This window comes from Genypterus blacodes, unplaced genomic scaffold (genome assembly GCF_046128005.1).
Source record: "Genypterus blacodes isolate CSIRO-AG114 ecotype Tasmania unplaced genomic scaffold, CSIRO-AGI_Gbla_v1 ptg000076l_1, whole genome shotgun sequence".
Classification (NCBI taxonomy): Eukaryota; Metazoa; Chordata; class Actinopteri; order Ophidiiformes; family Ophidiidae; genus Genypterus; species Genypterus blacodes.
This window is the reverse complement of record NW_027466885.1, coordinates 2975889-3120067: the sequence shown is the minus strand read 5'-3', so window position 1 is coordinate 3120067 and position 144179 is coordinate 2975889. Positions and strand designations below refer to the sequence as shown.

The 144179-nt window shown below is 46.1% G+C and overlaps 4 protein-coding genes across 7 annotated transcripts; 1 reads left to right on the top strand and 3 right to left on the bottom strand.

Annotated features, from left to right (window-relative positions):
• Positions 1 to 39825: 39825 nt before the first annotated feature.
• Positions 39826 to 63460, bottom strand: fam49bb (family with sequence similarity 49 member Bb). 4 transcript variants are annotated; one of them, XM_076158325.1, is made up of 14 exons: positions 63337 to 63460; positions 61226 to 61291; positions 60900 to 60969; positions 58053 to 58192; positions 49213 to 49295; positions 47932 to 48053; positions 46171 to 46276; positions 43678 to 43817; positions 42756 to 42833; positions 41488 to 41604; positions 41325 to 41404; positions 41113 to 41239; positions 40960 to 41030; positions 39826 to 40572 (listed from the first exon to the last, which is right to left on the bottom strand). In XM_076158325.1, the coding sequence occupies exons 5-14, from the start codon at positions 49283 to 49285 to the stop codon at positions 40509 to 40511; spliced, it is 978 nt and encodes a 325-aa protein (XP_076014440.1). In that variant the 5' UTR covers positions 49286 to 49295; positions 58053 to 58192; positions 60900 to 60969; positions 61226 to 61291; positions 63337 to 63460; the 3' UTR covers positions 39826 to 40508. The 4 variants fall into 4 exon arrangements, with proteins under 4 accessions (XP_076014440.1, XP_076014439.1, XP_076014437.1 ...); XM_076158324.1 differs by lacking the exon at positions 60900 to 60969; XM_076158322.1 differs by lacking the exons at positions 60900 to 60969; positions 61226 to 61291.
• A 1367-nt stretch (positions 63461 to 64827) lies between these two features.
• Positions 64828 to 66994, top strand: eef1a1l3 (eukaryotic translation elongation factor 1 alpha 1, like 3). The gene is made up of 7 exons (XM_076157938.1): positions 64828 to 64971; positions 65058 to 65237; positions 65309 to 65605; positions 65676 to 65826; positions 65969 to 66225; positions 66308 to 66542; positions 66618 to 66994. The coding sequence occupies exons 1-7, from the start codon at positions 64828 to 64830 to the stop codon at positions 66722 to 66724; spliced, it is 1371 nt and encodes a 456-aa protein (XP_076014053.1). The 3' UTR covers positions 66725 to 66994.
• Positions 66995 to 67259: 265 nt separating this feature from the next.
• On the bottom strand, positions 67260 to 107321 carry asap1b (ArfGAP with SH3 domain, ankyrin repeat and PH domain 1b). The gene is made up of 28 exons (XM_076157937.1): positions 106595 to 107321; positions 94622 to 94694; positions 93400 to 93545; positions 91165 to 91239; positions 90541 to 90590; positions 90292 to 90421; positions 87367 to 87452; positions 85788 to 85863; positions 84740 to 84826; positions 82557 to 82657; positions 81960 to 82029; positions 81053 to 81140; positions 80837 to 80885; positions 79296 to 79462; positions 77406 to 77539; positions 77080 to 77171; positions 76773 to 76959; positions 75381 to 75466; positions 74731 to 74846; positions 74557 to 74624; positions 74126 to 74233; positions 73151 to 73379; positions 70608 to 70769; positions 69953 to 70031; positions 69734 to 69798; positions 69108 to 69649; positions 68891 to 69013; positions 67260 to 68625 (listed from the first exon to the last, which is right to left on the bottom strand). Exons 1-28 carry the CDS (start codon positions 106718 to 106720, stop codon positions 68551 to 68553), a joined length of 3390 nt encoding a protein of 1129 aa, XP_076014052.1. The 5' UTR covers positions 106721 to 107321; the 3' UTR covers positions 67260 to 68550.
• A 1619-nt stretch (positions 107322 to 108940) lies between these two features.
• On the bottom strand, positions 108941 to 125749 carry jcada (junctional cadherin 5 associated a). The gene is made up of 5 exons (XM_076158181.1): positions 125672 to 125749; positions 117152 to 117677; positions 114678 to 115619; positions 111080 to 114495; positions 108941 to 110950 (listed from the first exon to the last, which is right to left on the bottom strand). The coding sequence occupies exons 2-5, from the start codon at positions 117523 to 117525 to the stop codon at positions 110916 to 110918; spliced, it is 4767 nt and encodes a 1588-aa protein (XP_076014296.1). The 5' UTR covers positions 117526 to 117677; positions 125672 to 125749; the 3' UTR covers positions 108941 to 110915.
• Positions 125750 to 144179: the final 18430 nt, after the last annotated feature.

Sequence of the window (144179 nt, the reverse complement as noted above, 5' to 3'; positions counted from 1 at the left end):
TATACATGGACCAAATTGTTTGTTTTTTTCAAATACCCATATCTTGATGAATTTAAGATTTAAAGCTCTTAAATTAACATAAACAGCATGTACACCCCAAGAGGATCATATTCTGTTAGTTTGGGGCAAAATAATTTTTTGGTGCAACTTCCCAGAACGACAGTGTATACATGGACCAAATTGTTTTTTTTCCTCAAATGCCTATATCTTGGTGAAATAAAGAGTTACAGCTCTGAAATTTCAACCACAGCATCTACATGACAAGAGGGTTATATTCTGTAAGTTTGGGGCAAATTTAATTTTTGGTCCAATTTCCCAGAACGACAGTGTATACATAGACCAAATTGTTTGTTTTTTTCAAATGCCCATATCTTGGTGAATTGAAGATTTAGAGCTCTTAAATTTATATAAACAGCATCTACATGACAAGAGGGTTATATTCTGCAAGTTTGGGGCAATTTAAATTTTTGTGCCAACTTCCCAAAACGACAGTGTATACATGGACCAAATCGTTAGTTTTTTTCAAATGCCCATATCTTGGTGAATTGAAGATTCATAGCTCTTACATTTATAAAAACAGCATGTTCACCCCAAGAGGGTTATATTCTGTAAGTTTGGGGCAAAATAATTTTTTGGTCCAAGTTCCCAGAACGACAGTGTATACATGGACCAAATTGTTTGTTTTTTTCAAATGCCATTATCTTGGTGAATTGAAGATTTACAGCTCTTAAATCTATAAAAACAGCAGCTACACCACAAGAGGATCATATTCTGTAAGTTTGGGGCAATTTTAATTTTTGGGCCTACTTCCCAAAACGACAGTGTATACATGGACCAAATCGTTCGTTTTTTTCAAATGCCCATATCTTGGTAAATTGAAGATTCATAACTCTTACATTTATAAAAACAGCAGCTACACCACAAGAGGATCATATTCTGTAAGTTTGGGGCAATTTAAATTTTTGTGCCAATTTCCCAGAACGACAGTGTATACATGGACCAAATTGTTTGTTTTTTTCAAATACCCATATCTTGATGAATTTAAGATTTAAAGCTCTTAAATTAACATAAACAGCATGTACACCCCAAGAGGATCATATTCTGTTAGTTTGGGGCAAAATAATTTTTTGGTGCAACTTCCCAGAACGACAGTGTATACATGGACCAAATTGTTTTTTTTTCTCAAATGCCCATATCTTGGTGAATTGAAGATTTAGAGCTCTTAAATTTATATAAACAGCATCTACATGACAAGAGGGTTATATTCTGTAAGTTTGGGGCAATTTAAATTTTTGTGCCAACTTCCCAAAACGACAGTGTATACATGGACCAAATCGTTAGTTTTTTTCAAATGCCCATATCTTGGTGAAATAAAGAGTTAGAGCTCTGAAATTTCAACCACAGCATCTACAGGACAAGAGGCCTATATTCTGTAAGTTTGGGGCAAATTAAATTTTTGTGCCAATTTCCCAAAGCGACAGTGTATACATGGACCAAATCGTTAGTTTTTTTCAAATGCCCATATCTTGGTGAATTGAAGATTCATAGCTCTTAATTCTAAAAAAAACAGCATCTACATGACAAGAGGATCATATTCTGTAAGTTTGGGGCAATTTTAATTTTTGTGCCAACTTCCCAACACAACAGTGTATACATGGACCAAATTGTTACTTTTTTTCAAATGCACATATCTTGGTAAATTTAAGATTTAAAGCTCTTAAATTTACATAAACAGCATGTACACCCCAAGAGGATCATATTCTGTTAGTTTGGGGCAAAATAATTTTTTGGTCCAACTTCCCAAAACGACAGTGTATACGTGGACCAAATTGTTACTCTTTTTCAAATGCCATTATCTTGGTGAAATAAAGATTTAGAGCTCTGAAATTTCAACCACAGCATCTACATGACAAGAGGGTTATATTCTGTAAATTTGGGGCAAATTAAATTTTTGGTCCAACTTCCCAAAACGACAGTGTACACATGGACCAAATTGTTTGTTTTTTCAAATGCCATTATTTTGGTTAAATAAAAAAGTGTAAGAGCTCTGGTATTTCAACCACAGCATCTACATGACAAGAGGGTTATATTCTGTAAGTTTGGGGCAAAATAATTTTTGGTCCAACTTCCCAAAACGACAGTGTATACATGGATCAAATTGTTTGTTTTTTTCAAATGCCCATATCTTGGTGAATTTATTTTTTTTTTAAATTTATATAAAGAGCATCTACATGACAAGAGGATCATATTCTGTAAGTTTAGGGCAAATTAAATTTTTGGTTCTATTGTCCTAAAATGTCAGTGTACTAGCAGAGGAGGCAGTAGCTCAATCAGTAGATTTCATAGCTGGGAATTGGAGGATCGCTGGTTCGAGTCCCAGTGTCAACCAAGAAGTTGGACAGGTTCATATCTCGATGAAATTAAGGAAAAGAGCTCTTAAAATTAACTTCAACAGCATGTTCACCACAAGAGGATCATATTCTGTAAGTTTGGGGCAAATTACATTTTTTGGTCCAACTTCCCAAAACAACAGTGTACACATGGACCAAATTGTTTGTTTTTTCAAATGCCATTATTTTGGTGAAATAAAGAGTTAGAGCTCTGAAATTTCAACCACAGCATCTTCATGACAAGAGGGTTATATTCTGTAAGTTTGGGGCAATTTAAATTTTTGGGCCAACTTCCCAAAACGACAGTTTATACATTGACCAAATCATTACTTTTTTTCAAATGCACATATCTTGGTGGATTTAAGATTTAAAGCTCTTAAATTTATAAAAACAGCATGTACACCCCAAGAGGATCATATTCTGTTAGTTTGGGGCAAAATAAATTTTTGGTCCAACTTCCCAAAACGACAGTGTATACCTGGACCAAATTGTCTGTTTTTTTCAAATGCCCATATCTTGGTGAATTTAAGATTTAAAGCTCTTAAATTTACATAACCAGCATATACACCCCAAGAGGATCATATTCTGTAAGTTTGGGACAAATTTAATTTTTGGTCGTATTGTCCTAAAATGTCGGTGTACTAGCAGAGGAGGCAGTAGCTCAATCAGTAGATTTCATAGCTGGGAATTGGAGGATCGCTGGTTCGAGTCCCAGTGTCAACCAAGAAGTTGGACAGGTTCATATCTCGATGAAATTAAGGAAAAGAGCTCTTAAAATTAACTTCAACAGCATGTTCACCACAAGAGGATCATATTCTGTAAGTTTGGGGCAAATTAAATTTTTTGGTCCAACTTCCCAAAACAACAGTGTACACATGGACCAAATTGTTTGTTTTTTCAAATGCCATTATCTTGGTGAAATAAAGAGTTAGAGCTCTGAAATTTCAACCACAGCATCTTCATGTCAAGAGGGTTATATTCTGTAAGTTTGGGGCAATTTAAATTTTTGGGCCAACTTCCCAAAACGACAGTTTATACATTGACCAAATCATTACTTTTTTTCAAATGCACATATCTTGGTGAATTTAAGATTTAAAGCTCTTAAATTTATAAAAACAGCATGTACACCCCAAGAGGATCATATTCTGTTAGTTTGGGGCAAAATAATTTTTTGGTCCAACTTCCCAAAACGACAGTGTATACCTGGACCAAATTGTCTGTTTTTTTCAAATGCCCATATCTTGGTGAATTTAAGATTTACAGCTCTTAAATTTATAAAAACAGCAGCTACATGACAAGAGGGTTATATTCTGTAAATTTGGGGCAAATTAAACGACAGTGTATACATGGACCAAAACGTTTGTTTTTTTCAAATGCCCATATCTTGGTGAATTAAAAACTTAGAGCTCTTAAATTTATAAAAACAGCATCTGCATGACAAGAGGATCATATTCTGTAAGTTTGGGGCAATTTTAATTTTTGGTCCAACTTCCCAAAACGACAGTGTATACGTTACATTACGATCATTTAGCAGACGCTTTCATCCAAAGTGACTTACCACATTACATTACATTACCACCCTTCGCAGAGGGGGGAGCAATTGAGGGTTCGGTGCCCTGCTCAGGGACACCACGGCAGGGACTCGAGCCAGCAACCCTCCTGTTCCCAAGCGAAAGCTCTACCCACTGAGCTACTGCCTCCCTACATGAACCAAATCGTTTGTTTTTTTCAAATGCTCATATCTTGGTGAATTTTAGATTTAAAGCTCTTAAATTTACATAAACAGCATGTACACCCCAAGAGGATCATATTCTGTAAGTTTGGGGCAAAATAATTGTTTGGTCCAACTTCCCAAAACGACAGTGTATAGATGGACCAAATTGTTTTGTTTTTTTCAAATGCCATTATCTTGGTGAATTTAAGATTTAAAGCTCGTAAATTTACATAACCAGCATATACACCCCAAGAGGATCATATTCTGTAAGTTTCGGGGCAAATACATTTTTTTTTATCCTATTCTCCTGAAATGTCAGTGTACTAACAGATGAGGCAGTAGGTCAATCAGTAGATTTCATAGCTGGGAATTGGAGGATCGCCGGTTCGAGTCTCAGTGTCAACCAAGAAGCTGGACAGGTTGATATCTCGATGAAATTAAAGACAAGAGCTCTTAAAATTAACTTAAACATCATGTTCACCACAAGAGGATCATATTCTGTAAGTTTGGGGCAAATTAAGTTTTTGGTCCAACTTCCCAAAACGACAGTGTATACATGGACTACATTTTTTGTTTTTTTCAAATGCCCATATCTTGGTGAATTCAAGATTTAGAGCTCTTAAATCTATAAAAAACAGCATCTACACCACAAGAGGATCATATTCTGTAAGTTTGGGGCAAATTTAATTTTTGGTCCTATTCTCCTAAAATGTCAGTGTACTAACAGAGGAGGCAGTAGCTCAATCAGTAGATTTCATAGCAAGGAATTGGAGGATCGCCGGTTCGAATCTCAGTGTCAACGAAGAAGCTGGACAGGTTCATATCTTGATGAAGTAAAAGAAAAGAGCTCTTAAAATTAACTTAAACATCATGTTCACCACAAGAGGATCATGTTCTGTAAGTTTGGGGCAAAATAATTGTTTGGTCCAACTTCCCAAAACGACAGTGTATAGATGGACCACATTGTTTTGTTTTTTTCAAATGCCATTATCTTGGTGAATTGAAGATTTAGAGCTCTTAAATCTATGAAAACAGCATTTACATGACAAGAGGATCATATTCTGTAAGTTTGGGGCAAATTTAGTTTTTGGTACAATTTCCGAAAACGACAGTGTATACATGGACCAAATCGTTTGTTTTTTTCAAATGCCCATATCTTGGTGAATTGAAGATTTAAAGCTCTTAAATTTACATAAACAGCATGTACACCCCGAGAGATTAATATTCTGTAAATTTGGGGCAAAATAATTTTTTGGTCCAACTTCCCAAAACGACAGTGTATACATGGACCAAATCGTTTGTTTTTTTCGAATGCCATTATCTTGGTGAAATAAAGAGTTAGAGCTCTGAAATTTCAAACACAGCATCTACATCACAAGAGGGTTATATTGTGTAAGTTTGGGGCAAATTTAATTTTTGGTCCAACTTCCCAAAACGACAGTGTATACATGTACCACATCGTTTTCTTTTTCTACAAATGCCCATATCTTGGTGAATTGAAGATTTAAAGCTATTAAATTTACATAAACAGCATGTACACCCCAAGAGGATCATATTCTGTAAGTTTGGGGCAAATTTAGTTTTTGGTACAATTTCCAAAAATGACAGTGTATACATGGACCAAATTGTTTATTTTTTTTCAAATGCCCATATCTTGGTGAATTGAAGATTTAAAGCTCTTGAATTTAAATAAACAGCATGTACACCCCAAGAGGATCATATTCTGTAAGATTGGGGCAAAATATTTTTTTGGTCCAACTTCCCAAAACGACAGTGTATACATGGACCAAATCGTTTGTTTTTTTCAAATGCCCATATCTTGGTGAATTGAAGATTTAGAGCTCTTAAATTTATAGAAACAGCATCTACATGACAAGACGATCATATTCTGTAAGTTTGGGGCAATTTCAATTTTAAGGCCAACTTCCCAAAACGACAGTGTATACATGGACCAAATTGTTTGTTTTTTTCAAATGCCATTATCTTGGTGAATTTAAGATTTAAAGCTCTTGAATTTACATAAACAGCATGTACACCCCAAGAGGATCATATTCTGTAAGTCTGGGGCAATTTTAATTTTTGGGCCAACTTCCCAAAACGACAGTGTATACATGGACCAAATCGTTTGTTTTTTTCAAATGCCATTATCTTGGTAGAATAAAGAATAAGATCTCTGAAATTTCAACCACAGCATCTTCATGACAAAGGGGTTATATTCTGTAAGTTTGGGGCAATTTTCATTTTTGGGCCAACATCCCACAACGACAGTGTATACATGGACCAAATTGTTTGTTTTTTTCCAAATGCCATTATCTTGGTGAATTGAAGATTTAGAGCTCTTAAATTTATAGAAACAGCATCTACATGACAAGAGGATCATATTCTGTAAGTTTGGGGCAATTTTAATTTTTTGGTCCAACTTCCCAAAACAACAGTGTATACATTACATTACGATCATTTAGCAGACGCTTTCATCCAAAGCGACTTACCACATTACATTACATTACCACCCTTCGCAGAGGGGGGAGCGATTGAGGGTTCGGTGCCTTGCTCAGGGACACCACGGCAGGGACTCGAGCCAGCAACCCTCCTGTTCCCAAGCAAAAGCTCTACCCACTGAGCTACTGCCTCCCTACATGAACCAAATCGTTTGTTTTTTTCAAATGCTCATATCTTGGTGAATTTTAGATTTAAAGCTCTTAAATTTACATAAACAGCATGTACACCCCAAGAGGATCATATTCTGTAAGTTTGGGGCAAAATAATTGTTTGGTCCAACTTCCCAAAACGACAGTGTATAGATGGACCAAATTGTTTTGTTTTTTTCAAATGCCATTATCTTGGTGAATTTAAGATTTAAAGCTCGTAAATTTACATAACCAGCATATACACCCCAAGAGGATCATATTCTGTAAGTTTGGGGCAAATACATTTTTTTTTATCCTATTTTCCTGAAATGTCAGTGTACTAACAGATGAGGCAGTAGCTCAATCAGTAGATTTCATAGCTGGGAATTGGAGGATCGCCGGTTCGAGTCTCAGTGTCAACCAAGAAGCTGGACAGGTTGATATCTCGATGAAATTAAAGACAAGAGCTCTTAAAATTAACTTAAACATCATGTTCACCACAAGAGGATCATATTCTGTAAGTTTGGGGCAAATTAAGTTTTTGGTCCAACTTCCCAAAACGACAGTGTATACATGGACTAAATTTTTTGTTTTTTTCAAGTGCCCATATCTTTGTGAATTCAAGATTTAGAGCTCTTAAATCTATAAAAAACAGCATCTACACCACAAGAGGATCATATTCTGTAAGTTTGGGGCAAATTTAATTTTTGGTCCTATTCTCCTAAAATGTCAGTGTACTAACAGAGGAGGCAGTAGCTCAATCAGTAGATTTCATAGCAAGGAATTGGAGGATCGCCGGTTCGAATCTCAGTGTCAACGAAGAAGCTGGACAGGTTCATATCTTGATGAAGTAAAAGAAAAGAGCTCTTAAAATTAACTTAAACATCATGTTCACCACAAGAGGATCATGTTCTGTAAGTTTGGGGCAAAATAATTGTTTGGTCCAACTTCCCAAAACGACAGTGTATAGATGGACCACATTGTTTTGTTTTTTTCAAATGCCATTATCTTGGTGAATTGAAGATTTAGAGCTCTTAAATCTATGAAAACAGCATTTACATGACAAGAGGATCATATTCTGTAAGTTTGGGGCAAATTTAGTTTTTGGTAGAATTTCCGAAAACGACAGTGTATACATGGACCAAATCGTTTGTTTTTTTCGAATGCCATTATCTTGGTGAAATAAAGAGTTAGAGCTCTGAAATTTCAAACACAGCATCTACATCACAAGAGGGTTATATTGTGTAAGTTTGGGGCAAATTTAATTTTTGGTCCAACTTCCCAAAACGACAGTGTATACATGTACCACATCGTTTTCTTTTTCTACAAATGCCCATATCTTGGTGAATTGAAGATTTAAAGCTATTAAATTTACATAAACAGCATGTACACCCCAAGAGGATCATATTCTGTAAGTTTGGGGCAAATTTAGTTTTTGGTACAATTTCCAAAAATGACAGTGTATACATGGACCAAATTGTTTATTTTTTTTCAAATGCCCATATCTTGGTGAATTGAAGATTTAAAGCTCTTGAATTTAAATAAACAGCATGTACACCCCAAGAGGATCATATTCTGTAAGATTGGGGCAAAATATTTTTTTGGTCCAACTTCCCAAAACGACAGTGTATACATGGACCAAATCGTTTGTTTTTTTCAAATGCCCATATCTTGGTGAATTGAAGATTTAGAGCTCTTAAATTTATAGAAACAGCATCTACATGACAAGACGATCATATTCTGTAAGTTTGGGGCAATTTCAATTTTAAGGCCAACTTCCCAAAACGACAGTGTATACATGGACCAAATTGTTTGTTTTTTTCAAATGCCATTATCTTGGTGAATTTAAGATTTAAAGCTCTTGAATTTACATAAACAGCATGTACACCCCAAGAGGATCATATTCTGTAAGTCTGGGGCAATTTTAATTTTTGGGCCAACTTCCCAAAACGACAGTGTATACATGGACCAAATCGTTTGTTTTTTTCAAATGCCATTATCTTGGTAGAATAAAGAATAAGATCTCTGAAATTTCAACCACAGCATCTTCATGACAAAGGGGTTATATTCTGTAAGTTTGGGGCAATTTTCATTTTTGGGCCAACATCCCACAACGACAGTGTATACATGGACCAAATTGTTTGTTTTTTTTCAAATGCCATTATCTTGGTGAAATAAGCAGTTAGAGCTCTGAAATTTCAACCACAGCATCTTCATGACAAGAGGGTTATATTCTGTAAGTTTGGGGCAAATTTAATTTTTGGTCCAATTTCCCAAAACGACAGTGTATACATGGACCACATCGGGTTTTTTTTCTTCAAATGCCCATATCTTGGTGAATTGAAGATTTAAAGCTATTAAATTTACATAAACAGCATGTACACCCCAAGAGGGTCATATTCTGTAAGTTTGGGGCAAATTTAGTTTTTGGTACAATTTCCAAAAATGACAGTGTATACATGGACCAAATTGTTTATTTTTTTTCAAATGCCCATATCTTGGTGAATTGAAGATTTAAAGCTCTTGAATTTAAATAAACAGCATGTACACCCCAAGAGGATCATATTCTGTAAGATTGGGGCAAAATATTTTTTTGGTCCAACTTCCCAAACGACAGTGTATACATGGACCAAATCGTTTGGTTTTTTTCAAATGCCCATATCTTGGTGAATTGAAGACTTAAAGCTCTTGAATTTAAATAAACAGCATGTACACCCCAAGAGGATCATATTCTGTAAGATTGGGGCAAAATAATTTTAAGGCCAACTTCCCAAAACGACAGTGTATACATGGACCAAATCCTTTTTTTTTTTCAAATGCCCATATCTTGGTAAATTTAAGATTTAAAGCTCTTAAATTGACATAAACAGCATTTACACCACAAGAGGATCATATTCTGTAAGTCTGGGGCAAAATAATATTTTAGTCCAACTTCCCAAAACGACAGTGTATACATGGACCAAATTGTTTGTTTTTTTCAAATGCCATTATCTTGGTGAATTTAAGATTTAAAGCTCTTGAATTTACATAAACAGCATGTACACCCCAAGAGGATCATATTCTGTAAGTTTGGGGCAATTTTAATTTTTGGGCCAACTTCCCAAAACGACAGTGTATACATGGACCAAATTGTTTGTTTTTTTCCAAATGCCATTATCTTGGTGAAATAAAGAGTTAGAGCTCTGAAATTTCAAACACAGCATCTACATGACAAGAGGGTTATATTCTGTAAGTTTGGGGCAAATTAAATCTTTGGGCCAACATCCCAAGACGACAGTGTATACATGGACCAAATTGTCTGTTTTTTTCAAATGCCATTATCTTGGTGAATTTAAGTTTTAAAGCTCTTAAATTGACATAAACAGCATGTACACCCCAAGAGGATCATATTCTGTAAATTTGGGGCAAAATTATTTTTTGGTCCAACTTCCCAAAACGACAGTGTATACATGGACCAAATCGTTTGTTTTTTTCAAATGCCATTATCTTGGTGAATTTAAGATTTAAATCTCTTAAATTGACATAAACAGCATCTACATGACAAGAGGGCTATATTCTGTAAGTTTGGGGCAATTAAAATTTTTGGGCCAACATCCCACAACGACAGTGTATACATGGACCAAATCGTTTGTTTTTTTCAAATGCCCATATCGTGGTGAATTTAAGATTTAAAGCTCTTAAATTGACATAAACAGCAGCTACACCACAAGAGGATCATATTCTGTAAGTTTGGGGCAAAATAATTTTTGGTCCAACTTCCCAAAACGACAGTGTTTACATGGACAAAATTGTTTGTGTTTTTTCAAATGCCATTATCTTGGTTAATTTAAGATTCAAAGCTCTTAAATGTACATAAACAGCATGTACAGCCCCAAGTGGATCATATTCTGTTAGTTTGGGGCAAAATCATTTTTTGGTCCAACTTCCTAAAACGACAGTGTATACATGGACCAAATCGTTTGTTTCTTTCCAAATGCCATTATCTTGGTGAAACAAAGAGTAAGAGCTCTGAAATTTCAATACACAGCATGTGCACCCCAAGAGGATCACATTCTGTAAGTTTGGGGCAAATTTAGTTTTTGGTCCAATTTCCCAAAACTACACTGTATATATGGACCAAATTGTTTGTTTTTTTTAAATGCCCATATCTTGGTGAATTGAAGATTTAGAGCTCTTAAATTTATAAAAACAGCATGTACACCCCAAGAGGATCATATTCTGTAAGTTTGTTGCAATTTTAATTTTTGGGCCTACTTCCCAAAACGACAGTGTGGACCAAATGGGTCATTTTTGAGACAGGCCAATATCTTAGACAAGGTAAAAGTGAGAGCTCTAGAAATTCAAACACATCATCTTCTTGGCACTAGGATCATTTGCTGCATGCAACCTCACCACACATCACTGAATAGCTTAGAATTGAATGCACAATAACAAGGTAGCTATGTTTTTTCATGGTGCTAGGCCCAGTTTGATATAAAACACATTTTTATACAATATATATAGTATGCTCCATCAGTTTGGGGGTCCTTGGCCTGAAAAACGTTGAAGAACCCTGCTCTAAGATATGATATGAATGGAAAAGAATGAGTGAAATCAGATGTTGGCAATCAAGGACACCAAGTTGCGCCTGCAGGTGTCATGAATACCTGCGATGAATGTGCCAACTAAGCTTTCAAATGAAAATTCCAGCATTGAAATCAGTTCAAATGCTTTCTGTTGCTTCATCGTTTTCATTGAATCTCATAAAAATACACATTGTGAACACAAGATTTCTGTTTGAAATCTAGCAAAGCAAATCTATCCCCCGCTGATTGATCGTGTGTCACAGTAAGCAGAGTTCCTTCTTCTTCTTACTTTTTCCAAGTGACAAACTGACAAAGCGCTCCTAAAGCTAGAGTCTAGAGTCTAGTTTGTCCTGCACAAAGGCCCCGTGTGTGTTATCTGTTCAGACGTTGGGGCAGATTGATGGTATAAAGCAGAGGCACGTCTAGACTGTAATTATGTGGATTTAAATAGCCTGTTTTAAGGAAGGCAGCCACATGCTTCTCACTGCCTTAAAGCAATGCTCCACAGCTGGCTGTGACTGCTGCAGTCAGCGCTGTCAAGAGGGTTCTGAAAAACGTCTACATTTTTTTCCATGCAGAAAAATGCATGGGTCCAGCCAAAAATAGTCATTCCACGCTGTGAGGAACTGCTTGCAGGATGATATTCTATAGCAGTTCTCTAAAGCTGCACGTGGCTGAAATTGCTCCCAAACTTTGAGCCGAGTTGTAGAATGCAGCCCACTGGCTTTGACCGGGACAAATTTAGAGCAAACTGAGGCGTATGCACGAATCAAGGGCAGCAAACCATCCGGGCACAAGACTCTGAACATGTCAGATCCACTTATATACACACTGTGTGACACTTTAAAGAGAAAGCCACTACAGTTTTAAGTGCACTTAAGGTTAAGTGCATTACATGATGCTGCCTCTGCACAGAAACACAACTGATGTGGTCAATGAGGAGGTACTATAATAACAACAACATGAAAGTAAACATTTCAACATTTAATAGGTTGAGATTAAGTTTGAAATCCCTTGTTTTTCATACTTATGGCTCTTTAGTAATGTAATGTCTCTTCAAGGACGTTTTCCCTTCTGATTGGGCAGTTGCATCAGTCCTGAGCTGGCAACATCTACAGCACGCAGAACACAGATGCTGGCTACACGCTGTCCTGCCAGCTCGTACGCTCTTGTCTGTTCAACTGAAATATGTTACATGTTGACATCAACACATTGCAGGAAATAATGACTTCATCACAAACAAAGCCTCAACATACACAGAAAATGAGGGATCTCATCATCTTTAAATCTATGAAGTTTGAGTTCATCTGTTCATATTCTTGGTTTTTGTATTTAAAAACTTAATGTCCTTGCACCCGATTATGTTTCTGAAATCCTTTCCCTGCCTGCACCACTATCAGAGAATTGAGATCTTCTGATAAAGGGAACTTGCTGCAGATACTTGACTAAATGTGATTTGGCGCAGAAATTGTTTTAGTGTTTAGTTTTCAACCAGCTCGCACAAGAATTAAATTTATGTACAAATAAAGTGTTTAAAACTTCAAACTGAAATATGGTTTTAGCAACAAAATGATGAAATATTGTAAAAAGGTTTGCTGTCAACAATTTTATACGTCCCACAAGCATAATAAAATAAAAGTAAAACGATAAACAAAACAAATATGATTCAGACTGTGTTTTAGTTACATAAATGCCTGGATGAATCTTTGTTTTTGTATCTTGGTGACTGACATGCGTTCTGTATATGTTAGCCTTTGTTTCAGAAGGGGGAAGGCGCGGCACAGTGCGCGAGTTCCAACATGGCAGCGCCGCCCTCTGCAGATGGAGATCCTGCTGCTGAGCAACTCAAACAGGCCGCACGGGGAAGAATGGAGGAATCTGCTGGACTGCTAACTAGCAATAAGCACATCATATGCTAATGTTAATATGCTAATCTGTATTCCCATGAGTGCTGGCGGATTTAGCCGCGGCAATGAGCTGTTTAGCAGAGGTCAGGTTTCACCGCTGGGATGGAAATCAATGAGAAACATGTCTGAGGTGAAGACACACTCACTGACACAGACAGTGAGAATCTGTTCAGAATAAGAGGTTCGGAATCTGAGTGTCACAAGCAGTGTTGACGTGTGATACACCAAAACGCTGGTGAGAAAGGGAAGCGTGTGTTCTGAGATGTTCTTGCTTTTTATGCTCCGCAAATAAGACATGTTTTGTTTCATGGTGGCGTTTTCAGTCCTGTGTGGGTTTTAACTCCTGCAATTAGCTGAATTGTAAGACAAATAATGTAGTTTTGAGTTACTTAAAGTTGTATTTCTGGGGTTTCATCGATTATTTGAAGCTAATCAGACAGTTTAAGTCTTTAGTTCTAGTTTGGAGGACAGATTGCTTTGTTAATGCTGGATTTTAGTGTTGTTTTGGTGTACAGTGGCATAGCATGCAAGCTAACATGTTGACAAGCAGGCATTTGCAGCTAAATCCTCAAAATAGTTCAATGGAAACCAAACAATCTAGTTTCCACCACTTTTAACTTGAATTAATAAAGTTCCTTTGCTTACATGAAGCGAGAGAGAGAGAGAGAGAGAGAGAGAGAGAGAGAGAGAGAGAGAGAGAGAGAGAGAGAGAGAGAAGGAGGGGGGATAGATAGATAGATAGATAGATAGATAGATAGATAGATAGATAGATAGATAATCTTCTTTAAATGTCATTGTTTGTTAATTAAGTTTGCTTTTGTGTCGTGTTCACTCTGGCATTATTAATTTCATTTTCTGTCCATAACAACTCGCCCCCCCTCCCAGGGCTGCTTTTGATTCAGCTGTAATTAAAGGAGACTGAAGGACAATGACTTCGGTCTAATTTCCAGGATGGCACCGGTCTCATACTCACCTTTGAACCAGGGATCACGACATCAGCCTGACCCGCTCCACTGAAGCTATAGGTGGCAGGGGTCAGAGGTCGCCCACACTGTCATAGGCCTTTGATATCTAAAAGGCTTGTTTGTAGCGATTTAACAGACATGCTTTTAGCGCACTTGTCGTATCTGCGATGAGACCAAAAGGCACAAAACACAACCTGAAACCCACAAATAAAGTCTCCAATGTTTTTACACTGCAAGAACTCATCCTATGAAATCATTTATGTCAATAATTGGGTCATAAAAGTCTAATTTTCTTAAAACAGAGAGTTGTGTGAGGAATCTCTCGGAAATAAGTTACTGGATGGTTGCTGGATTAATAATCAGGTGAAATTGTTACATCATCTATTTTGGATTTAGACCTTGTTAACAGAGCTTTTTTAGAGACATCAGTTGGTTGAGTTTTGTTGGGTTGGCTGGGCTGAAAGAGTTCCCCAAGTGTGATGTGCAGCTTTTCTTTCTGTGGACATGCAACCCCTTTAAGTGATTGCAGGATACGCACAGCAATTATCAAAGTATATCGACCTGATCGCAGACGACAAAGGCTAAACCGGAGACTGATGCTCTGGAGTCAGAAGTCTTCCTCTGTCATTAAATGTTTAAATGCTTGTTCAGTAGTTAACACTTAAGATGCTGATTCAGTGAGACTCAGGCTGTTTGATTCCTGTTTCTAATTATCTGAATTGCTGGTGTTTGGATTCCGAGAGCTGAATGTGTCCAAGTTAAATCAAATGACCAGTGACATCCTTTTTGTCAGCAGTGGAGATGCCTTCACTAATAAAGGAAGCCCTTTATCTTCATTAAGGGGAGCTGACCTATTTGGGTTCCTATTGTTTTGTTGCCTCATTAAGGTCTTCACGTCAGCTCTTCGCCCCTCAGCGTCTCCTGAATTCAAGGAAAGACTCACTACCACAACACAAAAACATAGACCCACCCCCGCAAAACAAAAGCTAGTGACTTCCATAAGATCATTAAAAACTAAACCAATCAAGACCTTGATTTCTTAGAATGTTTCTCAGATGAAATGTGTTGCCACAGTTGCCATTAGATTTAGTTACATACAGTATTAAATCTGAGCTCTTTCCAGCGATCCTCCCAACTGTCTCAATCTCATGTTGTTATTGCTGAGATCGCAAATGGTTGTTGGGTCTATTGAACGTGTCTGTAAACATATACGTGCACATGTCATCAGACGTTCAATGTTTACGGTCAGAGCACACTTACAAAACGGGTCGTCCGGAAACAAACGAGTGGCACAAAGAGAAACATTCAATTACGAGGATAATGAGGAGACTTAAGGAGCCGAACTATGAAAATATCTTGTGTATGCAAATAATATAATATAATAATAAGTAAAGTCATAGTCATTTCTCAACTGCACATTTTCATCTGTGAAAGGGACTCTGAAATGAGCTCCAGCGAGAGGAACATTCCGGGAAGGTTTTTAAGGTTACAGGAGTGTTCCCAAAGGAATGCAAGGGAACTTTCCCAGAAGGTTTCCCTGGAAAGGTTTCCTCAAAGTATCTAGGACATTTCCTTTTCCGTAAAACACAATTTCCCAAGATGTTCAGTGTAGATTTGGTGAAGATTACCAAAGGAGAACCCTGAGGAAATGTTCCCCAGAGGTCCTGTTGCAGTTTTACAAAGTCAACCAAATGAGCACTGGCAGGAAATGTAACCCAGATTTTCTGTAAAGGTTTCATAAATGCACAAAAGGGATCCTTCTGGGAACGAGATAATTAGACAGCCGTGAGGGAGCGCACGTACAAACCTTTTGGGAATGTTCTTGGAAACCATCAAGCAAAACATTATGATTTGTAAAGGTTATTTAATAAATGGGAATTCTTCAGGGAATATTGCACATATTAGTCATTTGTAGCTGTATTCACACATGATGCAATAAAGTTTCTAATGGCATCGGTAACCATTTATAAGGAGTTGTCATGACAACCAGGTGAGCCTGTATGGGTCTGATACCAACACGATCCTGTTTCCATATGTCCGGTTGTTACAGATTAACAGCGATCGCCACGTGGCGAACAGAGGAACAAAACGTGGAAAACTGAAAATTCCCATTCCACATCATGTGCTGCATCATGGGACGCAGCTTCACACGAATAAGCCGCCTGATCCAAAGAAAGGGCAGGAAACGCGGCACAGGCTGTGAAATCCCGACATACATTCTGTTACACAGAAAACCAACTCGTGCGATTGTGGGATTCTTTCCGGTCACGTGCAGCGAAACATCTGGACCGCAGCAACAACAGCCGCTCATCTGTTTCTAAAGACGGACGCCGACAAATATATGACTTTGGATTTAAAGGTCTAGGAATCTCACTTCCATGGCCTTGATTTACGCTTAGTCTGCAGCTCTCAAGGGTGCAGTGATGTATCACCATGGATATGCACCCAAAGGTGCTGCAGGACAAGAGCGTGCGCATACACACACACGCGCGCGCACACACACACACAACAAGAGGTGGAATAACTAAGTGCTCAATTAATTGCACTTCAGGTAATGTGACTTCATTCCGTCCTCCCATCCTTCCTACTTTCCTTCCTCCCTTCCTACTTTCCTTCCTGTGTGTTTTCTGACCTTTTTGAGTACTTTTGAGGGTGCTCCCTTTCTTCCTACAAGCTAAAAATGCAAAAACTAAAATATGGATTGATCTAAAACTGAAAATGAAACAAAAAATTGAAAACCACATTGAATTAAAAGATATTTAAAGTAAATTTGACTTCTGCTGATTCTTGACTTGGCTGTGCTGTGACAGCAGCGCGGGTCAGTGCTCCTCCATCAGTTTTGCTATAGTTTGGCCCTTTGGCCCTGGTGTGTATAGGAACAGAGCGTTTGGACAGCGGGGCTTAGACCCTCTGTGAGTTCTGAGAAATAGCCAGTGTGTGTGACTGACAGCTGATTGCTCTGTGCTTTAATCTTGTTAGGGATTTTCAAAAGTGCTGCGTCCACTCAGATCTGGAGATAGAGCGCCGCGCGGCCTTTGTGTGCAAAATTTCAACGCTCCCAAAAGAGGGACAAAGAGCCCCCCTGGTGATGTCATCCTGCTGTCAGCAAGCAGGCCCTGGCTGCAGGAGAGGGGCCCGGATAGGACACGCTGGGACCCTCCGCTCTCACATCGCCTCAATGCTTGACCAAACAACCAACCTTTGATCGCAAGTTCAACACCCGACTCTAATCTACTGCTGACCAATCCACAAATGATTCTTCCTCCACCAAGGACGCCAAGTTTCTTTGTTTGTTTGTTAACAGGATATCGCAAAAATTCACTGCCCAGTCAATAAATTCCATCACTGATAATCGGAGTCACAACTAGAGAACTACACGGCCTTAGAGGAGGTATGACCTCTTCTGGTTTCTCGTGTTGTGTTTCACTCCAGCAGACTTCCATTGATATTGAGTTACCAGCAGGCCCATGAAGCAGCAGCTGCCTGGTGCTCCTATATTTATCAGGGCAGCGTGTACACACAACGGACCGTCATCCACATGTTACACACGATGCAGGGCAGCTCCAATTGTGTAACAGTACACACAGACACACACATACTATGTTTGACCAGCTTGAGTAAGACACAGATCACATGTTACACACCGAAACAAACTGATCTCCATATTTGGGTTCCACTGATAGATACACAGCAAATCAGTGAGCGATGATACAGATTCATTCTCCCTTCTTCTCTCTCATTTTTTGACCTTTTCCTTGATTTATTCATTAATTTATAATACATTATTAAAAATGCATTAAAGTTTGAATTTGTACACATGATTACTTGAGCCCCAATATAAATATAATCATTCAAGTTCATTATCATTCATTTAAATTTACAGTTTTGTTGCAAATATAAAAAACTAATTAAGTGTAAAATAAAGATAGAAAATCACTTGAACTTCAGAGGGTTAAGATATTTGAAAATACTTCATAAATACTGAAATATTACTTATAATTATTTTTATTATTAATACGGTGTGTATTCTCTGTGTGTTTTTGTCTCTGTCCCTTCGTTCACTCATGTTGATGATGATATACGACTCTCCTGTGCCTTAACTGTAAATGTGACATATTTGGTCCCCTGACATTTTGGTGTCTTCTTCAGGTCGCAATGTGAGGTGTGTAAGGAATTGTTGAGCCAGCTCCACGTTCCACAAAAACAGCTTCATAAATCTCTGTGCGTGTTTGTGTGCATGTGTGCGTGTGTGTGTGTGTGTGTGTGTGTGTGTGTGTGTGTGTGTGTGTGTGTGTGTGTGTGTGTGTGTGTGTGTGCGTGTGTGTGAACGCAGACAGATGTGTCCTAACTTAGCAAGCTACGCTGCACAGCAACTCGTGTTTCCAAGAAACCCAACGAGGAACTTCTCCCCATTTTTAGAGTGAATCTGGAGACCCTCTGTTGGCTTGAGTTACGGAACATACCACACATGCACACACACACACACTCACACACACACTCACAGAGCGAGAGAGATACAAATATACCGAGATGAGTTTGCCGCCTACATGAAGACATCTTAGCCCTGGTTTCAGATATACGGTAGCAAACACAACGTGTCGTATTTATGGACTTGGTCATGTATGTTCATAGAACAAGTGTCGTCCCTCACACACACAAACACACATACACACACACCCATTAGCCAAACATATTCCTCCTCACGTGTCCCTCCTCCCTGTGGTGTTCAGTTTAAGTTGTTCCTGAACACTGTAAATCATTAGCACGACCCCGTTTTCAGGGAACTCTCTTTCCCGGGGCCACAACACCGTCAGGTCCCCCGGGGGGACGGGAGAGGGGGGAGGGGAGGAGGGGAAGAGGGGGGGGGGGGGAGTGGGACTGACAAAGACAAGCAGCCGTGTCCTGCGCTGTGAAAATATGGCTTCTGACGGATGAAAGACAAACATCCTCTGGGGCCACAGGGTTGGAGCTTTGAATGAGTCCGGCGTGCTCAACAGGCGGCCTCTTCCTGCGCACATGAGGCAGAAATAAAACAAACCCAAATCATAGGAGCGCAGAGGGCAGCAATTACAAAGCCATAACTCAGACTGAAGCGCTCATTTAATGGTGCTTCTGTCCCGCTGTTACATTAATGTGATCTGCTCACTTTTCATTGCAGACATTTGGGGTTTGATGGCTCATAAAAAAACTTGATATTGACCTTTAACGTCTTATTAACGTTTAACGGGTCGATGAATAGATCGCAAACGGAAACAAGTTTTGCTTTACGTCGTTGCCTATCTGGTGCACGTAGCGCCATAAAAAGACTTTCGATACGGCCCACGTTACTATGGTAACTACGTGTAAAGTCATGAATAATTTGGCTCCAAATTCCAAACTCATCAGTGTGTCTATAGTGGAGCTAAATAGTAAACAAGCAAGGCAGCGACTTGTTCAGGGCAATAGGGGGCGCCAAAGTTTACACCGTCTACCTTTAAATCTACTGATGTGTTTCGATTACATCAAGCAAAAGTCATCTCAGTATCTCAGAGCCAAACAGTTTGATTGGTTTATAGTTCTCGCTCACACAAATCAACTCCAGCAAAGATCATCTTCCTGTATGACGCAACATTTATACACTCTGATTGAACATAACCAGAGAGGAAGTCATGCCAGATGATGATATGTTGAGCTGGAAGCCTCTCAGTGACCACAGGCGACATCACACTGCTGCTGCTGCTACATTGACCAGCTGCAGCCGCGTGTCGGTCGATGACCTCACGGCACCGAGATACAGGCCGTGAATGTCCCGCGAGCTTCCCGTTGTGATCATGACAGAAGCAGCTGAGAGGAAGCAACGTCTCAGGTTCTGCGTGGCGGGGTAACGAGGGATCTGCGGTGTAAGTTAGCACAGAGAGAGCTAATGGAGGTTAGACAGAGATGTGTAAACCCGAGGATTAAATTTAACTCTGGACCAGGATATACGACGTGTCTGAGCCGGTCAGAGGAAGTCAAACTCACACTACAGGAGAATCTGATAGAAAAAAAGGCCTGGGATCGTCTGGAAGGCCGGAGTCAGGCTCAGAATCGGATTAATTATGGTTTGGCGTGAACGCAGCTTGAGGTGGCCAGCAGCATCTGGACCGAATAATGACATCGCCGTGCTTTATTGACCTGCAGTGTGACAGAAGTGCAGAGACAACCAGCATGCAGAGGCTTCTGTTTGCAATAAGGCTCCTTCACTCGCTCATTTATTCTGGCTTTTGAAGTGAACTAACAGGGCCGCCACAATGCGCTCATAAAAAAAGTTATTATACTTCCCTCTTCCTCAAAGTTCATCATCCGGGCTACTGAGCCGCCACGGCCATCTGAACCAGAACCCCTGCATGCTGCCACACTCAGACTCTACAAAGAGCCTCCACCGGGACAAGAGCACTCGTTGTCCCATAAATGCCTGAATTTGGCCACTTAATGACGCCTGCACAAATGGCCCCCAACCAAACTAAATTGCCTCGATTGGAGACTAATTTATTGGAGACGAGCGGCACGCTGAGATCAAACGGGTCGCTCTCTCTGGTAGCACCTTCGCTGCAGTGAATTTGCCGACCTTGCAACCTTTTGCATTTTTCTATAAGGGGCACGAGAGGCCGGAAAAGAGAAGCCCCCCGGAGGAAAGAAGGGGGTTTAACTCACATGAGGTTTGGGTTTGTACGACGCTCGTACAAGCCCAATAAATCAGCTAGTTAGGAAGCTTTCTGTACACACACACACACACACACACACACACGCACAGACACACAGACGGATGAGAATGAGGCAGCTTGAAAGTCAGAGGAGGTTACACTCACACGCAGACTGACAGATGCGTGGATGACAGCTCTGTCCTTGCTACACTAATAATGTATTCCCCAAACATACCTACCTTCTGTAAGAATAGTAGAAAGCGTACTAGTGAGCTCACACTCTTTTACTGGTACCAGCAGCCGCCAGACTGCAGGTGAGGCTTGAGTTTCATTAGCAGGCTGCTTTCATGTCCAGGTTAAGGGCTCGGAATTCTCACAACCCCAAACACATGAGGAGGCTTTAGTTTGACTCTTTTGTTGGCCATATTGTTAATCTTGGCCTCGGGCGCCGCGGCAACAGCGTCACCAGCGTCACCAGCTACTGTTTGTTCTGCACGTGGAGCCTGGAGCACATTTTTGGGGTCAAACCAAGAGCAATTACAAAATGATATAGTTTGTTTATTCCTGTTCCTTTGTTGGTTGAGAATATTCAACAAATTCTGGGATTCATGATTATTTGGTTTATATGCATTTGAAACATTTGATTACTTTCTGATTAAGGCGACAAATGGAATTGCGAAAATGTGAAACGATCAGATTCCCTGCATCAAGTAGGAACCCTGATCGGTTTGGGACTGAAGCAAAACATTGTGTGACAATTCGCTCAACTGGATCTTAACTAGATATCGTCTGCAAGGGAGCGTCTAAAAACTACACTTATTCATGTCCAACGTTCATCAAAATACGAACCAGCAACCGCTCACATCTTCAAAATGTCTAATCGACGCCGTGACTGTACTTTTGTCTACAAACTTCACATATTCTTCACAGATCAAAGGGAGTAGTGGGAGTATTGATCACTTGTACGTTCTCAGAAAAACACTCCAGCCTTCCTCCCGCTTAGCTTTGACGGGTGTGTGTTTGCCTTCAGTATTGGATGCGGGTGCGTGTGTCGAGGTCACAGTCAGCAGGTCTCCACCCTGCCGGCTGTGGCTCCATTGTTCATGGAGGACCCCCCTCAGTGTCATTGAGACACGGCAGGCGTCCCCATTGTGTAGTGTAATTAGGTTGTTGTGCTTATTAACTCCTATTATCAGAGCGGCTGGGAGACTTTAGGCGCCTCAGCAGAGTCTCTTGGCATGTTATTACATTAACGCAGCAACGTTTCCTATCAACTCAGGAAAGGATCATAAAGAAACTGTGCTTTTAGTTGTTTTCACCCATTAACTAAGGATGACACAGAACCCTAATGCATCTGGATCGACAGCTTTCTCTTCAGAATCATGAGAACATGTGACACAAAACAACAGTAGAAGCTGTTTAGAAATGTCTCCTTTGTGGAGCATTCAGGGACGTTGAGGTTTGACAGTCAGCTGCTGAACAAGAAGAACCAGAGCCACTGGAATTAGAGAAAAAGCGAAAAACAAAGAAACAAACATACAAAAGCATCTGCATGAGGAAACAGGAAGACACCAGATCACAGCCAGAAGAAAATCCAGAGTTCAAATGTGGAAACTCTTAAGCTATTGAAGTTCTTCCACCTGTAATTGAGTCCAAATTCTTGCTTGGATTAATTTCTAGTAATCCTCTACGTAATGAAATGGTCTTCCCACTGGGTCAGAGGTCAGGCCCACATCCAGATCTAGATCCATGTGACAGGCATCAAAGGTCATGAGTTAGCCTTAGATCCAGGCTGTCTGAAGGTCACAGTGTGCCACACATTCCTCCTCACCCTGGTCGCTCCTGTCGACTTAGCGAAGTCAGACCTGCACTGGATCCTTGGACTGACCTCCATGGAAGCTGAGGAATGGAGATGTGCTTGGCAGGTGAGGAGGAGGAGAGGAGCGATATATATGAATCCTGGACGCGATCCTGGACTCGGTGCCCGACTGGCACAGAGCCTGAACCTCCGGCGGAAGAATGTGCAACTATAACATAACGCGGCCCAGGAGGGTAACCTGAGCCGGGACCCTTATAGACCGTCGTAATCACAAATGAATCTATCTGTGGACGTAAAGGTTAAGGTGACAGTGTTTCTCAGCTTTTAGCCTGCAGGGGTAAATTCTTCTTTTACGCTCTCAGCATGTTCCTTATTCTCAGAATCGCAAAGTGTGTTTTCAAGAATCGTAAATCTGTCGCATGCGCCGTGACGTTTGTACAGCGCCTGTTGATTTAGCTTACAAGGTAAACAATGAAAACAAACCTGTCTGCGTCGTAACTTCACACTCAACAACATCAATAACTTTAGGTGACTTCTGTTTTGGTGCAAATCAGCTGCAGAAGAAGAAGGAAGAAGGAACAGCCGTGGAGGAAGAGAGGAAAACCTACGAATATGGTCCTGGACAGCCGTGAACTGTAGCTGCAAGTATACGGCCCAAACCAAAACCACAGGTGAAGCTCAGTTCTTTCATTGGCTCATTCAGATACTGTATGTTACACAGCAAGCTGAGTGTTGATTGGATGAGACCTGAAACCATCTCACACTTTTAGATGCAGAACGGCAACATGGCGGAGGTGTTGGATCCAGATCAGAATCAAATCCCTCTTTCCCCAAAATTCCCTCATATGAGCATATAATCAATCAACTGAATGGCAGAAATGTGAAAATGTGCAAAAATAGGAGATTTCACACCTCCAGAGTCATATTTTACAGACATTTTCCTAACTTCCCGGCACTTGTCAGGTCGCTTCACATCACATCCGGTTCTTTGTGCCAGATCACATGAATGCAAACACCAAAGTTGGAGTTGGAGTGAATCCGGCGGGATTCCAGGTAGCTGCTCAGGCTTTGATTTCCTTGTAAACCTCCCTGTTGGCTGGCGGGAGGAGATTGATTGCGACATCAATGCAAACCACCGGGGTCCTCTGCTCTGCCTGCTGGAAGGAGTGTTTAGCGTGAAGGATGTGAAGGTTAAAAAGCCACAGAGGGAGTAGAAGATGTGGGTGTGGCACTTGACAACAAGCCTCCTCAGAGTCTCTCAGACAACAAAGAAACACTGGAAGCGTCTCCTGACATTGCTGATCTGTCATTTACCGAGCAACACCCCAGAGCTTTAATCCATGAATGGAAATGTCAAGTGGAATTTGTAGGACAGACTACAAACAGACAGACTGGATTTCAACCGCGGCGTCTTTTGCTGACACAATAACAGAACCAACTGGAAAATACTGGAAGAGAAACATTCTGGCGTTTGGAATTTGACTGATAAACAATCTGAAATCTGAAAGTTTGGCTCTGGAAATTTCTGCCGTTTCTTCCAAATCTGTAAACATCGAACATCGCTGACCTCCATTATCAGGGTGTCCTCTGCTGTTTGTGTGGCAGACTGATCAATAATTAATCACAAGATAATCAAAAGTGAATCGAGAGTCATTTCCATAATTTCTGGTGCGACGACGTGATTCTGTCTGGGCGACGAAACCGCCCGGACAGCAGACGTGCAGAGTTGATTGGGCACATTGACACGTGCAGCTAGAGAGAGAAAGAAGAAGAATCAATACCAAACTCTCTGTTCCAATCATATGGACTCACAAATTCACTTTATTTTGACAGAATGCAACTGAAAACTATTCTGCGTCAGGTTGGACGGTTTATCAGCATCAACACACACACATACACACACACAGAGCCCATTACAGAGCGAGAGCCTGAAGAGGTTTAGATGGTGGATGAATGCAGACAGACGCTTCAGGCCTCGCATTCCCATTGAACAAATGAACTTAAACAAAAAGACTGGAGACTCGAGAGCGAGGAGTTGTTATCCCACCTCGAAAAATTGGGTGAGGCAGGAACAAAATGGCCAGCGGGTACCACAACCCATCACACACGCACACCCTAAGTATCATCTACTCCAGCCCCAGACACACACATCAAACGAGCCGAGCGGATGAGTCCCGTCTTCCCTCAAGTCTTACTGTACCTCCCCCCCCCCGCCCCCCCACACACACACACACCCATCTGCCTGTCTGAGCCTCTTAACCGGAGCTGCCCGTTGACCTGAGTGGGGGGGTCATCAATCACCCTGATGGCTTCCAGAGGTGGATTCTCCGCAAGGTAAAAGGGTCACACAGTCAATGGGCTTTTCTTCCTCCTTTCTCTCTCTCTATCTCTCTATCTCTCCTCCTCTCTCTCTCTCTCCAGCCGTCCACCATTTTACAAAAGGGAACGTGACTCTGTCCTGAAGACACGAGAGCAGTCGGGACGGTCGGACCACAAATGACAGGGTTGGATAGGGATTAACAGTGTGTAGTATTACTAACAGTTTGATAACAGTGTTTGGTTACCTGGAGCGAGAGGAGGAAATTATACTCCATTTTCACTGAATGACAGCGGAGGCACATAAATATAACTTTGAAGATTACTGCAATAAAAACGCCGTGATTTATCGGCAATTCCTCATGCTGCTGTTATGGGCGTTTCAGCTGTTATTATGAGGAGAGAGAGAGGGGGAGAGAGAGGGAGACAGAGAGAGGGAGAGACAGTGAGAGAGAGAGAGAGGGGGAGAGAGGAGGGGGAGGGAGAGAGAGAGTGAGAGAAAGAGAGACAGAGAGAGAGAGGGGGAGAGAGAAATAGAGACAGAGGGACAGAGAGAGAGAGGGTGGGGGAGAGAGAGGGAGACAAAGGGAGAGAGAGAGATTTAAAGAGAGACAGAGAGAGAGACAGCGAGAGAGAGAGGGGGGGGAGAGAGAGTGAGAGAAAGAGAGAGAGAGGGGAGAGAGACAGAGGGAGGGAGGGAGAGAGAGAGAGAGAGAGAGAGAGAGAGAGAGAAATAGAAAGAGAAAGAGAGACAAAGGGACAGAGAGAGAGAGGGAGGAGGGGAGAGAGAGGGAGGCAGAGAGATAGAGAGAAAGAGGGAGACAAAGGGAGAGAGAGAGAGATAGAGAGAAAGAGGGAGACAAAGGGAGAGAGAGAGAGAGAGAGACAAAGAGGGAGACAAAGGGAGAGAGAGAGAGAGGAAGAGAGAGAGATTTGGAGAGGGAGACAGAGAGAGAGACAGAGAGAGAGACAGAGAGAGACAGAGTGTGTGTATTCTTTTGAATGCAGCGGTTAAAGGCTGGTATGTATTTGCGTCACAGTGATTCTGACTCACTTTAAGTCATCAGAGCTTAAAATTTATCCTCATTCCATCACCTGTGTTTACATGCAGCGTATAGCAGAGTTAACAGATAAATACGACTTTCAGGGTGACGCAGAAATCCAAGACAACACAAAAATCTAACAATAAACACCAACAAGTTTACATCAAGTTGACTGTTTATCTGGATTCCTTTTTTGGTTTCCTCCATTACATGCATATATCACACATGTTTCTCCCTTGTAGTGGTGATGTTTTACGCAGTAACACTTTATCTGGTCCTCCAGTGGTGATCTTGCCCCACGCTGCCCTCTGGTGGCTCCACTGAGTCTGTCACCAAAGACACACACAGGCTGGCTTTGACTGCAGCATTGTGATAAACAATAACTGTAATCATAATTAAGAATAATAATGACAAGCACAGATGGTTTCCATGGTAGAGGCATTTATACAGACTGTTGTAGAACCTTGAAGAATGAAAAATGTCTTCTAGGGTAACTAGGCTACTTGGTCATTCATCTTAGCCCCTCTCATTATTATTAATAAAGGAAACGTTAATTTTAGCTTGGCAGCTCCATCACACCAGTCAGTTTGATACCCCTGCCCACATCCAACATTACCCAGGGTGCCCAGCAGCAGGTCAAAGCCGGCAAAGAGGTCAGACCTGAAATAAGCCCAAGTTCAGCCTAATGACCCGCAGCACAATTAACACTGCGGCTCAGCGGGTCAGCGAGGGGATACGGAGGTGTTTATTGGCTGTTGGCTCTCGCTCCCTCACAGACCTGCGTCGCGCCCAGCTGATCATCCTCCAGACTGGAGCTGGAGGCTCTCCAGTCTGACACATGCAGAGTACAGAAGGAGCCTGACACACATAGCGGCACAGAGGGACCAATGAAACACCATCCACGGGACGCGGCGGCTCCAAGTGATGCTGAGGTGCTATTTTAGTCCTGGAGTGATAAACAGAAACGGTGCAAAAAAAAAAGGGATTACAAGTCCCAGAATCTTGATTTAAGATGATTCAGTCGTGTGTTAACTGGTCTTCATTCAGGAGAGGAAGAGGACAAAAGACATTTAATTCATCTACAGCTTCATGTTCATGTATTTCCCAGTTCAAAGTGACCCTGAGATACGTCCATAAATTCATTACATTAAATCTCCCAGACTGAAATTTCACGCTTCCGCAAAGTCTAAAGTCGCAGCTTTTTTTGTTGATCTGCCCGGAGCAAAAACGCTGCAGAAACACAAGCAAATCCCAGTAACCCTGCTGAGACCTAATGCACTGTTCAGCCACGGGCAAACTCAGCATTCCATTATCTCCTATTGACCATTTATGGATACAAAAGCTACAAAAGCTCAATTTCAACTGACAGACATACAAACATCACTCACCAGTACAGAGGCACACACACATTTGTGGACAAATAAAAGCCCAGGACATGTTTCAGTTTCAGTTTCAATTTTAGCTATTCACCAGATGGAGATCAGGTATGACCCTTGGTGTGTGTGTGTGTGTGTGTGTGTCACTCTGCTGCACTTCAAAGTCACAGAAGCAGTGTGATTCTAAATCCCTTTGTCCTTTATCGACTCTTTAGCCGACGCCGTGTTTACTCAGTAGCAGAAGACGGCCGAAGGACATTGAGCAGATTTGGGACAGCGTTGTGCGCAGAGATGCACGTGAGTGAAAACACCAAACACCTGCTCGCCTGCACATCTGTCTGCTCAACGTAGAGTCGTTATCCAATCGCCGACAGCAGGACGGAACACAGGGAAGCCCCCACAGACTGCAGTATCTCCGATCAGGTTTTTCACCATGTGTTGAATGTGCCAGACCTCCTGAAGCAGGTGCGGCGCGTCAAAGCCAAATTTTTAGAGCCTCTGTCTCCTAGCAACAACACCAGAAAAAGACAGAGCATCAACAGTTTACCAGATAGATTCGGCTGCTCAGGCTTTGTTTGGCTCTTTAGTGCAAACTAGGCCACCAGTTGTCTCACAACACAGAGAAGAAGTGGTAGAAAGATAGAGAGAGAAAGTGTGTGTGTGCGTGCATGTGTGTGTTTGTTTGTGTGTGTGTGTGTTGCAGCAGGTGTGAAGCGTGAATGAGTGGAGCGTGAGCGTTCCAGGCGGTTTTCTTCCTGGTGACGCTCGGGTCACTGAGCCACTGGGTTAAGTTTGCTCAGGCCAGACATCCTGCAGCCTAATCTGTTAATGCAGCTCATTACGCAACCAGCACGCATGCACGCACACACACACACACACACACACGCACGCACGCACACACACGCACACGCACTCACACACGGCACAGCGAGACCATCGCAATATCTACTCTGTCTACTGAACTCCACACAACATACAACATCTTATATAACTGTTATAATGTTCACTGGCTGCAGAGAGACCACACCTCCACCAGATTTCAGGAAAATCTGTCTATACCTTGTTTAGTTATGTTGCCACACACACATGCAAACACACACACATACACACACACACAACCCCATGTTATTCTAGTGCAAAACGTGGAAAGATTGTACCACACAGAGACGAGTCTGGGTTATATTGTGAAATGTGCTTGATGTGTGTTTATCATGGAGGCCCTGATAATGAGCGCTGCCTTCCTCCCCGGCTGTGGGCCGTCCCTGCAGAGATTAGGGGCCGGGGCCGTGAATAAAGGGGCGCGGCGGACGCTTTTTTCTCTGGATGCTTTCACTCAACATGAATGAGTGTCATTCTGGGAAATGTGGCCCCACGAACAGCGGAGGAAACCCCTAAATCCAGCAGAGCTCCTGAGGGGATCCGTCTTTGACAAACGACTTCCCCCATGAGGGGCACCGAGCCCACGGATCAGGGATCAGCGTCTCTCTCTCACACGGGGGCGAAGGCCTGAGCCCGTCCTGGCCTGTGGCAGCAGATGAGCTGAGCTGTGGCTCCCTCTGCCAGGCCGCACAGGATGGAGGTGCAGGTACGTCCGACTGTTCTGCATCAAATACATCAAACTACAGCAAGTTACACACACACACACACACACACACACACACACACACAATAGGGCCAGGTGTGTTATTTTCAGCTTGCATCGCTCCGTCTCACCTGAACAGTGAGTAATAATGATAGAAAAGCATGTTTACACTCCTGTGGCTTCACCTCCCCACCCCTGCTGCCCCCCTTCCCCTAAAGGTCACACATCAAAAGGCAGCAGAATGAGTGACGCTGACAGATGCCGTCCGTGGTCGTGGGCGGTTACACTGCCAGTGGTTACTAAAGGGTGTGGGGGCGCTCGGGACAGGAACAGACAGCTGACTGGACCCCGTGTCCTCCAGGGCCTGAACAGCTGAGGCCACACGGGCCCTCAGTGCAACAACAACACAAACCTGTCACACCGTCGAGTATCAGTTATTCCTCCAAAGAGAAACATCGGATTCAGCTGTGGTAGAACATAAGACTCTCCTCAGTGTGATCGGTGGTGATGTCTTGGTAAGTTATTCTGCCATTCTGTTTTCTTCAAACAAACAAAGACACATTCACATCCTGAACAGTTTTCAGCAATGATGTCGAGGAAGCGACTTTGAAACGTAGGTCACTCCCTCACTAAAGTAGTTAGCTGCACTACAAGCTCCTGAGGACAAGTAGCTCACTACATTGAAGCTACTTCAAGGGCCAACATTTAATATTTTACTGTGAATGAATTTACTGCAATCAATGTAGCAATGTAATGTGTGTGTGTGTGTGTGTGTGTGTGTGTGTGTGTGTTTTGTTCTGCCACAGTTAGAACAGTGCTTGTTGGTGACTCTCCCCTAAATGTGAAAAGTAGCTTTAGTCAAGCTACATAGCTACTGGTGGAGGAAAGTAATTGGTTGAGTTATTGGTAATGAAACGTTCTTTTGAAAATCACTGAGCTAATGTCAAGCTACTGGTTTAAATTAAGTTAGTAGCTTAACCAGTCTAGACACAAAGCTACTCTGGGTCTCAGGCCTGCATGTAGGCAGCTGTGACGAGTGTGTTGTGGAGAGTAGCTGAACTCTGCCTGCACGTGTTCAGCTTGAGTGAAAACCAGCAACCAAGTCGACCCAGAAACACACAGAAACACACAACACGAGGGCAAAATGCAAACTGCGTCTTGCGGGCAATCAGTTAATAATGTGTGACACAGCTGGAATCCCGTGGAAGTGTGTGGACTGTATCTGAGACCACAACGCACAACTGTTGCACTTTATCACAAACCAGCGGTTCCTCCATCTTTTTCGTCCATAACGCTCAGCTAACTGTTTACAGATATCCAGGCTCGCCGCTACTATCTGCAGCAGCAAGCCTGGTAAGATTAGACGGGGACTCGCTGTGCTACCTGAGTCGGTTACTTTCGGTTCAACAGTCTTAACAACACACAGATTCAATTCATGGGAAGCGTTCAGCATGAGGACCTCCCGCTCCTCCTGTTTGAAAAAAGGGAGAAAGAAAAAAAAAAGAGCGGCCCCAGAGTCAGGAATGCTGAAAGCTCTAAGACATACTTCATGGTCGGGCATCAAAGGGGTCCCGGGGTCCTCAAATGCTCAAGCTTTCATCTGCACTCCACTGGTTAAGTGAGTCTGGAGTGAGTGACGGGAACACTCCGTACAGGGATGAAGAGAGAGAGAGGGAGAGAGAGAGAGAGCGGGACGTACGGATGATCCATTTCTAATGAATTTGGCTTGAGAACGACACAAAACCGCTTTCTGTTTGAAGTTCTAGTCTTGATGACAGTTTGAACACCCGGAGATCTTTCGCGAACAAACAGGAACACTTTCTTAACCGTGTAAGCGATCTGGGGCCTCCCGCCCTGCAGACCCCACCGCCTCCACCGCAATAACTCACACAGGGTCAAGTTGCTCTATGAGGTGCTCGGGTGCTGAACATGACCTCTGTCGGCCTCCTTTGCTGCTCTGGGCCCTCCGTCCCCTCCGTTCCTCCTCCCCGCAGACGCCTGAGCAGTGGCGGCGGCCGTGTTGCTGCAGCAGCAGATGCTTCGGATCCCCGGAGGCTCCTTGTCGGGTCATGAGGGCATTTTGGCATCCATGAGCCATAAAATGAGGCATGTTGGACATAAAGGAGTGCTTTTAGAGTCTTTAAATGAGATGTTTGTCACATGGGGCAGTGAAGTTTGGAGTCACTTCATTATGTCAACATGTGTCACTGTAGAAAATATGAATCTAATGATGAAATACTGATGATCCAGATGTGATTATGGGCTGCAAGAGGTCAAAGTCAAGACAAGGTGACCTTCATAAGAGTGGAAGACACCAAACTAAGAATTGTAATAATTGCCATTTAACATTTTTCGAATTATGTGTGTATGTCATTTATTGCATAGTTGTTTCAAAGTTGCTTGTAGAAATTCTGTGACCTTAAAAGCGTCTCTCTCTCTATCACACACAAACACACACACACACACAGGTCTGCTCTCGCCGTCACCCATTCATGCGATCACCTCACGTTTGACTCACGTGTGTTTATCAGGAGTAAATCTCACTTCCCTACGCGCTGATGGAAGTCTTTGTTGTAAAACCAAACAAAGTGTGTGTGTGTGTGTGTGTGTGTGTGTGTGTGTGTGTGTGTCAGTGGGGCCCAGTTTGTAGATTCACAGGAGGTAAACAAAGGGGAAATATTACACAAACTTCCGTGTCGGTTATTCTAATTAGTCTAATTTCAGTCCTGATGGCAAAATAAGAAGCTTTTCCCTTAATAACAGTGTTTGCACTTGATGATGCGTCTCAGGATGGAGATGCTGCCCCGTCTGAGAGCATCTGCACGCCGTTTAGAGGTGAGGGGTCGTTTAGGAGGATGCAGGCTGAGCAGACGCGCCATGACGCAATGAACTGTTGTTGGTCCAAACAAAAACATAACAGACGCAGAGGAGAGGATCGTTTTCCTCGTACGACTGTAAACACACAGACGAACCTTCACTTTCATCACACGTTCATTCACGTACAGGGTGGCGGCAGGCTGGAGCCTCTCCCAGCATGCAGCGGGAAGACAGGTGGTCTGTCCATCACGGAGACAGGCAGCCATGTACACCGGTGAGAACCCAACATGAAGAACCTGGGAATTGAACCTGAGACCTTCTGAGTAATAAATCAAGAACCTCAGAATGACTCAAAGACCTGCAGCCTGCAGGGCAACAAAAGCTTCATCAGAACCTCCGTCATCCCCAATAAAACGGTCACAGAGGCTCAGCGGCGCGTGACCGGATGATGAAGAGCGAGCGGGCAGGGGGGGGCGGGGCTCGGGCCTGCAGGATGAGGGTGAAGAACTCTGATATGGCAACAGCGTCTGTTAGAGGAAGAGGAGCACGTTGTTTTCAAAACAGGAAGACAGGTGGTTACAGGTGGGCGCACGGGCTCACGGCCAGGTCGGCTCCATTACAGCTGCGTTTGGGTGCAACGGGAAACGCCACCAAATAAGGATCCAGGCTCAGTGTGGAGTGGGAAGTTTAAGAATCGAAGCAAAAATGACTAAATAGGATTGAAACTAGAGGGAAGACATTAATAAAGATGTGATTTTAAACCTTGAAATAAAGAATAAAGCTGCAGTTAGGCGGGAGAGGCAACCGCACAGAGAGGGACATGACGGTCTGAATCAGAGCGAGTGACGTCTCTGCCCCGCCCCTTTTCACCTGCTAGCTGACCTGGACGAGCGAAACAAAGGAGGACGCTCAGGCTCAGCGGCCAGTAGGTGTCACTGGTCAGTCAGGTCTCCTCCCACCTGTGGACAGCGGCAAGCGTGTAATCGCTTCTAATAAGGACAAAGAGACAACCATCAAATCTCTCTTGTTTCTATAGCAACAAACTGAAGACAAATCAAGACCGTTTATGTTGAAAAGAGACGATTAGTGGCACGACAGACAAATCAAGGTTAAAAACTTAAGAGAAGAAGCTGAATTGAACAGAAAATGGAAATCAGGATGAGGCGTCTTCATGGTTTCACTACGATGTGACGAAGGAGGAGGACGAAGAAGAGCAGAATGAAATGCAAATATTGACTTCCAATTCCCGGCTGCCATTAAAGGCTGCAGACGCTGGTGGGTCAAGGAGAGCGAGCGGGAGCGCCATGCAGACGCCGATGACTTTGAGGACAGCATGCGGCTCACAAGATACGAGCGGCGGCCAGGAGGGAGATCTGGGTGTGTGTGTGTGTGTGTGTGTGTTACTCCAGCCTGAATAAAACATGCCGCAGCATGTTGGTAGCGACGGTGGAGGAGGCCCCCTGCATTATTCATGTGGAGTGGCGGGGGAGGATGTGTGTGTGTGTGAGCGGGGTGGTGGGGTTGTAAAAGGGGAAGGAAAGGAAAAGGAGGAAGAGGAGGGGTGTATGTGAAGGTGTAAGGGTGTTGCCAGGCTGTAAAGAGCACAGAAGGTCGTCCTCCTGCGGCAAAGTGGGCTCATTCAGTTATCAGCACCCTGAGGCCCCTTTCACACAGCCACACACACACACACACACACACAGACTGTCTACGGCGGTGACACCTTTGTGAAGTGTGAAGAGCGACATCCTCTCATCTCTCCAAAAACAAGAAAATTAAACTTATTTTGTCTCATCAGAGGCCACAGAACAAAGAAAGGGAAAGTCTCATCAACCACAGAGCATCCGGAGGACTTACAGAGCGGAAACCAGGCTGAGCGGCACGGGGCAATAGGAAGGGAGGAAGAGGAGGGATCGATACTGTCCTCACCAGGAGAAAGAGCTGTCAGAGGGCATGGCCAGAGGAGACGCAGAGCTGCAGGTCTCCTCTGGACCAGAAGCCACACCAATCCACCGCCAGTCTGCCTTGCCTGTAGCACCACTGCGCACACTGAGCTCAGTCAGATTTCTGCCTTTGTGGAAGTGTTTCTATATTTTCTATTGTTTCTATCTGAACCTCAAGTTTGTCAAATTTGTCACTGTTGAACAAAACCGCACAAATGAAGCAAAAAGTAGAATCAATCCCCAAAACAAGACAAATGAGTCATGAAAGTCGGGTTTATCTCAGACATTTGACAGAAATAAAGAGATTTATTGATCATCTATTGGTTCTTTGCTGCTTACAGGTTTAACAGAAAAGGCAAGGAAAATCCACAAATGCAAGTCTGAAGTCTTTAGGACAAATATGCTGATTCACTCTTTGGTTTCCGATCTTCCGGCTTCACATTTTCCTAGATTACACCCTGGGCCGCTTGTGTTCCATTGATTAATAGATTTTGCCACGTTTAGCAGCAAATCGATAGGAGCGTTATCTTATTGAGCGCGTGGCGTGTCAGAGTGATGAAGATGAGAGTGTGGGCGTCTTCGCCAGCGTGGCTGTTATCCCGGCCCCTCTAACCCCAGGGACTGGGTTCTCCCATAAGAGCTGAATCAGTGTTTTCCCTCTGCAGAGGAAATGTGTTCCAGTCAGCAGCTCTGCTTCCACTCACTCACACACACACACATGCACACACACACACAGACTGACAGAGAGAGAGAGAGAGAGAGTGAGAGAGAGTGAGACAGAGAGAGACAGAGAGAGAGTCAAAAGCTGATGCTACTGCACCACCTGCAGGCGCACCACCACCTCCGTGTGTATGTGAGGGAGTGAGTGAGTAAGTGTGTGTGTGTGTGTGTTTTATGTAGTGGGTGTGAACAAGTCAAAATGGTTTTCACACTGGAACATTCTCCTCTGCGAGGCAGGATCATCAGATTAAAGGAGGATTCCAGGATTCCTAAATGTTTCAGAGAAACGTTCCACCCTTGATGTTTGGATCCAAAGCAGCTGCTCTTCACACTGTTCTGTTCTTTTCCTCCCCAGTTTTGGAGGAACAAATCCCAAAGCTCCCGCCTCCCTGTGGGAATGAGACACTTGATGATCTTCGGGACGTCATGGACACAAACGACACTTGTTTGATGTGTTGTAAAGTCGGAATGACAATCATAAACAAATATAATACGAGGAGAAGGTTCCCATGGAGACGTGGTTAGATTGTCCACACCCCTGACGCCACACACTGCTGAAGACGAGGGTCTGACTTCAGCACTGAGGAGTATCAGCATCAGTTCAGGCTGCAGTGTGTGGACAATCTCCTCCTCCCTGATCTGCCCTCCAAATCTTTTAACATTTCAAGAAAAATGCCAGGAAATGCCCCCAAAATAAACAAAACCATATTGGAGACGAGCAGGACTGTCAAAATAAAAGCTTGTGTATCTTTTGTGTCGTGTTGTAGTAAGGTAACATGGATCTGACGGTTTTATAAAGCGGGTGTGTGTGTGTGTGGGAGCCGTGCTGGATTACTGCTGCCACGGCTTGATTACAGTAATGTGAACGCTCGGGAGCAGCTGGAGAGTTAAAGTCAGCGTGCAGCACTACAGGCTGGCACGCTGTCAGAGACCCCTACACACACACACACACACACACACACACACACACAGACTGAGCCTGGTTTCTAATTTGATAGAAACACACTCCATCAGCCTTGGGGGAGGAGAGTGAAGCCCAAACCTCTGCCTCCACTACACACAACTAAGTGGATTAAAGTATCTGTAACATAATCTGTGATTTTAAAGATATAATCAGCAACATTTCAAATCAATAAAGGTCTTTCCTCTGCTTCTGCTGCTTGATGGGTTGAGATTCATCAGGCTCATTCATGGTTTTCAAGCCATTTGAGACTGAAGACTTAAACATTTTCCAGCTTGTTTTTGCTCGTTCCCTCTCACGGACACGGATGTCACACACTCGCAGAGCTGGGGGTCACAGGTAAGAGCTGGAACGAGCCTGTGATGGGGTTTGGAATGATGACATCACAGCATGAGGGTCAGACAGCAGCTTCAGTTTATAAGTGCAGCTTCAGGCCCGACTCAGGCTGACTGTCACTCTCATCTTCGTAGTCGCAGAATATCTCAATATAATACGAGAACGCGTCAAATCTAAGGGAGGCGGGGAACATAATGAGCCTCTTCGTCCCTTTCTAGAACGTTCCGACTTGTTTCAGCTGCACCTTGGTGGACACGTGACCTTCAACTTCCACGTTAAGACGCTCTACAACCACTTCCACTTTCTTTCACAAGCACTTCTGTTTCCAAGAATACTTTCAAACTGTAACTGTCCTCTGTGCACTGAAATAGAACAAAACCTTACGAAACACAATTGTACTGCTAGACCACAGCAGCAAGCGCTTCAACCTCTAATGCGGATGTTGCGCTGCTGCGTCGGACATAACGCAGTGACAGGATGGCTGCCGACTCAAACCTCCGTTCTGGAAAGGCTTAACCACAGCTGCACAGTCATCAGGACTCGGAGGCAGGATTTACGGTCCGGCCCTGAGACAGAAAACCGTTCAGGATCAGAATTGTCAGGGGATGTGACATGTTTGTGGACGAGCACAGAAAGTCTTTAACATCCAAGTCAGGCCTCAATCTTTTAAAATACATCAGAAAAATCAATCAAACTGATGTTGGAATGAAATTAAGGTTTCCTTGATGTGTTGCAGAAAAACAAATGACTTCAGGAAGATGCGACTTTGAAAGGAGCCAATGTGAGGTCAGAGGTCAGGGGTCAGAGGTCACACGGAGGGCCCAGTGTTGTTATCACGATCAGGATGCTGATTATTGTTGCAATGTTAAATCAATTGAAATAAGGGTTTTGTCATCGTTATTGTTATCTTTTTACTTCTCTTCTTGTTTTCAATGAGAATTTACTTTTCCTTTAAATTAACATGCAAACCTACAAACGCCACTGTAATCAGTTTTTGTCGCAATCTGTATAACATAAACGTGTATTTCCACACTTTTCTATGCAAACATTCCTCTGCACACTGACAGCAGCTGGTTTGTATTCACGTAAACACAGAGCTCCTATATCATGCACACCATCACGTCTGAACTTTAAATGTGACAGTTTGTTGATGTTGTTGCTGGCTCAGGTGAAGCTCAGATCAGTAGATTGAGATAAACGTCTTTTGGCGGAGTTCAGACTTTTGTTTCTCTGAGCAGAACTGAAAGGAGAAGGAATCCGTTTGTGAGGCCTGACAGGCGGTCGCCCAGCTTTCCTCCTCTCACTGGAGTGTGGCAACACTTCCACTCGCTCTCTCTAGTTCCTGATAAAGCGCTGATGCTTCGCTCCATCCGGCCAAACGGGCCGCGATTACAGCAGCAGCCCCGGCCGCCGCCGCTCACTCACTCAGGCTGGCATGAAACGTGACCCTCAGCCGAGCCGTTAATGTTTTGACACGACTGATTAACTAAGACTCCCCTCTGATTAAAGCAACGTGCAGAAGGAAGTGGGATTCTGCATCTGTGAGTGTGTGAGACGAGGAGGTGGTGTGTGTGTGTGTGTGTGTGTGTGTGTGTGTGTGTGTGTGTGTGTGTGTGTGTGTGTGTGTGTGTGTGTGTGTGTGTGTGTGTGTGTGTGTGTGTGTGTGTGTGTGTGTGTGTGTGTGTGTGTGTGTGTGTGTGGATGGGAGGGGGTGGTCTCAGAGGACAGCCGTTGTCTTTCTCGGAAAAGCGAACTTGTCTCACCCCAGAGACAGATGAGCAATGTGTTAGGGCCCTTGTGGTTTATGGACAGGAGACGGTTCTCAGGGTGGGGAGGGGACGGGGGGCCTGCTTCTCTGGAATAAAAGGAGAAACTCTTTACTCAGAAATAACTGACAGTTGTGCCAGTTCACTGACATTACGTTACAGTCCAAAACAAATCAGCGGGACAGATCGTGTCCCGAGAGAGCGAAGGACTCGTCACGGTAACGCATTAGCAACTGACTGACCTGTCCGCTAATCCGGTCGGCAGGTCAGGCGACGTGTAAATCCAGTAGCAGCTTCTGGTTCTGCTACTTTACTTTCCATTATCTAAATTATTCCATCATCTCTGCAAAGTGTCCATAACCTGTCCTGTCCTTTCATGTCCCTTCCCCTGCCTGCCGCTGGTTCCGGAGCCCAGCGCAGTCCGATTGTTTCAGCCCGAGCTTTGACAGCGCAAGTTATGAGACGACAAACGGGTCAAAGGACGTCTGGGTCATGAGAAAGAGACGCTCGGTGTGACCGACGTCATAATTCACCTCCCCTGAGACCTCCATGATTTATGAGACATTCTGGAGATATGTGAGATCATGTCCCAGGTCTGGACCCTTATGGATCCATGTTGCCAGGTCTGCTGCAGCACAAAGCACAAAGACACAAGTTACTACTGCATGTGTACGTCTGCATCCTCTCACCTATAGAACTAAACTCATAAGATGATGTAGAGGAGCTTTTAGGAGCTTTAACACAAGTTCATGGATCCATTCTATGAACACAACAGCACAGCACTTCATCCTAGAGTTGCTGGATTGTGTACAAATCCTTTACCGCAGCAGAAGTAGTAAAAAAAAAACACCTGGCCCGCCTAAGTGTCCTTGAGCATGGGGCCGACTCATAAACAGGTCAACAGCTGCATAATTGACCTCTGAAGTTCCCCCAACTAGGATCAATGCATGTAACTCTATTACTGCTCCGCCGGCACTGAGGAGCTGCTGAGTCAGTGCCTTGCTCAATGTCAGTAGAGGCTGAGCAGCAGCAGCGGAACGACAACTCAAGTCCTTTACATACAGATTACATATTTAACACAACACAACCATACTTCATTACAGGCTCAGTACTTAAAGCAGCAGAATCGAAGCTCCAATTTCTCCAGTGGGTTGCTAATGTTGCTCTGTGTCTGCTAAACAACACATATTTGCCGAACCACCTTAAGAATGTGATAATGTGTCAGGACGACGTGTTAAGGAGCCTTGAGGGATTAAAAGCTTCTTAAATAGTTTAAGTAGATTCTTCGCTTCCGATTTTCAAGTCGTATTTTAGACACACTGGCAGATAAAGAGTGTGTGTGAGTGTGTGAGGCCTCCAGCGTGACGACAGCACCGCCACACTCAGGCCCGCTGGATGCAAACACACCCGAGAGAAGCGTTTAACAGTGCGTCAGATTAAAGCTGGCAGCCATCGGAGGAAGCGTTCCCTCATCTCGATTCCAGAGTGGCTGGTGTTCCCCCTGTGGCGGGCGCCGGCGGCAACGTGGGATGAGTGAGTGGGTTAGTGTGGCGAGGAAGTCAGCGGGAGACGAGCCGGATCAGAACAAGGTTACTGCTGCCCACTGGGAGGCTGTCAGGGAGATGAACAACCACTCTACAAGCACACACACACACTTTACATGGGAGCTGCCTTCAGTCATTTAAAAAAAAACCAACAACAAAAAACCAACAACACACTCCTCTTCCTCTTCTTCTTCACACAAGCACTCAACATTAATCAACTTTATCTCCTTCACGCTCCTTCATCCCCTCCCGTTTCCCGGCTTTCCCGTGTGTGGTGATGCAGTGATGCTGCAGAGCGCAGACACACCCATCCACACACACAAGCACGCGCACACACACCCTTCAAGAAGTTCACAGACACACTGCAGATCGTGCTGCAGTGAGGCAGCGATCAGAGCAAAGCACAGAGAGGTCAGGAGAAGAAAGAAGAGCAGAGGATTCCTCCCTTCTTACTCAGAGACGAGACCACACACACACACACACACACACACACACACACACACACACACACACACACACACACACACACACACACAAACCAAACAGCGCCCCCTCCTGGTGCTACGCAACAAGCCAACACCCTAATCAGCCTCAACTCAGCCTCTGCGTCCTCGTTTCCTCTCCTCTCCTGCCACACTTCCTCTCCTACGGGCAATTACGCAATAAGTCACATTTGTTTAGTGAAAGGACCCGACTCGCTCCATTTGCCTTTAACGTTGGCGTGTAGCGTGTAGCGTGTAGCATGTAGCGTGTAATAAACCCCAGCAGTCACGGGTAGAAAACAAGAGTCTGATTTTAATTGGCCCGGCCGGATCATACTGTGTGTGACAGTAAACACCCCCCAAACGGCCCGGCAACAACAACACACCTGAACACATCACAGTTTAAAAGTTTTCAAATGAGAAAATACAAAACACAACTATGACAACAAAAAAGAGACAAAATGCACAAATCAGAACGGATCAAAACATAAAAACAGCACTGATCGTCTCCACATGTACCGTCTCAACAAGCAAAGACACTGAATGCACCGCCGAGCCCACTGAAGACAACAGAGCGGACAGCTTTTAAATAGAGGAAAAGGACATTTGCATTTTTCATCATCATGCAGAGGTGACGTCATTAAATAACCAATCAAAACAATAATAATATATACTTCTCTATATATTTCTCTCTCTCTTTTTCGGTCTCGTTAAAGTTTCAAGTCAAAGCTCTCCCGTCCCTCACACGGGGGACAAAGCGAGACGTGTTCAGGACGCCGTGCAGGAATCCGCGGCGTTTTCTTCAGCTGCGTCTTTCTTTTTGGCACAGGAGAAGACGTCGGTAATGGCAGTAGCATTTTGCGTTATAGTAATAAAAAAGAGGGCGGGGCCATAGCTCTTTTTTTTTTCTGTTAAAAATAAAATGAAAAAGCAAAAACATTCCGTGCGATGGCGGCGGCGACGTCGTCTCCCCGTCTCACTGCAGCATGCTCCTAATGGTCTTGTTGGTGGACTCGTCGTTCAGATGCTTGGTGGTGTACCTGCAGGCGACACACACACACACACACACGTATGTAGTCATCTGTGATCGAGGACGAGCTGAAGGTGGAGGACGAAGACTTAGGACAGATGGTGACAAAGAACGTTTCTCACATCGGACGTTTTTCAAAAAAGTTTAAGAGAGTGGAGAGAAGCAAGAGACAAAAAGACACGAGATGGCAAGACAATGGGAGACAGACAGGGTGAGAGAGACAGAGAGAAAAAGACACAAGGACGGAGCGAAAGAGACAAAGAATGAGAGACAAACTAACAGAGAGAGAGGTGGACAGAGAGAAAGACAGAGAGACACTGTCCTCCGCCCTCTGCCCCGTGTGTGTGTGTGTGTGTGTGTGTGTGTGTGTGGGGGGGGGCGTGGCCAGCTGTCCTACCTGAGAGCGTTGAGCAAACCTTCCACGCTGTTTGGCGGCTGGTCTCTGAGGACTTTGATGCAGCCTTTCATCTGTGGGACAGAGACATTCAGAGTTACACTCAGAGCAGCGCCTCACATGGCGACACGCCCCCGTAGACGCCGCCGTACTCACGTCGATTTTAGACGACTTGGCGAACGCTCCCACGGGATGGACGTAGTCGTACAGGATGATGACCCCCACCATCACGCGGAGGCAAAAGGACACCGTGTCCTCGCTGGCGAAGCGGCTGCGGTACTCCCTGTGAGGACGCAACGGGAAACGTTCACCACACGGGGAGGAGAGCCAGCGATCGGACAATCGTTTACAAATAGGAAGTCACTTACGGCGTTTCCAACATGACCTTGCAGACGCTCGCCATCGTGCTGAGGCAGTCCGTCGTGTTCTCGATGGGCAAGTTCTTATTCTGCAGAAGGAAGGAGAGGAAAGGTCACACACACTCAGGTCACACACACTCAGGTCACACACACAGGTCCGTCGGTCTCTCACCTCCGACACAAACTTGGTGGTGCCGTCGCTTAGCGTCTTCAGCATGGGCGTGGCGTCGGCGTAGAACAGCGATATCCGATTGGCCAGCTCGTTGTTGACCTCGTTCTCGCCTTCCGCCTGCAAATCAGCAGGAAAATAGAGATCAGGCGGTTTCATTGGCCTGCCATGTGTCCGGCATCATGCAGCACAGACGATCAGAACACTGCAGCAGAAACTCAGCACAGCGTGAAACACAGAGGGATTGGCCTGTGAGGATGAATCCCAGACGCTCGGCTCTCGTCCCCTTAATCCCCACGTCTCTGGAGGTTTCGGGGTCTCGCTACTGATTTGGGATCAAGTTCTGCCTCCACGCGCCGCTGCTCTCCGGCTTGTGCTGCAGACTTCCTGAGACCCCCGGCGGGGGCTCAGATGCTTCCTGTCGCACTGGCGAGGGGGCAGGTGGGGGGCGGGGAGGGGGAACGCTGTGTTTGTGGCGGGACGATGAAGATAAGCGACGGCTTTAATTGACACCAGGTGCGACGGAATAAAACCCACCCAAAGCAGGAGGCTCGGACCCACACACACACCTCAGCCGAGCCGCCATCCATCAGACTTTCCATCCCGCCACGTAATTAACGACTTTCACCTGGCGGCTCAGGAACACGCAGGTGAGAGTCATTAATCACACGGCGGAACAGAAAACCTGCCGGACTTTACCGAGCTCGTGTTTGACACCGGCGGAGACCAATCGTAATTACGAAAACAACACAGAAACGCTGAAGGCAGAGGAAAGTTTGGCTCCGGCTTCGCGGAGGGCCGCGACACGCCGGGAGAAGCGACCGCGCGGCTGCATCAGACCGACGCGTTCGAGGCGGCGGTTTGCATCAGCGCCTGCGGGTTTCCCCCCCAGAAATCTACGCGAATGTGAGAGTTCAGCGGGTTTGAGGAGACGAGTTCCACCGTGCTGAGAGGCAGAGAGGGTTTGATATCGGAACGCAAACGTCTCAGGTCCAGCGCTTTATCAAATATTAATAAAATAAACTCCTCGGCCTCAGCGGCACTCAAGATATTTTATATTCTGGCTGGCAGATCGGATCCACATGAAGCTGGAAAACACTCAGACAACTTATCTGCTCTGGACTGAACGCTCTGAGAGGAGTTTGCTCTCGTGCTCCCACACAGGCAAACAGACAGACAGGGAGACAGACAGACAGACACACGCTGAGGGTCATTAGCCACGTTACCAAAGCGGAGGTGGGCGTGGCCGTGTGGAGAGGACGGCGACTCACCGGGACGTTGTTGATCCGCATGCGGCTCAGGGTTCTCCTGTAGTAGCTGAAGTCGTTCTGGATGGCCGGGTTCGTCATCTGGAAGGAGTTAGAGCTCGTTCATACACAGGAAGGGAGAGGAAGAGAGACAGTTCTCCCCTGTGTGTGTGTGTGTGTGTGTGTGTGTGTTTTGATTGAGTAAATTAGACAGAAATGCAACAGTAAAGCTCTGATACCATCATCGTTTCATTACAGTCATACGACACTCTTCCCCTTCATCATCCTCATCATCATCAGGCAGTATCTGTTCCTGTTCCTTTGACAGGTGGGCGGGGCTTCAATATATTTTTGGAAAGAGGCTCAAACAGTGCTTTTTTTTTTATCCACACTTTTGGAAAAGTTCCTTATTCCTGTGAGCGGCGGTGCGATCCGGCCTCAGCGGACGGACAGACGCTGACTCCGCGTCCACTTAGTGTCACGGACAGACAAGAGCCGCCGCGCAACTGGGTCAGGAGGCGGCGGGTGGCAGTGAAAGATTGATGAGTGGGGCCTTGTACCCTGGTAGCATTCCTGCGTCCTGGGCACTAACTGGGGCATCGCAGGAGAAGAAGAAGAAGAAGAAGAAGAAGAAAAGGCCTCCGGGGGGAGCTGGGCGGGGTTCTGGGTGTTTACATCTGAGGGGATGAGTGTGTGTGTGGCAAGGATGAGTCCTAGTTGCTGGATTCAGTGACCTCAGCTCATCTGCTCGCCTCCTTTTCTCCACAAGAACCTTCATCCCCCAAAACACTGTAGAGCAATATATCGCAAACAGCAGGCGGCGCCGGGATTCTAATTAAAAGCTAATCATGTGCTCGCAGGATGAGCTTTGGGTCTGGAAACGGTGAAAATTAGTGTGTGAACGTGTAGGTGTGTGTGTGTGTGTGTTTGTGTGCGTGCATCTTACTTTGAGCTCATCGAAGCGCAGCGTGAAGTGCAGGATCTCTGCAAACTGCTTGGCCAGCGCCTGCTCGCGCTCCAGGTGCTGCGTTGGGTCGTCGTACGTCTCGCTGGTCAGAGCTCCCAGCAGGCTGTGCAGCGCCGCCTCTGTGACAAAACAACACGCCGCAGTTTAACACGGGCGAGGCTGCAGTCACGGGTTCAGTCATTGTTCATTAAGAGGTGAAGAAGAAGCTGAATATTGGTCTAATCTCCTCACTGTCACTTCCTGCACAGACAGGAAACAGCTCAGCCTGCACCGACTGTGACAGACGGAGGATAACTAAGACTTTCAAATAAACACTTTATACAACTTAAACTCCTTCCTACGACATTCTTTCATGCAACAAATGGAGCTCAAAGTGCTCCAGATAAAGAAGAGGACAGGCTGGAGATTTGCATTTTTAAAACAGGAGAAGAAGAAGAAGCCGGAACACAAATTATAATCCTTTAAGTTTAACAAGAAACAGAACATATAAAGTCATAAAAGTGAGTCAGTCTACACAAACACACACACACACACACGTCACTGTTGTGACCTGGAGGAAGATACTGAGCTATAATAACTATAATAATAATAACCATGTCACTGTGTTTGGTTGTCTGGGCTCTGATTGGCACACAGACTGATGATGGGACACCGGTGCCCAAAGTGCCCAGGGCCGCTTTGAGAGGGGGGGACAGGGGGGCGAGAGATGCAGATGAGAAGTGGAGCTAATGATCTCATTGGCATGGAATTAGAGGGGTGTGTGTGTGTGTGTGTGTGTGTGTGTGTGTGTGTGTGTGTGTGTGTGTGTGTGGTAGGGAAATGGGATTTAATTCATCCGGGATTAGGCTTATTGTTTTGACACTAAGTAAACACAGAGCCTGTGTGTGGCACGGAGAGCTCAGGACGCCAAGCCAGAAGCTCGGGCGGAGAAATGAACGCGGCGACTCGCCTGGCAGAGAGCGTTTCTCTCCGAGTCCAGGTTTGTATTTACACACACACACACAGACCCGGCCCCTTAGTAAGGATCCAGAGTCTAGACGCTTAAGGCGCGTTGGGTCATGATGACATAATCTCAGACGATGTAAACATCTGATACAAGGAGCCTGCATCGGGCGCACCAGAGCGTTTGTTTTATTCATTCCCAGCACGTTTGGCTATTCTTGCCGACTGCGCACGATGATGAGCGAGTCGGCGTGACCCAGATAAAAACCCGATTCACAGAGCGGGCCGCCTAAGAGGACCGGACGGGGAGAATCTGGAGGACGGGCATGAGGACTGGCGGTGGTGTACCGTAAATTGAGCACGTTGGCCATTCGGTAATGATTCCCATCTGCTCGGGCCGGCGTTTGCAGTGGAGCGGCTGATTAAAAATATGGCCCCGACGCTGCTGCAGCCTCCCCCCCCCCCACGTGCCGATTCAGAACAGAACTGGAGACGGAGCCGCTCAGAGACTCAGAGGCGAGCCACTACGCCATGTCTGGAGTCAGCAGGGGGGAGGGGGGGGAGAGAGCGGGGGGTCAGACGTCTGATCTCATCAGGTCACAGCAGAGCGGGCGAGCAGAATGCAAGCACGTAGGCGCTTTGCTGGCACGGGGGGAGGGAGGGGGAGGGGGAGGAGTCAGAGCACGGCGGCAATTGACTCCGGTCCAGTTGCTGTAATCCGCCATAAAGCAGGCGCTCTTACATAACACCTTTAAGCATCTGACACACACGGGTTTGGTTTTATTATTATTTATTATTAGACTGTGATTGCTGTTGTGTCGGTCACTATGTCTACATGCAGATATTTTGATTATTAGTGTGGCTTTGCCCGAAACGCCACACCTTCCATGTGCAGTGGAGGCCGCGGGGCTTCTAGCACGTCGGGCGGGACAGGGGGTCGGCGAGACGTCGCGGGCTCCCTGGAGCCTGGAGTCACGGCGGTGAAATGGAGCGGCGAGGCGGAGACGTGACCTACTTCGTTATGTAACAGTCGCAGCCGGCTAACGCCCGCCGCTACCGCTGACTGCATTCACCGTCGGGATTACGGGGGGGCGGGGGTCTGCAACTCCCCCAGGGTCAGGGTCAGGAGAAGATCAGGGAGCGTTAAGCCCCCCCCCCCCCCACCTCACAGCCCCCTCCAGCTCCATCTCCATGCTAATGAAACAAACCCACGGCCCCGCTCACAGAGGTCAGCGCGTGGAGGAATGCAAGCGTGTTCACATGAGGGTGGGGTGGGGGGGCATGGGGGGAATGCGTGTGCTGCATGCGTGTCGATTTGTGCAGTTCAGCAGCCCGTGTTGCAGAAGCGCAGGAAACTAATAAGCCGGTGAGACGCGGCCCTGTCTTACATAAAGGAGGTCGTCTGCTTCGCGGTGTCAAAGTTCAAACAAGGAAACGTTCAGAATAACGTAGCTCAGCAAACTGCTGACGTCACACGTATTTAAAGGGGCGTGGCCCGGATTCAGGCCTCTGCATTGGCTGGACACGTACCTAACCTCAGCGAGAACTCGTAGAACTTCTTCAGCTTGCCCACCAGGGGACCCACGGCGGCCCAGGCCTGCTCCTGCAGAGCCTCGTCGTTTGGATTCTGGATCGCCTGAGGGACGGAATCACAAAAAGAGCTTTCAGGATTTTATCTCTAAACGAGGGGAGATCAAATTAAAAGGCAAGATTTAAGTGTGTGTGTGTGTGTGTGTGTGTGTGTGTGATGAGATATAGGAAGCTTATCTACAGAGGGGGGGAAAGCTTCAGCGTTTGTGGGATAAATGAGGCGGAAACTATTCTGCACTCTGCCCTCCAGAAGTCTCCATTAAGTTTAAATGAGCTGCTGATTCTGGAGGTTAAAGGAGGAATTAAAGACTCGTTTCTCACAAAGTCGCCGTTGCTCGCTCTCGCTCTTTTTCCCAAAATTAGACGCCGCGCTGATAAGTGTTCGGTTTGAAATTAAACGGAAAATCCCTCCACTGCCGAGATCCATTTGTGGAGATTAAGGGCTGATTGAATAATTACGCCTCAGACAGCAGCTCCTTGTGAAGGCGACGTGTTATTCTGAAGTCTATTATGGAAATGAGACGGGTTAGGTTTCCTTCACTGAGGCCATTATTTAGAAAGAAACATTCCATTTACATGCACTTTATATCATTCAGCTGTAATGGGATTAAAAGTGCAGAGTGAGTGAATCAAACCGTCACACACACACACACACACCTGCATTAACTGAGTTAGAACAGCTTATTGGACAGTTTCAGTTTAGTGCCTACATGATGAACACAGAGAGGTGATGAAGAGTGAGAGATGGAGAGATACAGGCACAGAGAGAGAGAGAGAGAGAGACAGACAGACAGACAGACAGACAGACAGACAGACAGACAGACAGAGAGAGACGCACAGGGAGGGCAGACAGAGAGAGAGAGAGACGGAGGGGGGCAGAGAGAGAGAGAGAGAGGGCAGAGAGGGGCAGAGAGAGACAGAGGGGGGCAGAGAGAGAGACAGACAGAGAAAGGACAGAGGGGGGCAGAGAGAGAGGGAGAGAGGGCAGAGAGGGGCAGAGAGAGAGTTAGAGGGGGTCAGAGAGAGAGAGAGAGAGAGAGAGAGAGAGAGAGAGAGAGAGAGAGGCAGAGAGGGGCAGAGAGAGAGACGGCAGATAGGGGCAGAGAGAGAGACAGAGGGGGGCAGAGAGAGACAGAGGGGGGCAGAGAGAGAGGGAGAGAGGGCAGAGAGGGGCAGAGAGAGAGTCAGAGGGGGTCAGAGAGAAAAGAGAGAGAGAGAGAGGGCAGAGAGGGGCAGAGAGAGAGATAGAGGGGGTCAGAGAGAGAGACAGACAGAGAGAGGACAGAGGGCAGAGAGAGAGATACTGAATCTTAGCTTGTATGTTTACTATACTTAGAGGACGAGTCAAGCAGCCATGTGTGACTTCCTGCGAGTGGTGAGGTTTCCCCTCTGGGGGACGCCACACACGGGCGGCTCACGCTGTAACAGCTTTAACGTGCGTGTACCAGCGCTGACTGAGGCGCCAAGCGGGGGGGCGGGGGGTTATAGGGTTACCAGATCGGGAGCGGGGGGGCAGAGCGCTACATAGTATGTAAGTAACACTGGACAAAAACATAACGCGATTATCAGAGTGTTATCAAATCCGAGCAAGAGGGAAAACGCCTCGGGAGTGAAGAGGTGGAGGCCCTTAGTCGGCCCCCTGTGGAGCCGCCAGCCGCTCTGGCTCCGGTCTAACTGCTTTAGCCGCTCGGCCCCGGGTACCTCTCGGATCTCGGCGCCCGCTCCCTTGTACGCCTGCAGCTCGTCCAGGATCCCCTTGGCGTCCTGCAGCACCACGTCCACCTGCTCCCACACCTCGCGCTCGGCCTCCGTGGGCTGGGCGTCTGCGGGGGGGAGGGAGAAGGGGGAGAAGGGGGAGAAGGGAGACAAGGTCAAAGGGAGGAAAGCAGCTTTGGGGTCTAAATCCATAGTCAGTTTAGCAAAAGTAAGACACAGGAAATCCTCCAGTATTTGATATTTCAATTTGTAGCCCGACTGCATCAAAACACACAAAGCCACTCCGTTTTGAACATGTCAACATGAAATACAACAATTGAAATAGGGTTTAACGGCGCCGTACGTACAGGATCTATACAGTACTGGACACTTTGACACACAGAAGCTGGTGTGTGGAGTGTGATTGGATTAATTGCGGCGCTGCTTTTACACCTCCACTCTCCTCAGCCAGTCAAAACGCAGACAGACGGTTTAGTTGCCTCTGTTGCTGTGTGCGAACGTGGCAACACGGAAAGCAACAGCAGCAGCAGCAGCAACAACAGCGGCGCCTGTGAACCTTCTGCAGCACCTGAAGCCAAAGCCGCCTGCCAACAAACCCTGCTGCAGCTGAAGCTGAGGCTGAAGCTCCGGCGCAGACTCCCACTTTACACGCCGCATCAAAGTTGCAGGCGCCGCATTTCGGTTTGATCCGTTTCAATGAGGCGCCGGCTACGCTGAGGTCTGATTTTTTAAGGAGAACATGGTTATTTCGCAACGTTTCCCTTTGTGCAGAAAATCATCCGGAAGCGGTCTGAAGCGTCTCGGGGCTGAAGGTTCTGGAGCACAATGTGAGCCAAGGAAGAGGAATCCTACAGCGAGGGATCAAACCCTGCTGAAGGCCCGAGGCTACACACACACACACACACACACACACACACACACACAGGCTCAACTCCAGCGCTTTACATTTGAGGAAAGAGTGTGTATGTGTGTAGTGGGGGTAGGGGCGTGGGGGGGAAAGCTCTGGTGCAACTTTTTTCCCTGATTGATATTCCGCACACACACACTGCAGCATGGAGAGGCAGGTTGATGGAAAACTGGTGGTGGATTTGATTCCTTTGCCTCTGGGAAGAAGAGCGCAGTGTAAGAGATAAGTGGGGTGTGAAAGGGCTTAAAGACTGCGGAGGCTCTTTTACATTAGGGTCAGATATTCACGCGATCGATATCAGGAAAGAGGGGGGAGAGAGGGGGAGAGAGGGGGGAGGAGGATTATTTTAATGAACTCACTTTCAAAATCGAGGAAGAAATTGGGCTCCTGCTCCAGATCTGTGCACGTCAAAACTTTTAGTAGGTTCCCCATGTTAGGATACCTGTTGAGAGAGAGAGAGGGGGGGGGGGGGGGAGAGAGAGCGAGGGAGAGAGGGGGGGGGGGGGGGGGGAGAGAGAGAAGGAGAGAGGAAGACAGAGAGAGAGAGAGATCAATAAATCAGGCAGTGGGTGGAGGTGGAGTGGGTGGGGGCGCCCACGCTGCTGTAACCATGGCGCCTGTTCTGCTTTGCCGCTCTGGTTCCTACATGAACTCTGTGGCCTAGTGCCCCAGATGTGCCCACACACACACGCGCGCACACACACACACGCGTACACCGGCGTTCCCTTCGGACCCGATGTGTTTTTTCCCCTCCAGATGTTAAAACCAAAATAATAAAAAGCGGCGTCCGAGTTTCCTGCCTTGCTAAGTTTGGTTGCGCGGATGTTTCCAGGCAGAGCGACTGTGAGCTGTGACTGATCTGCTCCTCCAGCCTCCTCCAGGGAAATCAGCTCATCTGCGCTCACATCTATAGATGCAGCGGGCAGATGTTTGCTGCACATAATGGGCTACAACCAATTAAAGTTGTATAAAAGGAAGCTGCTGAGTAGAAACAGGAGATAAGCGGCGTCTCGCTGAATCCTTCTCCTGCTTTGGATGTTAATTAGTCGGCGTATGTTGGGAGCTTTAGAATCCTACAGAATCACGGAGAGCTCAGCAATCAGGCGTCTTGTTCCTCGGCGTGGTGGAACAACTTCAACGGCAGCGGCGGAGGAGAGCAGAGACTCAGCAGAGCGAGGAGACGGCGTTCGCTGCACCCACCAGTTGCCCCCCCCCCACAAACCACTTCTTCTACTCCAGCAATTACACGTCACAGACACAACACCGCCACTCCCATACATTCATTTGGATGATAAGGAGGTTTGTTGTGACATTTGCCCTCGTGTCTCTTTGGATCCGTCTTCGTCACACTGTTAAGTTCGACGATGACCCGAGACGACGTTGCTATGGTGACCAGCATTGACACGGAAGATGTGCAGGTCCCTGTCTTAATTATCATCCAATTAGAGGATGGAGGGATGGATTTATAAGTCCTTAATGCTTTTCATAAGAACTCTGGTTTGTTTTCTCCAGGATCCTTCCAAGATTTCCATGAACGTATAAACTGTGCTGTAGCAAGTTAAAATAAGACGTATAGCAGTATAGAATCAACAGGTCTGTGACGTCGTCAACAAGTAGTGAACAAGAGTCGACGCCTTTTTGCCGTCTGCGGAGCTCAATCGACAAGAGGAGTCGACATCTGTCAGAGATCTGCAGCGGCTTGGCGGGAAACAGCAGCATCCATCAAAACGACATCAGCAGAGTCAGACTTAACCCTTGGGAGAGACGGGGGAGAGGCAGACGGGGGAGAGACAGACAGAGGGGGAGGAGGGAGTGGGCGTAGAGGCGGCGGTGACAAGGTAAATCACCCCGACGCAGGTTGATGCAGACAGACGGGAAGCATCCAGTCAGCAGAGGGGTGGAGGTGGAGAGAGACACTTTAAGAGGCATGGGGGGCGGAGGGGATGGGGGGGCGTGTTGGTGTTCTTGCATCTCTAACATGAACCTGGCAGACGCTGGCCTCACCCAGTTCCGTTGCGTTGTTAGAGTGAGTACACGGCGGCTCGATGTAATTACCTTCATCTCAAACAAAGACAAACAGGAGGTCAGCAGTTTCCCTCATCAATAGTTGAACCTGCTTACCGATTAATCGTTAAGAGCTCACATGAACTCACAGTGTATCATAGGGTGTGTGTGAGGACTACTGCAGTCAGGACATCTATAGATTTATGGAGACAAAGATGCACCTTCACCTCTCTGTTCTCTATATATATATATGTTTCTTTAAAGATCTCAAATGTAACAATCTAACTTCAAACTGCAGCTCCCAGTTCCTCCATTTAAACTCCTGCTGTCTGTCGCTTGATTGGTTGTTACATGCTTCATCTTCTTCTTCTGCAGCTGTCTGACTGCAACAGCGAGAAGCTCCATCATCACTCAGACTCATCGTAAACACACAACCTACGTTATCAAGTAAGATTCTCTTAATCGATACAACAGGGATTAATCGATAACCGATTAATCGACAACCGATTAATCGTAAACACCAGACGATCTATCAACACTGTTCATTAAGCGACAAAAGCTCAGACAAAACACTTTTTAATTGAGTCATTAATTATTACTAAACAAAGCTCTATTAAACCCTGTGTAGTAATGGAGCTTTGTGAACTCTGAGTTATACACAGATTTGTCTCTCTGATCTGTTGTTCCCAGTGAGCACCTGCACAGCTCCACCTGCCTGCCAGCCCGGCCTCATCCTGCTGCCCACTAATGTGACCTGAATGTCCTTAAAAAGCAGCACCTGGTCCAGGCCGTGGGGAGGGACTGAGGAGCCAGAGGAGCCCGGGTATCTGCGGCGCACAGACTCGCACGCACTCTCCAGAGCCGCTCCCCTCTGCTGTGTGAAAGTGGGTCATGTTAAGGACGGGGATTTGTGTGGCAGCGTCTCCGCCAGAGAATCATCCAGCTCACCCAGGAAACTCAAGATTTAAATTGCTTAAACAGCTTTTAGATCTTTCTGTCAGCCAGGAATGTGTCAGAATATTCAAATGACATCCGACATAAACATCCACCTCTCTTGCCAGGATGTGCTGTAATTCTCCTGATGCCAACGACTTTAAAATCACAACTTTGAGTCAATATTTGCCAGATTGAGAGTAAACTGCTTGTTTGGTGATGGAGAGAGAAAGGGAGCAGAGCAGCCAGAGAGAGACGGACGACTTCACCGCCCCTCTCTAATGGTTTTACAGTAGCACCCAGGAGTGCCTGAGCACCGCCGACAGATCCACGACAGGCTTGTTGTTGTTTTGAACCCCCCCGCCGAGCCATCGCGTGCTCGTAGCGAGGTAGGGAGTGAGGGAGGGAGGAGGAGGAGGAGGGGGGCGCTGCTTCTAAGGCCAGGGGCAGATCCTGACAACCAGGAGCCCGCGCAGCTCTCCCATTGGCTGAGGAAATCTACCCAACAGCTCGCTGTATCCATGGAGTCCAAAAAAAATTTGTTGCCATTGAAAACATTGGGGCAGCCAATGGGAGGGCGGCTCTGGGCGAGGAGCGAGTACAGTAGTAGTAGTAGGACTTGAAAGCACATGAATATATTAATACAGATGAGGTAATGCGCCAAAAACAGCGGATTAGTGGCAGAGTGAATTCAGCCGGAGACGCTGGAGGAATATATAATTCCTTTACTGAGCACCAGGAACTGATTTCATCCGACGGCTTCACTGCAACACACACACACACCGATCTGTGTGGGGGTTACATTTTTAATGGTAAAAAAATATACAGGAAAAAAAATACTGATGAATATGAAGAAATCACAGCTGACAGTGATCTCTCTCTCTCTCTCTCACACACACACAGACACACACACGCGTGTCAGTGCAGCCCGGTCTGCCTGGAAACAGCTCCGCCTAAATCATCTACCTAAAATGGGAAATGTTGGAAATGCTCTAAAATTCCACAGCCCAAATATTTGGAGGGGTGCAGGTGGTGCAGAGAGGCCGGCGCTGCTTTGAGGGCAGAGAGAGAGAGAGAGACGTCGACACAGAGCCACGCCCATATGCAGCAGCGTGACCTCTGGAAGGCACCGGCACACTACGGAAGCTAAACCCGAGAAGGAGGGCACGGCTGAAACCCGGCACTGCGGCACCCTCCCGCAGAAAGAAAAGGGAGCGCTGGGGCGACGGCTGGCTGGAGCGCGGCGATACTGCTGACGCGCCACAACCGGGCTGCAGCGTGAGGATCCACGTGCCCCGCTGCTCTACTATGGAACAGAAACAACGCCCTCCTCTCCTCTCCCCTCCCCTCCCCGGCCAGGCGCAGAGAGTCACGTGGCTGCAGCCGTGGAGAGGCTGAGCACTTGCCTGGGGCGTGGAAGGGGGATGGGGGAGAGGGAGAGGCAGAGGAGTCTGTGTGTGTGTGTGTGTGTCTGTGTGTATGAGTGTGAGAGACTGTGTGTTTATGTCTGAGGATATGTAGGTCTGGAAGAGCAAATACCTGGCTCATATGGGTCTGTCTTACATATATAAAGCTGCAGATGTGTGAGTCGGTGTGCTGAGTGTGATGTGCGTCGGTGTGTTGGAGGGGAGGGGACGGCGGGGCGTCACACTGCGGCAGAGGCGGGCGGCGCTGGGCAGCTTTAAACTTGACCTAGATTTCCCCGGTGACACGCCACATCGCATTAGACCGCTCGGCCAGAGCCGGACCCCGCCGGAGCCGCCTGACACTCGCCCGACTCCACAGGCAGGAGACGGGGGAGTCGCTTCCCCAAATTGTGCCGCCGCCGCCGCTCGCTCGCTCGCTCGCCTCAAACCCCCTCCCCTCCCCCCACATTTCAACTTCTCCTAACCCCCCCTTAAGCATCTCTTGCCAATCCTTACCAGCTGATTGGAATTGGCTTAAAGGGGGCGGGGGTGGAGTGTGTGGTGGGGGGGGCGGGGGTGGAGTGTGTGGCGGGGGGGCGCGGATGGTGATGAGGAAGGAGGTGTCTGCGGTGGAGGTGGGTGCAATTTGTTTGTTTATGGGGTGAACTGGATTACCTCGTAACCACGCCTCTGTATTATTACAGCAGAGTAAACAGCAGCTATAGCCCCCCCCCCACCGCACCCCACCCCATACACACACACATACACACACACCCCAACCCCCCACCCAGATTGAGGCAAATCAAAACAAACCTCAGCACCACATGAGGGCTGACAGCAGCACTAAAGGTGACACAGAGTAACAGCTGCACCGGCACGTGTGTGCACACAAACACACACACACACACACACACACACACACACACACACACACACACACACACACACACACACACACACACACACACACACACACACACACACACACACACACACACACACACACACACACACACACACACACACACACACACACACACACACACACACACACACACACACACACACACACACACACACACACACAATGTTCACCTCCAAATATGTTCTGCAGGGCGCGCAAAGGTAAGTCAGAAAGAGAAACAGAAGCCTGTATCTAACTCCGTTCTGCTATTTCAGGGGATGCGTTTCTCTTTTATTGTGGCGGGCAGAACTTCATGGATCCATAACGGTGCATTCAAAGACCAAGAATACTCAAACTTAACAAAAACAATGTCAGTGATTGATGTCATTTCATTTCCTGAAAATCATTGGCAATTATAGTTCATTCATCAATCAATAACATGACATCACTCTCCTCTCTCTCACCACAGATCAGCACATATGGAAACCCAACCCGTGTCACACACAGAAGCAGATCAGAGGAGGATCAAAGAGGGCGCGCCTCATCCTCGGCTAATCGCTCTTCTTTGGACGGCACCTGATGAAAGTCGGAAACCATGGAAACAGGCACGTACACAAGACCCCGAGCCGGATCGCCGGCTGCGCTGAAACCGAGCCGGCGGCGAAGAGAGGCTCTCAGCGACCACTCAGCAGTCACGCCAAACTGAAAATGTGCACCGTCAAGAATCCACAGATCCTGAAGGCTTACAAGGGGGGAGGGGGTGGGGCTGATGATGATGATGCCAGATTAATGGACGCCAATTTGCTTCAATGCTCAAATCTGTTTGCCTCAACATCTCACCTGACCTCTCCCAAACACACCACCCCTCTCAGTCTTGCTGCCTCCACAGGTTTCTATGACTCCAGCGCGTCCTCGCCCCCCTGCCCTTGAGAGTCCTCCTGACTGCTCCCTGGGTTGCATTAGGAAATAAGGAGGGGGGGGGGCCGTGTTGACTCACTGTCGTCGGTCTCGACAGCCGCTCCCTGGGGGGGCCGCCGCCGCCGCCGCCTCCTCCTCCACCCATTCACTCAGATCCTCCATTCTGCTGCTCAAACAGCCCTGAGCCGCGGTTACCGGAGTGACCTTCTGCTTGAGCGCCACTCGCTGCATCGCCAAGTGTCGCTCGCTCTCTCACTCTGGTTTACACTTGGTGGTCGGGTGAGACAAACTGACGCCTGGTTTACACGCAACGCTCACACACACACACGGATGGTTGAGCAGCAGCCTCAATATTTCCTTTACACATTATCATCATCCTAACGGGATTCAGGGTGGGGCACTCAGGAGCATATTTGGAGGGATGATGAGTTTGGGAGATGAGCACCGGCTCGTTCATTCAGTGAGAGTGGACTGCCACCTGCAGGATAAAAGTAGGTACGCACGGCAAGACACGAGGACCACTCCCAAACCTCCTCACAATCACACACTCCAGACACACACTCTGAAGCTTTAAATGACACATTCACACTAAACCATGGGAGAAGGCTCAGAAAATTCTACCACTGGGTGCAAACAATGTGAAATGTCAATAATATAAACAACAATAATAATATAATAATATAATAGCATAAGTAGTAGCACTAGTTATGTGCAAAGTGCTTTACAAGTGTTCAAAATGAAATTGCATAAAAACTATAATTTCAAAACTGCTGATGTGATCAACAGAAGTAGGAATAATTTCCGGAAAGCCTTCTGATGAAAGGAGCTTTGTGGACAGATTTGCAGCAGGATGTTGAACTCCTGGTCCACGGCGCTGCTCAGGCAGGCTCACACACGGTGGCCAGGGGAGATTTGGGGATTTCACAGGCTGATAACAAACACGTGTAAGTCTCAGTAATAACGGCAATTACAATCAATTCTGGAATGGGCAACCAGAGAAAGAACCAACATCCTCCCTACTGAGGAGCGACGGTGATGAGCGAGCCAACAGCACCATCTAGTGTTAGCGTTCAGGTACTTCAAAGGAGGCAGATGAACAATTCCAATTTCATAAATACAAACACAATTTCAACAGACAGGATTATAACGCAAGAGTTTCATATTGAGCAGTCGGGCGCAGCTTTAAGGCCGCCAGACGGGCACACCGAAACGGGAAAAAGAGCGTCCTGATGCCCCACTCAAGGGAACGCCGGCAGGAAGTTGCACAGCGTGTCAGCCCTGCCGTGGCATAAATAATATATACCAGAGGAGATGATGGGAGCTTTTAGCTGACATAACAAGCCGCTCTGCATATTACACCCACTCAGACATATCAGCTCACATTACCTATTCGGCATCAGGGCGCTGCCCGGACGGCGTCCACATGCTGAGTCAGGGTGGAGTAAACTCTTCCTATATCTAAGTGTTTCTATTTGTTACAGAAAACACCTGTGATGACTTAGACACACACTCTCACAGGTAAAACAGAGCATGAACATTGTTTGGTAAGCTAAATTAAGGCTCTGATTTAAAGAGCTCAATGTTTCAGTGCTTAAAAACCCCATCAGCTGTTTCTTCTGTGATACTACCACACATCACCAGAGGGGGGCAGCATTGACCCGCTTATGGTCGTAGTAACAGGCTAGGAGAGAAAAAGCTTCACCTCAGGCTACTTCAGTGCCACACCTCCCCCGGCTTAGAGAGGCTGATCCATCCTGTCTGTCTCCACACACACACACACACACACACACACACACACACACACACACACACACACACACACACACACACACACACACACACACACACACACACACACACACACACACACACACACACACACACACACACACACACACACACACACACACACACACACACACACACACGCGTACACACACACGTCTCAGTCCGCGGAGTTAAGTCACTCTGCGGTGCCACGCCGCCTTGTTTTCCCCACAGGGTCGCGTGCTCCGTGCTCAAAACCAAAATAGCTTCCCGCTCAGGCTAAGCTGCTGGATTTGAGTTGCAGCAGCAGCAGCGGCTCGGCCTACATGAAGCCACACTGCAGAGCCACCTGAGGCTCAGCTGCAAAAAGGCAGCCCTTTGCATTCCAGCGCCGCAAGCTACGCTGATAGTGGTGCGTCATGGTAACGGTCACCAAGGAGACGTGGAGGAAATTACAACAGGGATGGGCTCAGACGTAAGCAGTAATAGTTGGGCAGAGACAAGCAGACAGAATGGAAAACTAAAGCGGAAACGTGCAGTAAATAGTATGAGATAAATATTCCAGAGTACTAGACAATACTAGATCAATAATTCAGGGTATGACAACACGGCGATTAAGTGCTTGTGCTTGCTCAGGTTGTGACATCGGAGAGAACATCCAGAGCTCCACTTTGCTTGCGTTCAAAACTCCATATTTCTGTCACATAAGCAGAAAATTCCAACTTCCTGTTCCCTCCGACGTCGAGCACAAAGGTCGCCTCTCTCCTCCAGGCCTGTTTGTGCCACTGTTTAGAAAATAAGGTCTCCGTCTTTCCGGAAGAAGTCGAGATTGTTGCCAGAATAAAGTGGGAACATTTTGAGAAACCACCGGGAATTGTGCGTGGAAAGGCCACGACCCCGTGACCCCAGCGAGCCGCATACACAAATGGGCCATGGGGAACAGGAAGCAGGAGCATCTACCATTACTCAACAACCTTTTTATGGCCCACAATGCAATTCATTTCCTGAGCCGGTATTGCACACACACACACACACACAAGACTGGGTGCAGACTGTGGTGCACCTTTGCCCATTACAGTGAAGTGAGGCTTTACATTAAGGTATGAGTCTATTTAATAAGCATACAGCAGACATGGACATCAGCCTCAGTGGACGTTCACAGTTCATCCTTTCCAACTCGATGCAGCGTTTAAAGCAGGCGTGCCGAGTGATGAGGTCACCAGTTCAGCCAGCGAGACCCTAGAAGTCAAAAAAGGGGGGCACTTACCGGCAGAGGAGCAGCGCCGCCGCCTGTCAGGTGGAGCAGGATGGGTGGCGGCGGAGGGGGGAAGGGGCCTGGCGGGGGCGGGGCAGGGGGGGCCCAGGGTCACAATCCTCAGCCTCTCAAACCACAGCCAGGCAGTAAGACTGCAGACGAGGGGGGGGGGGGGAAGAGAGAGAGAGAGAGAGAGAGAGAGAGAGAGAGAGAGAGAGAGAGAGAGAGAGAGAGAAAGAGAGAGAAACACCATCAGTGTTTAGCTCAACAAACCCACTGAAAGTCCCACTTCCTCCAGTGGAACAGACACACACGCACAGGTCACACCCTCCAACAGGTTTGCATGTTTCCCTCATTTGCAAAGTTGTGATAAAACATGGAACAAAACACACACGCACACACAAACACAAACACACCGCTTCCTATTGCGCAACACTTCCTCCGATTCAGCGAGCGTTTCAGGCTTTCTACAGACTCCTCGTTTCCTCCTGTTCCTGCGGCAACAGAACAAACAGTCGCTCATTCCAGCCGGCTTCAGCCAAATCTCAAACTAGATGCCATGACAACCAAACCTAAGAGTGGACAAAACACGCGCTTTAAAAGATGACTTTCTCACAGAAATGCAACCGGAAATCCGCATTAGGGTGAGCGTGTGCGTGTCTGGGGGGGGTTCAAGCTGAGAGAGGTGAGATGAGTCAAGTCATGAACCGCAGCCACGCCGTTCCAGGAGGCGACACACTGAGTGAACTGTGAGGGCCCCCGCCAGGGGCCGGACCAGTTTCCTGCTCCACCTGCCTGCATACAAATCGCCACGGCGACAGAGACGCGCGGTGTGTTGGTTCAGAAAGCCAGTTTACACGAGCGCGACTTGGCTGGGGGACGGCGCCTGGACCTCTTCTCTGCTTGGAACGTGATGCTGGAGTGATGAAGAAGCCCTTCGTCGTCATCATGTCAACAACGACCTGTGTTACTGACTCAACTCATTTAAACGGGTCCACGTGTGTAAACAACAGATAAGACGCACCTGAAACCTCTCGTGTAATATGCTGAGCACATCTGTGTGGGCCCACATGCATGTGTGTGTGTGTGTGTGTGTGTGTTTGCATGTGTGCTGCAGATGGCAAAACATGTGTGCATGTGTGACCCATGCAGCTGAGCACTGAGGGAATAATCAGATCTATACTGTGTGAATCTACCACTGCATCCATTTGTCACACACATTTTCCCTAGTAGTACAAATGTGTGTGTGTGTGTGTGTGTTGCACGGATCAGCACTTGCAGCACCTATTTCAATGCGGCTCAATAAAACTTCCATTTAAAACCTCTGGTTGCTACGACAACTTGTGTTCTCCGTTCTCCATATGGAAGGCGAGCGCTCGGGGCTGAGGTGGAACATGAGATGTGGACAGTGTGTGTGTGTGTGTGTGTGTGTGTGTGTGTGTGTGTGTCAGAACACTCCCACAGATCAGTTTGATGGAGCATTGATGTTCATCGCCACACCAGGTTATTCATATTAGTATGGACGTTCTCACACACGGCAGCTGCTCGGCAAAGTACCGGTCAGGTCGAGCGCAGGGCATCAGCATGGCGACAGGATGTGGAAACGTGGCGTTGTACCCACTGAATGGCCAATTGCAGCAACACCCACCCACGCCTACCTGGACTGACACACACACACTGCAAAAACAAACAATCTCCACAGTGGTGACATGCAGAGGCGAAACGGTGATAACACAGGAGGAGGTCAGGTCAGGAGGCCAGAGGACATTTTGCTGCCTCCTGCTTTGAGTCCTTTAAGGCTAAAACGATGGCTGTATGGGTGGGCGCCAGAGGACCTCTGTGCTCTCCTGTAAGGTGCGGGGGCAGGGATAGACGCAGAGTCGCAGCCTTTCCCTGCAGACGAGGTCGCATTATTTTTAGCCGGCACGTCGAGCGGCTCCATGCAAAGGCCACTTTGCATTTCACCAGCTTCACTGTGAAACATGTGGCCGCTGCTACGGTTACGAGCTGAGGCCTTTGGTGGGAGGGAGGGAGGAGAAAAGGACAAAACTTTGCTCCATCTTGTGCTTACATGTGCGCCCACATACACACACACACTCCTCAATAAGCTTCAGTCATTAAAACTTACAGTTCCGACTCAACATTAAGCAACCTGCGGCCTTCTGGATTTCAACTCACGAGCCAGATGAAGGCATTCTCTGCAGTGTTGCGAGTGTGTAGCACCTCGGAGGCCCAGTCAGCTTTCCTGAGCGGTGACTCACTGAGGCACGACGTGTCATCATTTCAACTCAACTCGGAACAAGAGCAGACACGCAGCGGCCAAGAGAGAGGCAAGAAAACCCGACTCAAGTCTGTGTGTTACTGTCTTTATGTGTACCAGGAACACGGGGGGACGGACACAACAACGTAAACACCTCGCAAGACTGTGCAACAGATCCGCCAAACGCTTAGCCCAGACTGTCAGAGGCGCTGGATCAACACTGCGGTGAATTCCGGAGGCGTTTTCAGTGTCTGGCTTGCATTAGATTGCACAGGTGTGTGTGTGTGTGTGTGTGTGTGTGTGTGTGTGTGTGTGTGTGTGTGTTCACCAGCTATACCACCACCCGCTCACTCCCCAACACTTAACACATTCCGTGTCTCCCCGCTCCACCCTCGCCTGATTAACTAAATCAGGGAGTAGCACGCTCAGAGAGAGACGTGTCGGCGTGCAGGGATGTGTCTGTGCTGACAAGCCTTGCTAAACAAAAATGCAGAAACTATGCAACTAACTTAAACGAAGATGACTTAAAGAGCATTTGTTGTCTAAATATTCTGTACATTACATAAATAGAGGAAATAGATTTTTATGAAGTGCTGCACTTTCTCCACGGCCTTTAACTGCGTAGGATGGCTTCCCGGGAAGTTCCGCCTGCGTTCTTGTAACTGTATCCTGAAAAAGGATGGAAATGTGCAAATGAGATCTTGTGCCGTGTCAGCAGAGGGAGCGACTGACCGTAATTACCCTCAGACACACCATCAGCACCACAACTGGCCAAGCTGCTCACATTGGCACAGCTTCTTAGGATTTGGATTCGAGATAATTAGCGATTTTAACTCGGATTCGATTAATCGAGCAGCACGAAATACAACAAATATCCCAAAATGTCAGCAGGAGAGTGAGCCATGAAGATCTACAGTAACCTCACCTGGGGGAGACAGATCAGTGGCACAACATGGGGTCTGTGGCCTATTTGGGGGCACCGGGAAGCTTCCTGGGGAGCCATAAAGGAGGGATAGTTACAGCATGTTCCACTGCTATTTTGACCCTCAAACTGTAAAGAGGCGCTGCTTTGGAGCCGCTCCTATGTCGGACACGATCCCTGCCACAGAGGATCCTTGAATAAGTCCTGGAAAACAATTAATAATTAAAACCTACTAATCTGCTGCACTCACCCTGCGCACTCTACTCTCTTGTACTCCACACCTACATTCTTACCTACAAACTAGAACCTTCTACGCTCTCAGACAGGTTCTCTGGAGGTACTGGAGCTCTGTGGCTGAGAGACCCCACAGGAGAGAGTCGAGCTCCGCAGCTTGGTACGTCCTCCCACCTGCTCGCATTACAACAGGAAGCCACGCAGACCCCAACCTGCACACGGCCATTCAGTCATTGTTTGTTCCTGCCTTTATTTATAGAGCCACACATATCTAATGATCATGTTGATGTTACTGGTGTCGGGGCATCAATCTGACCTGTGTGTGGTCGTCTTTAATGCTCCTGTGTGGAGGTTGTGCTGTGTCGACTCACGTCTACAATATGGTTTGGTCCTTATGGTAAACAAACGATGCCTTTACCATCCCCCATATTGCTGAGGCTTCTTCTTCTTCTTCTTCTTGTCGTTTCATGTTTGTAGGCCAATTTTAGGGCGCATTACCGCCACCAACTGGACTGGAGTTGTGATTCAGTCGGAAAGCACCACAGACCCCTTTCTACCAACACATGTAAAGGTCGTATGATACTGCACCTCTCTGAACCAAAGGATCCATCTCTGACTGTTCAGGGGCTCAAAATGAGTTTAATCAACCAGCACGTGATGTTTACTAAACCCTCTTATGCATGATTTCACTGGGCGTCACTGCTCACTCAGCATGCCTCACTGGCCTCAGTGCAGCACAGCAGGTCCAATTTGCAGAAGCAGCAAGCGTGAGACCTCTGAGACAAATTTAACATTAACGTTGCATCACAGCCGCAGCTAAGTTACGCTTGCCTCACATACCATCAAATCCGGTTTCCTTGACGTTTCACTTCCACTCTCTGAGCCTTCGCACAGCCCGGCTGCACGGGAAGCAACTTCTTCTCACGCTGAGGCACAGACAACCGCTGCAAAATCACAACAAGTCCAGCCCACAACCTCAGTGCAGCATCTTTATCATAAACAACGGGACCATATGCTTCTTCATACTGCAAGTGGACCGTCTGGAAGCCAACTAATGACCTTTAGGAAAGCCCAGAACCATGGGTTGGAAATCACTGCCAAAATGCCAGATGTAGTAATAAACATCAAACATAAATAATCCATCATAAACTGAAAGATATGTGGGCAAAAACCTCCAACCGCCCTTGAACGCATCATCATTAACGCATTTCATTACATATATATTCATTTATATGTCTTACTATACAGATATAACACTTGTTCCCGTTTCTGTTAACGATTTGCTTAATGCCTTCATGTAAAATTATGCAAATATGTACAAATATGACATAAAAGACTCTTTACACACTAAATCTCCATTTATCGTATATGTTTTCGCAATTAAACACAAATGTAATAAGATGTAATCAATACCTGTGCCTGTAGAGGAGTAATGACAGTATACATTACTGCCAGGAGATAAGCATTCATAACCTAATCGATAGAGAATGACTAGTTAAAGCCTCTACAGTTAATAACCTGGTATTAGAAATATGGGTCAATCATGTAACATTCAAAGCCTCTGGTCAAAAAAGGAAGAATTCATTCCAGCTAGCAAAATTAGCCTCAACAAATCCAAAAAAAGGAAAGTTAGTGATAAATCGAAAGGTTTAAGCCGTGTTTTCCACCAAATTTAAATTATTTTCACAATTTATATTACACCGTTAAGCAACTTGACGTGATGCGTTCGAATTTCGCCGGACACGTTTGTGAGTCATCCTCTCATTTAGTCTCGGAGTAGCGGGATTAACGGTGAGAAACCAGCGCGATTGAATGGCAACATGTGAGCCATGAAGGCGTCCGGTGGTAGAGTTGGACCGGAGTGTCCCGTGTGCTCTTACCGTGATGCCCGCAGAGGAACCCGGGAGTCGACGCCTGAACACCACGCTCGGCTCCGGCAGCGGTCCGGACTGAAAGAAGCATAAACGAGCCGCTGCTGCTATTTCCGGGTTGGTTCTCGAGCGTCACCATGCCCGTTAAACAGCAGGAGCGCTCGGTTTGCTCATCAAGGGAGGCGAGGGGCGGTCTACGAACGCCTCCCCCTGGTTCCCCCGCGTCTGCCCCGCCCCGCTTAGATGCTAAAGAGTTCTCCGCTGCGGCTTCCTGGATTACTTTTAAAATTCTAACCCAGTTTATGAATGTCGCGCCACAGGTTTATTAAAAGACGTTTAAGAGTGAACACGACGATCTCAGACTGCCTCGAAAACAGCGTCCGAGGGCCAATCACTCTACCGAAGTGTCCTTGAGCAGGAGGTTAATGAAATAAAGCGATATAAGCGCCAGGGGGCGTAGTTGTGCTACTTGACCCCCCCGACCCCAGAATCACAGCTTTGAATCACACCGTATTTATCATCATTAATAACTTTCAACTTGAACAACCAAACACAACAAATGAAGTGTCAGACTTTTAAATGGTTATCCGTCTCTTTTTAATGGCAGTCAAGTTGCAGACAAAAGTGCTTTAATCAGACTTTGAATACAAAAATGATCCTGTTCACTTGTCCATTAATCAAAATAGTTTTGAGGATCTAAATAAATACCAAATCCAGTCGCTACCGAGCAAACAATCCTTAATCTTAAGGCTTAAGTGGTTTCAATTAACCCATTATATGGCTCCAGAGTCTGTTAAATCAATACATTATTCACATTTACCTTCATTTGCACAATTAAAAGATAGTTTGCTCAAACATACCAATAAAACTCACAAGACATAAAACAAACAAAACTGCAAAATTGTGCAGTTTTCCGTTCAAGTTTACAAGCCAAAAAAATACTTAATGTCAAACAGGAACTTTATTTATAACTTAAAGGGGGGTTGAAATGTTACCTCACACTTTGTCCTTTTCCATAACTTGTTTGCACAGTTTCTCTCATACACAGACAAAGGCTGCTATCCAAACAACACACCTGCATGTGATTTGCTTATTAGATGATCCAGTGGCACTGCTGGGCTTTAAAAAAAGACGACGACCCCCTCCGCTCCTGTACAGCACATTGTTGCACTCTCATGAAACCTTAAGCTGAAACATTTGTTCCATCCTCCACACTGCTGTTAATGATAAAGAGAGACATTTCTGAACAATTATTTCAGCTTTTAAGCTTTTCTCTCTGTTTGCAGGCACTTTTTCAGTGAAGTTAAAGGTTACCAATTAAGGCCACTTATCCTGCACACCTGTATGCAATTAATCATCAGTAGTGGCCTATAAAGCCTCTGTACAGAAGCTGCCGAAAACCATTTGATGGAGAAATCTGGAGCTTTGAACATTGTTGATTTGTTTGGGGGAGAAAAAAAACATTTAGTTTGTTTGGTGCTCAAACTCACTAGTTGAAATATGGCAAAGGAGAAGATTCACGTTAACCTGGTGATCATCGGCCATGTGGACAGCGGCAAGTCCACCACCACCGGTCACCTCGTCTACAAATGTGGCGGCATTGACCAAAGGAGACTGGAGAAGGTGGAGAAAGCGGCGGCAGAGGTGAGGAATGAAACTCGGTGGAGAAATTCATCTTTAATGGTTTAATTGTTGTATTTTTGAGGCACTTCTGCTCTTTCTAATCGCAGATGGGGAAGAGCTCCTTCAAGTTTGCCTGGGTGTTGGACAAGCTGAAGGCCGAGCGTGAGCGTGGAATCACCATCGACATTTCCCTGCTGAAATTTAACACGCAGAAATACACCATGACCATAATCGACGCTCCAGGCCATCGTGACTTCATAAAAAACATGATAACCGGGACATCACAGGTTAGTTTGTTTGAAATGTTGCAGCGCTGTTTCAGATGTCTTTCTCCATGATGTGACTGAGGTGTTTGCAGGCGGATGTCGCCCTCCTCGTCGTTTCTGCGGCCAAAGGAGAGTTTGAAGCCGGCGTGTCCAGGAGCGGTCAGACCAGAGAGCACGCCTTGCTGGCTTACACGCTAGGTGTGAAGCAAATCATTGTCTGCATCAACAAGATGGACCTGACCGAACCCCCCTACAGCCAGAAGCGGTTCGTCGACGTGGTGCGTGGCGTGAGCGTGTTCCTGAGGAAGATCGGCTACGACCCCGCCACCGTGCCCTTTGTTCCCATTTCAGGCTGGACGGGAGAGAACATGATCACTGCGACTCAGACGGTACACCTGTTTCAAGTTTGGGTAACGCCCCACACAATTAAACACCCTAATTAAAGTTGCAATCTTGCAGATGCCGTGGTTCCAAGGCTGGAGAGTCAGAAGAAGGGAAGGGAGCGCAAGTGGGCGTACTCTTCTAGAAGTCCTGGACTCCATTCAGCCACCGATACGAGCCATCAACAAGCCGTTACGATTACCTTTACAAGATGTCTACAAGATAGGAGGTTGGTACCACTGTGTGAAGTGAAGCTTTGGTCAATGCTCAAACATTTGGTGTGTTTGTGAAAGCTTAATCAAGTCAGTCAGTCAAAATGAGGTTCAGGTGTGCAGCAGAGCCATGAGGAACATGCCTTTTCCAACATCCAGGGATTGGGACAGTCCCAGTGGGCAAGATTGAAACCGGAGTCCTGAAACCTGGAATGACCCTGATGTTCTCCCCTGCTAAGCTGACCGCTGAGGTAAAATCCATCGAGATGCACCACCAGGGGCTGCAGACGGCTCTGCCAGGACACAATGTTGGCTTCAACATTAAGAACGTGTCAGTCAAGAACCTGCGGCGCGGGGACGTGGCTGGGAATGTCCAGCATGATCCCCCGTCTGATGTCACCAGCTTCGAAGCACAGGTTGGTTCAGATGGGAAATGAATATTAAACATTCTGATCAGTCCTGGCAACCAAAAAGTGATTTGTTTTGTGCTGTCTTCAGGTGATTATCCTGAACCACCCAGGGAAGATCAAGAAGGGCTACTCTCCTGTGCTGGACTGCCACACCGCCCACGTCACGTGCCGCTTCGCCGAGCTGAGGGAGAAGCTCCACCGACGCACAGGCAAGAAGCTGGAGGAGCAGCCACAGGTGCTGGTCTCTGGAGACGCTGCCATGATCAAAGTGGTCCCCATCAAGCCCATGTGTGTGGAGAGCTTCTTCACATACCCTCCTTTAGGTAAGTTGTCCTGTATTAATGTCTACATTTCACCCATGTTTAGTCTCCCTGAATCTCATCCTTGTTCCTCCACAGGTCGTTTTGCTGCGAGGGACCTCAAGCAGACGGTGGCTGTGGGCGTCATCAAGTCAGTGGAGAAGGACAAGGGGTCAAAACCACACAAAGCACAAGTGTGTAAATAAGTAACAGTTAATAACTGCTATATTTAATTTAATGGTTTTATTTCTTTGTGTTGTGACACAGAAGTATTTCAGTTATGCCTGACAGATTCCTGTTTGAGTTGTAGAACAGGAGGGAATTTTGGTTGAAATGGAGAACTTGTTTGACTTCCAAAATAAAAGATTTGGAAAACATTTCTGCTTTGTTGTTTCATATTTTGAAAACTAACTAGTAACTCATTCTTAGTGGTGGTAAAGTCCAAACCTAATTAAAATGCCTCCCAGGCTTAAATGGTTGTGAACCAATATCTGTTCTGTTCCCTTAGTTGAAGTCTTGTTCTGCCTGCTGCTCCTCAGTTAGATTTTCACATGTACCTCATTTGTTTTAAGATTAACTTTTGACATTTACATCTTAAGTCTTACAGAATGTTTCTCTTTACCTGCATTCACAGCAGCACTCTTTGTGCACTGATCTTAACCCTTTAAAGGGCATAACGCTCTGAAGTGGAGCTGAATGTTCACAGACACAGCAAATAAAGAGCAGGAGCACAGATTTCAGTACAGCACTTTTAATGATACAATGGATTGATAGGTTTGTTCCTTAACATGGGAAGAACTGCAAGTCAGTGAGGACAGAGTGAAAGTACACTGGCTCTTATAAGTCCACCCTGCACCTAAAACATCTGGCTCACAGGCAAACCTGGGAACGCTACTGAATCCAGTACTGTAACATGGAATGATACTACATGACACAATCTCAAAATCAAACTTCAACCTCGCGAGGTGGCGCAAGACCTCGCTGTGTGACGACAGACGCTTGTGAACACAGGTTGTACGTGTTGTGAAGTATTCCTAGGCTGTCAGATCATTCAAGTTATTGCTAAGAGGTCCTATTTCATGAGCTTTCCCCCTTCATGTTCAATAGTGGCTTTAACAACAGGATACCTTCTCGTGTAGTCCTGCTTATAGTGGCTCTTCAAACCCTGAGGTGAGCGTCTTGAACGCAGCACTCCACTCAATTCCAGTCATTGTTACACCATGCACACAAAGGTCAGGACTGCGGAGATGAGAGTTCGCACACAGAGCATACACACAGTGAACAGTGTAACAAGGAGTAAATTAGTGAACTACAGTGAACCACAGGCTTTGATATTCCACCACACAGTAGCAGCAGGTTTCTATACTGTAAAACAACCACAATACATGTACACACAAAGCAAGCAAGAACAAGGAGTACACTTAATGAGATTCTTTTTCATCTTGGGGGGGGGGATTACCGCCTCTCATGGTGGGGCTACGGTGGTAAACAGGGATGCAAGACACGAATAAGTGACGTGTGAAGTATTTCACGTTCCGTTTCTTGTTTTTCTCCTCTTCCGGAAATATAAGCTGATAATTACTCGAGGGCCGGCAAAAACTAATACAGATAAAATTCATACTCCTCCGCGCCCGACGCTTGGATGTGTTGGGCGCAGAGCCATGTTAACTTGTACATGTTTTGTACAATAAAACATGTATATACACTCACACACAAATATATATATTTACATACATATATACACAGTAACAGCATAAACATAGACTTTAGGTAAGTGCTAGGGTTTTGAGAGTGGCTGTGTCGTAGCCGTGCTATAGGGGTTAAGATAATACTGGTAGAGGAAGAGTACACACATTCTTTGTACAGCATGGATGCAGCGTCCACAGCTCCTCCATCCTTCTTGGGGTTAATTTTTTTTGTCATCTTTCGGTTTTTTTTCACTTGTCACGTGGACAAGAGGTGTTAATGGTACTATAGCTATTTACATGAGCCTCCCGCTGGCCGAGAGGCGTAGTGCAAGTCTGTCTGGCTGTCAGTCACTCAGGATGTGCACAAAAGACATAGGGAACACTCCTTTCCTGTCCGGGTCACCTTCAATGTGCCCGATCTGGAAGTAAAGAGAGAGAGAGAGCGAGAGAGAGAGAGAGAGGATGTCAGATTTTGTTGTTCAATGGAATTGTTAAATCCATTTTTAAACCTATACTTTGTCTTACTTGCCCTTTCATCAATGGACTATATAAAGCACCACGAGTTGCATCTTTGTATGAAAAGTGCTGTATAAATAAAGTTTGATTGATTGGGAGTTCAGGGAGCCTCTGTCCATTAGCGGCTGCTCAGAGATCCAGTTGTTCAGACGGTTGGTGATCACTCACCCACCACTCTTGGTCCTCTTCTCCTGTAACTATGATCACTTCTCCTTCTGCAAATGTCAGTTCGTCGTCGTTGTCAGCCTGGCAGTCATAGATGGTCTTCACCCGGCGGGCTTTGCTCTTCCCCTGGACGCACAAAAGAAAAAAAACCTCATTGAAACGCAGTTCAGACCTTGAGCAGCTCTATGCAGTGTGTGTGAGTGTAAACCAGTGGGCGTACTGTATTGATCTTCCTCGGCAGGGGCACCGGTGTCTCAGCAGTTCCTGCCGGGGTCCCGTTGGCTTCCTCCACCGGCTGTTGGGAGGGGGTCGGGATATTTGCTTGCTGATTGGGTGACGGCGGCTCTTGAGGCTGCGGCTGAGGTTGCAGCTGCGGTTGCGGCTGCAGCTGCAGCTGAGGCTTCGGCGCCGACTCCCCGGGAGGCTGCCTGGGAGCGGACTCGGCCGTCCCAGGTTTAGGGGGGATGTCGGCGAGGTGCGGCTTGGGGGGGAGGTCTTTGAGCTGCGGTTTGGGCGGCAGGTCTCCCAGCTGAGGTTTGGGAGGGAGGTCGGAGAGCTGCGGCTTTGGGGGGAGTTCTCCGGGTTTCGGGGGGAGTTCAGACGGCTGCGGTTTGGGGGGCAGGTCGGCCAGCTGAGGCCTCTCCGGCAGAGAAGCCTTCTGCGGGGTTTCCAGCGCGGGCGGGGATTTCTGGAAGACCTCTGGGGGAAGGCTGGGCTTATCCATAGACGGGTGGTGTATGGTGTCGATCTTCCGCAATGCCACTGGAGGGCGAATCAGACATTGTTACATTAAACTGGGCAGAAAGAACAAAGTTTAGATGGACAAAGGCGTTTGAACGCGTTTACCTTTCTGAGGTAGTTTGGGAAGAACCCTTGGTCCTAGAGTGGACTTTGTGTTGCTCGCTGTAGTGCTGGAAAAGAAGCAACATCAAACAACAAGCTTGACCCTCATCAGCTGGGGGACATTTTACTCCAAAGAAAGATGCTATGGAGAGTAAATTGTAAATATCTGCACTCATGTGGACATTAAGCCTCCTCAGACTTGGGGCTTTGCAGCTGCGATACCTTTGCTGCTGCGGAATCCCTTCAAACTTGTTAGATACAGGGGACATCTTGTTGATGGGCGGAGGGGTGGAGTCGCTTCCTGAAATTTGGACATCGATGACGACAGTTCGGTTATTCACCACCGTCACAGAGAAACCATCAACCAATGACATTTGAGATCAATGTGGTAAGAAAATAAAACATGCTGTGATGGTCAAAGGAACAATGAGGGAGGCGTCGTCTGGCTGAGCTTTCTAGAAGCCTGGAATATTGGCGAGCCGAAGGTGGTTGTGCAATAACGTGAGAGCTCTTTAGTGTGCGAGTGTTGTGTGAAACAGGGTGCACACAGGAACACACAGGTCAAACTATGACAAGCGCAATAACGACAATAACAAAATGAACAAAGCAGACAGCTGTTTGATTTGTTTCCCTTCATCCCTACAGTGGATTTAAGAGTTAAGAGTTTCTATGAATGTTCTTACTTACCCTGAATGAGAGAGAGAATGCATGGGTGCAGGCTGAACATGTGTGTGTTTCTACCCCGGAACCTCTACAAACATGATTCCTCCCTCATGCACAGATATAAACAAACTCCCCCATCACTGGAGGGTCATGTTGCTTTATCTGCAGACCCTCCCCCTCCCACCCCCCTACTGTATGTGTGCATGCATCTCACCCCCGGTCAAGCCCCCTTTACTGTGTGGACTGTGAGAGAGCGGGCTGGGTGGGTCAGACAGGGTGCGTTTGTGTCCAGGAGGGGGGGGCGGAGGCCTCTTCTTGGACAGGGTGGAGCTGCCTCCTGGGGTGAGTGCAGAGGGAGGGCCAGATGGGGGAGGAGCTGGGGGAGCAATACACAAAACACATGAGGTGACCAGGCCCCGACTTGATCCACGGCGTTTACATGCACCTCCAACAACCTCCATTACACTGCGATTAAGGCAAATCTAATGATTTCTCTTTTTAAATGTGATAGACAGAAAACAACAAAAACGTTTCTCTGCTTTTTAAGAGCGACTTGCAGAGGAGGTGAGGAAATGACAGCACCTATACGAGTCTGCGAAGGGCCTGCAAAAGACACGAGGCGACTTCTCTCAGCCGAGTCCACATCCAAAGCCTTGGTGTGCGTCGGCTCGGTGGGAGGACTCGCCTCGTACTGTAATCCCGTCCGCATTCTTGCCTTAATCGGAGTGCCTGAGCGCACGTAAATGGAGCCGACTGTTCAGCTCACGAACCCGCGGAAGGTAAAAGAAGGAGGAGGGCGAGCGGGGGTGGAGACTCGGACGCCGGAAGTCGCAAGACAAAATGACACACTGAAGCAAAATACCAATGCAAACGAACTGAAACATCTGCACAGGGAAAAACACAAGAACACAACAATGATTCTGGTGGGTTGTGGGTGCGATTCCTGGTGTTCCTGCCGTGGCTATGAAGGCGCTTAGAGAGTAGATGACCAATCACAGAGTAAAGTGGAGTGAGAGGAGCTAATAGAGAGCTCAGCCAGAGAGGACTCAGCTGTGGTGAGACTTTAGAGCTCAGGGATGGTGGGATGAGGCAATCACAACCTTTAGGAGAGTTTACTCCAAACACAACGCCACCACCCTTTGTTGATCTGAGCCGTAAAGAGGAGAAACAACTGAGTCCGGAAAAAGGAGAACAGGGGGGGAGGGAAGAACGTAAAAAACAGGATATTCACTGATGTATGGTCGAGTGCCAGCCAGTGTGGCGTAGTGCGAATGAGAGCCGAGGAATGCCAAGTGTGGAGCTGGAAAGAATAGAGAAACAAAGGAGAGAAAGAAAAGAGGCTGAGATGAGGAGTGTGGGAAGAGAGAATCCACGTGTCAGTGTGTGTCGAGTCGTGCGGGGGGGAGAGCTGCTCCCACACGCTCCACGGTAACAAGATGGGAACCCTTGTTAGTGGCAAAAGCAAAGCAAAAGAGGGGGGAGAAGAACGGCGACAAGCCAGCCTTGGGAGGGTGGGGGGGTTAGGGTGCGGGGGGGGCCCAAGGCTCTTCAGCGCCCCGCTCAGAGACGAGGCACTGGTCAGCTGATGTGGAGCGTGTGACGTGTTGTGTTCTGCCAGGCACAGGATGTCCGCGGACGCCGTTTAGCCCTTTATTAAGCTTTCCCAATCTCATTCCATCTTAATAAAGGCGAGCCGCACCGTTAAGCCAAACACCTACATGAGGCGACAAGCTGCGGTTTGTCAATAGATGGATGCAATTGTTAAGTATTAAGGTCATTACGGGAATCATGCAGCAGGAAATCAGTCACTCCTAAACATGCCGTGTCTTTACATACGATAATAAAGACATAAAGGTAGATAGATGGATATGAATGTTTTAATACTGTTGGACCGACTGACATACTGCTGTTCTCTACGGTTGCTAAGGCCGTTGCTATGAGTAAGAACAACATAAGGCGCGCTGCTTCCTATACATCCCACCCCCTCGTGTTGATTTGCGCTGGAAACAGCTGAGCTTATTCTGGCCACACACACACACACACACACACACACACACACACACACACACACACACACACACACACACACACACACACACACACACACACACACACACACACACACACACACACACACACACACACACACACACACACACACACACACACACACACACACACACGCAGGTTTCCTCATTTGGACGTTTGTCAGACTTTAAAAAGAGATTAAAGGTCTTTGTTAAAATGGATGTTTGGCAGCGCGGAGCTTTCACACCACGTCAGCGTTTTAAAACCCTTGCGTCAGAGGGGAGGGGTGTTGACTTTAATTAGTTCTGTTTTGTGTTGTCGTGTGGCGTTGGCGCTCGGCGACGCGGCGGCGTGCCTCCCGTCGGCGAGCACGGCTCAGCCCGCGGCGATGTTTTCCTGAAGGTTTACTGTGTGAGCCGTCTTAATGACAATGCCTCTGGGGCTACACGGTGACAAATAGCATTCCACTGCTGGGCGTGTGTATGTGTGTGTGTGTGTGTGTGTGTGTGTGTGTGTGTGTGTGTGTGTGTGTGTGTGTGTGTGTGTGTGTGTGTGTGTGAGCACATTTGACTGACTCATAGATTTACAGCAGTGATTACAACGCATTTCTCTGCATCTCATCACTTCCTGAGCTTCCTGAACATGTGATTTCGTTCAGCCCTCTTTGAGAGTCATCACACTGTTAAAGTTTGAACAGTTAAAAGCCCCACGCGGCCCGGCGAGTCTGACCTTTGCCCTGGTTCCTGGGTGGCAGCGGGGGTCCGTCGGCCACGGGGGAGGAGGTGAGGTCGGTGGAGGCGCTGTACATCTGGTTGGTGAAGGCGCTGTAGGACAGACGCTGCTGCTTGTCCCTCTGGCTGATGAAGCCGGGCAGGGACAGCTTGTCATGGGGGGACAGGCTGGACGAGTGGCAGAAGCTCTGAGGCCTCGGGGAGCGGTCCTTCTTGATGGGACTGGGCTGGAGGGGACAGACGGGAGGGCCGGGGTTAAGTGAAAGGTGCAACATGCCGGATGTTTACAACGCATTGCTTTAAGACGGTCGAGCGTGAACTGAGCCCCCGAACTTGGACGGATCGGTGTGCTGATCTGGGGATTTTGATCTCCCTTTGTTCTGCCTCATTTACTTTGTAAGCCTGGTGCATGCTTGGCGCGCTCACAGCTGGCTCTGATACAGACCGTCCACGTGTCCACGCATTCATGGTTCCCTCCCCACACACACACCCAAGAGTAGTCCAACAACAACACGGGCGGTCCACAAGTCTGCAGCCAACATGGAAGATCACAGAGGAACGTTCCTGGACGTGAAACCCTACAAACACTCCTCCATCTGTGTTTGGAGAGGTCCACAGCCTGGAGAGCTGCCCTCAGATCACGTCACATCATCTTATATCAAAGCTTAATTTAGTGTCAGCGTTGCAAACATTTGACAAATTACCTGTAATTAGATTATACTCTAGATTTGCTGGAATCTCAGTCTGGAGCGATAACAATACCCGGCCTGGAAGTGTGAAGAACATCCCCGGCAGCTGCTTCCCTAAGTGTTAAAGTGTCTACTCATTACGGCACAGAGGGACGCCGCTCTGGCTCCAGAGTGAGCGGCAGATTGGATCAGGGGCAGCTGGTGTTAAAGGTTTCAAACGCGTCGCGCCGGGCAGATTGGAGGAGCTGATTGAATTGGAGGAGGAGGCGACGCTCGGCTCTAACCTTGTCGTCCAGGTCGTCGTCGCTCTCGTCCATCTCCTCCAGTCTGAGGCTCCACTCGTACTCCACGTGGATGTGAGGGTTGAACTTCCCCTCTGCCGCCTGCACAAGCTGACACACACACACAGGAAGCCCATCAGTTACACTTATACTGCAAAAATGATTTCCTATCTATCCAAATTACTTCTCATACATGTGTCTTGTACATTGTTGACCTTTGACTGCCACCTAGTGTTCTATCTCCTAACTGATGAATCTCTGAGTGAAAACACAGCGTTGTGATTCATCTACCCATCAAGCTGAGTGTGTGTGTTCAAGTTTATCGATACAAAAAGGTGAAGTTTCCAATCTTTATTTGGTCATTCAGTCAATCGTGACATCCGGGCTCCGCAGCTGAGCGATCCGTTTCCGCGCTGGTTGGTGAAAATACTCACTGCCTCCTCACACTGAATGTTCCTCAGTCGCCTGGCAACATCCAGCGCGGTCTCTCCGTTCTGATTGGCTGAGGGAACGGGGGGATAATCAACAGTTAGTCGAGTATGACGCATACGTATAGATGACATTAGCGAGGGGATGAGCGCGGCGGCGGTGGCGGCGGTGTGACTCACTGATGTCGGTGGCCGGTTTGCCCCTCAGGAGCAGCTTGAGGCACTCGGGCTTCTCGTACATGCAGCAGTAATGCAGGGCCGTGTTCCCCCACTCCGTCTGCTTATCCAGGTTACCGCTGGGGTAAACACAAACACACACACACACACACACAGTCAGGATGGAGGTCAGAATAGCCTGAGGCCACAGCGCTACAGCCTCAGGTTCATGCGCAGCACGTTTGTTACATGGACACTCTGGATTTAACACAGAAACAAAATACATGCTTCAAAATACAATCGCTCTCAGATCTTACGCAGTCCCCTGAACGCCCCATACATTATATTAAATAAAGACAGCAAGCACAGCTATTAATTCATGAGAAGGATCTGCTTCTATAGGTGTGTGTATGTGTGTGCGAGTGTGTGTGTGCACTTGGAGCAGTGGTGGGTAAACAATTGAAGAGAGGAATAAATTAAGGCAGAGAAGGGAGCGCTTGACCCATTTCTCTTTGCCTTGTGGGAATCTGAGCTGAGCGGTGCGGCGCTAAGCTGGAGCATCGAAGACCTTACACAGCTGAGAGGAAACGTCTCACAATCAAACGCATGCAGGATAAGAGGGTGGATGAGGACGCTGAAATGTCTGTGTGAGGTAGAGTTGAGGTAACGTTTACCTGTTCTGCACCAGGAAGTCCACCAGGTGCAGTGAGGTCTGGTCAGCAGTGCGCACAGAGTAGTGCAGTGCAGTCTCGCCGACCTCCTGCAGGGGGCAATCAAACACAAGCAAAACGCACCGTGAGACACTGGGCAGCATCCATTCTGCACTCGCTCCCTTCTTTCAGCATTTAAACAAGCTGCGGTAAACAAAATGGCTCCTAAAAATGATATTTTTTGCGGGAATCATGCCGACATTCCTGCAGTGGAGGTAGACTACGGCACCGTCTGTGTCCCAGTCTCTGTGTTTAAAGCTTCCATCTCCTCCCCGGGTAACATTAACGGATATGTAAGCTGAAATAAGGATCATAAAAGGGCAGAAATGGGATATGTGTATGACTTTAGGGGCGCTTAATACTGGTATGAGTGCAGGTTTGAGTGTTTTAGTCTAATATTCCCGTCCGGCCGTCTGCCTGTGGGGTTTTTGTTTTGCAGGGTGTCGTCACTGTGCTGAGCAGCCATTCAGACGCACTGACAGGAGCAGATAACATATCAGTGAGTCAGACTTCATTGCACAGGCAGCAGCAGCCGCTGCAGCAGAGCGGACAGGATGTCAGAGCTGCTGCTGCTGGACGAGCCAGTTTGCATCTCTCATCATAGAAGCGACACATCTGCGTTAAAACCATTGACCCATTCATGTCAGATTAGGTCCGGTCGCCCCGGCTGTTAATGCGACGAGATCTCTGGCATTTACACTCGGGTTACTTCACTTTAATTTATGCCGAAACATGAAAACAAAAACAGGGCTGACTGGAGAAATACAGAAATATATACAACACAAATGCTGCCATCTGTGTAAATATGGAAATGAGGGATGAAGATGATGATGTTCTGAAGCATTTCACCCTCTGCTGATGCAGTTACCGCTATCTCTACCTCTTGCTGTACTTCACTCTACCTCTACACTTCGTTTCCTCTTACTTGCCCAAAAAGAAATTGGCTTTTTCTCTAGTTTCCATGGATACCACATGCCTTCCGGCCTCGTCATACGACACCGTCAGAGTGTCAGAGGCCTAATCTCACACCTCCACAATATCTCTACTTCATGCAAAGATGTGGTGGATTGATTTGTTTACCACAGCACACACACACCCCCACACACACACACACACACACACACACACAAAAATGTAAAGAATGTTCCCCTTTGTTTGCAAGTTATTTTGATTGACTTGCATTATTTTGTGTCATAATGAAATATTATAATATCTATGGACCTGTCAATACACCTGTGTGTGTGTGTGTGTGCGTGTGGGAGCAAATAACATGCAACACGCCCATGACACAGTATTATGGCCCCTCGACGTTAAAAACAGGCGTCATGTTCTATCCCGTGTGTCGTGCAGACTCACCGGCCCCGCCTCTGGGAGGGGCTCCATAAGCTCCACCCCCTCAGCATAGACCTGGATGAGAGCCAGCAGGTCTCTGGACTGGACCGCCTCGCACAGCTCGATCATCTTGGCTGCCCCTGACGTGCATGTCTTCCTGGCAAACTTGTGGTCCACATACTTAGCGTTGATGAACTCCTTCCTCGCTGTCCTGTGGGGGGGGGCAAAACATCGTGTGTTTGTAAAAATGGAAAAAGAGTTCAGTCAGGGGCAGGTCTATGAAACAGAACCTCTTATATGTGAGGAAGGTTTTTCCTAAGCTCGTACTTACATGTCACTGGAGGGAGTAGGCTTTGGTGAAGGGGAGGGGAGGTTTCCCTCCATGATCTCATTGAAACTACTGTTCCCTACATTCTTGGCCAGCTGGGACAGAAAAAGGGGAAAACTCAGCAAAGATCCCAACAACAGTGAGGTAAGAGCAGCCTGCAGAGCTGCTCACAAACTGATGAGGACGGAGAATATCTGTCCCCTGTAAGGATCAATTTCTGCCGGGCTCTTCTTTCCTGTGTTTTCTCTCTATCCGCTTGTTGTCATTTCCTTTTTTTCTTTGTTTTTTTACTGAATTTAGGTGCAGGCGAGTGCTTCAAAGTGACTCACCAAGAGTTCTGAGGTTCCCAGCTTGTCCAGCTCCATGGACTGGATGCGGGAGATGTGGACACCCATCTCTCTGTGGATGCCGGAGCACTCGATGCAGGTCAGGATACCCAGGTTTGTGGACAGCCACTTAGGATCTAACAACACAAAAGCAGCAAACGTTTGAGCTTCAGAACGACGGATTTGTGTTTGTCAACATGAATGTGAAGGGAGGGAGGGGCGGGGTTCACGACTATATTTCTCCTTCTAACCAGCGGGACACTTGGGCTGTTTGGACACTCCAGATTCCCCGACTGCAGCTCTGCCACGGCTCGACCTTTTGTTGCATTGTGCCGTGTCTATTTAGCGTCGCCTGTTTTCACATCGCATCAGTTAGAGGAAGCGCAGCAAACACTCGCATTCACTCATCTCCCAGAATGTTCCCTCAAGCTCACTGGGCTGTGGACATTATGGACTTCCTCTGATCGGTCGGGGTATTACTGTTTCAGAATCAGTACCAGGGCTCACTTGGAGGCGGAGCCAGACTACATGACTTTGACCATGACTCACCCATCGTCTGCCCAACGACGAAGAACATTTGGATCAAAGTGGAAACAACAAAGGGACATTTTTGTTTGTTAGTTAGAAACACATACAGCAGGAAGCTCTGTATGCACGCACACACACTCACACACTATACACTCTGCAGTGAACAGATGCAAGTGGATCGTGTCGAGGACGCACGGTGACCTCTAGAGCGGCTTAATGCTAAAGCTGCGAGGAAATCAGCTCCTCCCATTTATCGGAGCAGAGGCGACCTTTGACCCTCAGCAATCTCTCACCATCACACTGAATCAGCCTTGGGAACAAGAAGCACATAGGGGCGAGAAGCTGATGTCATCAAATCAGCAATGGGCAGATGTGGGAATGGGACACGAGTACACGCAAAGCAGGTACACACACGGACACACAGCGGCAGGGGAAACAGGCAGAAAATATATGGCAGTGTGAGGTACGCTATAATGTGATGTAACAATGGCGATCTTCAAAGCGCTGGACCGTCGGCAGGCTGCTGCGTGTTTGTGTTGACAAAGCAGTGTGTGTGTGTGTGTGTGTGTGTGTGTGTGTGTGCGTGTGTGCGTGTGTGTGTCTCAGAGGGCTTGAATGTCTGCTACTGAATGCTGAGTCGAGGCTTTCTAATGCGGGGGAGGATCCGGATGGGGTTGTGTTCTGAATGCTAACACCACTACACACACAGACACACACACACACACACACACACACACACACACACACACACAGGCACACACAGGCACAACTGCTTGTCTGTTTATGGCTGCTGGGGGACTTTGTCCTTCAGTAGATGCTAACAGAACGAGCGACGCTGCAGAGCGTAATGAGCAGCCGTGACGCTGCAAAGATCTGCTGCAGGCTCTCACTGCACACAGCAGGAAAAGTGTTTGTGTAGAAACTTAGCAGCTCCTGGACACAAACACACACTTAGCGTGCTTCCACGGAGCTGCTCTTTGCGAAATTTGAAGTTGCGGATTGAAAAAGGAGTAAGAGAAAGAGAAAGAACCCTTTTATGCTGGCTTGAGGGGGATTTTGTAGCGAGTTGGTAAAGAAGTTATTTGCTAAACTGTAATGTAAACAGAACAAACTGGGTCAATAGCCTGGAGTTACTTCACTCAGCTCTGTTATCAACACTTCAGGTCTTGTTGACGTGATCAACATTGGGTTAAATGGTTCTGGATGACTAACAGCTTCCAGGATAAGTTTCATTCATGTTTCAGGTTTCCTTCTGATCTAAATTAGGAAACAGTTAGATGATGGAATGGACACGCCGCTGGGTCCCATTTGACCTTTCACCCCTGTTTTGCAGTCCAAACGCGACCGCTTGTGCCTCATACACACCTGAGGCGCCGCAGTCGCAGCAGAGTTCGTTGCCGGGCATCCGCAGCACGTCCTCGATGATGGCTTTGGTCAGATCCTCCAGGCCGTCCTCCCCGGCGCTGCTCTGCTCGCCTCGGAACGCCATGTTCAACGCCTCCTCCTTACTGTTGGTTAGCACAGAGATCCAGCTGCACACGAAGACACAAGGACGCACATGTAAGCACACAAACAGAAATGACTTGTGAACCAAAGGATCTGATCTGAGAAGTTCCTCTTCCCTGAAGATAATTGACGTGTACGCTTTTTGAATGAATTTCAGAATGGAAAATTTTCAGATACACGTTTACTCCCACACATGGCTGCGGTCATTCCACACCACGCAGACAGGAAGTGGCGTGGCTGCCTTTCATACAGCGCATGGTGCAACCTGCTGCTGCACTCTGCCCACTGAGCTGCCCTCACGCAGAGCCACGTCAGCACTTCCTCCACTGCTGCCACTCCGCCCGTCCGTCTGCAGGGGCGCCGGCCAGCGCTCACTGGTCGTGCGAGAGACCAGACCGTCTAACGCGTAGGTGCGCGCATGCCGAGCCAAAGCACGTTTAATTATAACATGCGCCCCTCCTACTGACTGGGTCCTGTGGAACGCTGAATGTTTCGTGGCTAAATCCAACCGCTGCTGCAACTGGGAGTGCGTGACAGAAGAGCGAGAGGAATCCCAAAGGAGCACGTGGAGATACTGAGTGTGCAGGCGGCTCTGAGTCAAGAGGCACAACACAGCAACAACAACAACAACAATAACAACAACAAGCTGGAGCAAATGAGCCGTCATCACGCGTGTGCAGAACAAAGGGGCTGCCTGAGCACAGATATGGTGGATTTGTCGTCTGTAGTGTTTTAAATAACACAACTCGTGATTTCATTTTATTTGAATTAGCTTTTCTGTCTGATTCAGCATCAGGAGAAACAACACACGCACAGATTACTGCATCTGACATTCTTTTAACAGATTGAAATGTGTGTGTGTGTGTGTGCCAACCTACAGACATGAGTGTGAGTGCATGGGAAACAAGAGTGTGAGGTTAAAATGACCCACAAACTGCAAACCACAAATCCCACCGCTTTCCCTGATGACACCCACTCACACACACACACAACAGTCTCTTGCTCGAGTCAAACACTTCCTGTCTGCAGCTGCGGAACCAACGTTTAAAGCATGAAAACCACCAGGTAACGGTTTGTGATCCCTCGTCTGGCTGAATCTCTGCATTTAGAATAAAGGGGAGCACAAATAGTTCTACAGCGGGACAAATAAACTCTTAAACTTTCATGTGTTCATCCAATTTGACCCATTTTGATCATTTAAGGGTAGAAAGTAAAGATATGGTATAGAAATTAAATACGAGGAGAAGTTTGTTTGTTCTGGATGTGGTAGTAGTGTGAAGCGATGACCTGTGTGCAGTGTGTAAGGGGGTGTGTGTTGAAGCTTTAGCCTGTTTAACGCGCTCACAAAACAAGCTGCTAACCCTTCAGGCTAAGCAGAACAGCATCACACAGATACTCACATGACAAACTCCTGTTCATCCTCAGCCTGGAAATGATACGTCCGGTTATCTGCGAGATACAGAGGCCAGGAAAACCTTTTGTCAGATTTTAGATGCAGGCAACATAAATATTTGTCGTACTGCAAACTAGTGGCACCGTCTTGTGTGTCCTCTTTCCTTATATACAGTATAGGAGGCCTGCGTCTCCCAGGTATCATAGCACAAACATGGACTTACGAGAGATGAGATCGAAGCACTTCCTGTCCTCCGAGCTGGGCTTGACCTGGCAGGTGAGCAGGTTCAGCTTGACGGGCTGCCTGTTGGACTGCAGAGCACAAACAAGACGTACAGTCACAAAAACAATAACAACTGATGTCATGGCGTTACAGAGGTGCCAGCAATTCAAATGAGCGGTTCAAATCAAGTGTCATCAGTGCCTGTCGTGTTCCATGCTTATCAACTCAACCGACAAAACTATAAACTGTTAATTAATAATTACTTTAAAAATGTAGATAATATAGGGGCGAAAATATTGACAGGCTTGCATTATATGAAACTCGCTGGCTGTGCTGAGCAAATTACATCTGAAATGATCGACAGACGGGCTGCAGAGAATTCCGTAAACATTTCTTTCTATATCTTTTGCCGCTTTTCATTTGTGTGTGTGTGTGTGTGTGTGTGTGTGTGTGCCTGTTGTGCGTCTCTGCACAATAGTGGACACTGGGCCTCCAAAGCTGCACAGACACGCCAGCATATACAGTACGCTCACACTCGCGCTAGGAGATGAGTCACCCGGGCGCAGGGAGAGGGGGAGGGGTGCAGAGGGGGGGGGGGGGGGGGACCGGTTGCCACGACAACCCATCTATGTCAATTCCACTGCGCCTGCCTCCAGATTGAGAGAGCCCCCGACGCATGATGTTCTCCCTTTGATCCGCACAGCCGCCAGCGGGGGTCAGGGAGTTCGTAAGACTGTGCACGTGTCCTTGTCAGTGTGTCAGTGTCAGTGTGTGTGTGTGTGTGTGTGTGTGTGTGTGTGTGTGTGTGTGTGTGTGTGTGTGTGTGTGTGTGTGTGTGTGTGTGTGTGTGTGTGTGTGTGTGTGTGTGTGTCTGTGTCTGTGTCTGTGTCTGTGTGTGCTTTACTCACAGTGGCATGAGAGATGGTGAGCATGCCTCCCTTAACTGAGCACTGCCTCCGCTGCCACACCTTCCTCAGCCTGCAGGGGGACAGGAGTGTGTTGTCATATCCTTGGTCACGTCCTTCATGCGTGCACGCTAACTGCTATGTAAGATGACTGGTGGCCTAAAGCATGTTGAAGGGTATCTGCTCAATCTGAGGGCTAAATTGCATAATATAACAATAGTATCTCTCTGGCGGCACGGAAGCCTGAAGCAAACGCACTTAAAGCTCTGTCGGCGTTGACACGACACACTTTCCTCTTTTGGGTTACATTAGAGCTGCAGTCACTCAAGGTGTGCAGCCGCATGATGTCATAGATGTCCACAATGCTACAGCTGTTACTAAAATGTCATTCACGTGTAAACTTGGTCACTGACATTGTAGCATTCTGGAGATATTTGCTGTTGCAGTAGGTGTGAAAGCCTTGGACTGGACCCTGAGGGACCCCTGAAAACCCTCTAAAGCTCCACTACATGATGTTATAAGCTAAGCTAGCTCCATACGAATATCTTTACTGTTGACTGATATTTCACCCCCAAACCCATGTGTGGACTGTAAACTCACCCGTCACTCTTCTTCAGCAGGTATCCTTTCTTCTCACTGCCAAACTCCTTGTTCCCCTGCAGCTGGTGCATGCTGTAGCCGCCCTGCTTGCTCTGCGAGTCCTATGCAAAACCCACAACATATACAAAGTTCAGCTCTTGGAATACACCCCACAGAGCCACGGAGACATGCAAACATGCACACACACACAGGGTCACACACAAACACACATTGAGTGAGGCTCTAACATCAGGCTGCTGAGGAAGGGGGGGCCTCTCGTTAACAGAACCTAGGAAGCATGCGCTCTAACACGTCTACGGGGGTCCAAACCACTGGACTTTCAAAAAACGGGACAGACGCTGGCATGCTCGACATGCAACGCCACACTTACTCTTCTAGACTTGATTCCGGACAAGCAGGAGGCAAAGGGGGGTGGGATCGGGGGGAGATAGAGGGAGAGGGTGTGAGAGATCCGGCTCAGGTGCAGGTGGTGAACGTGTGTGTGTGCAGAAAAGCAGAATCTCCTGTGTCTGCATTTCAGTAAAGTGTGAAGAATGTGTCGTGCAAACATACGTGTTTCTCCTTTAAACTTTAAATACACTAAATTAAAACATGAACCTTTTCTTTTTTACTTTGTTCCCATTTATAATTCACTACAAAATTAACTTATACATTAATCTCACTCAATCGCTCCAGAAGCCCCATTCATCAATTATAGTTTAATTACAATACTTCACTACATGAAAAGAATACTTAAGTAAAACCAATATTGGACACATTTGTAATTCTACTGAGGTATGTTTTCCAATTGGCTTCTTTTTTCTTTCTTTTCTGTCACTTGGCTTTCAGGTCTTCTATCCACTGCAGTGAGATGTTGACATTAGAGAGCCGAGAACATGGACACACCACGTGCAGCCACAGCAGCCGGTGTTGTTGTTGTTAGTAAAGTCAGGGTTGGCAGTGTTTCACAGGTGTGTGTGTGTGTGTAGTTAGGTGATGTTAGTGTGTTAAACCAGGCGAGTGAGTGAGTGGCTCTCCACTGAGCGGCCAGTGAGGCACAACACTGGTCACCAGCAAAGCCGACCACACACTGGCTACCAGCATGGTACAGCACTGGGCACTCGCTCTGTGCTTGCAAGAGGCATGCGGAGGGAGGGGTGATCGTGCCCCGACCCAGGGCTGCAGAGGTCAAGTGGGACCTCTAGGGCCAAAGGATCTGTGCTAGGGGCAGGGAGTTACGGCGATTCAGAGTGGAGCAACGTGGACGTACGGCGGATTCAGATGAGTGAAATTGTCCTCGTCTGGCCAGTGTGGTTGACGGGACTGATTGGTGTTTCAGCTTTCTGTGAATGAGGGGTTCCAACCCACGCCATTTAAACAAATGCCTGCCTTTAACGTTCGCAAAACCTGGACGATAGGAAAGGCGGACCGGCGCTCACACCGTCACCGATACGGTTTAAGTTACAGTGTGCGAATAATATATACAAACAAAACAGATACACAACCTATGGACCTATCATGTGCAGATATAACATTTAATGGAGATCTCCACTTAGAGTCAAAACAGAGAAATGGAGAACGGCGGGACATAAAGAGAGACAGACGGATGGAGAGAGAGCCATCAGATGTTTACCCGTCTTTGGAAATGTTCTGATTATCATTAGATTCTCAGCGACATTGATCCTTAAATACCCCTAAGTAACCAGATGAAGAAACACTGCTGGGGTGGCAGTGGTGTTGTTGCGCGAGTGTGTTGCAGAGATCAAACACACACAATTCCAGCACAAATCCCCGAGTTACGCAGGAGTTACGACAGCTCCCGTCTGGAGACGACCGCGCCTAATGAAAAAGGACTTCAGGTCTAAGCCTGAATGGCAGACAGGGACGCTCCTCTGGCGGGAGACTCTGCCACGATCCACTAACTCACCTGAGAGGAGCTTAAGACCTCAGGTATCTTATGAAACTCTGCTATTAAATACGAGCTACGGGCGCAAGCGTCAACTCTGAATCGGCAGCCGATAGGTTTGTCAAATGAAGAGCATGGTTGACTGCGAGTGTGCTGGGCCTGGAGGAGTGAGCTGACTGAATGGGGTCTGCCATGGCTGCCTTCAGCCCAATATAGCTCAACGTGGGCTGGCCCAGTTAGAAGTTCACCTACTCCCAAGGTTAAACTTCACCTGGCTGCTACACCGTGAGCTGCCTACCTCCTTCTGGTCCAGCTGGAGGGAGGACTTGATCAGATCTCGCAGGGCGGTCAGCTGCTTCTTCTCCTCATCCTGAGTTTGTTTGATCTGAGGGGAGCGAGAGGAAAAGTGGGGGAATAAACGTGGAGCCATTTTGTTGCCCCAGTAAAACACACTGGTACATCAAAAGTTGAAAACATCTTGAAATCTTACACACGCTGACCCACTTAGAGTAAAACAAAGATCTCTTCCCTGGTGAGATGCACCGCCCTCCATCCCTCCGTTCAGATGTTTCATCTTTTACGAGCTGTCTCTCAGAGGGCGTTTTTAAAGTTATGTGACAATGTTTACTTCTTTCAAGGAGATTCTGAGTCACGGCGGGCGCTGCAGACGGATCAACTTCTCCCCTGTAATAACTGCTGCAGTATTGTATTCTGATAGAATTATTGCTTCGGGAAGAAAACAAAAAGTTGTGTCAAGCGCTCTATGGTGCGTCGCCTGTGAGGGAGAGCTGGATTTGATATACTGAGCATTCCAGAAGCCTTGTGTTCTGAGAAGCACATAAACAAGACATGTTATGTGATCTGTTTTCAGTTCTTCTCCATTCTCTCTCCCAGTGCGCTTTCATTCTTTGTCCCTGTGAGATGGGGGGATGCAGAGAGCCATGTTGTAGCTCTGTGACATGTATATATACAGTATATATATACACGTATACATATCACCAGCTACATCTACTCAACGGCACCGCTTTCCTATGCAGGCAGCCAAAGAGGAACCCAATGTTACTGCAGTGACAAAGAGAAGAACCCTCACTGGCTTTCAAACACAAGGTCAGCTAGGTTTAACAGAATCAAATCCAATCAAACTGATCTATGACGCACATTTAAAACACTAGGTGGACTAACTGCTCACGTAAACCAAGCTAGGAATCATCCGCCGCATTGTTTTCATTCAGAAATTAAACAACTAAAAAGCCTTGTGTGATTGCAGAGGAATGAGTGTGTGCGTGAAAGTGGGCAAGAGGAGAAAGCAGATGGAAGAGATAGAAAGGCTTTGTGTGAGTATTTACATTGTACAGATCGGCTGCCAACTTCTCGATGTACTGCTTCAGCTTATCCGCCGTCTTCAAGCCGTCCTGGAAGAAACTGCGGAACAGATAGACAGATGAATGACGCTGGAAGTTGACTTTCACAATTATAAATATGATACGGTGAAGTCATTCATGACAAAAACCAAACTGTCCGGCGTTACGTTGTGCTCCTTTGGTTACGGGACGGTGGGGAAAGAGACTGCTGCAGTTTATGTTTAATGTATAGGCCGACTTTGCCCTGATGTCTTCAGCACTTGGCACAGCCCTGAGCGCTGCTGGGCCGTGCTGCTGACCAGGTCCCACCGCTGATTTGCAGTGGTGCCTACAAACGTCCTGAAATCCGTTACGGACCTGACAGTGGCACACACCTCATTGCGGTGCTGGGACCACAAATCACAGGGAATGACCTCGTTCTCCTCCTCCTCCTCACGCCCGACCATCTCTCTTTCTTTGGGAGGCATCTTTCCTCTCGCTTGTTTTCTCTCCCTCTGCGCTTCCACGATCTCACATCTCTCCTCCCACCACAACCAACTGTCCATGTGAGATACTGCTGCTCTTACAGGACGAGTGCCAGAACTTAGACACCATTCTTGCCTTTTTAGTTATTCAAACTGGTGAATCTAAATGAGATGAATATCTAAACATAGAAATATATATAAATCTGTATAAATCTCTATGTATTAATATATTTATACACACTGATACACTGGGGATTTTACAGAATTTAATGATTTTCTGGCAAAATAACAGTCACAGATTGTTTTTTTGGCGATAATGTGGCGCTCACTCACTCCGTCGTCTGTTTAAGAGAACCTTCTGGAACCAAAGAGACTGCGCCATGAAACACGTGTGAAAGCCTCTCGAAGCTCCTCTACGTCAAGTTATGCATTTAACTAGATAGAAATATCTTCACCATGGCCTCGCACGAGCGTTTTCCGATGACCTTTGACCCTGAAATGTCTATAATTCTCCATGCATCACTGCCCTGTAGTGACGTCCTGGTGTTGCTGCTGGAACAATGTCGCTCTGTAGCGCAGAGAAGCTATGATACATACACTGTACGTTCAGATGCTCAACTTATATATAAAATGTCAGTGACCTAGTTTGGATTACTTGAACTTATAATAGACACATTCTTTTATCTGAACAGCCTTCCTCAGTAACTCCATCCACTGCCTCTATACTTCCAATCCATCTCCCCCCGTCGCCTTTCTATCCATCAGAGCCCAGGTTGAACAGATTAACGGGGAAGCTGCATTGTTTTGTCGTGACAGGTCTTAGCAACGGCGAGAGAACTTTGTCATTCTGTCCCAGGACGTTGTGAGCTTGCGGTTCTGGCGTGGAGGGCGCTCCTTTCTCCGCCCCGCCAACTCCCACAGCTGTCAGGACGGATCTACGTGAGGACCCGCGCATATTTATGAGAGCTATATAAATGAATACGGATAAATCATACGGAGCGAGGGAGCGACCCTTAGCGTGTTTCAAAGGCTTTCATCCTGATCTTAGGCGCTGTGATGCACATGCTGGGGGAGCTTGGCGTGTTCTGGTTGGTACTTACTTGCACTGTGCGTGGTAATACTTGATCAGGTTCTGGAGGAGGTCCACTCCTTTCTTGGTCTTGATCTCATTTACTTTGATCAGGTACTGCAAAGCAAAACAGAGATGTAGAGAGTTCAATCACGGGTGGAAATTCAGGGGTCCACTTAAAGGCATTTTTGGGAATAATGAGGAATTAGGATAATGCAATATGGAGACTGGAGCTCTGCCGTAGACACTCACAAACACTCGGATGCGATTATCATAATTCAGAGTGCACATATGCTTTAGGAAGTCGGAGCCTTTGAAGTAGGAGCCAAGACTGGGCTTGACACTGTGGGAGTGAGGACCAGACGGGTAAACAAAGCCATAATAATAGAGAAAATGCTTTGCAGGACAAGAGGGCCTTGATCTAAAAGAGGTATAACAACTTCTTCATGAGCCTTATAATGAAAGCCTCTGCAGAAACTCTTTGTGTGTGACGATTCAAAAACGAGCGCACACCAAACACATTCATAAATAAATAATCGGAGCTAATCCCACGGTGAACCGCGCCAAAGAGATTTACAAAGAGTCGCAATTTAATCTGTGACACAACGGCTTTCTGGAGCATCCGTACAGTTTCACTTTGCTATTTATCACGCAGTGCTTAGTGTGGACGCATGCACAGGGGGGCAGCGTGTGGGCGAGCGTGTATGCATGCATGCGTTCTCCCTTTGTTTGCCCATCATCGCTTTGAGCGCAGGGAGATTATACCGCGTTTTTGTCCGCGCCCTGTGTGGGGTTTTGTTGTTTTGGAGAGCACTGCTGCATCTGCGTGTTTGGACTCTTTTGTGTGAATGAGCTTTATTCTGCCGCGTCTGGTGGACGAATAATGCAGCCCGCTGATCCCCTCGGCCTTTCCGACACCCCCTCACGGCGTAGGACGGGAAGAGTGAGAGAGTGAGAGAGAATGAGAGAGTGAGAGAGAGAGAGTGAGAGCGTCCTGTAATCTGGTGATTGAGTAACAGGGGGAGGGAGCGAGCGGCCGTGAGATTGAGCGAGAGAGCGAGAGAGAGAGAGAGAGAGAGAGAGAGAGAGAGAGAGAGAGAGAGAGAGCACGCAACAGAGAAATGAGGTTAAGTGGGATGAACAGACTGTAGCGCTGACTGCACCACTGTCCCACACCCACACCGCCGCTATTTCCAGCCGTGCTCACGCTTAATTTACTTACTCCGTCTCTTCTTTGTGTTGGTATAGCTGCTTCCTAAACCCACAATAACAACCCTCCTTTATATTTTACACTCATTAAATCAGGCAAAAAACCTACGATACGATGACTCAAATTCTACACGTAAAAAGCTATTCGAGACGCAATTAGAACAATTGTAACGATTCTGTGGCATGACAAGCCCCAAACAGAGCTGATGTGGTCTGACAGAACTGCGGGTCATTAGTGATGACTCAGTGATTACTCTGCATTGATAACCTCATTAAATCTACCTCAGATCTGAGCCAAAACACACAGATTCAATCTGGTTCTTGTAGCAGAGCCTCTTTTGTTTCTTTCTCTTAATAACCTCAGGATGATCTAACTATCATTTACGGTAAAGGCTGGTCCGGTAACAAGAGGCCAAAAACCACAAAGGCCTTTTGTTTGAGGGTTTGAGCCTGGAACAGCCGACAGGACTCGCACAGTCGCGTGAGGACACAGGGGAGTGAGTCAGAAACAGACTTGTACCTGATCCATAAACATCTGAGCTGCCAGTTGGACTGTTTCAGTAAATAAAGACAACAGTGCTGCTGTAATGTTCGATGTAAAAATCATGATAAATGGGGCAAATGAAATCCTAAAAAGACTGGGGAAAAACACTAGGATTACCTCTTAACATGTGTGAAAAGTGTCATGTATGGACGGACATCATCTCCATACTGGGGTCATCAGAGGTCAGTAGGGGTCATTAGGCTTCTGACAGGAAACCTTAAGCGATACTCTCTCTGCTTTTATTGAGGTTACGTGGTTTCATCCGCTTGTATCTTTATTTTGTTGCTTCCTGATTCTTCTACACTTTTAACAAAACTGAACTACACCACAGACAAAGACGCAACACCAAAGATGCAAACACAGTGGAGCAAACACTTGCGAGTGGCTCCGAGATCGGCTTTGCAGGGGTGGAAAGGGGCTGAAGTGAAGAATTCTGACAAGTAGGAAGCAGCGCAGCAGCAGCCATCGGAGCGTTATGTAATTTGAGTTAAAAAAAAAAAACCCTAGCAGGATAAAACAGTGAAGCAGGCGTAGGCGTCAGCGCCCACCACCAGAGGCTGTTAGGCAGAGCGGAGAGAGAGTTCTTACAGTTTGTTCTGATTCTCTGTGGCACACAAAGCTCACATTTGGTTTAGTCTCAATTCTGTCAAACCTGGAGACTATGAGCTTACATGACATCATAAAACTAACACAAGTGATTATTCCTGTATGGATTGTTAGGGTTTCAACACTTCCTTTGACATACTTCATTCCTGCGTTTCAGGATTGCAGCATTTCCTGTCCTGGGTCTTCGCTGTTTTGTAGTCATAGTTATTAGTTATTAGATGCTCTGATCTTGTTTGTCTCATAGCAACGATCTGTACATCTCTCAACTGGCTTGTTTCTTAAAATGACACAATAAAAATATCTTCATCCTTTTCCCATCTAAGGTTCTCGCTCGACTTGTCATGGTTAGAATAATCAATAAATAATCAAACCAGTCTAAAAGTTAGTATTTAATATTTCATCGTTTCACAAAATTTCAAACCACCGCATGGTTTTCATTTTGCTCTCATCCGCAGTGACGCACGGTGAGGTTTCAGTTGCTCGCAGGACTCGGCTCTAACCTGTGGCCTCCGAGTTAAAAGACCCACTGAGCCATGAAGCCACTCTGCTGCCCCACAAAACCGGCAGTGTGTGCTGACTCATCGTTTCATTACCCACCTCGCACATCTGGAGCTGGAAGAGGCGCCGCTCCTTCTCCATCTCCTCGGCGATCTCGGCGCCGGTGATCTCGGTCCGGATCATCCCGTGCTGCTTGGCGTGCTCTCGCTTCTCCTTCTCGATCTTGGTGCTGACAGAAGAGAGGAGAGGACGAGTCACCGCGTCAGTTTGTCACATTGAGGGAATTACAAATACGTGGCTGAGGTGAACATGCGGCGCTCCAACGTCTCACTTAAACGATCCACTTACAACTTGGCCTCGTAGTCTTTCCAGGCTTTGTCAAAGGGCTTCTTTATGTCCTGAAAAACACAAGTGGGCACGAATCAGCGACTACAACTACAAGGTCACCATGGCAACAGAGTTATTTGCAGAGCTGAATCGCTACCAGAGGCCCAGCGAAGGGCGCACGCTCCGCGCACGATTTACGCGCTGCTGCATAGCCAACGAGTGGCCACGCCCCTTATTGTGAACCGAATCTCAGCAGTTCATGACCCAGTTATTTGCCACGCACGCCTCAAGCACAACGCAGGGCCACTGTTTACTTCTCCAGGATTTACAGTGTGATCCTTTAAACAGAGGCAGAGGGCTCACTCCCACAGGGCGCACACGCACACGCACACGCACACGCACACGCACACACACACACACACACACACACACACACACACACACACACACACACACACACACACACACACACACACACACACACACACACACACACTCTAAAGCCGAGCGATGAATAGAGCGATGTGCTGACGAGGCTTCCGCCCCCCCCCCCCTGCCCCGCCGAGCCCGAGCTGTCCCACGGGGCTCCGGAAGAGAGAGAGCGAGGAACAGCAGGAAGAGAAGCAGTGTTACGGTAAATCTCACCCCCTTCACGCCTTTCAGGTCGCCCTTCAGCAGCGAGTCCAGGGTGAAGATCACATTGTGGCTGAGGCTCTGGAGCTGCAGAGGGACACAGAGGGAGAAGTTTAAGCGCCGGGGGCCAAAGTTCGAAGAAACCAAAACTTTGAGAATAAAGTCAAAAGGTGCCCCAATGTTACGAGAGTGAAGTTGTAATATTTCATGTTAATGTCAGAACACTTAAAGCAATCTGGTGCTTTCCAGTGCTGTTGAGAAATGGGAAATACCAACTTTACAATGCAACAGAGCACAAACTGGATTCTTGATGTCTTTTCACCTTTAAGGCTGGCAGAAAATGGCCTCAACAAATGGGAAAAAAAGCCGAAAAGAAACAACCTGATGCACTTACAACTATTCTATGTATTTCCTTACAAAATACTCTCTCCTGTTTGCTCATATACGCACAATTCCTACTTTATACTACATCAGCATTTCTTCCCAGAATATTACAACCTTATTCTGCCACTGTCTTTATTATTTCTTAAGCAGGGGCCCTAGTATGTTGTTGTTACATTAAGCCATAGAGACAAATATTCAATTGGAATTATGCTGCTGTGTATAAACAATAACAAGAGCCGGGCCAAAATGAGCATCAATGCAAGTTTGGTCTATTAGAGAATTAGCAAACACTGGGTGCTGCAGGCGTCTCGGGTGGCTCCAGCATTGCTCAGCAGCTCTAACCGTAAGGATCAGCAAGGTCGTTTACTACAGGGCTAAGCATTAAAGTCCCTGTTGTTAGCCAAGGCTGCACAGACGCAGCAACGGTCAAGGAAGTAAACAACGCTTAATGGCCACTAATGTGCTTCTTAAGTGCCTCTGGTACATATGGCCGACGTCAGGATCAATCTACTACTGGCCGGCTGCCTGCTTACGCTAACAGCCAGATGCTACAAACTGTCACCATCTCGCTGTCGAACGCCCAGAAAGAAATACATTTACTCCCTCAACAAATAGTGCTAAAGTGGTGAAGGTGCCCAGAGTCTCTAAAACGCTTGTATTCCAGCCAATAACACGCAGGGTGTCGAGGACGAGTACTATTTATTTATCAATACTCAATACTGTAGTACTACATTCAATAAAATACTCAAGATGCAAAAAGTCAAGGAAAAAAGGGAGGAAACGTCTTTAGATCATTTTGTCGTCTATGCTGGAATGGGCAAAACGCAGGTATCGCCAACAGGTGGGTGATTTAGGAAGGTTTCAACATGGACACACACATACACACATGCACACATGCGCACACACACAGACACAGAGGAGCTCACGGTGCTGCCAAGTGTATTTATGGAGCCTAATCTGGCCGTCAGCCACACAGGAAGAGCGAGAGGGAGAGAGAGAGACAGGGATCGAGGGAGGGAGAGTGAGAAGGGGGGAGAGAGAGAGAGACAGAGGCAGAGGGAGGGAGAGTGAGAGAGAGAGAGGGAGAGCGAGAGAGGGGGAGAGTAAGGGAGAGTAAGGGAGGGAGAGTAAGGGAGGGAGAGAGAGAGCGAGGGGCAGAGAGAGGGAGAGTGAGAAGGGGGGAGAGAGAGAGAGAGAGAGAGAGAGAGACAGAGGCAGAGGGAGGGAGAGTGAGAGTGAGAGTGAGAGAGAGAGAGGGAGAGAGAGAGAGGGGAAGAGGGAGAGTAAGGGAGGGATAGTAAGGGAGGGAGAGAGAGAGCGAGGGACAGAGAGAGGGAGAGTGAGAGAGAGTAAGGGAGGGAGAGAGAGGAAGGGGGGGGGACTGGCTCCTTTTCCAGCAACAATCACTCACAGAGGATTCAAGCAGGACACATTCTTCAACAGAGATTTCAGGGTGAATCCACAGCAGGCAGATAAGTGCTGCGTCTGTAAAAACAACAGAAACCCCCAGACCCCTGCTCAGGCTGCGAGGTGGGCACAGCTGCTTTTCCTCACACTTCCTTGATGAGCACGTCCTCTTCTGCTTCTTTTGGATTCACATCCTCACGATCTCTGCGACACGTCATAACATTAACCCTTAAGCCACCGTCACTCTAATCCTCCTCTTAACCTGAAACACTAAATCCAAATCCGCCACCACCAAGAAGTGAGGGCTGAAAATATGTTTTCCTTCTATTTCTATCCAGGAAAAGAGACACAAATAGACATACACACACACACACACACACACACACACACACACACACTAAGGCCGCGGCTTTGATGACACAATGACCTCTGCTGGTGCGGACGCTTTGGACTCACCAGGTTCTTCAGCAGGGCGGACAGCTCCTTGGTCAGGGAAGAGAACTTGACGAAGGCCGTCCCCAGGTCAGGGTTGTCCCGGCTGATGAAGTTGCTGCCGAATTTGTCCAGAGCGTGAGCGTAGTTCTCCTCATTCTGGACATGGTCTGCGTCGGGAGCAGAGACGGAGAGCAAACGGTTAAATCGGCACATCTCAGCTGACGTGCACGTGGACGGTGAGGAAGGAACGGAAAGAGCCGGAACTCTTGAAATGGTTCATCCCATAATACAGATGCGGGGACAGTTGGTGTAAATCGAGTTTAGCTTATGAGAAAATGGAAAATGAAAGTCAGGTGCAAACATCTCACAGGCATTTCTCCAACAGGAAACCAGAATAACAACAGGAAGACGAGGGGTACGTCCATGAGTCACAGATGTCTCAGATGTGGCAAGAATACTTAATTCCGATACTACAGTGGAAACTACCTTCATGGCCGGAGCAGCAGATGTGCTGCAGCATAGCAACAGTCCGCTAACTGAAGCTGAGCGTTTCTATCAATTCCACACTGAGGAATTTTTAGCCTTTGAGACAAATATGAATGAAAGTAGTTTTCACATAAACGTCAGCAAGATGACGCGTAGGTCTGGGTGAAGCTCAGCCGGAGCCTTCAGTCCAGCGGCTTGTCGTTAAGGCAGAGATGGAGAGGGAATGGGACCATTATTCCTGCTGCAGCCATTTTGAACCTTCATCACATTGGAAACTCTACATGAAAGGGCGAGTATGAGCCTCTTCTGTCTCAAGACTCGGCACCAGAACGCTCAAACATGCATACTGAGACTGATCATCTAGAGATACCTCACACAGCTGACCTCCACTTGTTGTAATTGCTCTTTTGGAGACCTTTGTAGTCTTCACAACAAGAATACTACAAAGGGCCTCTTTCCTTAAGTACAAACAAAAGGTTTGTGGCCCGAACATCCCAAACTGTCAATTTAAAAGGGAGGAGGCTGCTTTCAAAAGTACACAGTGGAAAATTACTGAGGATGCGAGACACAGCGAGGAGCCACACACACTCAGGTGCTGCTGCTGCTGCTGCATGCTGGGACAGAAACAAAAACGCCGTGCCACAATCAGAGCAATGTTCCACACAAAAGAGCAGACGCTACCGTTTTTTGAAGAAATCCTGACTCTGCTGTGTTTTTATTTGATGTTGTTTGCACACGGAGGAACACTTGGCCTCACCTTGTCCTGAATTGTAGATGGCCTTGACTGACTTCTTCACCTTCTGCAGGGAGGTCCGGTCTTGGTCCAGCGCCTGAGAACAGACAAAGGAAAAACAAACCTTAAATAAAGCCACAACAAAGCTATTTTTCTTTAACGGTGCAGCAAACTGGAGGGATTCAGGGCGCGACAGCAATATCTGCTTGGTAATTCAAAGCGAGCGTGTATGCAGAGCGCTCAGAGCAACGGGTTTGACCTGAATGTGGCAGGAATCATTATTTCAACACTGCTGACTGCTGGAGCAAAGCAAAGCCCCTGCCTCCAAACGCCAACATCAAGCAAGAGTGTGTGTTTCTACCGCCGTTACTCATCGTTAGACTCGCTCAAACGCTGTTTTTTTACAGCCAGTCCACCATTTTAAAATGACGAATGATACCAATACAAAACCTATCGGTGCCATAGATCAGCGGCAGAGGTTGGGATTTACGCCGCTAAAGGCTCCAACGTGAGGAAAACACATCATGGGGAACGATGTCCACCGACAAGAGAAAGCCATTAAGAGGCACTGTTGCTCCGTTTGCTCCCCGTCACACCAAATAACAGCTACGACTCAAACGTCACCGCACTGGAACGCGTTCAAAGGCACGCGAACGCACCACGGGACGCACCAGGCCGACTGACGCACCAGCCCTCTAATCTTCGGCGGGCGGGACGGACGAGGCAGAGGAGACGGTTGAGCCTGACACGCTCAGGGTGTTACGAGGTCGGTTTGTGGCCTCATTTATCAAATATTGATCGGAGTTAAAAAATATGGTGATAAAGATTAAGCCTGTAATGTTCCTCAACTGTGTTTTTTGTTATCGTAGCTTCGACCCAAAAAAAACTCGCTGCCTTCTCCCCCTCTAATTCTATTTCTATTTTCACAGTTATTCCTTTAAAGTGCATTGTAAAGTAGGTTTATGTTACCGAGTTTTGGAAAATACATAAAAATCCCAAAGCACTCTGGTTTTTGTGGACTTTCTGGATCATGCCACACCATCTTTCCATTTTCAAAGCAAACTAGAGCCATTTTTAGTTAGTGTTGTCGATGAACCAAGAATAGAAGTGTGTCACGACCACCGCAACTGACCTCAGACCAAATGTGTTCTATAATAAACAGTTATCTTTGGATCTTAACAACTCAGTGTGTGTACACAAACAGAGGTGTTAACGCAGCAGTGATTTCCCTGATTTCCCTGATTCTTGCTTACACACCAACAGACTGAGGTTGGAAAAGTGGACGTGAAGGCGAGGTTCAGGGTCGCAAACGTTTCATTTCCAGCCCTTTTCTCTGCAGGGAATGGAACCAAAAGACTGTCACACTCACTAATAACACACGACAGACACCAGCAAGAACACACACACACACACACAGAGGGGCTAATTAAATTTCACAACATAATTAAGCCGTCTTTGGCCTTCCCTGGACTCTTCTACGTGGCTCCTCTCCAGTTATGGCGGAGGAAGCAGCGTGGCTCTGGGGGCCCTTTGTGTCGGGGGGGCCGAGCCCTTTGATCCCCTGCTCATGGGAACTGGCTTCAGTGCCTCCACACGCCAGCCTCCTTACTTCACCCACCGTCTGCTTGGTTTGCATACGTCCAAAGTGGGCGTGTGTCAGTAGAGTCATCAGGGCCAGTATTGTTCTGTTGTGCAGCACTTTCAATTACGGAGAAAGGGTGCAAATTGGGGTTGACAATTTGTGGGGTGCATTGGTACAAAATTACTATTTCAAGTATAAGATGTTTTATGGACTAAGTATCTTGACCTACAATAGCCATTCCAAAACCTACAATTCAATTTTGATGGCTGAATATTGGAATATTGATCACGATAAAAGCTTCTAATTAAATGACTGAACATTGCGTGTACAGAAAAGTAACTTCCAAATATCTTCAGTTTCTGCAGACAAAACATTTCTTTACCCAACTTCCAACATGATAAATGTGCATTAACCATAACACAACAAACTACAGGTCATCACCAAGCCCGCCTTTCCCCTGTGCACAACAACAACAACACAACAACACAACGCTGGGTTTAAGCCGTTCCGCAACAACAGCTGCAGAGGTAGAAAAAAGGCTGGGATGTGATTCTGTGATTATTGTGAGGTTGCGGTGCTGCGCGCTGATTAGGGTGAAGAGGACAAAGCAGAGGCTGAGCATGTTGAGAGCAGCTGGCGCCTCCACCCAAGGGTCACCCATAATCCACTTTGTCTGTGCTCTTAATTAAATATCCAGCTTTAATGTGAGGCGGCCTTTGGAATGAATTTAGTGTTTTGTTGATAGCACCCATACATATTTATTAGATGGCACCCGTTCCTCCCCTTAGAACCCAGGCAGGGTGTCTTATGCCATCGGAACGTCTGTGACCAGTGGTTGGAGTGGCGGTCACAGTGACTAGACGGCTTCATCACGCAAATGTTCATCATGTGTATATTCATGGAGGGGAAAACAAGTTTTAAGTTTGTTTTGGTCCTTGAAACAGGAAGCCAGACTGTAACTTTCAGCTAAATCTCTCTTCAGAAGTCATTACGGGAGACGTCTGACTCACTTTATTGTATACAACCTCAACAGATCGGCCGACTTCATTTTGTACATGTGACACATTGCGCATTCTCTACAAATCCTTGGCAACAGGCGAGAATGCGTCCAAACTCTGCTCTCAGAAAAGGCCGACAACTATTGAGTATAGTCGCAGGATTGTTCTTATCTGCCAGCAGCCAGGCCCACACACGGCCCAGTGGGACCAACGTGCGTGAGGACGCCAAACATCTGTGGTGGCATGTTGCTCCCACCTAAACATAACATGATGCGGCAGGATGCAGGGGGGGGGTCAAGGGTTAACTGGAGGAGGGAGGTAAAAGGGTGGCGGCCCTGCTGGGTGCCTCAGGAAGAACAGACCGAGGGCAGGGGGTTCGAGGTCAATGGGATCTCAGGGAAATAAACGTGGCAGCGCTGCTATCATGGGCCACTGTAGGTCGTATGTGGACAGGAGTTTGTATCTTCTGGATTATTTTGATACATTTCTGACCAGAATAGAATGCGCTGAAGTCACACTCCTCTTAAAAAGCCTCAGGAAGGTCAATGGGGCACAGAAGGCTAGGAAAAGGTCAAATCTACCATAAGTTTCCTCTAGTAAATGCCCTCATGTCTCTTCTTGACCTTTCCACTTCTTCATACCCCAAAAACAACCACACCCACACACCAGCAGTCCAGCTCGGGAGGTCAAAGGCCCATCGGGGGGGGGGGGGCACTGGGGTACTGCGGGGGGGTGAAGCCACTGGACATGACTGACTGGAGGCCGTCTCAGCTTCACGCTTCCTGGCCAAGGTCTTATCCTCCCTCAGCAGTCCTGCCGTTTCCTCTGCAGTCGTCCTCTCACAGGAAGCAGGAAGCAGCCATACTTGTCAGTGTCCCGTCCTGGGGTCAGCAACCCCTACGTCTGATGACATCAACTGCTGACAGATGAAAAAAACACATCGGTGGTCTCCCCCTCCGTCTCCTTCTCGTCTCAGTCCCTTCTTCTCCTCCACCCCGGTATTTGGCATTGGACAGGAGGAAGGCTGTGCGGTTACCAAGGAGATGTGATCCGGCTGTCTCACACATCGCCTCAACATTCTTCACTGTGGAGATTGCGGGAAGCTGCTCTGAGTAACCAAACCAGTCAGCAGCTCCATGTTTGTCAGCGAAGCCACTGTGGCACAATTTACTCTTCACCCACCGAGCACAGTAAAGGACACGGCAAAGGACACGGCAAGGGACACAGCAAAGGACACGGTGCCCGAGTGGACGCTGACATTTGCTTATTGCTAATTTGATAATTATTTCCCAGAAGACACAAGCAGGAAAGGACATAATTACCTAAGAACGTCCCCAGAGCCAAAACATGCGACTAAAAGCATCTGCAGTTTCAATTCTTGGACTGAAAGTGACCAGATCGTCTTTCTCAACATCAGACAGAGACTCTGCTTTCTACATTTCTACTACAAGGAACTCAAACTGTTCCCCTGTATTACTGACAACAATGTTATGAACCATTAGGAATTGATTTAACCTATTTTATGTTCATGAAAGCTTTCCTGGAATCATCATATGTTTGGAGGAAGAGGCAGAAGGTAACTGGAGCCAGCTATGAAGAAGTGGCTCCTCAGGCAATCAAGGAGGCCACATGTTCAACCATGCGGCAGGAAAACCTGCAGCTGCAGCTTCTCCTCTGGCTGAGATGTTTTTATTTCACAAAATGTCCCCAAATGTGGAAATGAGCCCATTAAAACAGATCATTTCCTCCTTCCTAGAGTTTTCAGACACATCTAACCGTGTCAGGATGAAGAAGTCCTGACTCTACTCAGTCGTCTTGTCAGGTCCGTTTGTCTGTCTGCGAGTATATGTGGCATAACTCAAGCAGGAAGGGTGGGGAGCCGTTTTCATTGGCAGGAAACGAGTGCACATCCCTTTCTCTGGGACTGTAGCCGGAGAAGCCTTCAGCCCTCCGAATGGAATGGGAAAAATGGGAGGATGTAACGTTTCCAAAAGCAGCTGAGGTTCAGATGGCCTACTTCTCACATGCTGCGCCGAGGAGAGCGGCCGCCTGACAGGGGTGCTGCTCGTGTTTGGAGGCTGATCAGGACCACCACAAGGCCAATATAGTGCGCCTGAAGGGAGACTATATGTAGACTACATGTATAGCGCTTGAAGGTGAATGAAAACCAATCGACCAATCAAAGGGATGGAAGAGGGAGGGAGGCAGTAGCTCAGTTGGTAGAGCTTCCGCTTGCGATCCGGAGGGTGGCTGGTTCGAGTCCCTGCCGAGGTGCCCCTGAGCAAGGCACCGAACCCTCAATTGCTCCCCCCTCTGCGAAGGGTGGTAATGTAATGTAAGTCGCTTTGGATAAAAGCGTCTGCCAAATGATCGTAATGTAATGTAATGTAATGTAATGTAACAAAAGGCTGTAAGAGCTCTCTGACGCTACGTTTAAGTGCTTGTAGGGGGAAACTCCCTGGCTGTCATACTGCAGCCATTTGAATGTCATAACAATAGATGCTGTTATTCATGGAAATTAAGATCAATATCATGATGTACTAGCCTGCACTGCCCCGTTTGTCATCCTGGCTCCATTTTCCAATGACATCGTTCATTGGTGCGATTCCAATTTGCTGCCAATTATGAAATATCAGAAGGAGGAGCCTCTGATTAAGGCCCCAATGCATCAGACAGGAAGTCAGAACTGTCCCTGCGTCAACGGTACCGCTTGATAATGACGATTTGGGAGGGAAAAAGTCAGTGGTGTTGTTCCGCGTACGCACAGTTTGCACTTAATGAGCTAAATGAGTTGAAATATGCAAACGTGCTGGTATTGTCTTATAACACCAACATCCATCACAAGCATTATATATTGGATCTCTGGTGTCATTAGCTAATGTACTCTTCTATTGAGGAAATATGACTACGAATGATGTTACCGCAATTCCTTGACCACTTAGAGAAGTCAGTACAAATCAGAGAGGACTTAATGCCTCTGTAAGTGTCCTGCTCTCTCTCCCCTCCCGTGATTGCTGCGGATGACGTTTGCGGCCAGGAAATACATCTGCAGAGCGAGAAACGAGCCGCTGAGCTTAGCGAGACCGCACAATGGATCGAGCCAACTTCCTGAGCTGCGAGGACAACAGGTCTTCGCCGCCGATCTTGAGAGACTCTCTGTGTGAGAACTGACACCTTTGCGTGCAGGTGGGAGGGAGTCAAGCCACGCGTGTTAGATTCACACGTCGTTTGGCGACTTCCCCCTTCTGCGACGCTCGGCGATCTTGCCGCTCTCTCTGCTCACCTCGTTTTGAGCAATGTTCTGACAATCCCACACCCACGCACTGCAGCGTTAAACACACAAGCATACCTTGATCTGTGCATGCACCAGCTGAGACGTTCTTATTCACGTGAAACAGCTGAGGCCTTGTTCTATTAACAGAGATCCGGTTGGATTTATCCAAACTTGATACGTGTTCACCGTCTCCTCCCTCCCTCCCTCATGTCACTGAGAGGCCCTTTGTTGAGGTCCAGGGTCAAAAAAAGAAGCAAATGTTCGCAAAGAAACCTCAAAAATGTGACAAAGAGTCCATAATCTACGAATAACAGAGCTCAAGATAATAAACTACAGTGGAATAACATGTTGGTTGTACTGTAATGCACTCACACAGCAGTCCTGGTTAGAAATTTGTTAATTGATTACTGATAACAAGAGCCTTACTATGCATTTGTATGTACTATATGTGTTATTTTAATCGATACAGCTATCATATTGTAGTCAACAAATACTAAACAACAGCCGGCGTAAAGATCATGGTTGCCCCTTGCTTCACCGGTTCTGTGTAGGTTGATAAGAGAAAACCTAAAATAAACCAGAGCGAGTAGTCGGCTTACATCACTTATCTTTCTCTTATCATCCATCAGCTGATAAGTCTGCCAGTTCTGCTTCCTGCGGCCACCCACACTTGCCGTGAACCTCAAAGAATGCAGCCTGTGAGCTCCTTCCGCGTTCCGTTTCTGCCCCGACTTCAGCTCTTCGGCCCAAAGCACTAGATTCTGCTTTACGTGCGTTCCTTCATGTTTTCTGCAGACGGGTCTCAGATTTCACTCCACTCTTTATGGGAGTCTGCTGGGCGAGAGAGCAGCTATTCCAAAACCACAGGTGTGTTCACTCACACCGGCCATTTGAAAAGTCACACGCTTGTAAGAGGAATCGGCTCACAGTGTTACCAGGACGGCGACTTAAGCTTCCCATTGATGCCCATCCTCCACCTCGATTTGCCCATAATCGACATTTGAGGAAACTAAAAGGGAAGTGAGACTGCGATTCACTGAGATTAATCTGCAATAGAAAGAGAGGAAAACAACTTCCAAGAGCCATTCATGCCTTCAGCTGTTGTGAGGAAGCGGGCATTCATACAGCACTCAGGATTTAGAGACACTAAATCCAGGGCCTTCCTACAAATGCAGTGTTTGGCCAGACAGCAGGCCTCCTAGTTCTGCAGGACAACAACACTCAGAGACAGCAGAGACTCAGTACAGGAAGAGGAGGAAGAAGAGGGTCTGCTGTGTCTGCGGTGCCCTGACGCCGTAGCCCTCATGCTGTTGTGAGCAACGGGCAGTTTTGTGTTGCCGTGTCTGCAGTGCGTGTACTCGGACAAAACATGAGTTGGCATTGTCGAGGGTTGGTATCAAAGCAGGAGCGAAAGAAGTCGCCGTGTTCGCGACGACACCTCATCCGGAAATCAGTTCTGAGCCTCACAGGATAATGACACACGACATCTCAGAGTATCCAAGGGTGGGGTGTTCCTTTATGAATGGGTTTGTAAATATGAACCAGGCTCCACGCTCTAATTTGTGTTTCGTCTCCCGCAGCGGGGGGGGGGGGGCACGGCTGTGTTGTGCTGCTTGTTTGTTGGCTGGTTTGCCGTCTGTGACTGAAATCTGATAATGGGTCTGCGGGCCACAGCTGTTGGCCTCTACCTTCCTGCCACAGCTGCACGGCGTATATCATCAAGGGGCTATTAGCCGGGAGCGGATTAGCCCCCGACCGGGCTCTGCTCCGCCGCTCTGATCCCCCCCCCCCCACCTTTTCCCCCCCGATTTAGGCAAGGAAGAGTCGGTCGGCATTCACATCTGTCTGGAGCCTTCCTCTCGGGGACAGATGGAGCGTCTCGACGGCCATCTTGCGTGCCAACCTTGCATCTCTCCAATGAGACGCAATCGCAAATTCAGTCAGACGTCAAGAGAGTTTGGCGATGAAGCCTTTCTAAAACAAAAATGCGCTTCCATGTGCGTTTGTAGAGACAGTTTGTAACATTTCTACAGGTGTGATGGATAGAACAGCAAAAGGGTTCCACCCAAAGCCACAGATGGAATTGAGACGCAGAAACACCGTCACCATTACTGAGCAGATGGAGAAAAGAGCGCCACCTACAGAACCCTCAACGACACGAAGCCCAAGGGAACCAAGCCTTACTCCTCACGTCTCGTAAACACCATCAAGCGATTGTAATCGGCATTAATTGGCGTAAGCTTACTCAAAGTCACAGACCTAGTTTATGAGATTACCAACAAGTCTTGCATTCGTTCGTTTGCAGAGAGGTAAACTCGTACTCCGACCACGTATACGACGCAGCCCAACTGCACTGCCGCCGCACTGACCACTCACATGTCACCGTATATAAAACAGGAGAATCTCACAAACGTTAAGTGCTGTTTTGCAATGCTGCCCTTAAGTAGAACAAGATGTCATGTGAGAAACAGCGCCAAGGGAGGAAAATGCTCCCATTCATTCACACTGTATGAATCACTGCCATTGGTGACACAAGGGACAAATGATGAATAAAAAGCCATAACTTCATTAATAATTGAAGATGACTCGGCTGTCCTCGTGGGTTGTAAAACGTTGCGGAACGGAGCTTTAAATAACCAGCACCAGGTTTGTTTTATAAAGCCAAGTATGATGAAATCTGCCCCCTTCTCTTGAGTAATTCATTGCTTTTGCCTGATTTCTGAGGGGCAATTCTTTAAGCAATCAGGCAACGAGATAAACTCAAGCGGTTTGTGGCGCGAGAACGGCCAAGTTGTTCTTCAAAAGGACCTAATAAATCCAATTTGAGGACAAAGGCAAAAGTATGTGTGAAGACAAACAGCTCCCTATACATGACGTCGTTTGTGGCTCACATGATCGTCGTGGCGGCTTTGCCCCGAGGTCCTGTGAGCAAATTTACTCCCCGTTCTTCTTTTAAAGTCAAGAAGCAACAACGTCTTAAAGCCGAGATGATGTGCTTTGTTGTTGTTAGCACGTTAATGTTTACTTCCTATAACCTGAGACGCATCAAATCAGTGAACGATTCATATTTTTGTACTGAAACAAACCCGGAGAGCAGAAATAAGAGTGTGTAGACACTGGAATGTGACTGTGGATAACTAGGTAACAAACAAACAAACAAACAGAGCTGGAAGCATCATCAGTGTGGCAGAGGTGATTACACAAAGAATTGTAGTACGTAAAGAGAATCCAAGGACTTTAACTCATCTAATTGTTAACCCTGGTGGAATTAAGCTTGCTGGAGGACAACTACAAGTGAAACGGCTGTTATATAGAAGTGGAAAAGCAGAAGGCTTCTGTCCAAGAGGTCAGGCGCAGCCACGCTTGAATAGAATGACTGTGAAAAGTCAACATTTTCTCTTGTGCAGCCCATGTGATGTGGTGTGAGAGGCCTGCTCAAAGGAATGCCAATGCACTGAGGGTTCCCCTTGTGCTGCTGCTGCTATGCCTCTCTGTGGTTTAGCAAAGCAAAGGGCCAGTGATGCACAGTACCATCTGTGGGGCAAAGGCAGAGACAATACGAGCCCCAGGGGCCATAACAAGAGGACGCGTGAGCCTGCGATGACAAACTTTCCATCATAAAGACTGACAGAAGGACTACACGCAACATTTTCAGGACAGAGAACGTCCCTTTTTCCATTGTCTCGCCGCTTAACACGGCACGGATTCCATCTACATCTGCTATTCTCAACAACCTGAGGGCAAATAATAAAGATAATGATGATTTTATCCGTCTCTCACAGCTAAGGACTCCCAGTTTGCATGTGAAGTACGAATATAATCAGTGACAATTTACTAAAAGTGTGTAACTAAGATTCCATTTGTCATTGGGAAGTTGGTGAAGTTGAAGAATGGAATGGTGGTGGAATTCAACAACAGAATGTCAGACTTTGACAGCAGATGTGTGCAACAACAAGCCGCCGCGCTTAACGCGTTCAAAACACAGGAAGTGCTAATCCCCAAACATGTCACCAAAATAAAACACAAACACGCCGGTTTCCGTTTTGCCACCTATGAACACAAAGCCGTCATCTCCTGTGTCGCAACTGCACGGGGGTTATTTTTACCATCTCATTGTCGTCCAAGATTGTGCGCAAACGATAAACATCTTGGAGTGTCGGGGGCGGGGGGGCAGGGGGACGGGGGACGGAGGAGTGTTTAGGGAGGCAGACGGAGACCGGAGAGGAGGGTGGCCAGTCATGAATAGATTTGTGTCTTTGCACGTCCATCAATAATTGATGCCAGCTGATGAATTAAGACAACGCAACGCTGCGACACCTCCGGGCAGCTCTGTGGAGGCCTGCAGAGGATGACAACACTCCTGCGGGTCAGCGCTCGCCCTCAGGTTACGCCATGAAATATTCACACTGTACCTTTGTATAATTCACCTTGTCAACATACTGGAGGAAATGAGAGGTGGGATGAATGCTTTGGGAGACATTAGGGCTCCATAGAAACCCAGGCCTGGTATCTCTATCTGGGTGTCAACCTAGAGACCGGAGCTTCCACGGAGATGTCAGACACGCCAGAAGGTTCCAGGGCGCATCTTTGCCTTTAGTTGAAACGGTTGCGCCGCATGTTTACTGCTCTTGGGTGCCAGTATAATGGTTCTTCCTTGTCATGTGATCTCTTGCAACAAAAAAAAATTCCACAGCGGCTACCGAAGCCCAGCGAAGCACATGGCGGCCCTTCCAACAGATGTTTTTGGTTTGTGCTTTGAGAGGCGCCCGAGCCAGCGAGGTGATTCATGACGCGGGAGAGCAGACAGAAAGTGCGCTCTGCCTCGAGAATACACACCGCCGCCGCCACTCTGTTTGGAAAAAATGTTCCAGTATTGCGCCGTAATACACTTGTGGATGAAGTGGACCAACCATGTTAATGCTTACATGTTACTTATCTACAAACACACTATGTTAGTCACTGTTAACATGAGTGATGTACTCAAACAGCACAAGTGATCAAGCCAGGAGTCCAAACTGGTTCTGCTTGGGCTCTCCTTCATCCTCACTGCTTATGACGCATCACATGAAACACTGTGGAGGATGAAATCAGACACGTCTCCTTCCCCAACGCGTCGTCTCAAAGTGGGAAAGGAGGTCACGTCCAAGTGAACAATGGAGGTGGATTCCCTGGTTTGATGCTCCATTTAATCAAGACAGGAAATGAAGCCAGGGGAGGGCCGTGGTGACAATTGGATGGGGATGCAGGCAAGCCCTGTCCCCCCCACCCCTTCCCCCCCATGCATGATCAAATGAAAGGTGACACAGCATCATGGAGTGTGACTGAGGGTGTGTGTGTGTGTGTGTCAGTACAGTATTTCACTTTTCTGAGGGAGAGAAGGAGAGATCGATAAATTGTGGTCAGTGTTAAATGTAGTCTGGGGATGCTGTGACTCCCAGTGGCTAGAGAAGGTTTCTCTCTCATTCACTCAGAGAGAGAGAGAGAGAGAGGGGGGAGAGAGAGAAAGAGAGCAAGAGAGAGAGAGAGAGAGAGACTGCGTGCTCTGAAGCTGCAAGTTATGTAATAATGAACACTGAGCTGTAGGCCTGAGTGCACACAACATCCTCCCATTCCCTTCATTCTCCACCATCAGCCACCCACCCACCCACTCACCCCCTCTGTTTGAGTGCAGCAGCTTCTCAAAACCGCCACACTTCACCTTCACACACATACACGCACACATAACACACCAGGTCCGGACATCAACTGTCTCCTCCTGACAGGCGAGAAGGACACAAGCAAGTGTGGTGCATAAAGATCTAAAGGTCCCAAAATGACATCTTTGAGGGAATCATTAACACCCTGCAGCTCAACAGGAGTGTGTGTGTGCATATTGTTGTTATTTTGAGGTGACTGATGTGCAACAAGATGAGGCATTTAAGCCTTTCAGGAGATTTTGCAATGCTCCCAGACATGATTATCTGAATTAGAGGTTTGGATGTATTTGCAATACAGATTAATATACAAGCAAGCAGCTGCACCCAGCAAAAATACAGCAAACATGGAGGACTGTGGTTAGAACCGTGTGAGTGTGATCTAATTGGCGGTTCTCTCTCTCCATCACCACCCCCGTCCCTCCATCATGGGTGACACGGTGTTCCTACCTCTTCCAGCACGTTGACCGTGTTCCTGCAGCTCTGCAGTCGGGTGGTGAAGCTGGATGTAGTCGGGGAATTGTAATCCTCCGTCGTCTCCGAGAGGAACTCGGACACCGATATTTGATCCGGCATCCTTTCGGCGGGGGAGGGAGCGGGGAAGAAGCCCACTGGAAGGTTCGAGAGAAACACTCAGAAAGCAAGAAGCATGTAAAGATGAACGGAGCGGGGGGAAAAGGGAGACGAACGGTGGGAGAGATTCTCCGATTTTTTTCCCACTCGAAAACTGTAAAAACTAACGGCGGAGATAAAAGACGAATGACTTCACTGCTCCCCGGGGACCGCGGGAGGAGGAATGAGCCGAATCTGTCCGACCTCGCTCCCGTCGGTGTGTCGGTTCTGTCTAAAAGCGACGCATTTATAAATAGTGTCACTCTGCGTCTCGCTAGCTAAACCTCGCAGGAAAAGGCAGCCTACAGAATAGCGGATGCCCTCATTATGGTCTACAGATGTTCAATAAAGCCGCTAGCCGTCCAAACAGCCCGCAATTGCCGGTGTGTTTATCGCGTTTATCATAATCCACGGTGAACGGAGGTCGTCCCGAGCTGCCGCGGCCGTTTTCTCCGCTCTTCCCTCGCGTTAATTCGTGTTTTTTGAACGCCGAACGCCGCCGCTGACACGCTCACACGAACACTCTCTCTCCTGCCCGAGCTCGAGCTGCGCGCAGCCAGCGTCCACAGGCACGAGGAGGAGAAGGGACATCCTGTTGCCGCTTTTCAAAATAAAATACAGGCTGAGGTAATGTGTTGGGTTTTTTTTTATTGCGAATTTCTTTTCCTCTCTGTCCAGTCTCCTATAGCCTATAGCTTCATCCTATAGCCCCCCCAAGTTCACGCACGCGCGCGCGCGCACGCCACACACACACACACACACACACACACACACACACACACACACACACACACACACACACACACACAAACAGGATGGGGCCCCAACTAACGTCCCACCATCCTCATTGCCAAGTTCCCCCCCTGCAACACCATCAGCTAACCTGACTGGAGAGAAATGACTCATACTGTTCCATTGTTGCAATTTAAGTTCCTGCTTGACAATGTTACATCTAAATGTTACACTCAGATGCAGCAGCAGAACATAACAAATCTGGCGACTTTGTATTAAACCACCTTAATAAGAATCAAAAGTCACACAAGAAATGACTCACACATTCCATTTGGTTTAAAGTAATATGTATATTATTCCAAAAACAAGCTGAAGTTAACTTTTATTATCATTCTTTTATGATCTAAAAAAGAAACCGAAAGAATCTACCTCTTGCACACTTCAAGTTAAAACCTTAAGTCCTTGCCATTGGAAAGACGAATTTGATTCTTGCATGAAATATGATATAAACATTATTTATTTACAATGGCAGCGACTCATTTCTGATTGTAGTAGTGTTTTAGTACTTTGAACATGGATTGTGCTCACCGCTCACTTGCCTCCTTGTGTTTCTCAGTGATTATATAGGGCATTACCGCCATCTGCTGGGTGCAAAAAGAAGGTGCAACTGTTATTGGGATGAATTTACTGCAAGAAATCTCAACATGGAAATAAAAAATGTAAGCATGTTCCTGATGTCATTCATTGTTATTGAAGATAACAGAGACGATGATTGAACAAGCTGTCATAGTCTACAAGAGACACACTTCCAGGTGGTAGTAAGACTATTACATACTGTTTGTGTCTGTTTTAACACAGTTATACAGTACATGGTTTCGGACGGCGGTCCCTGTGGCCGGAAATAATATAAAAGCAAAAACGTGTTGTCCGTCACGTTCCCGGCGCCCGCGCGCAAAACCGGTTGCGGGTTTAATATAGTTAGCCTGCCGGCACACTTGCGGGTGAAAATCACGGACAGCATGTTCTGTTAAAATCTGTTCTGCATCTTAGGTTATCTCAAGCAAAACTGGGTGTTACAAGGTGGATGAAATAAATCTGAGGACGCATTTTCATGCAAAGACTTTTATTTATAAATAGTCTGCATCACTGTACAACAGCACTCTCCAAGTCTGTCTTGTATGATCATTCTTAATGATAATGCCAAATACAGACAAATATTGTGCCTTCAAAAACAGTCCCATTTTCACAAGAATCTAAAAATAACTAGTTCTGTTTTAAATAGGTAACGTAACTTCTGAAAATAAGATATGCATTATATGAAATATATCAGTTGTTTGGATAGACTATATAGTACCAAATGCAATTATATGCAAATACACTTTCTCTCTGTGACGTCTTATGCATTTCATGCACCAAAAACAAAGAAAGAACCTGCTGTGCATACAAAAGATGTACAGACTTCTGTATGAAAATAGAAAATATTAAAGCAAGATGTGCACCAATAAGCTATTATATGTTACAAATAACTTGCAGTACAAAAAGATCAATGAGAATGACCAGATAGAACCACATCTGGAAGACAGAGGTACAGGTACTGGGTTGATAACAGGACAAAGACAAAACTTCCACTGATGAACTGGAGCCACGTTCCTGCAAGTCTGGAACCACATTTAACTAATTCAACATCAAATACATCAAATGGGTTGAAGACTAAATCAAGACTTGCAAGTGACACAGTCAACCGAGCAAATTATAATCTTGAAAACTCAGTTCAGAGCTTTGAATTTGGTATTACACCCAGTAAATGTTGATGTCCAATGCATAGCATATAGTTTTGTTTGGTATGTATTTAAACTTATTTGTATTGCTACTCCATAAGTGACGTGTGTGTGTGTGTGTGTGTGTGTGTGTGTGTGTGTGTGTGTGTGTGTGTGTAAACCAACTGCCAGTTATGTCCACAATTTATAAAGCACTGATATGTCAGAAATGTCATTAAATTATTGAACAGGTTCAGATACTGCAATAAGCATTCCAACTGCCATGTTCTCTACAGCATCAATATTAAGCTTCATCATCTTAACACTTTGTATTATTGCCAAAACAATTACAATTTTCGCATGAAAGTCAAATGAAATACTGAAGTCTAGCTTAAATGATTAACAAAAAGATAATAAACCAACCGATACTGTATGTGCTACACACAAAGAAACTTTCCACAAAAGCAGTTGTGTGTACAAACGCACACTGCAACCAAAACAACAAATATCACAGAACAGAACGCTAAAAAAATGAAATGTGAGCAAATGAAACTTGACAGCTAAATATAAACTTCTGTTAATGAAAATATATCACATTTTCTGTATGACAATCGACAACGACACACTTTAGAAAAATCATACATTTCTGATATGCTTAATACTAAAAGAAGGAGCACACCTGATGGTCAAAAAGGAAACCAGGAGGATGAGAAAAGACATCAGAAAAGAATCAAATGTAATCTCTGAGGACCTGAAGAGATGGATCAGGCGGTGCATCACGGAACATAAAATCCATTATCACTGAAACAAACGTAGAGCTTTTACAGGAGGAAACTCAGACAAGATGGGCTCCTCGGCTTGCTGCTACTCAGGCCATGGCATAAACGCACAAGTACGACAACTATATTGCTCCGGAGTGAAACTATTCAAAGGACCACAGTGTTTCTCATCGCAATCTACACTCTCTAAGGTACATTCTCTATCACACAAGTAGAAGAATAAAGGACAGAGGGGGTTCATGTTTAGTAATATACTACTATATACTACACTGCTAGAAATCTAGACATTTCTTAACACAGATAAGAAAATATACATTTCTTTAGCAATTAGATGTGTTATAATATCATTTGTATATTCTCAATAAAATCTTATACCTCTTTCTTATTTACATTTGGTATAACTTAATACTGATTGTAATGCAATACTGTATCCCTCTTATGTTTTGTTGACTACATTTCTTTTTGTTTAAAGAGCAGAAGCACTTTTACATTCATATTTCAACACCCAAAACGAGCCTAAGTGCAGAGGGGAAATGTTGACATGCATTTTTATCCAAAGAAACACAATAAGATAACCTTAAAGTGGAAGTTTGCTTGATTGCACGATTAACAACTTGAATGCTGAGATGATGATGATGATGATGATGGTGGTGGTGGTGGTGAAGGAATGACGGTTGAAGACATGTGGGACTCGGCACCTCTGGTACCTTTATTTGGCTATAAAAAAATGCTCTTGCAGCACCAGGACATTTTACCTTCTTGGTTGGTTTTTTTAGAGACTTTGTGTCACAATACTGGAAATTGGGAGGTATAAGAAAGACTTTGTTGTTGTTGTTGTTGGGGGGAAAAAGATACTTCTCTTTCCTCTGCAGGTGAAGGCAGTGTGAGACGTTACACTCTCTCCACTCGGCTGGGGTCGTATGAGTCTGATGAGAAGAGAACAATCAGACATACACAGTTAACATGTGATCCTTTCTTAATTTACTATGATGCAGCTTCCCTCTAGAAACACATCATCACGTTAAAATGGTTGATCTTCCTCCATTTCTACCCACCTGAGACAGAGATCATCTCTTCATCCTCCATGTCACTGCTTAAGCTGGCTGGCAGGGTTATTTCTCTCTTGGGAACGCTGCGAGGTTTGGGAAGCAGAGGCGGCTTCTGAAACCTGGTGCGCTGCTTTGGTTTGGGACACTTGTCTCCCTCAGCATCCCGGGTCCCCTCTTCTCTCCTGACCTCTGCTGTACCCTGTCTCTCTCCTCTCGCCTTCTCCAAAGGCCTTTCTTTGGCAACCGCCTCTCTTTCTGGCTCCTCTGTTTTCAAATCAACTTCTTCCCTGCCATCAATACCTGCTTTTAGTCCGATCTCAACATTCATCTCTTCTGCTTCTTCTTCAAGTTTAGGCTTTTCTTTCTCACATACACCTTCGCTCTCCTCTTTGTTAGATTTACACTCTTCTTCAGGATCTGCCACGTTCTCCTGTATTTCATGCCCCTCATTATTTTCAGCATTTATGTCCTGTTCTGGTTTCTTGTCCTCTTCCTCATCACGTTTCTCTTCCTGAGCTCCTGTCTCCTCCGAGTCGGCTTCTCCTTCAGTGTCTGAACTTTTGAGACTGAGGCGTCTTATCCGGGATACAGAGTCCAACTCTTTCAAACGGGCCATCCTTTCTGGGGTCGACCTGCCCGGAGACGCAGTAGATGAAGGGGTCGTCCTCAATTTAATCTGCAGCGCTTCTATGAGTTTGGACGCTCCGCCGTGTCCTTTCTTGTCCTCGCTGCACATACTCTGCAATAACTTCTCATCAGGGGAGACAGGCAGGGACAGGAGGAGCTTACTTGGTGGGAACTCAGGCAGGTCTAGTACTGCTGCAGAGAGAGTTTCGGTATCGTGGCTTTCTTCGTGATCGCTGTGGCTCTTTTGTGCATCTTCATCCTCTTCAAGCACCAAACCTGATCCTGCCGGCTTGACCTCCTCCGTTTCTGCTTCATGACTAATCGGGGATTGCCCCTTTACTTTCTCACACTTTTCTGACACCTGCGGCGTCTTTTCACTGACATTGCTCTCTGGGCCGCTCTGGTCGTCCGCTTCCTGTTTGTCAGACACACCCAAAGCCTCCACTGGAACATCTATACCCAAGATCCTGGCTGCCCTTTGCTCAATGGACTCATTTTCACGGATTCCTTTTGCACATTTGACTTCATACAAGTTGCTGAGGTCCTCTGTAGGCAAAGTTTTCTGGGCTTTATCCTGGATCAATAAGTTCTCCAGGTGCTTATCTGCTATTGTTGACTCATTCCTATAGGTCAGAGGCTCGGACATGGCGTATCTATGATCCTCGTAATCCTCAAACACAAAGGCGGCTTTCCTTGCCAGCATGCTAACATTCGGGGAGCGTTCACGCTTGGGTGATTGGCTATTTTCACTTCTCGTTCTACGGATCATCAAATTTCTCTCTCCCCTGTATAGTGGCTTGTTGTCCACCTTAGACCTGCTCTCTGTCTCCACTACAGTTTGAAGATCTTTATTTGAATGATGCTCATTGCAATCACTGTTTTGAACAAATGCTGCTTTGCTCTCCCATGAAATCTCCACCGACTGTCTAAGCACCTTGTGATCAGCTGGAGATGAGATTGAGAACTGCCGCTGCATTGGCTCGCCAGGACCACCAGGGGTCTCTGTGTAGACAGTTAGACCCACATCCCTCAGCAAAGACTCCTGAGGGACTGGGATGTCCTGTCTGTAGAGCTGATCTGATTCAGAGAGTAAAGTTAGTGAGGACAAGAGGCAGCTGTCTCTCAGGCTTGTGTCTGGTATAGACAGGTCGTCTTCTGATTGTGTGGAGTTTGCCTGTGGCCAAGAGAAAGCACTCCTCATGTCCATTAGGTCTACATCAGAAGTACATATCCAAGACTCTGACTCCAGTGTTTTATTGTCAAATTCATCTTTGTGCATTGGCGGAAGACTGAAAGCTCTAAAGTCTGTTTCTGGACCTGTACTCAAACAAACTGACGGGGAAACTGATTCACTCTGGTCTAATTGAATATGTCTCTCATCCAGACTCTGAGTTTTAGCCGTTACATGGGGTCTTTTGCTAATCGTGTCCTGGAGTTCCTTGTTGATGCACTCCAGCTCACCAATGGCATCCCAGGGCCGGCGATTCACTGGCTTCAGAAGAAACTGACCAAATGCCACTTGCTCTGCACTATCAGGCAGACTAGAGTTACTCTTCCTAGGGGAAGACGGCTGCTGGTGTTCTTCATCCAGCTCCGCTTTCGACGGGGACGTTCGGTCTTTCAGCTTGGCTGTACTGGTGCCGAGACGGGAGAAGGCGCTGTTGCTTGAGGGTTGAAGGTTGTTTTGGCAAACCATGGGGTAGCCATAGAAGGAGCTGTTATCTGTTCCCACACCACTGTCTATGGTTGTGTCTGAGGCTGACTGAAGAGCCTCCTGTCCCCCAGGAGGGCTGTGGGTGGATGGACTTTTCACTACAGTTAAAGGTGAGCCAGTCTGCGTTTCTTGGTTACGGTACTGGTTTCCAGGCCAGGACCCGGAATAGCATAACTCTTTGTCTTCACTGGCTTGCAGGGCCCAGGCATCTATGATCTCCTTTCTCAGAGGAGCCCTCTTATAGTTCCTCATTGAGGATGTGCTGCTGGTGTAGTAATGGGGTTTGATAGGCATATCTGTCACCGACTTGCTTCGGATGTTCTGGCTCTTTATGAGGCCAACATTGATGCTCTCTGTGTTAGTGACAGTGAGGCTTGGTATTGTCTCATTGTTATTTGGATCTGCAGAGTCTTTGTTGATGTTGGTTGGTGTGTGAATGGGGACAGACACAAGGCAGAAGATGGTCTCACTCACCCTTTTCTTGCTGTTCCTGTTCTCCGGCCCTGACTCTGGGACAATTTTCTTTACTTGGGTGATGGTCTCTGCAAAGACCTGGTCTGAGCTGGATCCCAGGTGGGATGAGGGTGAAGGTGGAGGACGTTGCTTTTTAGGATATCTGTTGTTGCAATTTTGGTCAGTTGCTGGGAAGTTATCGACAGTCTCTTTGTGCAAATTGCTGTGCCACCTGCTATTGTCATTGTCAAAGTCAGTAGATCTCTGGTTGGCATCATCAGCCAGTTTGGCAGTGATGAAAGGCCCCAGCGGCGGGGGCATAAAGGCACTGTTTTCAGACGCAGGCTCTGACATGGTGATGCTGGGAAGCTCGTTGCGGATGTGGCGAATCTTGTCGGCGTCCGTCAGGGAGTTGCTCCCCAGTGTTGAGGAAATGTGACGGATACGGGGGTCGTCGAAGGGAATATACTGGACCCCTCCGCTGTGGCTCTCCTGGGTCGTATACACAGGGTAAAGTTGCTTCTGGCTCTTCTCTCTCGGCGGTTCGGGCCAGGAACTTGCTGGATGTCTGCTGAACCAATGAGAACCGTCTGGAGCCACCTGCATCTGCTGGTACATATCTCTGTACCTGAGAGGAAAGACAACACAGTTACAAATATCTCAACTAGAAATACACACAGACACAAACACAAACACACACATACTGTATATGTTGTTAGATACACAGTAGCTAGATTAGACAGATACACAGACAGACAGACCGATAGGCTACTTAAATTCCTCTTTAAGACCTTTAAAAGAGCAACTTACCTGTAGTCAACAGCAATTTCTCCATAGATCTGGTTCCCCCTGCCCATGATAGGGGCTCTCTTATATGATGGAGGAGGGATATATCCTGGTGGTCCAGAGTCCTGTGCATAATAGTCCAGTTGCGAGTCGCCCGTCCTTGATAAGGGAATTGGTGTTCGGTCCCTGGACTGGGGAATTACTGATTCTCTACCAGACAACATGTCACAGCTTCCCCGGATCTGCTGGTGCATCTCATAGGAGGGGGGTCTGGGGGGTCGGGTGAAGCGGGGCTTTGGTGTCATTGACAGTTGGTTGGCGCTAGCCGGCCTGCCATTCTCCGGCCAGTGTGGCGCCCTGTAAAAGTCGTGGTGTGAGATCGGCTGGCCGCTGGCCCTCCTGTACAGTTCCTCACCAGAGGAGGCCACCTCCATATACTGCAGAGTGTCAGGCAGCAGCATCCGGGGAAGGGACTGGGATTTGACTTTGGTCCTGGGGTGGATTACCATGCCCTCTGGTGTCCTGGCATGGACTCGCTGCTGCTCTTGTGCCCAACGCTCACCTTCACTCTGTGACAGCTGGCGGCCGAAGCTTAGAGCTGGACGCCAGTCATACGTCCCCAGGCTTTGGCACTTTCTCTCGTTTGCGATTCTCCACTGATGCAGAGCGACTTCCCTCTCTCTAGACCGAGCCTGGGCCTGGGCCTGGGCTTGAGCTTGGACTTGGGCCCTAGCCTGGGCTGCCCATCGCTGCCTCTCCTGGGCCGCTCTCTGACGCTCCTCTGCAGACACCTCTTGGCCTCTTGGCTGTTGAGGAACATCTGGTCGGCCATAAACCCCCTCCCCTCCTCCATGGGCATCTCTGAACTCAGCATAGTCCAGCAGCACAGTGAAGTCCTGGCCTCTCCTCCTCCAATAGGACACATCCTTTGACTGTGGCTGAAGACCTCTGGGACCATCACAGAACCTGAAAAGAAACAAACACACACAAATGAAGCAGATGTCGTTTTCTATAAAGACAAGTGAAGTAATACAAAGCAACAGACTGCACACACTGAAACCTGACCAAACAATGAATAACAATAATAATAAAAATAATACAAATGAGTGCATCTCCGTCACTAGATGGAGACAGATCATCATGAGTGTGACTGTGATGTTTGATACTGTGATTCCCTGTAGGGCACAATGAACATGTTACACAATGACACACTGTGGCTGTTTGTCCCAGATGTCCTTCAAGACAGATCAACGATTTCAAGGATGTTTCTGACAATTATCTTTTTGTTGCACTCTCCTTTAGCTCTTGACCTCAGCAAAGGAGTAATCCCTCACAAGAACACTTTAAGGAGAGCTCTTATATCGGATATGACTTTAAGAAGGCAGACATGATGGATTGCAGCGGCGAGGCTTCAATGGTGTCAGATATTCTCCATTATTTCAAGGCTATTTGTGTCACTGAAGGACTGACAGACAATGTAAACAGGAGGCACACACGTGTACATCCTCCAGGGCCGAGGCTACTCAGAGTCCTTGACATTTTCCGCGATCACCACAAGCCAAGTATGTTTGCTAAAAGGTTGGGGTTTGCACTCAGCCTAAATGTAAGAGAATCTCATACATCATTAGTCTAATTGGCTATCTGCCGGATGGGAGTGCAAAGACTATTCATTATCTAACTAAAGCTGCCAGGCTAAATGAATTTGGATGAGGGGGCAAAATAAGCATCGTAACATGAAAATATGGATTACTCGCTAACATAACTATTGACATTATTTAAGGTCACGTAGTTATTTTTAGATCATCTGTCTCTGGCTGATGGAACAGGGGCCTAGGGGGGATGAAAGACTGGACAAAATGTAAGGAAAAGGAAGAAATGTGAGGATGGTATCTAATTGTGAGAGGGGATGGGGGACAGTTATAGTGGCTTCGTCTCCGTTACAGCACACTGACCATAGAACAAGGAAATATCATATCATGATATGTGAATGTCACATAATATCATACATTTGAACCTTCCAGGATTTCAACTGCATTCCTCTACACTGAACTAAATATAGTATTGCCTCTGTATACATATTTAAATAAACCCTGTTTGAACTCTGTATTATTAATGTGATATGCATTACAGAAGGAAGTATAATGCTTTGAAAGAGTGGAAGTGGGTTAGGCATGCTGCTCATGTTTGAGGGTGGGATGGGGATGGAGCTGTTCGGACCAATTTGGCAAACTGTGCTTATGTGTGAGACTGGGCATGTTGAAAATGGGTGCACCATTGTGATAACTACTCCACAGCCCCGTGCAGAAGATTATGATTCCACACATTATCCCTCCTCTTCATGACCATTAAGAGGAGCAGAAATACACAATTGAGAGGCAAGACACGAATACAGCATTTGACTAGTTTTTGTTTTCCTGTTCCTTGATTGCTGATGGTGATTGCGTCGTTATTCTACAATCAACAAGGGTCGCACATGGCTGGTCTCACAGAGTACATACCCACTGTCTGAGGTGAGTGACTCTCCCAAAGAGTTGGTGTCTGTTTGGCCCCGGATTTCGCCCTCTCGCCTGGACTGGCTCCTGTCCCTGGGTTCGTTGTTGTTGTTGCCAATGGTGTACACTTTGGCTTGCGGATTCGCACCGCTGTTCTCAAACGGAACCCCGGGCGCCCGTTCGTAGCCGTTCAGTGTCCTGGAGCCGGGCCTGTTCTCCAGGATTTCGTGGTGTTTGTTGTAGGACGGTAGAGAGGAGGAGGAGTGTGCTTGGTGGGATGAGGATGCTGTGGCTGGGGCTGGGGAAGGGGCGGAGGGGGAGCTGGCATGCTGGGGAAGCTTGTATCCATGAGAGATGAGGAGGTCCTCGACACTATACATGGTCACATTGGTTTATGCTGGTGTTTTCTTTTCTTTTTCAGCTTTTTTTTTTTTTTTGGAGAGAGTAAGGTAGGTTGTTGTAAAGGCGTCTTGTCCTCTTCTGGATGTGCAGTGGCAGGATCACTGGCACAGCTGCACAGCCGAGGCCATCACTGAGAAACGAGAAAGAGGAGGGTGACAGGGGGAGACAAAAAGAGAGAGAGGAAGGTGACATTCAGACGATTATCCCCTCTACCCGTGTCCATTTTTAGTTAAGGGTCCCAATCACTATGGACAGATGAGACAGTGGAACAAAAGGAGCCCAGAATCCAAATTCTGAGCTGCTGCAACAATGACACCCAACTAAACCCAGTAACCTCCTCTGTTCACTGCTCCTCTAAGCATCAACACTCTGCTCTCTCTCAATACCTCCTTTCATCTTTAAATAAATTTGTTTTACTCACAAAAGGATGAGAACATTTGTGCCGATCTCACCTAAAATGTGCGGGTTAGAACTGGGTTACACACACACTTTCAAGAGGCTACATAGGTAAGTAATCCTGCTTGTTTGGCCCCTACTAATGTAATAAAATAGATCAAGTGAATGAAAGCATTGACCATACATGTAGATTGTCAAGGTAAATATGTTGTATGTGCAATATATCTTTACAAACATCTAGTCTCTTTGCAAAATGACATATCGACTGAGTCTTAACTACGGAGGAAGTGAATGGTGACCAAAGGGCCACTGCTGATGATGTAACGTGCTTAATAAAGTCATCATCAATTCTTTGTCAACAGGGCAGATGTCACCACAATGCACTGGAAGAGACTGCCAACAGGCTGGCTGGCCTCAATCAGAAAATGGCATTCAAGACGCCGCTGAGTGCCAGAACCAGATGCAATACATACTGTTCAAAAGTCAATCACACTGACTGTTTAATAGAGGAGCCAAACAGCTTGTTTGCAGTTCTGAAAATAGACTGCCAATTAAAACCTCGCCAAAATGTATTGAGCTTATTGAATGAATGTATTGTGAACCCTTAGATATCCTGCTGGATGACTGACAGTATCACAGACCGAAATACTACTGTGTTCTAAACCCATTATCTTTTTCATTTAGAACTTTAAACCTAATAGTTTTATAGTATTGACTTCAAAACTATCAATAATAACATTTGACTCCATTTCTGTTTACCAGGCTAGTGGGTTTCATGAACACTGATCCATAGATTAGATTAGATTAGTTCATGTTTATGAGGAGGTTCAAATGCAGAGGAGGAATTTGTGGGATCAACAAAATAAGGGATCGTTTCAAAATAGAACTTCTAGAGTAAAGTATAGTACAGGTGCAGCTCGATGAATTAGACTATCGTGGAAAAGTCCATTTATCTCGGTAATTCAATTCAAAAAGTGAAACACTCATATATTATAGATTCATTGCACACAAAGTGGAATATTTCAAGCCTTTCTTTGTTTTTATCTAGATGATTATGGTTTACAGCTCATAAAAACCCCAAGTTTAGTATCTCAAAAAAATTGTTAATATTGTGAAAAAGTTCAATCCTGTAGCCTCACAGTGTCTCACTCTAATCAGCTCATTAACTCAAATCACCTGCTGAGGTTTCCTGAGCCTTAATTGTCTCTCAGTCTGGTCCAGTCGGCTACACAACATGGGGAGGACGACCATAATCTATATACGTATAGATTACGTATAGTATAGTATAGTATAGTATAGTACAGTACATCTTACTAGAACATACAATCAATCTGGACAAGACAATCACTTCCTGTATGGTAATTCAGAAGTGCTACGATAGTTACACATCCACATTTAGCTAAGTCTTCAATTCAATCTGCAATTCTCATTTGCTGTTACCACCGTTACCACTTTGATCATTCATCCGCTACAACACAAAAACACTGTTTTGCTTCAGTGCATTTCTGTGGAAAGCAAACAAACAAAACAGTAATACAGGCTATTAAAGCTGGGGACTAAATCACAAGAGCAGCTCTGCACTGCAGGAGTAAATGATATGCAGTAGTTTATGGATAACATATGCTGGGAAGTAAGCTTAAAAAAAAAAGAAATAACCACATGTAGGCTGATGCTGCCATCTCCCTACAAAGCAACCTCAACACTTTCAACATCACTAATCGCACACTGTACTGTACTGTGAGGCAGTTTATATTTACCATGCAATGACTGATGTACAGCAGGCTCTTTTGTGGTCAAGAGAACTTTTGGCCTGGCCGTGGCTTGCTTATTAAATCAGAAAGAAGAGTTTTTACTGTGTGTGGGGGAGCTGAGCGCAAACTAGTGGCTTCTACAGGGCATGATGGCTTAAAGTTTGACAGTTTGGTGTCAGATCTTTATTCACGGCCACATTGAGATGAGGGCATGGTGGGGAGGGAGCTGTTCTGTAGGTAAATGCAGGTCAGAGACCCGATGAGACAGAACAGCAATTAAAATGTCATCAACACTCCGAGTACAGGACCTTACATTCCAGGTCTGAATGATAAATGTGTCACAGTACATTTAGTATGCTTGCAGACATGAAAGCCTATAAAATATACTGTACAAAGAACAGAGTAGATTTAATAAGTAGAGTCAATAGTAATTTGAGGAGACTTCTGGACTGTGATCAATCAAATTAAAGAAAGTTTTGGTCTTTCATGACGTTTCAGATGTTATACAAAAGCCTAATCTACAGTTTAAAGAGATAATGACTGAATACACACATCTTTAAAGTGGCCTACGTACTGTATGCATCTCCCTGCCTCAAACACGGGTCACTTTAACACAACCTAAGACTCTAGAGAATATTATCTTCAAAGCGCAAATACAGATCTGCTACACACACAACAACAACAAACTCTAAAATTAGCAAACTATGAAGAAAGTAACACAAATCCCAAATAAGAAGTCTTTTCCATAACCACACCTCTGCACCACATTGTTCCCTGCTTCCTAGAATCATTGTCCCCTGTGTGTGTGTGTGTCGTTGCCAAGTCTCTGGCCTGCATCTGTTACAACCGTGCAAGTCCAGGTAGTTCAGAGGACGACAGCACATCATACTTAGCCAACAGTGTCCACGGAGCCTTTATCAGCTCATCTATGTTTGTCTTTGTGACATCGTATTGTCCAGCAAAAGGGGGGTCGCCTCTTTTCCTGAGGAAGTGTGGCTCAAAAGATGGAGGAGAAGTGACAGAATTACAAATGTTTCCAGTCACGACATATTTCATCCACACCCACTGACCCCGAGGACAGCGTGTCCTAGACTTCAGGTGATTGAAGTGTGTGGGCATGTTTTCTAAAAGGAGCTCTCTTCCCTTCGGGGCCACATTCCGTTGGCGATGCAACTTCTAAGCAATATCCTTAATTGAACAACAACGATTAATCAATAATGGATTTATCAGCTTGTAAAATCCCAACATGCATCTATTCCTCACTGAAAGACAGTTAGAGAGGGTAACCGCTGCACCAACCATGCAAATTAAACATTGACAATGACAACAGCTGAAGTGTGTCACCTGCTTGCCAGATGCAACAGTGACAGGCAGACTGCAAACCATTATCGGCACGCAAGCGGAACGTGAGCTCAAACACGGAGCCGAATGTCAGTCAGCTACATTTATTGCATTGTTGTGAATATGTTAAGCCGAATGTCAGGAAGCCCTCGAGTCTGCACAGCCTGGGTCAACGTTTGAGCCGAATCATCTGCTGTATGCTTGACAAGAGGCTCTCTGTTAATGGGACTGCTGGTGTCGCTGGTTGATGCGGCGTCACCACACCGCACCGCCCCACCCCTGAGCAACTGATGTGAAGAGTCAAGCTGTACAAACTCCTGTTGTCCTCTCCCTCACTGTCCATTTCCTGCAGGAGAGTGTCGCAAAGGGCAGGGTCTTCTCATTGTGATGGAGTTAGCTCATATGGAAAGTCTTAGCCAAAAACACCCACTATTATTTTTTCGGAGCATATCCCATGGCAACAGTTGTTTTGGTTTTGTGAATGGCAGCTCGCAGACAATAGCATGTGGGCTGCTAAGATATTCCTGGTGCATTGCCTCAGTTTCAACTTTATTACAGTCAGACTTCACTGGCAGCCAAATCAAAGGCAGGGAAAGGAATGAGGCTTGGTGTTTAATTCTCCTATTTTCCAACAAATCACAGATTTTTTAACATCAAAATCTGGTCCTGATTCATTTCAAACAAAAGTCTAGTCCGCCCCGTACAGGCGATGTCGTCCAAGGCCGGCGCAATAACAACATGTTGCGAAAGCCGAGCTGTGAGTAAGACTGACTGGTGTTTTGTTATCAACGTGCTCCTTTTCCACTCTGTGTCTTAGTTCAGCTGTAATGTAAGCGATGTGATGTCATGAGAAGTCATCCAACATCCCCCTCTTCTGTGGCGTAAAGTTGGGACCAAAGAATTTGCACTCAAAACACCACACCCAGTATCACGGAATTCATATTCGACATTAAGTGCGAGAGAAAGAGAAAGATGTGAGCAAATGCTGGGATATTACAGCAGCGCTCCTCTTTACACAGTGGGCTTCACCTGCAGTGAACTGTTCCAAACTCACGCTGTTTGTGCGCCTGCCAAACCAAGCTTAATCCTCATTAGTCTGTCATGTCTGTCAAGGTCCGGGGTGTGCTGGAGACGACAATAGCTTGGTGCTGATCAAAGGGTGGGCTCATTCTGCCATTGCGCTAATCAGTTGTGGACTCTGCATGGCCCCCCACATTATAGAGAGGGAAGTATAATACTGCTGAGATATGAAGACAAATAATGCACATACAAATGGCGTGGGGCTATAATGAGCATCCGGATTTATCGTGAACACCAAGAACACAAATAAGGGACTCTATGAAATGCAGATTAGCAGTGGGATGAAAGGCTCCCTCGCAGTATGGAGTCGAGTTAAAGGCTGAACAGAGCAAAGTGCTATTGTGATGTATGTCGCTATGTAAAGAACCAAACCGCCCCCTTCGTCATTAATAGTCAAGGTTGTCTCATTGTCTTTAATCATTTAACTGACACGGGAGAGTTGATATGCAGATATCCCACCAAATCATAAACCCGCTGGACATCTACCAAGCATATGGACACTGGCTGGCATCCAGTCAGGATATATGATATAATGTGCCAAATGTGCCTTTAATTTCATGCTTCAGATCCCATTTCATAGCGTGCGCGCCTCGGCTTTCAAAGGCACACTGGCAGATGTCGGCCACTTTCACACGTTTCTAGCTGGCTTCATCCACCAACCCCTCGCCGCCTGCCTCACCTCTTTGCTTTGACATCACATGTGACATCAGAGGGGGAAGCTCATGAGAGGATCCGTGTAGTCAGGCAAACATCACACGCCTTTTCTAAAAGCTTCGGTTGCTTTCCTATTCGTGGAAAAACTCATTTTCTTAAAGCGGTTGGCCCGGTGCCTAACTGAAGGGGGGGGGGGGGGCTCATTAGTGCACATAGCTCTGCAAAGGCCAAGGAAGCCTACACACACTTTGTCTTGTTCTCATAAGCTAAAGTCTTAGTTTTTTAATTGATGTGACGTTTCTTCTACTTATCTATAATGATAGAGCAGGAAACGTCCATACAATAAGGGAACAGGGTTTGAATCCAGGACCTTATTGATTACAAATACTATTAGGACTCAATTACTTCATTTGTCAGCAAGAAGCTATAGCCTCATAGACTCCTGAGTGGAACGGGCTCGTCCTGGGCCACACCCATCCTTCCACCAAGATCCTGTACAATCGGTTCAGAGGATTTTTTGAGTAGTCCTGCTAACAATAAAACTATACAACCAATGGAGGCAGGTGAAACACACAACCAGGTGGGGAAGGAGCACAAACGGCTGCATTTAGATTAAAATAAACGTCTGTATGGTGCAGCAAGTTTCCTTCATCAGGCAGTAAATGGACATGGTCTGGCCCTGGGACACGGGGCTATCAGCCTCGCCCTCACATGCTGCTGTCTCTCTCTCCCACTCCTGAAAGCAGAACTGATATGACTCATTCTTAGCCAAGGAGAGCCCCCAGTTTTGCTGACCGGCCCTTTCCTTCTCAGCTGCACGGAATTAATGAGTCGCCTCCTTTCCAATGCAACTCCCCTATCCCACCAACACTCACACCCCTCAGGGTAACCATTACAGGGCCATGTGTTCACACACACCACCCTGCTTTCAGGGATGTGTGAAATACCTACCACAATACACACACGCAACCATCTGCACACACACTTTCAACTAAGACTCTCCCTCTTTTCTCTTATCTGTAACACTGCATGATAGGCGTAACTGATCTGATCTGCTTTGAATTTAGCAAACCTGGAATTTTGCAGCCCTGTGATGATGAAGACATGAGCCCTTCGCAACTTTAGTGACATTTCCACATCTATTCTGAGCAATGCTTGCAATAAAATGATTCGCCTGAGTCCTGAACAAACCAGAGCACCAAAACTTGACATTAATAAGACAATAGCACCTCCTGAGTACACTGCAGACAAATGAAGTGGAGTAACTGAATCTGAACTGATCAGCTGAAACTCTGGCTACAGCAATCTGGCCTCTAGAGGTCTCTAAGTCACAGGATAAGACCTTCAGAAACAATTTATGGTCGAGACCTTTCAAATTAAATCCATTAAGCAACTGCAGAACAATTTCATAATATGAGTTATGAGTAAAGAGTGGAGCAGAGGCGCCCCATTAATCCTTCTGCTGCATGCTAATGGTTATAACTGCATGTTTACGGTGTAATATCCTTTAACCGTTGCGTAATTTAAAACTGATGCTACGATGAAACGTCTGCAATTAGCGCATTATTTAGCAATCTGGGTAAGAAAGGGAGCGGGATCTGTTATGTTAATGTAGGAAAACATGCAAAAAAGAGGCAATGCGTGTTGAAGACTGGGGAGGGGGGGGTGAAGAAGAGGAAGAGGAAGAGGAGAGAGAGAGGAGCTCAAGCAGCAGCCATCATCACGGAATCACGCTGCAGGTCTGACAAAGTGACAACACGCAAACATCAAAGCAGCCACAACTTGGCATTTGACCATTTGCCGGCGGTGATTTGCAGCTCAACGCTATCGCCATTTGTTGTTTTGAAGAAGAAGAGAAAAAAAAAAAGCATCTCAGCCGAGCCAAACGCTTTAATATGACTCTATGTGAATGTTGTCATGATGTCCTCATGAGATTGATTGCCAGCTTTGACATGATGCAGATAACTGGCCTCGACGCACACACTAACACACACACACACCAGGCCACATTCCATTCAAATACTTGTGTGTTTATTTGTTTTAGACGTCAAAAGCGTTGGGTTCAAAGGCAGTTGAATAACCCCGTTGCAGGGACCATTACGGGTCCTTGGTTAATAAAAAGATGACACACTATATATAACACCTAATTTGATTAAAAACTCACTTTTTCTAACGCACGCTGCACATTCTGACTCATTACACTATGTTTGTGGGTGAAATATGACTGATATAAATGACAGGAGGATCAATTCTACAAGTTAAATGCTGGTTTAAATCGGAGCTGCTCGGCGTTTAGATGCACACCATGTAGAAGACATCGTCGTGGTAATCCGTGGAAGTCCTTCACCAACACTCATTTGGATATAAAACGCGTTCTCGTAAGTGAAGACAAATGAACGTCCATCATTTTTCTCGGAGTTTGTCCTCTCCTCCACGGCAGAGAGGACGGCACGTAACGGAGCTAAAGGCTAGCCCCGGTTAGCTCCATCAGCAATCTTTAACCTTCAACTGATAGGTGCGCGTCCGGAAACAGCGGCAGCCACAACCACCCACACTGCTGAAGTTGAATTAAAACAAAATGCCACCTGCCTTTAAATGTCGCGCCCTGACAGTCTTAATACGTTGTCCTGAATCCTCTAATCCTGCTGGAGGAGACAGAGACAGAGACAGACATACAGACAGACAGACAGCGTTGATAGCTGCTCCGGCTGTAAGTTGAGAGAATCCCGTGAACGCCGCACGCAGAGCGGGAGCCACTCAGCCTCTGCCCGCTGCTGCTGCACGGTAGCTCGCCTCCTCCAGCAGACACATTCACCGGGACATGTTCAATCACGGCTGCGGGCCCTGAGCTGATGTAAACACGGTCTATCTCTCACCACAGACACGCTTTTTTTCTTTTTACCTGTGAAATCCGTCGGTTGCGTTGCCGCCTAGTCCCCAGCGCTCAGTCCCGCTGTGCCGCTGCTCTGGACGGACTGGAGGGAACAGCCCCTCTTACACCGCCTCCACGCACACACACAGCTCAGCACAGCAACAGCCCCTTTCTCGAACAGCTGGATGCTTCCAGATGTAACGTCGCCTCACATATAGCACCGGACTGTTAAAAAGTCATGAAACTATTGCGCAGAAACAATCAAAACGGCTATTTTACTATTTACAATCTGCAATTTGTCATGTACACTAATAAACACCTTCTAATATAATGCATTTATATACAATATCGACGTTGACAAAAACCTCAGAAGGCAATATTGTGCTGAACCAACACTTATCTGATAATGTCAACAACAAATAAAATTAGGATCTTTACACATCCATCCATCCATCCATCTATCTTATCTATCTATCTTATCTACCTACCTACCTATCTACAGTGCATGTGTATAGACATCTATCTATCTAGAAAGTACAAATATAGGATCTAGTATAAGAATTCCTTTATGTATGTGTCATTGTAAGAAGTTATTTACAGACATCCTTTATTTTGGTTCTCCTGTAAAGTTTGCCAAAACCTACTTATGCCCCCCCTGTCTCCAAGCTCTCAAAGCAGAGAGCTGTACTCCTTCTCCTCCTCTTAAAAGGAACCCTAAAAACCTCCATAATATTGACACAGATGTTGCATATCACTGAATTCCCTTGAAGCTAAAGGGACCTTATGCTTCTGGCAGCTCCAGCCCGTGTATTCCCACAGTGGACATCATTTCAGTGCAGGATTTTAACCCATAATATTGCATCATTTATTTGAAATGGCCACATTGCCTGCTAATGTATTCCCTTGGCAAAAATCTCCCAAGAATAACAATCATATTCACAGTAATTCAGCTAACTTCAAATTGCCCTACTCCATGCTTATCAGCCTTCCGGTAAAGGACGCCATTGTTCCAGCTTGTTGACACAGCAAGAGTTTATGGAGCAACAACATCCATAATGAAATCATCATGTCCGAGCAGCGTTTTAATTTTGTGTTGTGTTTTATATAGTATATGTATCTAACAGAGGTTCTAAATGAAAGGAGAGAAGAAATGTAAGGGGAACCTGAGAAAAACAATGGAAGTGATGAGGTGTTACTGTAAATTAATATGGAAAAGTCATATCATTTAAAATGGTGTGTGACTCAGTCAGCACGTCTACACTGTGTTCATGGAGAAGCATAATGTCGGGCTATGTACTGCACCAAACAACCTGCCTGTCTCTTCTCTGATGTGCAGCACATATGCACATCATATGTAATACAGTGAATGCGGTGCAGAGATGGTGACGTCATGTGGTGAGGTTGAACATTTTGTTGCCTGCTGTGGGCTGCAGTTGCTGCTCCTTTCAGTATAAAACTATGGACTATATCTTGACTCTCTTGGTGTGGAAGCTTACAGTGAAAAGCTCTCTGCTCCTTTATTCATCATGTAACACCAACCCAGGAAAAAGCTCTTGGGTTCACTCCCTCCATTTAATATTATGAACAATTTATTCACACTAACAGCTGGTGTGGAAAGGACTAACTTTAAATATACAGTATGCACTTGGAAGGCGAACTGATGGCTTATGAAACAACTGCCAGATTGATTTAAACATCGTCTTGATAGCTTGTTCACAAATAAAATACAAAGAATGGCTTCATGCTGATTTCAAAGTACCTGTGATAAGCTCATTTCAAAGCTGGTAGCCTTTTCATACTGAAAGAATGTGCCGGACTTGGCTCTGCTATAATAACCGTGCATTTGTAGGCCTCATGGACTGAAATTGTCCACTTCCCATCAAAATCCATTGCCAGACCTATAATTATGATTATTTTTGGAGTGCCAGACTGCCCAGTGGCCACTGTATCCTCTGAATCTATCTCGCAGAACCACAGGAGCTGTCCTAAACCCAAACAATTGCACTGCCGTGTAAAGTAAACACCAAACTGTTTCTTTGTTAAATTCCGCTATCCATCACAAGTGCAGGGAATGAAACCGAATCAACAGCAGGAAACCATTGCAAACACGTGGGGTTTTGCTGGGCAGTGATTATGAACATATGCTCTTTGTTTACTGTTGTGTTATAATGTTGTCTTCTGTCTGTAAGAAAATGTCTGGAGACAAAACGTGTTATTCACACATGACAAGAGATGGGTGTTCTCTGAGGAATGAGGTCATCATATCCAAACTCTGGTTATCTAATCTGCTCAGTTTCTTCCTGTGGAAAGCTCTCGTTTTTCTAGCCCTTGATTTCAGAACAACTTGTCAGCCAATGACTAAGCCAGACTGACATTTGAAAAAAGACATCCCACACAATAACACATTTTGCGGCATTGTTACAAACACAGTTGTAAGGACAAAGAAGAAGAAGAAAAAAGAAGAATTGTTTTCAAATATAATTTCCAGACACCTCCCCATGCAAAGTGACCAGTTCTGCAGCAACAAGCCAAATCCCTAACCAGCTGGGTTTTGATGGAGTAAAGTGCCTACCGTAACTCATGACAGATGTGGAGAGGGCGTGACTGTATGAGGTCTGAGCCTCTCTGGTGGAGTTGTACCACCCAGAGGCAAAAGCTCAGGAGATCTGAGGGTCCGACCAGGGATTTTTTTTTGGGGGCCCAGCTGTGGAAACTAGTTATTGTTGTAAGGTAGGAGATCTGTGGGGAAGAGAGCACAGAGGGCACATGAGGATCACGTAAACCCCCCTACCTCTGAAACTACGGTGTGAACAGCTGCCCAGTACAGGGATTCATTTTGATCCACCCTGATTCAAGTAGACAACCACATTATATTATATTGCTTTTGAAAATACTGTTTTGCACTCTGTTTGCTACTGTCAAACGCTCTTTGTTGTATCATTGATTTGTCAAGATCAGGGTGAATTCCACGAATATTGACAGCTGGGATTGGCTCCAGCTAAAACCCTGTGACCCAGAGGATAAGCTGTTACAGATAATGGATGGATGGACGATGAATATCTTAATTAGGTATACTTACTGAAATCATATTTGGACGATTCAACCGAATTTCATCATTCCCGGGTCATTTACTCGGTCTGTGGGCCTTTGGATGAATCCTCAGGGATCCCTCTGCTGAACATGTTGAAACACCTGTAGAAGGTATAAGCTCAGTTAAATACAAGTCTGTTGTAAGGAAAAAATAGCACCAAAAGAAAATGGATATTTAATTTGTTTCTTTGTTGAAATCTGAACACAAAGCCTGCGGTGCTGTTGCCTCATAGAGAAAAGGTCTTTGGTATGAAGCCCTTGCCAGCCAGACATTCCTGTGTGCCGTTTTCATGTTATCTCTATGTTCCTGCCATTGCCCTTGACCAAGGCACTAGACCTGGGAGGTCTAAGACAAAGTTATATAACTGTATTTGATAAAGTTGATTGGAACAAAGGTTGACTTGTATTTTTATCAGCACAGCAGACATTATTGAAAAAACATTTCCTAATCCATAATATTAAGTCAAATTGACCCATTTATTACAAATTTCTCCAATAAGAATATTCAAGTTTCTTTATTTTACAAATTTAAAAGCAACATATATTGTGCCAAAGTGCTGTAAGGGTAAGTTAAGTAATCAATTGAGATCAGAATTAGGAAGCAATGATTGAGTTAGACCAGGCTAAGCAACAGTAAAAGGTTGCAGAGTTAAAATACACAAGTAAGTAGGTAAGTGACTTTAAAAGTGTCAGGGAGATGAACAAACAGAAATAAGACCAACCAGGATTCAACAAATCCAATATTTTATGGAGGAGGGGGGATGAAAGCTGAACAACTTGCAACATCTGTTCCATGGTTGAATAAATCAAACAATTTTAATGAGATTCGGTTTGCAGTGACTTTTAATATTATAAATGCTGAATCTAATTAGCACCTTTCAATACCAATAATAATATCTTCACCACTTGTTTCACCACTTTTCCAAACATCATGCTCTTCATTGTTGAAAGCCAGTCTTCCATTATCTGAATTGAGTGAACATATTGATGGTGGTGAAAGCTTAATATGATGTATATAATTGCAAAGTTATCTGATCTATATTTGTGTTTCATATAAGTGCTTTTATGGACTTCTAATACAGTATGACATGTCTGTGCCGGTCGACGAGAGTGGCTCTGTAACAAATGGCAGCCATCTTCTTTGTATTTACAGATAAAGTATTGTAAAGCTGACCGGTTCGCATTTTTCCATCGAGAATTCGGAACCTCAAGTAGTCTAGTAATTCATTTCAATGACAGATCTATTTAAAGCGCATGAACCCAGATTGGTCGGCCCATCAGAAAGTGCTTTCCAGACATAGCAGACAACTCGGTGAATCACTCTGTATTACTTTTGCCATCCCAGTGTCTTGTTTGTTCTGCGCCTCACTCTTCAAGTATCACTTGGCTGTTATAGGACAAAACACACATTCCCAGTGATGTACACGTGGTCTAAACAACACAGCCTTTTCTCAGTTTCTCATGAGATTTGACTCAAGAGTGCGAGTGGGAAAATACAGGCTTCTCGTGAAGACAGCCCAGCAGAGTTTACAATCTGTTAAACTTTTGGAAATTTGCAATAGTGTGTAATTACACCACAGTGAGCCTAATTAGTGGTATGAAAATGCACAGGACGTCTGTTATTGCAGGGCTGTTCTAGACAGAGGCAACAAGGCTGGAAATCATTGTGTGCCTGAAGAAAAGTCTGTTTGTAGAGCTATTGATTAATTTTGTGCTGTGAGGAGGATTCAATTAATGTTCCCATCTCTACACATTAAGCCCCCACCCCAACAACCACCCACAGCAGGGTGGGTGAAGAGTAAGCTGGCGTGCTGACACGGGATGAGATAACACATCTGGAGTCACTAAGGCTCTGGCAAGATGTCAAATATCCCTCAAACCAGTCATTCTCTCTGAGTCAAGCACAAAGGAAAATACTTCTCCAGCTTTTCTACTATACTGGCTACTGCTTATTCTTTGTTCAGTGGGCGAGCAAGGAGCACAGACAGAAAGAAACATTGAATCTGACCAAAACCACAGGATTGTAAAACGTCTGTGTGGTATTTCCTATTATAAATAAAACAGAATTCCAACATAAATTAGGGTGATGATAACAATATATACTGTATATATTATCTTATTATAGCCCCATGAAGTGATACACGCAAACTGACACTGTAACTTATTCTGAACCTCCTGCCAGGCTAAATCCTACTACTGACAATGTGGGGTGCCAACACTAAGTCGAATAAAGAATGAATTATGAATAACACTTGTATAACAGAGCCACATAACTTTAACAACAATCTCTTTCATTAAAAATTCAAATTTTACACATTAGTCTTTTCAACAATGACAAACTGGCATCTATATAGAGTGGCAGTGGATAAATAATGAGTGTTTGTTTGTGTTGTGATGTGGAAAAATGTACTTATTTGTCCTCAGATACCCTGTAGATCAGAGGAGGAGGGAGTTTTGGATTCCAGGAAGTCAACAGAAAAACATTGGCATTAAAAATGTATCATATTCGCAGTGAACACTTTTGGAAGTTTAAGTAAGGTACAATCTTTGTGTCTTGATTATTTGCATGTATGCATGTATGTACAAAGCTCTGTTTAAAAAGTTCCTACATTAAGACAATTACTCTTAAATATCCACTAGTTTTCAAGCACTGACTCAATGACATGGTTTCATCCCTGCAGCTGGAGAGGACTGGCCCCATGGCAGAGGTCACCAAGGTTTGGAAACCCTTTCTAAACTGCCTGAAGGAAACCATTGACCCCCAAACAGAACTAAGAAACACTCAGTAAGTTCATAGTTCAATAAGTTTTGTCTATGTATTTATTTCTAAATAATATAGATAAGTGATTTATTATTTTGATTATTTGTTGTTCTCCTGGAATTATGTGTAGGGAGGGGTGAGGGTAGTTTGTATTTTTTATTTGTTTTTGTCTTGGTTATACTGCATGTTCTTTAGGGGAAAATTTAAATACTTATAGAATAAAATTTTAAAAACTTATCTGCATGCACTCATGAACAACAACAAACAATTGTGCAACAGTCAAATACTAAGTTTCTCCAACTATATACAAGAAATTTTCAATCAATCTCCTCATCTCTCCACTGACCCTTGTAGCTGTCTTACATGTTATTTTTACTTGTTTTTGCCCCTGAAAAGTGCGACATTAAAAAACTTGCAAGAAACTCAATCTGACTGATATCAGATATGAATCAGATACCAGACCACATAGGCAAATGGGGCCAATCTGACTTGACAAAAACAGATTTGTTTTGGTTTAACTGTTTAGGAAAAATTGCTTCAGTGTCACATGTATGCAAAATAAATCAGATTTGGGCCACTACACCTGATTAAGTAAACATAATTATATCATCAAATGCATAATTTGCAATTGAGGCCTAACTTCAGTCAGCAACAATCTTGCAATGTGTTTGTGCTTAGGATGGTGTGTGAACTGAGCTGGCAACTTTGTGGTCACAAGTGACTGACATGAAGCCATGAACATAGTTGTGCAGGTTGAAGAGCAGGATCATGTTGATGTGCAGATGTGGGACTGCCCGGTACGGCCTGTTTTGCTCTGAGACTTGTTTCCATACAACCTATGATCTGTAGCCAGCAGACAACCAATGAGCCAGTCGCCTTCACCACCCCTCTTCCTCTGTAAACAACAGTAATCTGCATTCCAGCTGCAGAGCAGGGACAGTGGTAGGAGTCAGGGACAGGACGCAGCCATGGCACTCATATGGAAAGATGAGATTTTGTATAATGTGAATACTAACTTAATTGTCTCAAAGTGTGTCTGACACCTTTTTCAGTATCTTTTCTACTGTAATGCGTGACATTAGCATAATAACTTGTTTTCCTTTCTCATCCTCTCCATTTTCTTATTATTATTTAGCTTTGTTTTCTTTTTGTTATTAAGTTAAAGAAAATTGAGTTACATCATGACGATGACACACCGCCGGCTCAGTGTCAGCTATGAGAAGCAGTGCTTGGTTTACACTAGTCTTCATCGCCATCGCTGTTTACGCAAATGAAGAATAGATTGCAATACACATCCGAGTGCTTCTCCACATGCAATACATTACAGCATTCCACTTTTAAATGCCCTTTTTCCAAGCCAAGAAAGACCCAAAAGCGCTGACTAAACTGTGCTATAAAATATCAGGGAGGCAGGACCACCAACATGGTGAGGCCCTTTGTAGGGCTCGTTTAGTGGTGGTGCTTTAACCCTCCACCCCCTCCCCCCATTTTTAGGGTTTACCATCCGTGGTGCACCAGCATCACTGATGTAGAAATAAGGCCACTATGGCAACAGTTTGGGCTACAGTTGCCTAAACTAGATGGAACAATTTACAGCAAGAGCAGATTGCAGTTTTTGGAGAAAAAAAAAGTGGGTATAAAACGGCGAAAATTAAAGTCTAATGCCAATTAATAATAGAATGCACTGAACAGAGATTGTATCTACCACACTAAGTGCATTCAGTTGTCACATCCAGGCATCAATGCCAGTTCTTGGTATTCAGGCAATCTGTAATTTTGTAGATGTTGCAAGAGAATGCATCTCTGTTGGGAGACACTCCCATCCTCTGTGTGTGGGAACTCAGTCAGAGTGATCCACATTCCAAGAGATAACAGCAGGAAAACTGATAGCATGCCTTTGTGATAGCGCCCCACAAACAAACCTGATAAAAAAATATATAAATATAAAACCTCAAGACAGCTTGAGCATTTTGGGGTTTCCACATCTCGCTGACAGAACATTGAAAACTATACAATAACAAAAAGCAACCACAATAATTAGAGCTTGAGTTTACACCCACTTTGTCATAGAGTGTCATGTCAGTTTAATGGACTATGATGCAGAGAAGGGAGTATGTTGTATTGAGCTGAAGCAATACCACCTCTCTAGAAATTCTAGGACCACACCTTCACACACTACTCATATGCAATCTGAGTGATAGCTTCAGGACTACCTTGTAAATACTAACACTAGTATAATGAAAAAAAAAGCTTTTCTGTAAACAGCATACCAGGTCTGAGCCTTTGTAAGCTGTCTGTGAATAACAGAGCGACCCACAGCTTAGGAAATGAGCTCAGTGTGTTACACTAGAGCTAGAAGGAAAATAATACTAATAAATTCCCCTGAACAGAACAGAGTGATACTGTATCTAAAATGCTGCACCTTGCACATGCTGAAGTAAGCAGGAAACATTGTTTCAGTGTAGCAATCTGAAGCATTTCTTCTAGCGGAAAAGTGAGCCATTGGTCCTCTGCCTGTCTAATCAGCTAGGGGGCCTGTCTTCTGAATAGCGAGCTCTGTTGTTTCTCAGTTGGGATCAGATGAAAGCAGCTGTGGCAGGTCAATTATAAGTGAATGTAATGCGGGGGTCAGGGGTAATCTCAAAGGGCCAGGCGGTCACTTTCATGGGTCAGTGCTCAGAGACACTTCAGGCCACAGGGGGTGGGGGCAGCTGGTGATGAAGGCAGGACCAAAGGAATCATGGTCTGTATGTGTGCTTGGGAAATGTCACACAACATCTTGGTATTAGTAAAACAAACAAACAAACAAACAGGTCCCCTGGAGAGAAACCCTCCTTTTGTTCATCATATGCTCACGATAACCATTATTCCCTTGACTCAATGGCAGACATCACAGGAAACAGACTACACCTGAAACCTCTCATCACCAGTTCTCAAGTGTAAAGACTATACATATGCATATGCGAACAACAATTTGTTTCATCTTCTTTTCTTCTTTCTTGCCTGCTCCACACCAGTAGCCAACTCTGTTACAATCTGGTTGTGTCACCACTGGAATTTCCAGACTGGACCGGCACGAGAGGAGGACATGCTGAAGGTTGGCTGGCAGCCACAGAGCGTGCAGCCGGGGCTCTCTGCCAACCCCCCTGTGTGGAGGTTTGATGGGGTAGGCAGGAACTCATCTACTGAACAGAGCAGAACCTTTATCTGGTGTCCTTCCATCGTTCAGATGTCTTGCCAGGTCAGTGCCCTATCTCGCATGCCTTCTCATCTTGCCATGAACAAGCAAGGCAGCTGGACATCGTTGACATGTCAACTTTCCTCCTCTGCCTTGCTGATCTCTCTCTGAACCCTGCAACACCGCTCCTTCAGGTTATCCTTGTTCCAGCTTGACCTGGTGGAGCAACCAAGACCCAGCCTGCCCTGGGTCACTGACCTGAAGATGTCAGCATGCTGCAGGCAATCCTCCGCTTCTCTCAGTGCTCTGCTGGCTGACCACTTGCAAGCTATTCTGACCTCAATGTCTGAACTCTTGTGTCTTTACTGTCTCGCAGCATCTTGGCCTGGCGTGGTTTTCTTGCCTTGTACTCTTCAGTCACAGCTACAGCTTGCTGCCTGCACTGTACAATGGAGCAGAAGCTTCTTGGAACACCCAGACACTGCCTCAGGTAAGTATTCATCCTCCTCTTCAGTCCCTCAAAAGCGGAGACGGGTACCTGTTAAACGAGCCGTTGCCAGAGCACCACATGCTGATATCCCAGACCTTATACTTACAGGGAAAGCCGCTCTTCTTTAGAGATGCTCATCCAGCTTTCAGCCTGAATGAGCATCTCCTTCACACTCTGCCTGTCTTTCAGTTCCGCCCTGTACCACTTCCCCAAGCTCTTCACCAGTTTCTCTTGAACAGTTGGTATCCTCTCCAAACTTATCCTGGACACTACGCCAAGAGTTGATTGCATTCCTACCCAACAAGAAGACCCTTGAGGGTTTCAACATGAAAAGCAACACAATGTCAACATAACCATCCAGAAAGATGTCCCGTTCACTATGACGCATCTCACAAAAAATGGAAATGTGCAATTTGACTTTAACTCTAAGTAGACTTCTACTGTGTGGCTAGCTAGCAGCTTCACTGCTTCCTTTGTATAAGTTGCAACACAGTTGGCGTTAGGCGAGCCGAAAAGCCGAAAATGTAAGCCCCTAGTTAGCATTTTGACGAATTCACACACTCTTTTCTTATCAATGCCTGTTCCAGTAAAGTCTAATGTAACTACTGATACTTCGAGTGTCGCCTCCAAGTTCAGGGAGAGGACACATACTTTCAATAAGCTACTAGCTGGCCCAGAAAACCCACAGCACACCTGCGCACCTTATCTCTCCCCAACAACAGATCGACTTCAAAAGTGCTCCATCTTTATTGCTCACTCTGCCTCTTTAAACCTCCAGCTTTCACTGAGTCCTTCACTTTCTCCTCTTTCCTTTATCATCGTCTGTTTCTTGCATATGATGAAAGCAGACATATACACTCACTGCTTTGTGAGGTCCAGATATTCAGAATATCAATGGCCAGACAAAGAAAGAAAGAAATGGAAAACTGGTGCCGACTTCCTCCTTCCCTCTCTCTTTCACTGGAACACACCCATGTTTTCTTTTGCTGGAGGGAGAGAAGGAGTTGTCCAGACAGCAGGGGTGGGTTTCATGTAACTGAAAGTAGTGCAAAGGGCTCAAAGTTACACCCTATCCACTTCTTTCAAATAGCTCATTGCAGCACAGTCATGCATTGCCAAAAAGTTATGACCTGAGGATGCCTTTCCAATTCATAATATATCTTGATTAAAGCTGTGGATCTGGTACATTTTTATTACCTTTGACTTGTTGTGATGTCATGACCTGGACAAACTCTGAAAATAGAGCAGGGCCTGTGTATACCCTATATTTCAAATGATGCTATTTTGCACACAGTGACTTCTCTTTTTAACTGTGCAGTTGGCCTCGCGCCCGAAGTTGAGAGAGAGCAGAAGAAGTCGGTCATTCAACTCATCGCAAGAAGTATTTCTCTCAGATTTGGAGAGAAATGTTAGTCTCATTGGAATACAAATCTTTTCTGAACATCTATTGATAGATTTAAAAATTTCCCCCTCTATTACAGACAGTGTGTGCACTAGTATCCAACATTTCAAAGTGCTGCCATAATTACTATTTGAAGTAAAAAGGGACCCAATTGTTTCCCCATTACTCTCCACAATTTCATGCAGAAACCTCAAAGCCTCCATCACAATTCTCTACTTTTCCTTCCAGTTAGGGAAAAAGAAGCAACCAAATCTGTGAGTACAAAACCAGGCCAGGCCACGCAGATGAACACAGAGCCATAGATATAACATATCTGTCAGATCCATCACAGAAGTATTAGGGGGCTAGTCGATTCCGTAGAGGGCAAGTGAGAGTTAAGAGGAGCTGTGTTATAATGCGTTAAAATAATGAGTACAATGCTTCAGTTTGCTTCAGGTTATCACTTGAAACGTAAAGGGCAACGATTGTTAACGAGAGATAGGAGAAAGGGTTCATTATGTAAACAATCTTACAGCCATGTTTCCTCAGTTTATCCTCAGTACTCCCCTTGACACTCTTAATGGCTTTGTTTTGTCAAGACAGAGCAGAAAGGTGTTGAAACAGCGAGGACCACAGCACTTATCCCTGCTTCACCTTCTCCCTCACTATTGTTATCACCGCATCCTGTCACTTTCATTCTTCAAGACCGGCTTGATGAAATACATAAAGCAAGCCGAGCATAGCGGCGGGCCTTATCCAGACAGCCACTGCCCTGCTACTCCAATCCATTAATAATACACTCACTTTTCTTTGCTTAATTGCATCTGGGCTCAAATTTGGAGGGAAGAGAGTGAGTGAGAGAAAATTCCAGAGCAGTAGGATAACTTAACTCCTGAGCTCCCTCATTCCAAATTAAAGGCATGTGTGGAATTTCATGCCAGAGCTTTGACAGGGAGAGGAGGAAGGTGTAAGGAGGAAGAAGAGGGGGGGTCCACTCCCCCACTTCAGACTAGGAGAATAAAGGCATTATAGAGTCTGAAGCCCAGCTGCACATTCACAATTTATTTTAATCATAAGAAAATAAACCTGGCCATATTCATACATTCATGTGTGCATTACTTAACCTGCCTCACTGGGGCAGAATTAGAACCTGCTGTTGAGGGTGGAGGCTTCTGGCTCGTCTCTTTACCGCCACACACACTACTTCAACAGAGCAGTGGAGGTCACACCCAGAACACAGGAAGTTTATCTCAAACACATTTTAAAAAATCAATCTGATCATGTCTGTCTTTTTTCTAATTATGGGAATTACCGTATATAGATCGGAATAATAATCTGTTCAGGCATGTTGTTGAGTAGTAACTGAGCTTTCAGTACACTTCAACCTCTAGAGTGGAACCACTTCCTGAGGACCCCTCTTCATCCACATCACAGCTCAGCTGAATTCAGAGCTATACAAACTTTCACTGATCCCAGCATACCAGTTTTGGGGCTTTCGCCGAACCACACAGCAGAGCTCATGTTACCGAGTATTTGAGGCAACATTTTTGTGGAGAATGGGCTCTGTCCAGGAAAAAAGCATCAATGTCTTTGCCTTCATGGCCTCCCCTCTCTGCACCAGATAGAGCTATCGCGTTACCATAATGAATCCCTTTAGAGGAAGGGCCGGTCTCTCCTGGGCTTCCACTCTGAGCCTTATCCACCTCTCACTTCTCCTCAAATCTACGTCTCTCTTCTTTTTTCTCCCCTTTACTACTTTTTCCATCCCCCCCCCCCCCCCCCTCCCCCCCCCCCCTGCATTGCCCCTTAGAGAAGACGACTAATGAACTCCACCCCAACAGTAGTGGGAATGCGGCACAGCAACATCTGCCTCCACCGTTGGCTCCTAGACGCTGACACTCTTTTTCAGGGCCCCCTTCAGACAGAAGAGAGGAGGTGTCTTCACCCAAAACCATTTGAAGGAAGTGATTAATTCATAAGGATGAATGAACAATAACAGGTTTGCCTGACATGAACGTCCCAGGGAGCCTGAACGTTTTGGATGTGATCAAAAAGAATATACAACGAATATGCAAGGGAAAATAATAGAATTCATTACTATAACAAAGAGATTTAGGGATAAGACTCAAGAACTATGAATTTCAAGTCATTTAGATGTTTTTCAAAATATGAAAGCAACAACAGCAACCAAATACGTCTACCCACAATTCTGCCACAATCACAATTGTCCATTCAGCAACAATTCTTTCTTTTTTCACTTGCATTTAATTTGCTTTTTACTTTCTCCTCCTGCACAATTTCATCTGCAGGCATTCCAGGATATGGAAAATAGGGTCAGGGTTGTTTGAATAATTAGTCAACTACTCTGCCTCAAACATGCCAACAGTCAAATTAGGCCGCATTGTGGGAATTCCTTGGTTGTCTTGATAACACAGCAAGAACTGAGCACTTCTGAGGGAGAATAAGTAAAATGGCAAAGAGGAGTGTAAAATCTCTCACTGGTGTGTTTTATTATATGTCATAATATTCCACAAATATACTGTAGTTCGCCACCTTAAATAGCATTGGCTGATGTAATCATGTAAATATTGGCATAGTCAGCTTTTGACTGTGCAGCTGGAAATCACTAAATAAAGTGACTACATTAAAAAGAGCAGATCAATCAGTTCTACTCAACTAACCTAATCAGCCAACCAGCAGTTGCCAGATGCTCTAATTAGCAGAGAGCTTCTGATAAAAACTGAGAGCTGCTTCATTAACCACGATGTGAACTTGCACAGAAAACCAATAGGGAGTTTTATTGGGGTTTTATTAAGCAAGAGGAACCAACGCCAGTTTAATTGGAGCAAGTGAGGAAGCTAGGAGATAAGGGAAGAAGACAGGAGGGCAATGTGAGTGAGGAAAAGCTGCGGTTTCTGTTTCATCTTCTGCCTTCTCATCTTAGTCTGATCTTGAGGAAATCCGAGGTGGATAGAAAGATTAAGAGAAATATGGCACAAAAGTAGGACAACACTGCTGAGCATGGTTATGTGTTCCCTTTCCCCAATTCCTGCTGCTAACCTCAATCCTGTTGTGACAGGAAACAGTTTGAGGCGAATTGTGATGTTTGATAAATATGGGCTGGCGAGTTATTTTCAGATGCTTGGGTTAATTCTACATATGGACACAGTAAGTCTATAGTTATCCAGTCAGTGTCTCAGTATAGAACTTCCATGTCATATATGGTGCATAAGGTGCTTAACTCCCTATTGTAGAATACACAGATAAGAGAATTCCAGACCTCATTCTCCTTGGGACAAAAGGTTAGCCACTCATAGTCAAGAATTTATAGATATTCTTTTTGTTTTTACAAAAACGTGTTTCTAATCACATGACACATGGCTGACACATCTGGATAGGGAGGATGGGTCACACTGTGGGGGTGTGACAATGCTGGGTTCTATCCAGTTTTCATAGATACAATGCTGATCTATGTGTGCTTGCCAGCAAAGCCACTCCAGTCCTCATGGTGAAACACAGAGCCGCCTTTGTGGCTTCCGCCCTCACAAACATTTTGTACTCAAATGAAGACAGATAGTGCTCGTCTGCCACACCCATGCAGCATCTCCACCTCCATGCTGGGTCTCTACACTTGTTTGCCAAATCAATTCCAAAAAAACCTTCCATGACTTTCTGCTAACGTTTCCAAGATGCAACTAGTAAAGCAAAACAAAACTACTCCTGTTACACACATGCACAAATTCAAAGACAAATGTGAAGAACTAAAATTGGCAACATAACTTAAAGAGTAGTGCCTCAGTGTTGATGTTAGTAGTAACACAGGCTCATTTTTAAATTGTAAATGCTATATTCATATCCTAATTCTACAGCTGTACATTGAACAGGAGGGGTTGGAGGCAGAGATGGAGTATTGATCTCAAATTACTTTTTTTATTTGAGATATTCCAAAACAATTTTCAGCCTCAAGGACACTTTTTCAAAATTCATGATTTTTCCATTAAGCCACTAACTAAATCCATTATTCATAGACATCTGTCCACTATGTGTGTGTAAGTGGCTGTGGATGGGGAGGAATCCATTACAATGTACTGAGATCAAACTGAACCGAGATCAAACTGAAATTTTGTGTTTCCTGATCATCTCTTTCTAGTTATCTAGTTTGAATAAAACTGCTTCTGTAGGTCTCTGACAGCATGAGGCTTGTTTTCAGTCTGTCTGATTCCATTTCCCTTTCTTTCTTAAGCAGGGATATCCAATTTGTTCTTACTGGAAGAGAGTGAGGGGGAAAAAAATGCTGTAGTATCTCAGGAATTCACAAGGAATTCACAAGTGACATCTGATATTAATTGTGCATGGAGGAGTAGGGGGAAAACATTTTCCATCGAAGTAAAACTGATGGAGATTCCAGTCTAGGCTGCACTCCAAGAGCAATACCACTCAAGGAAAATAATCTTTTACAATGAAATGCAGGAATGAAATACTTGCTTTAATTGTAAAAACTGTTGAAAAATGAGCCATGTGTTTCTGATTATAAAAATATAAGGCCCCTTACTTGTAGCTCTATGATTTCATTATGTATGGTTGGACGCTGGCCAAAGGAACCCAAACAAATAATTGAAAAGAAGTCAGCCTTCATGTGTTAGAACCTGAACAGATGATAAAGGGGTAGATGGGTATGCCCTCTTGAATCAGCCATTATTTTACTCACTCACCTCACTTACATGCTGCTCCAGCTGATGTTGGAACTCTTGGGCTGTATTCAGACGTGAGGCCATCTAGAAAGGGAGCAGTTAGCAGTGAGATTATTGATTCAGGAAACGATACAACTGTACTGTCGATAATGTGGACAGGCACATAAACATTATAAATATCTAACCAGGCTTACCTTGTTTGCCTCCATCAGAGCGTCTCTTTTCCTACGGAGGTGACTTGAAGCATCAAGACATTGTTTTCAATTTGTAGCCTTGATACTTGCTCAATATTGTCATACGCACGTGTACTTGTGTCTACACACGTGTCCATATGAGTATCTGGACAGCGATGCCCGTCCAGTAAAGAGAGCCAAAACTGGAGCTGACACGCAGCTGATAAGACTCTAAGCCCTTAGAAAAGAGCAAAGCTGTGGCTCATGAGAATCAGGGGCAGAGGGGTTGCTTGTTAGTGATCAAGCCCTCATCCATCCATTATCATTGTCCACAGCTCCAGTCCCAGCTCCTCTATCCTGTAGCAAAAGCCTTGTCCATAACCTGCTTTTGTACAGCTGAACAACTGCCTGGCCTGTTGGGAATCCACATCCCAACATGAGGTTTTGTTGGTAAGTTTGCAATGTGTAATCATTTTGGGGGAAACATCCGAAAAACAGGTCAGTCATATTATTTTTCAGGAAAATGTCGAATTTGACTTTCACTTCAGTCTGCAGAATGGAACTTTGTGGGTCCCCAGTGCTATTTCTTCAACAGCAATAAAAGCTAAACATATCTTGTGGATTCCAAAATAGAACAGTGTAATGATGGTGAGGCCTTGTAAAAAAAATAAATTTCCTTTGGGCACTATTTTACTCTTACAACTCTCTCCCAGCTACTTCACATTATGGGGTGACATCACAAAAGCTGCAAGCTCATGCGAAAAGGCCCACAAAATTTACTGTAAGATAGAATTCAGGGTCCAATGCCGATACATGGACCATAATTATGTCTATAACAGATCTGCTGTGTAACGGACTGTGTACTGCTCCACTTGAGTCTGTGAAGTGAAGTGAAAGGCAAACTTCTGGGAAAAAAAATACAAAAACCAATGTCACAGACCTAGTTAGGACAAAATCTTCCTTCTACTCAATGTGTTACTTTAATTAGTTGAGCCAACAGAGGGGACTGTACATTAATAAAGGTGTCATACTAATTTTCAGTATTTAATTTCTTAACCTAAGTACTGTAGTTTAAAGATGGACAACCAACCTCACTGTCACAATACTGATTCGGCCTCGCATCGCATCAATCTCAACTCTCTTTCTGGTTTCAACAACTTGGACCAAACAAACAAACGTGTAGAAGTGTGTGTGTGACATGCACGTCCCATAACAGGGAGGCATTCTCCAGTCATGAAGCAGAATCACCCAGGAGAGCTTGGTTAAGTGCTACGGATGAGAGAGGTGTGTTTTTCCATGGCTACCCCACCCACCTGGTAAGAATGTGTTTGTGTTGTCTTGCACCCCAATATTCCATCGGACATAATCTGGCCTGCACTGAATGGGTGTAGCTCCTCTACTGTGTAATAAGAGAAGGAATGTTCAACCATCGGAGTTGTCGGCACTTGTTTGGCCTTTTGGTTGCCAGCGACTCTGTGCCAGGCTCCAATTAGGCCGCTCATGTGTTCTGCACTGAAACAATAGCACTCTTGGTGGGTACAGTAAGTCCTGACCATTCCCATAAAGCTGAAACACACAGGGGCTAACTCGTAAAACTCAGTGTCAGGTTTAATGTTCCGGAAAGAGCCACCGGCGGCATGCAACCGTGCTCCTTTATTTATAAAAGGCTGTTACCATCTCTTTCATCATTTGCATTGATTATGTATTTCTTCATTTGCATGGCGGCGAACCAATCTATTCTTCTATAAAGGACATGCGTGCATAAATTAAGGCCCTGTCTCAGTCGGTACATGTACATGCATGTTAAAACTTCAATTAAACTCAGAATAAGGCAATAAATCCATTGGAATTACCCAGATTATATGACTTTAAATGAGTTATGTGACTGTAAATGAGTGGCCCTGTGCCTCCTCTTCTGCACTCCAGGTCTCTTCTCTATCTCTCTCTCTCTCTTATGAACACACACACACACACACACACACACACACACACACACACACACACACACACACACACACACACACACACACACACACACACACACACACACACACACACACACACACACACACACACACACACACACACACACACACACACATGCTGGAGCTCCCACTAACTCTCATCAGTGACTGGATGCAGTTGCAGCATTCTGTTCTAAAGCAGATAATTGAGTTTTCCTTTTCCGATTTGTCACATTCATCGTGCTTTTTATACCAGAGGATGTTCCGACTTTGGCTCATTGGCTTCTACTTGGGACCGCTCGCATTATGTGTGTGTGTGTGTGTGTGTGTGTGTGTGTGTGTGTGTGTGTGTGTGTGTGTGTGTGTGTGTGTGTAACGGGACACTGGAGCGCCGATTAATGCGAGGGAAGCTTCAATTATCACGCCATGTCTTTAGTTAGTATGCTTTTCTTCAAGAATTACCCACATAGTGAACATAACCCAGCTGACTGTAAGTAGACTCCCTCATGATAAGACAGACAGACAGACAGACAAACAGAGTGATGTAGACGCTGCTACTGTTTGACCAGGGTCACTAGATTACGCCACATCCAGAAACTTAACTAACACACTGGAGTTGTGCGGTTGTATCTGTGTGTGTGTGTGTGTGAGGGAGTGAGGCGTAGGCTTTACACAACAGTGCTGCTTGATTACTGAAACATGAGGGAGTGAGGCGGAAGCTGAATATCCCAGTGAGAGCTCGGTTGTGGTCCCACAGAAAGCAGCAGTAATGGCCTCTCGCAGTGTTGCAGGGACAATTCGTGGAACTGC

What these genes read in the sequence shown, in the direction of transcription:
- fam49bb (XM_076158325.1), bottom strand. Translation starts at nt 49,285, where the DNA reads ATGGGGAACCTACTAAAAGTTTTGACGTGCACAGATCTGGAGCAGGAG. An exon ending in TGCGCTTCGATGAGCTCAAA is followed by an intron (nt 42,834 to 43,677) that starts GTAAGATGCACG and finishes AACTCCTTCCAG; the next exon opens with ATGACGAACCCGGCCATCCA. An exon ending in TGCGGATCAACAACGTCCCG is followed by an intron (nt 41,605 to 42,755) that starts GTGAGTCGCCGT and finishes GCTGATTTGCAG; the next exon opens with GCGGAAGGCGAGAACGAGGT.
- eef1a1l3 (XM_076157938.1), top strand. Translation starts at nt 64,828, where the DNA reads ATGGCAAAGGAGAAGATTCACGTTAACCTGGTGATCATCGGCCATGTG. An exon ending in TGGAGAAAGCGGCGGCAGAG is followed by an intron (nt 64,972 to 65,057) that starts GTGAGGAATGAA and finishes TTCTAATCGCAG; the next exon opens with ATGGGGAAGAGCTCCTTCAA. An exon ending in TCACCAGCTTCGAAGCACAG is followed by an intron (nt 66,226 to 66,307) that starts GTTGGTTCAGAT and finishes TGCTGTCTTCAG; the next exon opens with GTGATTATCCTGAACCACCC.
- asap1b (XM_076157937.1), bottom strand. Translation starts at nt 106,720, where the DNA reads ATGCCGGATCAAATATCGGTGTCCGAGTTCCTCTCGGAGACGACGGAG. An exon ending in AAAGACTACGAGGCCAAGTT is followed by an intron (nt 90,422 to 90,540) that starts GTAAGTGGATCG and finishes CTCTTCTGTCAG; the next exon opens with CACCAAGATCGAGAAGGAGA. An exon ending in GACTTCCTGGTGCAGAACAG is followed by an intron (nt 74,847 to 75,380) that starts GTAAACGTTACC and finishes TGTTTACCCCAG; the next exon opens with CGGTAACCTGGATAAGCAGA.
- jcada (XM_076158181.1), bottom strand. Translation starts at nt 117,525, where the DNA reads ATGTATAGTGTCGAGGACCTCCTCATCTCTCATGGATACAAGCTTCCC. An exon ending in GAAATTGCTGTTGACTACAG is followed by an intron (nt 114,496 to 114,677) that starts GTAAGTTGCTCT and finishes CTTTCCTCTCAG; the next exon opens with GTACAGAGATATGTACCAGC. An exon ending in AGAGATGATCTCTGTCTCAG is followed by an intron (nt 110,951 to 111,079) that starts GTGGGTAGAAAT and finishes TCTTCTCATCAG; the next exon opens with ACTCATACGACCCCAGCCGA.